The sequence below is a fragment of the Schistocerca americana genome, chromosome 2, assembly GCF_021461395.2.
Source record: "Schistocerca americana isolate TAMUIC-IGC-003095 chromosome 2, iqSchAmer2.1, whole genome shotgun sequence".
NCBI classification, from domain to species: domain Eukaryota; kingdom Metazoa; phylum Arthropoda; class Insecta; order Orthoptera; family Acrididae; genus Schistocerca; species Schistocerca americana.
The window spans coordinates 907,720,897-907,865,075 of NC_060120.1; positions in this window are offsets into that span (position 1 = coordinate 907,720,897).

The window sequence follows — 144,179 nt, forward strand, 5'->3', positions numbered from 1 at the left end:
AACGAACCAGCCACTTAGTTAATTGTTATTGCGAGAACTGAGAGGGCATTGTAATATGCACGCTGCTGCAGCCATGCGGTTGTATATAGCCATATTCTAAGACTAGGGATGAGTACATATTTTCTCGCATAACAAACGACATAGGGAGAGTTTATGCTGAAAAAAATTCAGCAAAGGTTTTAATTAGTTTTATAGGAATTTCAAAGGAAGGAGCAGCCTAGCAGACGATAGCTCGTCGCAGCTTAAGGTAAATATCGTGTGCAGAGGCATGAACTTCTGGCTCACTAGCTTGCGTCCACCGTAAACTCGAGTGACCTTGCGTAATCTTTTGTCAATTTGTCACATAACTAACCATCCACCGTAGACTTGATTGTCATCCTAAATATAGTACTGAACTTTGAACTGGAATCGGATGATTTATTGTAGTACTGATCAACATCATAAGGAAATCTTAAGAATAATTTTGTAAAGAAACTTAAACTTTAATATTGTTGTGTTTAGGATAATTTAACTTTCTGAGGGTTAATAATTAATATTGTTGTGTTTAGGATTATTTCACTTTTTGATGTTGACGAAATGCGTTATCCTGACAACTGTTTTAACATTCTCACATTGTAAACTGTGTAAAAGCGTCTATTTCTATGCAAATATTGCGACATTAAACAAGTCAATACAGCTCACACAGTTGTGTTCAATCCTAGAATAAGTAAACCAAATATATATCACCTTACACACGTTTATAATAGATTATAATCATGTTGATTAAGAGGCATGTATTACAGATGGCTATAAATTCATTAGTCAGTTAGGAGCTCCCATTGTCTATGGAGCATTACGTCTTAAACTTGTTACAAGACATTATGAAACGAGGACTGTTGTGGTAAATATTGTAAACAAAAATGTCAATCTCATGGTAGTTGAGAAAGAAACATCACAACAGTTTTATGAAAGAAATTTTAAATGTTTTTGCTACAAGAAAAAGAACAAGGTCATAAGGTATCAGAGTCATTCGTTTCCGTCTAACGAAAAGACGAGGAATAATAGGTACATTTCAAGCAATGATGCCAGAATTAATGTGAAAACTGAACTTAGTTGACTGCGTCTTAATTTTCTCCAATTGTATATGTGTGTTTATATATATCTACAACGATGTAAATGGCTTTAAGATGATCAAACTAATTTATAACTCACAGGTAATTATCAGCCAAAGTTATGATAATGCACAACAGTCAATAGCTCAAATCTGCAGGAAGATTTGCTTCCAAAATTATGGAAATGACCTTACTATATAAAAGCGAAGTCTAAGGTGAAGCTTATAAACAATATTCCATCAAAAGTATGGTGTTTCGTTATGGTCATAGCTCCAAGTCTTAGACAATCACTAATGTTTATCTTGTTTTGAAAATATCTATTCGTGACAAGACACAGAAGAACAAGTCAAAACACTGAAAAGTCCAAAAATACGTGTGATAAAAGTTAGCTTCTATTCCTTGGGGAATTCTTTAAGGGCTCTAAGAAGCAGCTGGGGTCACTCAGTTTAATAGTTTTCTTTGATTTTGTATCACTGCACTGGTGAATAATTGTTAAGATGGTGATTTAAAGATGAAAATGGATCTGGTGCACGCCCATACTTCTCCAGCGAAAGCAGCACTGTAGTAGCAAATAAGGAAATTAGTATTCACTAGTATAAGCGACTTTGGGAAAGCGCAGATTGTTATGATTAGCGTCTGGGAACGCATCTCGGAAACGGCGAAACTGGTCGGTTGTTTACGTGCTACCATCGTGAGGAGCTGTGGAGACTGATTGGACGGCGGTGAGGCCAAGAGTAGGTGAAAAAAAATTTTGGACACCCACGAATCGTCGCAGAATATGGAGGTTGGAGACTTGATTGCATTGTGAAGTAGGGTAGATTGCGCTTTGTGGCAGACCTGACGAAAGAGAAGAATGCTGGTGGAAGCACACCGTCGAGCTCGCATTCTTGAACATGGGGCTCCGGGGCAGACGACCCCTATGTGTTCCAATGTTGACCCACCGACTTCGACTATTATGATTACAGTGGGTACGCGATCATCGAATTCGGGCAGTGGATCAATAGAAACGTTTCATGTTGAAACGTCCCCTTAGAAAAATTTATGTATGATTGTGCTGATAAACCCCTTACGTTATTTGATTTCAAAACAGCTGAACAAAACTGAACGTACTCAGACATTTCTATCTTTACTTATTCTGATCATCACTAAACTGACACACAATATTTTTAGCGCAACGCAATCTGACTTTCAATAATCCCTACAAAAGAATGGCCCTGACTAACAATAACCTATGCCTTTCATGAATCACTTACCTCACAAAAATCTTCGTTACTCGAACTACTGCAATACAGCGAGCGCCAATACTGCCAGCTAAATAAAAAATTCTAACTACTGAAGTCACTAACTACTGATAGGCATAGTTAGCAAATGAAAGATTTTGATAAAGAACAAACAATGTATTTACCTTAATAATGTTCAAAAGTCATAATATATATATCAGTTTGTGACATCCAGTCTTACGAATTTACTGTCTCTGATGGACACACGTCCAGATCATCCGCTCTCAAAACTCCGCCTTCTCTCTCCCCACATCCACCACTGCTGGCGGCTCATCTCCAACTGCGCAACGCTACGCACTAGAATTGGGGCGATTCGTGAATGAGTCGTTCATTTGAACGACCCTAAATAAAGAATCGTAAGAATCGAATCGTGATACGGACGAATCATCGTTCAAAAGAATCGTAAGAACGATTGCCTGTTTCCGAGTCGTGACGATTCCAAGTTCCAACGATTCATCGATTCTTAGTACGCTATGCTTCGAAGGCAACTTCCGAATCATGCCGAGTCGTGCCGAATGATTACGACCGCCAGATGGCAGTCAAGTGGAGGATGCGTGTGAACAAAGGAAGCTCGGAACGAACAAACGAAGTTCGTGGGCCGTAATATTACTCGTGAAAACCAAGCTGATACTTGGCGGTGGCTGACGGGAACGAGCGTAAAAGCATTTCCCATTTACTATCGCTACGATCAGCCACCGTGCCGACGTCAGCTTAGTTTGTGCGAGTAATACACGATCTAGTGATGACAGAAACGATATACAGCGAGTACACAGCTCCCAATACACACGATTAATATCAAGAAATCCAAGTATGATGAATAAATAGGTACCTCTTATTTGATGCAGATGCAATGCAAAACACACACCTTCTTTACACACGAGTAATAGCACTTGGATTATGTATTATATTTCTCGTATCTCGAAAACGTCCCTAACGATTTGGATGAAATTTTGTATTTATACTGGTTTTTGCTTTTTGAGTTCACCTACATAGTTCCATACTATTTCTGGCATATCTTATCATGACACAGTTCGATTCTAACCCCATTGACAATTTCAGACATGTCCTGCCATCTGTGAGTAAGATGTAGAACTTTCTGCATTCCGTACGAGTCGTGCCATCGCAGACTAGAATGAATCGTGAAAGAATCGTGAACGAATCGTAGGAATCGATTCGCGGTGTGAGATAGAATCGTAGGAATCGAATCGGGAAAAAGAATCGTGTTGCCCAACTCTACTACGCACTGTTCACATCCAAGTGCCCAACACTAGAATAGCGACTATTTCAGCAATGCCAACCAGCCACAGATTGCACACATCACAGCCAGTGATTTTCATATAGAGCGTTACGAGGCGTTACCAACATAAAAACCTAAGCAGCCTACTTACATAGCCCCCATGCTCCCCACAAAAAATTTTACAAATTGCTTTGGGCAGTCGGCAATACAGATTTCAATTTTTTTTCAAATTACAATAAGAAAGAAATCAAATGCACACACTTATTGATATACTGCTGGTCAAAAGCAAAGATTTTCTCACAGTTCATAAAGACAGTCCTGATCGTTCATCACAGTAAAATTGCAGTGTTTTTCTCAAAGTCTGAGCAGTAAAAGAAAATGCACACGGAAGCAATGGATTTCCATGCAGTCTTGAATAAGTAGTATTGTCCTTCCAACGGGAAGACAGTGCTGTCTCTTGATATGCAGACAGGTAATGGGCCACAACAGAGCAACCCACAACAGAGTCAGTCGAAGTTTTGAAGAATATTGGTAGGTAGGTCATCACAGAGTACACCCACTGTAGTCCTGGTAGAAATTATGGTACTGGTGGGCCACTAAAGGTGCAGACCCACTGCAGTCCTTGTAGAGATGGCCAGCAGGCATCTGTTGCGACTGTGCAGGTGCACAGTCACCATTAAAGAGTCTTGCAGACAATATAGCAAGTCAATAAACCACCGCTTGTGCACTTACAAACTGTGTGGTATGTCCTTAGAACCAGCACTGCTGTTAACTAGTCCCTTGCTGAATAAACATATACATCAGAGTTACAGAAATGATAACATAAGAAAATACATAAAACAATGAGAATAGTTTTCGAAACATTAATTTCACACATGAGCATTGAAACTGAACAGAATTAATAATGTCTAAATATCTTTATAAAGTAAATAACATAGTATTACAATAAATCTACAACAAAACTCTTATCAGATAAACACATAAACACAGGAAAAACACAAATACATGAGGGTACACAAACACATAGCGGAATAACACAAAAGGAAAGAACAGGGGTCGTTTTCAGTGTAACATTTGGTACTGCAGTCCAACCCAAAACTTCATTCCATAGATCTTTCCTTTTATTTCAACATTTGCTCCTGCAAGAAAAAAAAGGAAAAGAAAAGAAATCCTATCTGACCCTGTTGTCCCTAAACCCTACTGTTTTGATCATATCCTCTTTTAAAATAAATATTTCTCATTGTACAATATTCATTTTTGCCCAAATCTTTTTCATATAACTTCTCAATGCATTCTTTCCCTATTCTTCATAGTTTCTTATATAGTCTACCCCCTCTTAAGCTAACTTAAATCTACTGAGCTCACATATATATACTAAGGGACAAGGCAATGAAGCAGCAATGACAAAAAAATGCAAATTGGCAAAGCAAGCAGCAGTATATCTAAATTAGCAAAGCAATTGCAACATTACAACTAATATGAGCCAATGTGCAGCAACAAGAAAAATAAATCAGTAGTAAAACTGGCTTAACACAGTAATACAAAGTGAAATTTAGTAGCACTATGCCTGGCAAATAGCAGCAGCAAATGCTATAACTTATATCTAAACATGACAAAGCTCAAGCAGAAAAAGTATTACAGTAAAGATAGGAAATGTCTAATAACTATGTCACATCTTAACACTAGAGTGATGCATCACCTTGACTTACTCTACGAAACAAGTTACCCAGTCATTGACAAAAATTAATGTATGCAGTTCCTGTGAAGGGAAATGTCTTTTTGTGCTCCCGCGTTTTTTTGGAAGTAGATCATAAAATTATTATTTACTGGATCTGCAGGCATAAAATATCTGTATTAGTACATCTATTAAATTTAGTTTTAACCAATGCTGCAGTGCAGCTAGAAACTAGATATGAAACGAAATGAGCAAATATATATATAAAGCAAGCCATGGAACATCATTCACTAGGCATATGGCATTTCATAAGGCTTCTCTCAACTAGAAAGACAGTAGTCATACTCAGGTGCATAGACATAAAATATTTCTCAAGTATGAGCGTGTCTTATTAGAAATGCTTTCTACAAAGAAATGTCAATAGCGAGGTTAATGGCTACTTTTTTTCTTTCACCTAATGGCTTTTTCTCCAGGTGACTGGTACAGCTGGGCGCCCATAACGCATTACATCAAGTCACTTAGCTTTCTTACTGAAATATTTATGACATCAGTTTGCGTTACAGTGACAGTCTCATATAAAAATTTCGCAAATCGAGAATTTGTGTTACAAATGTGTAGAAACAAAATCCTATAAAAATAACAGCGCCCAAAAAATTTTCGCCGCCATTGTGATACGTTCACACATTTACACACATTTCATAACTCTTAAAGTACGATTCTTGGTTTCCAACATCCTTTTTCACAAATCAGAGTCCCTAACCACTACTCATTATTCCTTACCTTATTACACATATACATATTTGTCTACACTTCTTCAATATTTCATCATAATAAATATGTAGCATAATCAAATTCCTCATTTAGCATCAGCTTATTGATCATAAACATACAACAGCATAATACACACCGTCGTCGTAAGAATAAGATCATAGCACTTCAGTCAAATCTCAAAAATGTCATAGCTTTCTGCAATAATTTCAAAACCTAAAAAAAAAAAAAAAAAAAAATTTCTCTGCTCATTTCAGTAGCGCCATCTACCTCAAATTTACTTTAAAAATCATGATCCCATACCAAATACATCATTCAAAGCTCTCATAATTTCGCAATGGTTCCAAAAAAATATGAAGAGTTCACAAAGTACAGACAAAATACAATTTCATAAGTGTGAAGTTATCCAACTGTGTAATTGCGTATACATGTGTCACTGACATAGTAAAAAAATGTTCGTCTCTCTCAGTTAAATGATCAGATAGCTGTGTAATTTATGTGTTAGAGAAATACCGATGTGTAAAGTTGTATAAGCAAATACCACATTAGCTAGGGCTCCTTGTGCTTGCCAATCACATGGCACAGAAAGTAAGTGTGTACCCCCTGAGGATTAATGTAATTATACCCTCAGGTGTTACAGATTACAGCAATGGAATGAAATATATCACGGAAAACCTTTGAATCTTTGTAATTCAAAAATCTTTAAAAATAAATGTTTTAAGTACACAATTAATCACTCAAATACGTGTACTGTAGCGCTAAACTGTGCGCCTTGTAAGATAGTTCTGTCGAAGTGTCGTAGTTACCGTCCTCTGTAAGCAAAGTTCTGCAGAAGTCACTGTACTTACCTCGTAATATACATAAGTGAAATGCTGTGCATATAGATGTCGTAGTTATTACGTACATTACCGTGATCAAGAAAGTGCTATACTGTAAAGTATTGTTGTGCCACGGAAAAGGCTGTCTCATTGTAGCTATACCACAAAAGTTACTACTAAAACATGGTTTACTTTCCAGAAGAATTCAGAAAAACTGTGCAGATATGAAACAGATACAGCCCAAAAGCAATAATATAAATTTTGTCACTCATTAGTAATGTCATGATATAATCGTGTAGATGTCAAATAAACTAACCACTGTGTCATCTGGTATCTCTCAGAAAGTACTTTAAATCTAGAATGTATTTTCAAGATTTTGTTGCATTAAAATCTCATTAGCATTACTGGTATATGTTCTAAGTATGTGAGCCTTATAGTTGTTGCGCAATCATGCAACTAACAAGCAAGAATGTACACACACAATAATACTGTGTCGTCTGCTCACTGTAACAATGCATTCATAAATACTGTCTAAATATGTTCCCTTGGTTCTTGACTGGATAGTTAACTTCGAAACATTGTTGCAAGTTAATAGTTTCTAAGTGTGTCAAAGCGTACTAGTAATTTGAAGTGAAATATTTTATGGCAAAGACTAAGTTAAAAAGCAGATTATCTCTCAATAAACGGTTTTACATGTGAAATGTGGTGAAAACCTTTACTCTTCTTAGTGCACAGGGTTTCAACGTCAATGCAATTATCATGTGGTATACGTCGGATTCTGTAAGGTCCATTGTAAATCAGAAAGAATTTGTGACTCAAGTGTTTCTTCTTATGTGACAATGAATGAGCTACAATGAGAACTTTCTGACCAATATATAATTTCTTTGCATTTGCTTTACCGTGTAGTTTTCTCCTTTTGTCTGCTGCAGAATTTATATTTTTAATAGCCAAATCAGTTATGTCTTTGTGTCGAAGTTTATGTGTATTCGGAAAAGGTACAAGCTCTCTGATTATGTTCAGTGGTTCTTCATTCTTCAGTACAAGAATAGGTGGTAAAGCAGTGGACTCATGAAGAATTTCATTCAGCACGTTTTGAAATAAGTGTAAATATCTGTCCCAATGCTGATGATTTCTGTGACAATAAAGTCTGCAAAGCTTATTGATTTCTTTCATAATCCGTTCAGATGGGTTACAATGTGGTGAGTACAATGAAATAAAAACAGGTTTGATTTTATGATTCCGAAGCATGCATGACCAAACAGCAGATTTGAATTGCGGTCCGTTGTCTGAAATGACTTTGCTAACGTGTCCAACTTCACGTAAGAAATTTTTAACAAAGGCGTTGGATACAGCCGTCCAGTGGCTTTATGTAATGGTGTGAGAGAAACAAATTTTGAAGGAAGTTCAACAGCGACTAGAACGTACAAAAATCCATTGGATGTTCTGACAAGGGGTCCCAAGAGATCAACAGCAGCAAATACTTTTAATTCAGAAGGAATGATAGGAAACAACGGAGCATGATGTGAGATGGTAGATGGTTTAGCTTTTTGACAAAGTTTACAAATAGACAAGACTCTCCGAATTCTCTTTTCCATATTGTTAAAATAACAAGTCGTTCGAAGATTATGATAACATTTTTTTGGACCAAAATGTGCGTAGCTTAAATGAATATACCAAATGAGCTTATTAACTAAATCGTCAGGAATGCAAAGTACCCATAGCTTGTCATCAACAGTGCAACGTTTGAAGATTATGTTGTTTCTAACAAGATAATAATGCCGAATCTGTGTGTGTGTCTTTTCATACCATTTACTTTTGATGTCTTTCCAAATCGGATCTTTATCTTGTTCATGAGCAATGTCCTTTAAAGATGTGGTGATGAAATTTTCAAAGGCGACTTTCTGAATATAAAGAATACTGAAATTTTTCTCGAGGTTGCCTTCTGTGTTACTTTTCTCAAGCCCAGCCGGTGCGCGTGACAGGGTGTCCGCAACAATGTTCTCCTTGCCAGGAATGTAGACTATTGTGAAGTGGAATTCTTGGAGAAACAATACCCAACGTTTTAACCTGTCATGATTTAATTTTGAAGACATAAGAAATTGTAATGCACGATGATCACTGTATACTTTTATGTGCATACCAGAAAGAAAGAAAGAAACGAAATTTGTTAAATGTCCAAATGATAGCCAAAGCTTGTAATTCAGTAACAGAAATTTTTTTTTCAGATTTTGTTAGCACACGGCTAGCAAAAGCAATGGTTTTCTGAACAATAGTGTCATTTTCTATGGCTTCTTGAAATAAATGGGCACCAAGACCGACTTTAGAAGAATCCGTGCTAAGTCAGAATTCTTGTGACAGATTGGCGCGTTAAGTAGCGCTTCTTTCAAAGAATTGAATTCCAGCTGTGCCTGTTCGTCCCAGTTCCAAATAGTATTTTTCCAGTGAGAGAACAAAGTTTTTGTGTAACTAGAATTTGCATATTCAGAAAGCGACGGTAAAAATTTACGAGATCTAGAAAACTGCGGGCTTGTCTTCTTGTGGATGGAACTGGAATGGCTCTGATTGCTTCTAACTTTTCAGGATCCGGCTAAATGCCTTCAGAAGAAATAATGTGTCCCAAAAACCTCACCTTTGACCTACCGAATTCTGACTTTTTCAAGTTAACTGTAATTCCAGATTCTGCAAAAATACGTAACACACTGCTGAGGATGCGATTATGTTATTCCCATGAGGCTTCTGCTATTAGAATATCGTCCACATATAAGGTGATATGACGTTTCAAGAACTCAGGTAATACAGAATTTTGCCTGTGAATGAATGCTGCCGAAGAAATGTTCAAACCAAAATGGAAGTTTCCGAAACTGATAACAAACGCCGAAACGAAGGATAGCTGTGTATTTCCTACATTCTGGATGAAGTTCGATCTGATAAAAGCTGGATCTGAGATCAATAGAAGACAACACTTTTAAACCATTAAAATTTTGAAGAAGTTCTTCCAACGTTTGTGGCCTATCTGTTTCAGGAATGATGATAGTACTGATTTGTCTCGAATCTAAGAAAAGCCTGATCGATCCATTTTTCTTCTCAACAACATGTAATGGTTTGTTGTATGAGCTTACTGCAGGATCAATAATGCCCTCATCAAGCATAGATTTTATTTCTGTTTTAACACGGTCCCTATAATGTGCCGGAATTACGTATGGTCTATACACAAAATTTAGTATGCGCACGAACACGAAATTGGTATTGAAATCCCTTGATTGTTTCTGTTTTGTGAGTAAAAACTGTGGAATGTGCTTGTAAAATCTCAGAGGTCCTGCCTATCAGTGTCATTACAATTCTCAATTGTTTGAGTTTTATTCTGAATTAACTCATTAGTATCAAATACGACGTCAAAATCATCCCTGTCAGTACTTGCAGAGTGATTGTTAGCGTCTAGTTTCGTCGAAAATTTCGAACTGTTGTCTAACAGAAGGTAAAGCCGATTAATTTCCTCGTCATGGTTTGAGAGCCAATCTTCAAATTTAAAAGCTATTGACTTTCCTTGTTTCTCTAAACTTATTTCAGCATCGTGAAAATTTAAGATTGCATTGTATTCATTCAAAAAGTCTACTCCAAATATAATTTCCGTCGACAGTAATGGAACAACAAGAAAGCTCATAGAGAAACTGTGGCTTCGACAAAAGAATTCTAAGTTGATATGTTGGCGTACATTTACCCTTTTTTTCCAGAAATTGCACCTTGTAATTTAATCTTACATACAGGAAGTGTGGGGCAATCGTTCGATTTGTTGCATTTGCTAAAAGCTGTTTCACTAATTACTGAAATTGGACTGCCAGAGTTTAGTACTGCCATAAATTTTACGCCATTTACTGTAATATGAATTACAGGATATGCAATGTTGTTATGTTTTACGTCGTGTTCCTGGAGTAGGATGTCCCTAATGTCTTCCATTTTTACGTATTTACTAGCCACGGCAGCTACGTCGACAGCTTCATAAGTACGTTTTGTTGCTGCCAGCGGTGTGAGTCACTGCCTATTGCCTCTTTGTTGGCGCGCGTCGTTATTGGGATTTGGAGACCTAACTTCTACAAATTCACCTTGTCGAGAGGGTCCTGCCCTATTTGAATCCCGCCAGTTCTGATGAAATTCAGGTCTGTCGTTATGTCGGTAGTTTTCATAGTTTCTTGTTTGTCGGTCATGCGGTGGAGAATTTCTCCCGGAATTGTAACTGCGCGGTGGACCGTTGCATCTGAAGTTATGCTGTCTCCCTTGATAACGATCATTTTGGTTCCCATATTGTCCGTTTCTCTTATTGTCTCTGTGATAGTCATTGCCGCGGAGATGTGGTTTTTTCCTGTAATTATTACTACTCTGCCAACGGTTGTCATACGAGTAGTGTCTGTTGTGGTCGCGATTTACGTTGTAAGAATAGCTTTGTCGTGTCCGGTTATTATCTCTTTCATCACGGAATTCTGACGAATGTGACCTGTAATTGTTGTGTTCCTGTTTTCGCGTCCCGCGATTGTCAGTGTCAATTTCCAATTCTTGTGAGAGTCCCAGAAAAGCTTCAATGTCGTCTTTGCAACGTCCTGCCAAAGTAATATGTCGTAAATGTTCAGGCAATTTGTTTAAGCAAATGTGGGTGAGTTCTGAGGGGCTGTATGGGTTTGACAGGTACCGATTCTTGTGAAACATATGTTCAAAATACACTCCTGGAAATGGAAGAAAGAACACATTGACACCGGTGTGTCAGACCCACCATACTTGCTCCGGACACTGCGAGAGGGCTGTACAAGCAATGATCACACGCACGGCACAGCGGACACACCAGGAACCGCGGTGTTGGCCGTCGAATGGCGCTAGCTGCGCAGCATTTGTGCACCGCCGCCGTCAGTGTCAGCCAGTTTGCCGTGGTATACGGAGCTCCATCGCAGTCTTTAACACTGGTAGCATGCCGCGACAGCGTGGACGTGAACCGTATGTGCAGTTGACGGACTTTGAGCGAGGGCGTATAGTGGGCATGCGGGAGGCCGGGTGGAGGTACCGCCGAATTGCTCAACACGTGGGGCGTGAGGTCTCCACAGTACATCGAGGTTGTCGCCAGTGGTCGGCGGAAGGTGCACGTCCCCGTCGACCTGGGACCGGACCGCAGCGACGCACGGATGCACGCCAAGACCGTAGGATCCTACGCAGTGCCGTAGGGGACCGCACCGCCACTTCCCAGCAAATTAAGGACACTGTTGCTCCTGGGGTGTCGGCGAGGACCATTCGCAACCGTCTCCATGAAGCTGGGCTACGGTCCCGCACACCGTTAGGCCGTCTTCCGCTCACGCCCCAACATCGTGCAGCCCACCTCCAGTGGTGTCGCGACAGGCGTGAATGGAGGGACGAATGGAGACGTGTCGTCTTCAGAGATGAGAGTCGCTTCTGCCTTGGTGCCAATGATGGTCGTATGCGTGTTTGGCGCCGTGCAGGTGAGCGCCACAATCAGGACTGCATACGACCGAGGCACACAGGGCCAACACCCGGCATCATGGTGTGGGGAGCGATCTCCTACACTGGCTGTACACCACTGGTGATCGTCGAGGGGACACTGAATAGTGCACGGTACATCCAAACCGTCATCGAACCCATCGTTCTACCATTCCTAGACCGGCAAGGGAACTTGCTGTTCCAACAGGACAATGCATGTCCGCATGTATCCCGTGCCACCCAACGTGCTCTAGAAGGTGTAAGTCAACTACCCTGGCCAGCAAGATCTCCGGATCTGTCCCCCATTGAGCATGTTTGGGACTGGATGAAGCGTCGTCTCACGCGGTCTGCACGTCCAGCACGAACGCTGGTCCAACTGAGGCGCCAGGTGGAAATGGCATGGCAAGCCGTTCCACAGGACTACATCCAGCATCTCCACGATCGTCTCCATGGGAGAATAGCAGCCTGCATTGCTGCGAAAGGTGGATATACACTGTACTAGTGCCGACATTGTGCATGCTCTGTTGCCTGTGTCTATGTGCCTGTGGTTCTGTCAGTGTGATCATGTGATGTATCTGACCCCAGGAACGTGTCAATAAAGTTTCCCCTTTCTGGGACAATGAATTCACGGTGTTCTTATTTCAATTTCCAGGAGTGTATTTCACAAGACTGGAAAATTCAGATTGTTCGAAATGTTTCATCATTATGATGCTATGTTTTACTCGGACTTGTGTAGCTTGAGAGCAATATGCTGAGAGGAAGGCATGACAAAATTCTCCTTCACTGTGACCATCGTGAATGATCGATCGCATTCTTGCAGCTGGTAGCCACACATAAATTCTAGTGTGTGCTCCAGTGACCAGTTGGGAGGAAAACAATGTGAGAATTAATGAAGCCACGCTTGTGGATGAATGTCGTTGCCGGAATTCTTAAATGTTTTGAATTTACGTGTAGTAATGAACAGCTTATAGCCAAAATCATTATGTCGGCGAGTCGCATATCGGTCATTGGTACTTCGTTTCGGCGGTTCAATCTCAAAATTCGATGTACCTTGAAAATTTCTTTCATAATTTCCGAAGTGGCCTGTGTTATTATTTTGTGGCTGTTCCGTATTTCTAAGTCCCTCATCCCGTATTGGAGCGCGAGTGTCCTCTGAAATATGTAATTTTTGTAGTACATGTGTCAACTGATCTTGTACTTCCCGGATTTCTCTTTTGTACTGTGTGTTGATTTGATTTTGATTTTGTTTGAATTTTCTAATTTGTTCATACTCTTCTGTGTCAGTGAAGGCTACCGGTCTTGTGTCATTCAGATCATCGTCTGCCTTTGCAGATTAATTAGTGAACTGATCCGAAAGTTCGGCTACTTTCTCCGATAATGAACTGATTTCCTCAGTGTGATTTTCTGAAGCGTTTCAGAGTGTCCATTTGTGTTGAAAGCGTATCTACTGTGTCCTTTAAGTTTTCCTGAGTTTTTGCAAGTTGCGTAACCGAAACGGTCGATGCAACTCAGTCAATTTTAGCTTTCAAGGTGTCGTGATTTTCATGAACAATAGTTTGCAGTTCTTTTATGGCTGCTTCGTGATTTCGTAAAACATTTTCATGACGCGAAAAAATAGGTGAAAATGCTCACAAATTTGTGATTTTACGTCATTACAGACTTTTTGACATTTCGATTCGATTTTAAGTAACTCAGCAGTTAAACCTTCGCGTGTTTACATCTTCAACTTTTGTGGTCCTGACCTCCTCAGTTGCGCGTAATACTACGGTATATTGATAATTTTCACTTACAGGTTGCGTAGACAGTTTCTTACATATTACGCTCCTGTTGCATTTTTGGTGTTGCTCTTCTTCCTACGAGCGCCAATTTGCTGTTTTTTCCGCATTCCATAGCACTATGCACTGAACGCTTGTTTTAATGCAATGTTTTGGTTTCTGTTGCCGACTGTCAAATGTTTTTGCCAAAGATCGAATATTACTGCCAAATTTATGAGTGTAACTATTGAAGTATCTGTGGTCTGTTCGTGTATGCATTTGTGTGTGTGTGTGTGTGTGTGCGTGTGTGTGTGTGTTTTGGTGTCGTATTAATTTAATTTAATTTAGTTTTATTGTATTTATTTATTTATTTTTGTTTTTGTCCTGTGTATGTGTGTGTGTTTTGGTGTGATATATATATTTTTTGTGCTGTGTGTGTGTGTCTGTCTGTATTTAGGTGTTATTTAATTTTTTTTTGGGAGGGGCGCTGTGTGTGTCAGTGTGTATGTATGGTTGTGTGTGTGTGTGTGTCTGTCTGTCTGTATTTTGGTGTTTTATATATATATATTTCTTATGTTATCATTTCCTTTATTAAGTGTAGTAGGGAGACTGTGCTGATGTGTGTTTGTTCATTTATCACATGTTTGTTTTCTGTTATGGCTTTCTGGATGTGGAGGTTTTCTTGCATTTGTATAAGATGTTTGTCATGGTTGCTTACTCTCATTATTTTCATTTCTTGTTCCATGTTTGTAGGATGATGGTTGTAGTGTTTTAAATGCTCTGCAAATGTGGAATGGTTTGTTTCATACTTCCAACATCTGATATGTTCTTTGCATCTTGTTTCAAAATTCCTGCATGTCATGCCTATGTATACTGCATCACAACTTTGACATTCAAGTTTATATATTCCTGATTGATGGAATTTGTCCCTCTTGGTAGCTGGCTGGCTTAGGTGTGATTGAAGGGTTTGCCCAGGCTTATATGCTATTTTGAAGCCCTATCTCTTTAGGATGTTTGCAACTCTGTGTGTTAGTTTATGTGTGTAGGTCATGGTGTACCATCTGGTTCTTTTCTGTGTGGTGTTGTCATTGTGTGTGTTTGTTGAGTGTGTTTGTAAGTTTTCAGCTTGTGAGTTCTTTTGTATTGTGGAAATGTTGTGTTTGTTTTTTATTTGTGTTTTTATTTTTTGATTGAGCCTGTGTACCACATGTGTGTCATACCCGTTGTTCCTAGGTATTTGTATGATCGTGTTCATGTCTTGTTCATAGTTTCTCTTGCTGAGTGGGATTCTGTTTAATCTATGTAACATGTGTCTTAGTGCTGCAAGTTTTTGGCTTTGGGGGTGGTTGGATGTGGAATGTATTACTGTGTCCGTGGCTGTTGGTTTTCTGAAGATGTTAAATGTATGTTTTCCATTTTATTTTTTAATTGTAATCTCAAGAAAATTTATTTGATTTTCTTTTTCTTTTTCAAGTGTGAATTTTATGTTCTTATGAGCTTTGTTTATTTCTGAATGGAGTTCATCTATTTTTTCACTTGGCTCGTCTACCAGACAAATAATGTCATCCACGTATCTGCACCAATATATGATTTTGAAACTTTCATTTGTGGTAATCTTATCAAATATCTGATTTTCAAGGTGACTGATGAAAATGTTTGCTAGTGTTCCTGATGTTGGGGATCCCATGGGCAGTCCATCAGTTTGTAGATAATATTCTTCCTCAAACTGAAAGTAGTTTTGTTCAGTTGTCAGTCTGAGCATATCCGTTACTTCTTATATTGTGTCTGTGGTGAGGTTGCTGTGGGATGAGAGATTTTGTTCTATGATTTCTATTGTTTCTGTGAGAGGGATGGAGGTATACATATTTTCTATATAAAATGAAATCAGTGATGCTGTGTGTGGTACCTGTATGTTCTTTATGTTTTCTATTAGGTTTCCTGTGTTTATCACTGTTTTGTTGTTTTCTACTTTATAGTGTTTTGTAACTAACTTTTGGAAGTGTTTGGCTATGTGGTACGTTGGGGCTTTCTTGAAGTTGATAAAAGTTTCATTGGCATTCCATCTTTATGTACTTTCGGTTGACTGCGGAGTGTTGGTGCTTGTGGGTTTTTCTGTGTTAAGTAGTATTTCAGTGTTCGTTTCACATTTGCCTGGAATCGTGTAGTTGGATCTGACTTCAGTTTTTGTATTGCGTTGGTGTTTATGTATTCCTTGGTTTTTGTGATGTATTGCTCTTTATCCATGAGTACTGTTACATTTCCCTTGTCTGCTCTTGTTATTAATATGTTGTTGTTTGTTAACTTTTGTTTTAACCTTTTCATAGTAGCTGCTTCTGTTTGGTTGTTCTTATTGTGTGTCTGCTGTGTTTGTTTTATTATGCCTTTTATTTCTTCTTTTACTAGTTCTCTTGTCAGTCCTATGTTTATTTCACAATTATTTTGTTGTTCTTCACTTGTAAGCAAGAGTCCGGTTTCTACTATGAGATTTTCTATGTATTGATTGTTCACTTTGCTATTGGTGCAGTGTTTCAAACCTTTTTCCAAGAGCATTTTTTCGTTTTCGTGCAGTTCTGCCTCTGTTAGGTTAACTAAGCGTGGATGGAATGTGTGTTGGTGTTCATGTGGTTTCACATTTAAAATGTAAATGTGTTTTTGAGTCTTTTTTACTGTTAGTTTCATTATCTTGTGTTTATGTTTGTTTTGTAAATGTTTCATTGCTATGTAAGTGTTGTGCTCAGTTTTTTCTACTAGTGCCATGAAAACTGTGGCGTTACCTACGTTTTTTGCCAATTCTAGATGAGTCTCATAGAGCATCATGTTTAGGTGCTGTTTTTTCAAATGGAGCATCTTTATTTCATGTAGTAACCAATATCGTTCTGCAAATGATTTCGACTTTTGTGCCACTGTAGAACTGTTTTTAACTTTTACATTAATGTAACTTGGAATTAAATCGTTCTTTTTGCATGTTCTGTTGAATTTTATATGCTGTATCGTCTTATGGAATCTCAGATGTATTTTCTTGAACATGTTGTACACGTTGACAGGTAATGCTTGACATAGCTGTATTGACATCTTCAACTTTTGTGGTCCTGTCCTCCTACGTTGCGGGTAATACTACGGTATATTGATAACTTTCACTTATGGAGCGTCTGACAGCAACTGAATAAAACACAATTTTAGTGCCATACGCGTTTCGCCTTTATTTTCTGCAAGGCATCATCAGTGGCCTGGAATATGTACATATGTTAGCTATTTTAATTACATTTTTGTCACTGTGCCTATAGGTTATAAACAGTTCTGGTGGTTGGTGTTTCCTATTAAGTAGTAATGTTTTGAACTGTACTTACAGGTTGCGTAGACAGTTTCTTACATATAACGCACCTGTTGCATTTTTGGGGTTGTTCTTCTTCCTATGAGCGCCAATTTGCTGTTTTTTCCGCATTCCACAGCACTATGCACTGAACGCTTGTTTTAATGCAATGTTTTGGTTTCTGTTGCCAACTGTCAAATGTTTTTGCCAAAGATCGAATATTACTGCCAAACTTATGAGTGTAACTATTGAAGTATCTGTGGTCTGTTCGTGTATGCATTTGTGTGTGTGTGTGTGTGTGTGTGTGTGTGTGTGTGTGTGTGTGAGTGTGTTTTGGTATCGTATTAATTTAATTTAATTTAGTTTTATTGTATTTATTTACTTATTTTTGTTTTTGTCCTGTGTATGTGTGTGTGTGTGTGTGTTTTGGTGTGATATATATATTTTTTGTGCTCTGTGTGTGTGTGTGTCTGTCTGTATTTTGGTGTTATTTAATTTTTTTTTTGGGAGGGGCGCTGTGTGTGTGAGTGTGTGTGTGTGTGTGTGTGTGTGTGTGTGTGTGTGTGTGTGTGTGTGTGTGTGTGTGTGTGAGTGTATGTCTGTATTTTGGTGTTTTATACATATATATATTTCTTATGTTATCATTTCCTTTATTAAGTGTAGTAGGGAGCTTTTGCTGATGTGTGTTTGTTCATTTATCACATGTTTGTTTTCTGCTATGGCTTTCTGGATGTGGAAGTTTTCTTGCATTTGTATTAGATGTTTGTCATTGTTGCTTATTCTCATTATTTTCATTTCTTGTTCCATGTTTGTAGGATGATGGTTGTAGTGTTTTAAATGCTCTGCAAATGTGGAATGGTTTGTTTCATACTTCCAACATCTGATATGTTCTTTGTATTTTGTCTCAAAATTCCTGCATGTCATGCCTATGTATACTGCATCACAACTTTGACATTCAAGTTTATATATTCCTGATTGATGGAATTTGTCCCTCTTGGTAGCTGGCTGGCTTAGGTGTGATTGAAGGGTTTGCCCAGGCTTATATGCTATTTTGAAGCCCTGTCTCTTTAGGATGTTTGCAACTCTGTGTGTTAGTTTATGTGTGTAGTTCATGGTGTACCATCTGGTTCTTTTCTGTGTGGTGTTGTCATTGTGTGTGTTTGTTGAGTGTGTTTGTAAGTTTTCAGCTTGTGAGTTCTTTTGTATTGTGGAAATGTTGTGTTTGTTTTTTATTTGTGTTTTTATTTTTTGATTGAGCCTGTATACCACATGTGTGTCATACCCGTTGTTCCTAGCCATTTGTATGATCGTGTTCATGTCTTGTTCATAGTTTCTCTTGCTGAGTGGGATTCTGTTTAATCTATGTAACATGTGTCTTAGTGCTGCAAGTTTCTGGCTTTGGGGGTGGTTGGATGTGGAATGTATTATTGTGTCCGTGGCTGTTGGTTTTCTAAAGATGTTAAATGTATGTTTTCCATTTTATTTTTTAATTGTAATGTCAAGAAAATTTATTTGATTTTATTTTTATTTTTCAAGTGTGAATTTTATGTTCTTATGAGCTTTGTTTATTTCTGAATGGAGTTCATCTATTTTTTCACTTGGCTCGTCTACCAGACAAATAATATCATCCATGTATCTGAACCAATATATGATTCTGAATCTTTCATTTGTGGCTATCTTATCAAATATCTGATTTTCAAGGTGACTGATGAAAATGTCTGCTAGCATTCCTGATGTTGGGGATCCCATGGGCAGTCCATCAGTTTGTAGATAATATTCTTCCTCAAACTGAAAGTAGTTTTGTTCAGTTGTCAGTCTGAGCATATCCGTTATTTCTTTTATTGCGTCTGTGGTGAGGTTACTGTGGGATGAGAGATTTTGTTCTATGATTTCTATTGTTTCTGTGAGAGGGATGGAGGTATACATATTTTCTATATAAAATGAAATCAGTGATGCTGTGTGTGGTACCTGTGTGTTCTGTATGTTTTCTATTAGGTTTCCTGTGTTTATCACTGTGTTATTGTTTTCTACTTTATAGTGTTTTGTAACTAACTTTTGGAAGTGTTTGGCTATGCGGTATGTTGGGGCTTTCTTGAAGTTGATAACAGGTCTCATTGGCATTCCGTCTTTATGTACATTCTGTTGACTGCGGAGTGTTGGTGCTTGTGGGTTTTTCTGTGTTAAGTAGTATTTCTGTTTGTCTGTGAGTGTGTGTTCAATGTTTTTCAGTGTTCGTTTCACATTTGCCTGGAATCGTGTAGTTTGATCTGACTTCAGTTTTTGTATTGTGTTGGTTTTTATGTATTCCTTGGGTTTTGTGATGTATTGCTCTTTATCCATGAGTACTGTTACATTTCCCTTGTCTGCTCTTGTTATTAATACGTTGTTGTTTGGTAACATTTGTTTGAACCTTTTCATAGTAGCTGCTTCTGTTTGGTTGTTCTTATTATGTGTCTGCTGTGTTTGTTTTATTATGCCTTTTATTTCTTCTTTTACTAGTTCTCTTGTCAGTCCTATGTTTATTTCACAATTATTTTGTTGTTCTTCACGTGTAAGGATGTGTCCGGTTTCTACTATGAGATTTTCTATGTATTGATTGTTCACTTTGCTATTGGTGCAGTGTTTCAAACCTTTTTCCAAGAGCATTTTTTCGTTTTCGTGTAGTTCTGCCTCTGTTAGGTTAACTAAGCGTGGATGGAATGTGTGTTGGTGTTCATGTGGTTTCACATTTAAAATGTAAATGTGTTTTTGAGTCTTTTTTACTGTTAGTTTCATTATCTTGTGTTTATGTTTGTTTTGTAAATGTTTCATTGCTATGTAAGTGCTGTGCTCAGTTTTTTCTACTAGTGCCATGAAAACTGTGGCGTTTCCTACGTTTTTTGCCAATTCTAGATGAGTCTCATAGAGCATCATATTTAGGTGTTGTTTTTTCGAATGGAGCATCTTAATTTCATGTAGTAACCAATATCGTTCTGCAAATGATTTCGACTTTTGTGTCACTGTAGAACTGTTTTTAACTTTTACATTAATGTAACTTGGAATTAAATCGTTCTTTTTGCATGTTCTGTTGAATTTTATATGCTGTATCGTCTTATGGAGTCTCAGATGTATTTTCTTGAACATGTTGTACACGTTGACAGGTAATGCTTGACATAGCTGTATTGACATCTTCAACTTTTGTGGTCCTGTCCTCCTACGTTGCGGGTAATACTACGGTATATTGATAACTTTCACTTATGGAGCGTCTGACAGCAACTGAATAAAACACAATTTTAGTGCCATACGCGTTTCGCCTTTATTTTCTGCAAGGCATCATCAGTGGCCTGGAATATGTACATATGTTAGCTATTTTAATTACATTTTTGTCACTGTGCCTATAGGTTATAAACAGTTCTGGTGGTTGGTGTTTCCTATTAAGTAGTAATGTTTTGAACTGTACTTACAGGTTGCGTAGACAGTTTCTTACATATAACGCACCTGTTGCATTTTTGGGGTTGTTCTTCTTCCTATGAGCGCCAATTTGCTGTTTTTTCCGCATTCCACAGCACTATGCACTGAACGCTTGTTTTAATGCAATGTTTTGGTTTCTGTTGCCAACTGTCAAATGTTTTTGCCAAAGATCGAATATTACTGCCAAACTTATGAGTGTAACTATTGAAGTATCTGTGGTCTGTTCGTGTATGCATTTGTGTGTGTGTGTGTGTGTGTGTGTGTGTGTGTGTGTGTGTGTGTGTGAGTGTGTTTTGGTATCGTATTAATTTAATTTAATTTAGTTTTATTGTATTTATTTACTTATTTTTGTTTTTGTCCTGTGTATGTGTGTGTGTGTGTGTGTTTTGGTGTGATATATATATTTTTTGTGCTCTGTGTGTGTGTGTGTCTGTCTGTATTTTGGTGTTATTTAATTTTTTTTTTGGGAGGGGCGCTGTGTGTGTGAGTGTGTGTGTGTGTGTGTGTGTGTGTGTGTGTGTGTGTGTGTGTGTGTGTGTGTGTATGTCTGTATTTTGGTGTTTTATACATATATATATTTCTTATGTTATCATTTCCTTTATTAAGTGTAGTAGGGAGCTTTTGCTGATGTGTGTTTGTTCATTTATCACATGTTTGTTTTCTGCTATGGCTTTCTGGATGTGGAAGTTTTCTTGCATTTGTATTAGATGTTTGTCATTGTTGCTTATTCTCATTATTTTCATTTCTTGTTCCATGTTTGTAGGATGATGGTTGTAGTGTTTTAAATGCTCTGCAAATGTGGAATGGTTTGTTTCATACTTCCAACATCTGATATGTTCTTTGTATTTTGTCTCAAAATTCCTGCATGTCATGCCTATGTATACTGCATCACAACTTTGACATTCAAGTTTATATATTCCTGATTGATGGAATTTGTCCCTCTTGGTAGCTGGCTGGCTTAGGTGTGATTGAAGGGTTTGCCCAGGCTTATATGCTATTTTGAAGCCCTGTCTCTTTAGGATGTTTGCAACTCTGTGTGTTAGTTTATGTGTGTAGTTCATGGTGTACCATCTGGTTCTTTTCTGTGTGGTGTTGTCATTGTGTGTGTTTGTTGAGTGTGTTTGTAAGTTTTCAGCTTGTGAGTTCTTTTGTATTGTGGAAATGTTGTGTTTGTTTTTTATTTGTGTTTTTATTTTTTGATTGAGCCTGTATACCACATGTGTGTCATACCCGTTGTTCCTAGCCATTTGTATGATCGTGTTCATGTCTTGTTCATAGTTTCTCTTGCTGAGTGGGATTCTGTTTAATCTATGTAACATGTGTCTTAGTGCTGCAAGTTTCTGGCTTTGGGGGTGGTTGGATGTGGAATGTATTATTGTGTCCGTGGCTGTTGGTTTTCTAAAGATGTTAAATGTATGTTTTCCATTTTATTTTTTAATTGTAATGTCAAGAAAATTTATTTGATTTTATTTTTATTTTTCAAGTGTGAATTTTATGTTCTTATGAGCTTTGTTTATTTCTGAATGGAGTTCATCTATTTTTTCACTTGGCTCGTCTACCAGACAAATAATATCATCCATGTATCTGAACCAATATATGATTCTGAATCTTTCATTTGTGGCTATCTTATCAAATATCTGATTTTCAAGGTGACTGATGAAAATGTCTGCTAGCATTCCTGATGTTGGGGATCCCATGGGCAGTCCATCAGTTTGTAGATAATATTCTTCCTCAAACTGAAAGTAGTTTTGTTCAGTTGTCAGTCTGAGCATATCCGTTATTTCTTTTATTGCGTCTGTGGTGAGGTTACTGTGGGATGAGAGATTTTGTTCTATGATTTCTATTGTTTCTGTGAGAGGGATGGAGGTATACATATTTTCTATATAAAATGAAATCAGTGATGCTGTGTGTGGTACCTGTATGTTCTGTATGTTTTCTATTAGGTTTCCTGTGTTTATCACTGTGTTATTGTTTTCTACTTTATAGTGTTTTGTAACTAACTTTTGGAAGTGTTTGGCTATGCGGTATGTTGGGGCTTTCTTGAAGTTGATAACAGGTCTCATTGGCATTCCGTCTTTATGTACATTCTGTTGACTGCGGAGTGTTGGTGCTTGTGGGTTTTTCTGTGTTAAGTAGTATTTCTGTTTGTCTGTGAGTGTGTGTTCAATGTTTTTCAGTGTTCGTTTCACATTTGCCTGGAATCGTGTAGTTTGATCTGACTTCAGTTTTTGTATTGTGTTGGTTTTTATGTATTCCTTGGGTTTTGTGATGTATTGCTCTTTATCCATGAGTACTGTTACATTTCCCTTGTCTGCTCTTGTTATTAATACGTTGTTGTTTGGTAACATTTGTTTGAACCTTTTCATAGTAGCTGCTTCTGTTTGGTTGTTCTTATTATGTGTCTGCTGTGTTTGTTTTATTATGCCTCTTATTTCTTCTTTTACTAGTTCTCTTGTCAGTCCTATGTTTATTTCACAATTATTTTGTTGTTCTTCACGTGTAAGGATGTGTCCGGTTTCTACTATGAGATTTTCTATGTATTGATTGTTCACTTTGCTATTGGTGCAGTGTTTCAAACCTTTTTCCAAGAGCATTTTTTCGTTTTCGTGTAGTTCTGCCTCTGTTAGGTTAACTAAGCGTGGATGGAATGTGTGTTGGTGTTCATGTGGTTTCACATTTAAAATGTAAATGTGTTTTTGAGTCTTTTTTACTGTTAGTTTCATTATCTTGTGTTTATGTTTGTTTTGTAAATGTTTCATTGCTATGTAAGTGCTGTGCTCAGTTTTTTCTACTAGTGCCATGAAAACTGTGGCGTTTCCTACGTTTTTTGCCAATTCTAGATGAGTCTCATAGAGCATCATATTTAGGTGTTGTTTTTTCGAATGGAGCATCTTAATTTCATGTAGTAACCAATATCGTTCTGCAAATGATTTCGACTTTTGTGTCACTGTAGAACTGTTTTTAACTTTTACATTAATGTAACTTGGAATTAAATCGTTCTTTTTGCATGTTCTGTTGAATTTTATATGCTGTATCGTCTTATGGAGTCTCAGATGTATTTTCTTGAACCTACCTAAGCCAGCCAGCTACCAAGAGGGACAAATTCCATCAATCAGGAATATATAAACTTGAATGTCAAAGTTGTGATGCAGTATACATAGGCATGACATGCAGGAATTTTGAAACAAAATACAAAGAACATATCAGATGTTGGAAGTATGAAACAAAACATTCCACATTTGCAGAGCATTTAAAATACTACAACCATCATCCTACAAACATGGAACAAGAAATGAAAAAATGAGAATAAGCAACCATGACAAACATGTTATACAAATGCAAGAAAACTTCCACATCCAGAAAGCCATAACAGAAAGCAAACATGTGATAAATGAACAAACACACATCAGCACAGTCTCCCTACTACACTTAATAAAGGAAATGATAACATATGAAATATATATATATATATATATATATATATAAAACACCAAAATACAGACATACACACACACACACACACACACACACACACACACACACACACACACACACACACAGCGCCCCTCCCAAAAAAAATTAAATAACACCAAAATACAGACAGACACACACACACAGCACAAAAAAATATATATATCACACCAAAACACACACACACACACACATACACAGGACAAAAACAAAAATAAATAAATAAATACAATAAAACTAAATTAAATTAAATTAATACGACACCAAAACACACACACACACACACACACACACACACACACACAAATGCATACACGAACAGACCACAGATACTTCAATAGTTACACTCATAAGTTTGGCAGTAATATTCGAACTTTGGCAAAAACATTTGACAGTCGGCAACAGAAACCAAAACATTGCATTAAAACAAGCGTTCAGTGCATAGTGCTGTGGAATGCGGAAAAAAACAGCAAATTGACGCTCGTAGGAAGAAGAACAACACCAAAAATGCAACAGGAGCGTAATATGTACGAAACTGTCTACGCAACCTGTAAGTACAGTTCAAAACATTACTACTTAATATGAAATACCAACCACCAGAACTGTTTATAACCTATAGGCACAGTGACAAAGATGTATATAAAATAGATAACATATGTACATATTCCAGGCCACTGATGATGCCTTGCAGAAAATAAAGGCGAAACGCGTATGGCACTAAAATTGTGTTTTATTCAGTTGCTGTCAGACGCTCCATAAGTGAAAGTTATCAATATACCGTAGTATTACGCGCAACTGAGGAGGACAGGACCACAAAAGTTGAAGATGTCAATACAGCCTTGTCAAGCATTCCCTGTCAACGTGTACAACAGGTTCAAGAAAATACATCTGAGACTCCGTAAGACGATACAGCATATAAAATTCAACAGAACATGCAAAAAGAACGACTTAATTCCAAGTTACATTAATGTAAAAGTTAAAAACAGTTCTACAGTGACACAAAAGTCGAAATCATTTGCAGAACGATATTGGTTACTACATGAAATTAAGATGCTCCATTCGAAAAAACAGCACCTAAACATGATGCTCTATGAGACTCATCTAGAATTGGCAAAAAACGTAGGAAACGCCACAGTTTTCATGGCACTAGTAGAAAAACTGAGCACAACACTTACATAGCAATGAAACATTTACAAAACAAACATAAACACAAGATAATGAAACTAACAGTAAAAAAGACGCAAAAACACATTTACATTTTAAATGTGAAACCACATGAACACCAACACACATTCCATCCACGCTTAGTTAACCTAACAGAGGCAGAACTGCACGAAAACGAAAAAATGCTCTTGGAAAAAGGTTTGAAACACTGCACCAATAGCAAAGTGAACAATCAATACATAGAAAATCTCATAGTAGAAACCGGACTCTTGCTTACAAGTGAAGAACAACAAAATAATTGTGAAATAAACATAGGACTGACAAGAGAACTAGTAAAAGAAGAAATAAAAGGCATAATAAAACAAACACAGCAGACACACAATAAGAACAACCAAACAGAAGCAGCTACTATGAAAAGGTTAAAACAAAAGTTAACAAACAACAACATATTAATAACAAAAGCAGACAAGGGAAATGTAACAGTACTCATGGATAAAGAGCAATACATCACAAAAACCAAGGAATACATAAACACCAACGCAATACAAAAACTGAAGTCAGATCCAACTACACGATTCCAGGGAAATGTGAAACGAACACTGAAATACTACTTAACACAGAAAAACCCACAAGCACCAACACTCCGCAGTCAACCGAAAGTACATAAAGATGGAATGCCAATGAAACCAGTTATCAACTTCAAGAAAGACCCAACATACCACATAGCCAAACACTTCCAAAAGTTAGTTACTAACACTATAAAGTAGAAAACAACCAAACAGTGATAAACACAGGAAACCTAATAGAAAACATACAGAACATACAGGTACCACACACAGCATCACTGATTTCATTTTATATAGAAAATATGTATACCTCCATCCCTCTCACAGAAACAATAGAAATCATAGAACAAAATCTCTCAACCCACAGCAACCTCACCACAGACGCAATAAAAGAAATAACAGATATGCTCAGACTGACAACTGAACAAAGCTACTTTCAGTTTGAGGAAGAATATTATCTACAAACTGATGGACTGCCCATGGGATCCCCAACATCAGGAACACTAGCAAACATTTTCATCAGTCACCTTCAAAATCAGATATTTGATAAGATAGCCACAAATGAAAGTTTCAAAATCATATATTGGTGCAGATACGTGGATGACATTATTTGTCTGGTAGACGAGCCAAGTGAAAAAATAGATGAACTCCATTCAGAAATAAACAAAGCTCATAAGAACATAAAATTCACACTTGAAAAAGAAAATGAAAATCAAATAAATTTTCTTGACATTACAATTAAAAAAGAAAATGGAAAACATACATTTAACATCTTTAGAAAACCAACAGCCACGGACACAATAATACATTCCACATCCAACCACCCCCAAAGCCAAAAACTTGCAGCACTAAGACACATGTTACATAGATTAAACAGAATCCCACTCAGCAAGAGAAACTATGAACAAGACATGAACACGATCATACAAATGGCTAGGAACAACGGGTATGACACACATGTGGTACACAGGCTCAATCAAAAAATAAAAACACAAATAAAAAACAAACACAACATTTCCACAAAACAAAAGAACTCACAAGCTGAAAACTTACAAACACACTCAACAAACACACACAATGACAACACCACACAGAAAAGAACAAGATGGTACACCATGACCTACACACATAAACTAACACACAGAGTTGCAAACATCCTATAGAGACTGGGCTTCAAAATAGCATATAAGCCTGGGCAAACCCTTCAATCACACCTAAGCCAGCCAGCTACCAAGAGGGACAAATTCCATCAATCAGGAATATATAAACTTGAATATCAAAGTTGTGATGCAGTGTACATAGGCATGACATGCAGGAATTTTGAGACAAAATACAAAGAACATATCAGATGTTGGAAGTATGAAACAAACCATTCCACATTTGCAGAGCGTTTAAAACACTACAACCATCATCCTACAAACATGGAACAAGAAATGAAAATAATGAGAATAAGCAACAATGACAAACATCTAATACAAATGCAAGAAAACTTCCACATCCAGAAAGCCATAGCAGAAAACAAACATGTGATAAATGAACAAACACACATCAGCAAAGGCTCCCTACTACACTTAATAAAGGAAATGATAACATAAGAAATATATATATATATATATATATAAAACACCAAAATACTGACACACACACACACACACACACACACACACACAGCGCCCCTCCGAAAAAAAAAAAAAAAATTAAATAACGCCAAAATACAGCAGACACACACACAGCACAAAAAAATATATATATCATACCAAAACACACACACACACACACACACATACACAGGACAAAAACAAAAATAAATAAATAAATACAATAAAACTAAATTAAATTAAATTAATACGACACCAAAACACACACACACACACACACACACACACACACACACACACACACAACGCACACACAAATGCATACACGAACAGACCACAGATACTTCAATAGTTACACTCATAAGTTTGGCAGTAATATTCGATCTTTGGCAAAAACATTTGACAGTCGGCAACAGAAACCAAAACATTGCATTAAAACAAGCGTTCAGTGCATAGTGCTGTGGAATGCGGAAAAAACAGCAAATTGGGGCTGATAGGAAGAAGAACAACACCAAAAATGCAACAGGAGCGTAATATGTAAGAAACTGTCTACGCAACCTGTAAGTACAGTTCAAAACATTACTACTTAATAGGAAACACCAACCACCAGAACTGTTTATAACCTATAGGCACTGTGACAAAAATGTAAATAAAATAGCTAACATATGTACATATTCCAGGCCACTGATGATGTCTTGCAGAAAATAAAGGAGAAACGCGTATGGCACTAAAATTGTGCTTTATTCAGTTGCTGTCAGACGGTCCATATGTGAAAATTATCAATATACTTCGCGTGTTTGTTCAAGCGGTTTCCATTGAGTCTAACTTTTGAAGCTGTTGCTGTGTTTGTCTCTGATTTTGTTCCATCGTGTCTAACTTTTGTAGCCTTTGTCCCATTTGTTGCATTAACTGTACTAACAATGCACTGGTGTCTGAAACATGTTCCTCAGGGCTATTCGGCAGTGCATTTGAACCGGCAATATTCGCATTTTGAGAAGCAGAAAATGTGTCTTGACTTATCTGAGAAAACGGTGAGGACGCCAAACCTGAATCTACGGTTTTTGCAAGATTGTGTCCTGTCATTTAGGATTCCTGAGGCGAGCTGTTGCCGACCGATCGATCGATAATGGTTCCCTTTCCACTAAATTGTTTCACTGTCTACACCATTATTTGCAGCCCGCTCCATTTCCCTATGCACAATTACCAAATTACTACTTTGAACGTTAACTCACTGCTTTCGTCTTCACTGTCATTCCTCAGTTTACTTTGGAACCTAGTATTACGTTTTTCACACGCCATTATTGTCACAATATTTCACACGATAACACAGAAAAGTACAATTTGAAGAGCAAAATAAGAAAACACATTAACATAGCATTGAAAATAATATCTCGTTAATTGCAAGCGCAGCTGCGAAATACTTGGTGCAAATCTACGTGCATGCCACAACTGTTTTACTGTACAACAATGAAAGACTACAACTACAAAGGAAATTCTCTCTGTAATTACGCGCTAGCAATAAACATTAGCGACACTAATTACACAAACTACAAGAAAAAAATCATAAGATTACAATGAGGTATCCTCGGCTAAGGGTCGACATATGAAACGTCCCCTTAGAAAAATTTATGAGTGATTGCGTTGATAAACCCCTTACTTTATTTGATTTTCAAACAGCTGAGCAAAACTGAACGTACTCAGACATTTCTATCTTTACATATTCTGATCATCACTAAACTGACACACAATATTTTTGGCGGAACGCAATCTGACTTACAATAATCCCTACAAAAGAATGGCCCTGACTAACAATATCCTATACCTTTCATGAATCACTTACCTCACAAAAATCTTCGTTACTCAAACTACTGCATTACAGTGAGCGCCAATACTGCCGGATAAATAAAAGATTCTAACTACTGAAGTCACTAACTACTGATAAGCATAGTTAGCAAATGAAATATTTTGATAAAGAACAAACAATTTATTTACATTAATAGTGTTCAAAAGTCATAAGATATACATATATATATATATCAGTTCATGACATCCAGTCTTACAAATTTACTGTCTCTGATGGATACACGTCCAGATCATCCGCTCTCAAAACTCCTCCATCTCTCTCCCCACATCCACCACTGCTGGCGGCTCACCTCCAACTGAGCAACACTACGCGCTGTTCACATCCAACGCCCAACACTACAATAGCGACTATTCCAACAACGCCACCCAGCCGCAGACCGCACACAGCACAGCCAGTGATTTTAATATAGAGCGCTACATGGCGTTACCAACATGAAAACCTAAACAGCCTACTTATAATGTGGTAGGATCAATAACATTTTTTCTTAAACCAAATGGAAGGTCGTGTTCTGATGTGACGTCACCCAGACGAACGGTTGCTCGAAACATGAAACTCAGCACAGACAATGGGGACGGTATTATCCCGTGGAGGACCATATCCTAGACTCCCATGGGACCTGTGGTAGTGATCGAAGACTTACTGACAGCTGTGGACTACATGAACATTGTTGCGGAACTTAATGACTTACCCAACAGCGATGGAATCTTCCAGCACGATAATCGTCCGTGTCAGAATCGTGCTACAGTGGTTTGAGGAGCGTTAGAGTGACCTCACGTTGATTTCTTAGCTACTAGATTTGCCTGATTTGAGGCCAATGGAACATACCTGGGGCGGTATCGGGTGCCAGCACCGCTGCCACAAACCACCAGTACGAAATTTAAGAGAATTTCGTGACCTGTGCGTAGATATCTGATGCCACTTAATGCTGGAAACCTACCACGTAGTTGTGGAATCCATACCACGCTGATCGCTACCATATCCCGTCACAAAGATGGACCAACATGGTGTTAAGCAGGCTGTGCTAATGCAGTTGTTGATGTAGATGTACTCATTTTGTTCAAGAGAATAAGGTCCAAATAATGCAGCAAATTAATAAATCAGTATTAATTCTAAGGTCGTAGTTTGCTATTTAAGAAGGAATACTCATCAATAATTCTTAAGACCCGCCAGGTTACCCGAGAGCGCTAATGCACTGCTTCCTGGACTCGGGAAGGCGGCCGGTGTGTCGGCCAGCCTGGATGTTGTTTTTGGGCTGTTTTCCACATCCCGCTAGGTGAATCCGGGCTGGTCGCCACGTTCCGCCTCAGTTACACGACTCGGAGACATCTGAACACGTTCGCACTGTTCCATGGAGTACACTAGGCGCAGACAGCTGGCGCACACTAATTCCGTCCTAGGGGGTACGGGGTGGCGGCAGGAAGGGCATCCAGCCATCCCCTAAAACTAACCTCGCCAAATCCGTTCCTAACCATGCCGACCCTACGAATCCGCGGGACAAGGCACCGGAAAAAGAAAGAAAGACTCATCAGTAATTCTTAACTACGTTCAAGGTCTAGAATATTTTCCTGTAAGGGAAAGTGACTCTATTGTTGCACAAAACAACCGTCGGTTTTGAAGCAATCAATTACAATTAATTACAGAACCCGAATTCTCCTGTATAAATTGTCTACTGACTACATGCATAGCAGTTAGAAGATTAGGTGCCCATTTTAAAGAGATGTTTTTCTAAGCTGGGAATTCTTTTCATTTGCTGCCTCCAGTATTTGCTTTCGCAAAACCATTGCTTAATTAGAAATTTTATTCCAGAATAACAGTTATACTCTTGATGATCATATACTCAATCACGATCGGCTTTGGAATAGCGAGATCCGATCATCACGACCTTTAACCGTCGTCATGAAATCATTGATGCGACATGCGTTTGCTCAAATGGACGATCGAATAAACCATCCAAGATTCATGTTGACCAACAGCATATCTAGTATATTGGGTGTTGCAATATGACAGTACTTCTGACCAATCATTTACGATATAAGTGATTTCATGGTGTCTGAATATTTGCCTGTTGATGCGTATTAACTATCCCGAAATCGCATCAAGTACGCAGATTGGTCCATCATATTTCGGGCTTGCAGCCGGATCACGTTGACATCTTGGCACGATATTTCGGCTAACAATCATGCAGCCATCTTCAGGTGAGTACGAGACTGAAGATTACTTGTGCGCGTCGTTCTATATATACCGAAAATTGGCGCGGCGGCGCCTGCGCAGTGGAGAAGGCTAATACCGCGCCACCTATCTAATTTGGCGCGCTCTGCAGAAGAAGCGGGCCGCGCATGCGTAGTGGTGTACCTACATTTGCGCTATCTGTCGTAAAGCGCCTTCGCGCAGCTGAGGCGCGGGAGTCGAAAGTATAAAATCAATTTTCGTCAGCCGTCGCACTAGATGCAAACCCATGTCTCTGTAAAGCGATTAAAGAAATTACAGGATCCCATGCTTTATCCATCTGAAAGCCGCCGTCTCGATTAATAAGATCTTTTGCCAATCGTATCTCCACGGACTCCTTGATAATGGATTCCCAAAAAGATCTAGTTGTCACTAAAATTTTTGTTCCACAATAATCCATGGAATGTCCCGTCGAAATACAGTGTTCTGCTATGGCTGATTTGTTGGGCTGTAGTAGACGTGTGTGGCGCTCATGCTCCATGCATCTTTCCCGTACTGTGCGAGTAGTTTGGCCAATGTAGGATTTGCCACATTGACAGGGGATCTTATAAATACCCGCCTTCCTCAGACCCAGATCGTCCTTCACAGAGCCAAGCAAAGCCGATATTTTCGTAGGTGGTCGGAAGATCACTTTAATACAATGCTTCTTTAAAATCCTTCCTATTTTAGAGGAGAGGTTACCCACATACGGAAGAAACGCCCTGGACCTGACCACCTCTTTGTCTTCTTCTTCTTGTTTCTCTTTACATTTCTTCTTTGTTACAGCTGTGCGGATTTGGCGTGTAGAATATCCATTCTCCCTGAAGACGGATTGCAAATGTTCTAATTCTTTAGGAAGGCTGTCCTTATCAGATACCACATGTGCCCGGTGCACCAGCGTACGCAGCAAACCCATGGTTTGTGCAGGGTGGTGGCAGCTTGTCACCTGCAAATACAGATCTGTGTGTGTGGGCTTCCGGTAGACGGAGTGCCCCAAAGATCCATCGGTTCTACAATTGACAAGGACATCCAGAAACGGCAGACATCTATCTTTTTCGACCTCCATGGTAAACTGAATATTCTTTTGAATTGAATTCAGATGTTTTAAGAATCCTGCCAGTTTTTCTTCTCCATGGGGCCAAACTACAAATGTGTCATCCACGTAACGCCAGAAGACTTTCGGTTTAAATTCAGCCGACTCGAGTGCCTTCTACTCAAAGTCCTCCATAAAAAGGTTTGCTACCAGAGGGGACAAAGGACTTCCCATGGCAACACCGTCAACTTGTTCAAAATATTCATTATTGAATAAGAAAAAAGTTGAGGACAGGCAATGATGAAATAAAGCAGTTATGTCGGCTTTGAACCTTCTGCTAATGAGTACCAGTGAATCCATCAGTGGAACCTTAGTAAATAAAGAGACGACATCAAAACTCACTAATAAGTCAGAATTGTGGAGTCTACTAATAAAATCGGCGGAATTACGAATGTGATGTGGACACTTGCCCACATAAGGTCTCAGTAACGAAGACAGATGTTGTGCTAAGTCATAGGTTGGCGCATCGATATAACTAACAATAAGGCGTAATGGTAGTCCCTCTTTATGAATTTTCGGAAGACCATAAAGCCTCGGTGGAGCAGAGCTATGCGGTTTCAGTCTTTTAATGACTTCAGGTAGAAGCGTAGAAGAGTTTAACGAAACTGTCGTTTTTCTTTCTACTCTGCTCGTCGGATCCTTGCCGATCTTCCGATATGTGGATTCACAAGGACGCAGGTAATAACCGGAAGTAAATTTTGTAAAGAAGAGAAATGAAATTCATTATAGATGAGCTGCCCTATACTACCCATAAACTGAGTTTCATAATTTCATTTGAAACAAAAAATTCTACAAATGGTATATCCAGGACTTGTAAAACGCAAGCAAGTATTGCAAGTTCTATATTTATAACATCAGAGATCACGGTTTTTAGCTCTTTTAATACAGCCCGTGTTCGTACGTCAAGAGAAAACAAGTGAGAAACGCATAAAATCTGTCGAATACGGATAGCAACAGACGTCCTGTTGCAAAACAGCTTATTTCGTTTTCTACGATTTAAGTTGAACTTGCCAAAGGAACTAACTTCATCTGTCTTTACTAAATGACTAGTTTCGAGAAAAACACAAAAATTCTGTTTTGAATCAGACCGTTGGTCCCTGAATAACTGTTTTCGTTTACATCAATAGTAAACATAATACAAGATACTCTGTAACAAAATTGTTTTTTTTTACGCTCACTTGGAAGAAGATATATGCTACCGAATTTTTTGCAATTATGGTCTTTGAGCAATGACATCAGAAATTTGCTTTTTTATGCAGCGTGTTTAAGGGTTTATCTTTATACAAGGAGATTTACAGACTACAGTTTAGAACATTTACTATGTTTTGTTATGAATTATATATGATAGTAGTACGTGTTATAGCAGCTAGAGTGTACAATACACGATACCAGTCTTCATCAACAGGGACATCAATAATAGCGCACATTAGTTTATGCGATGTACCCCGCAACTTTCTTGAAATCTTCTGTTTCCATATGTTTCATTGGGGCACTTTTGTTTTACAACGACTACAAAGAAGAGTTTTTTTAATTGGTAAAGGTAAGTCGCAAGTGCGATTTACACATCTACCAATTAAATGAAAAGTGGTCGTTACATGTGTACTTTTTTTTAACTATATATGGTTTCTGCATAACAAATAGAATTGAACGCTATATTCTCTAAGAGAAAGAGTCTTTCAGAAATAAATGTAAACAATGGAGTAACTTATGGATATGTAGCCAGATAACACACTCCACAACATCCCATATTTTAACAGGAGAACGCCCCATCACTTGCAGGGCACAGATGAAACTAGATATTGTTGTTCAGGGAAAATTAAGTGGTCAAGGGGTAACATTATCTTGGAACAATTAGATCGCGTATGCAGAAAGACGGCATACACCGTAAACAACTACCGCCACCACACAATCAAAGAAAATCACCGTCAGACGTTATCGATAGTGAAATATTAATTACCAACAGATGAATGCCTAGCGTTAACTCTGTCTGCCTTTAGTTTGACCAGGCATAGACTCAGACTTTCAGCAAAAACCTCCATCCCTGTTCACATGGTCACTTTCTAATTTAATATCAACGCCTATCTCAATAAGACATACCCAGTACCTTGAGGGCACGGCAGAATCTTTGTTAGTATATTCCATGACCGATACCAGGGAAATGTTCTACAGTAGTAAATTTTCTCATCTGTGATAAGCATGTATCACGCTTATATTCTGTATACAATTCTTTCGCTGTCTTTAATGGTAATCTCGTCTTCTGCTGTACGAATGTTGCTGAATTTGTTTCTGACACTAAAATACTGGATGATTTGCTTCAAGAAGCTGATAAAGACACTGACAATGGGGAATTTAGCGAAGAGGAAGATTTTCTTCAAAAAGATAATGATGTGTGTACAGATGACAGTGGCGTAGGCCCAGTCATTGAAACAGTAAATGAGGAATCGGATGAAGAATCACTGAGTGACCATAGAAAAAGCGGAAGACTCTGTACTCATTTGGTGTGTAAAATACTCTTGGAGTCATACTAACTATAATAATTTGTAACTGGCAGACAGGATAGACTATGACTGCTTTTCCCGTAGCATTTTGATCAGTGAAATTGTCATTATGGGGTATAAAACAGGGCTCTAGGGTTATTCAAATGCTTCAAGTATCCTCGATAAATTCCCATGAAAGACGTAATTCGTGACGACCAAAGAGGTGTTGCAAAAACAGACATAATGTCTAATAGGATAGCCGCAATCAGTGATTTTACAATGTTAACTTTTAATCCATCTTGATTGCAAAGTGTTTATTCATATGACCTGTTTCGGTTCCATTAGAACCATCCTCAGATCTGATATTTGGGTTACAGGAGTAATCCGTCCAAACACAGCAACTTTCACATGCTGCGTCACATCAGTTGCTGTATTTGGACTGGTTACTCATGTAACCCAAATACCAGATCTGAAGTTGGTTCTAAAGGAACCGAAATCGCTCTTATGAATAAAAATTTTGCAATCAAGACGGATTAAAAGTTACATTGTAAAGAGGTGTTGAGCACGAAGGAACTCTGAAAGGGGTGTCCAAAGGCAACTGCAGATGTTCGTCGCTCAAGTCCACACGGAAGAGGTTCTGGCTCTGTTAAAGCTTCGAGACCAAGGCCTCTGGACGCGGAGACGAATCCGTGTTACATTTAGCACTAACTGTCTTTAAAATCACCGCAAAGGCGCATGGTGTCATTTGACTTCTGAATCATTACCAAGGAGATGGCCCACTGACAATACGAAGTAGTAGAAACGACGCTGAGGTTCTGCCAACCCTGAAAATCGTCCAGGGCAAAGGGAATGGTGCCAAAATGTAGAAATGGCTCACGCATTAAGGAAGACATGGATCTCAAAATTTTCTGACCGACCTAAGGTATGCTTAGACAGCTCTCTCATACGACCGTGGTAAAAAATCCAATTCTTGAAAAAGGGCTGTTGGAACACTAAATGGACTTTGTCAACGATTTAGAAGCCAAAAACGGAAAAGGCTTGTAGGCCAAAAAGTTTTTCGCCAACGGCGAATTAACCACCAACAACGTAAGTTGCCACTTCACATTCTTATAGCTTACTGAGATGGACAATTTCCCTCGCAATGGAATACACTGCTTACTATACGACACAACTTGACGTATAAGCCCTTGCACCGCAGGGAAGCCCAGTAGCCTGTACCTTCCTAAGCTAATTAGCCAGACCGTTACCCCATATTTACTCAGTCGGTCGTCCATCCTCGACCAATTTTAGTGGAATACTCTGGGGCTATGCTTGTGGAACGTCAGAGAGTCTCCGACGGCTCATGCACTGTCAGAAACTGATGTTTTCGGACGCCCCACACATGCATTCTACATGCGGACAATACTGTCTAATATGTACCAAATGACAGATGCAGCAGGACCACTGACGTGTGTGTTGAGCAGAAACAGACGCGGAAGGAGAGTGATGTCAAGAGCCCGAAAGACGTCCCGAGTGAGGACCACGACTCTTCGACTTACTTGTATCCATTGAATTCGCCGCATGCCAACGTGGGTAGCACCATGATGTCACCGCATACAGATCGTCACAGCGCCATCACCAGGTGGCTTAGTGGAAGGCAAGGTCACTTGGGCAGCCCCACACCGCTCCGCGATCTGTTTGCCGTGTGTATCTAACTTCGCCACTTGCCGGATATCGTAAAGAACGTCCCCTGATACTGCCGTATATTCATGTGATTTTGCAAAATCAGCAGTATCGGCTGAAGAAGAGACGAACAAGGCCAATGCCCCAGTTTTGATCTCGGGGTCAGCTGTTTAACGGAGAATCAAGTCCCTAATTAGCGAGCCCAGGTATTTGGTAGTACATTGGGTGCCTTCACATTGATGGTAGCGTGAGGTTGGTGATCAAGGCCGTGTACAATACCTGGGGCGCTTAAGGTGACTGGAAGCTGCAACCCCGCCACCACCACATGGATCTGACGCCCAAAATACTGTGTGAGCAGCTGGCAGAGTTCCTCAAAGTTAAGTTCCTCGGGCTCAGTTGAGTGCTTCACCCGGCCGTTGTGGCCGAGTGGTTCTAAGCGCTTCAGTCCGTTATCGCGCTGCTGCCACGGTCGCAGACTCGAATCCTGCCTCGGACGCGGATGTGTGTGATGTCCTTAGGTTAGTTAGATTTAAACAGTTCTAAGTCTAGGGGACTGATGACCTCAGATGTTAAGTCCCATAGTGCTTAGGGCCATTTAAACCATTTGAGTGCTTCAGATTATGCACGATTTCATACAACCCTGCACCGCTAGACAATTGCAAGGTGTTCTATGAGGTTTCGGGATTGGCGCCGGATCATGTTGACTTCTTGCTACAATATTTTGGCTGGCAGTCGTCCACCCATCTTCAAGTGAGCGTCCGACAATGGAGACTGCTGGTTCACTGTGTTGGCCCTATAGCAAAAATTGGTGAGGAAACGTATGCGTAAGGCGGCCGTCACAGGAGCGTCTTCTATCGAAATCCACGCTCTCTGCAAGTGCTGTTCCATCTGTGGCCCGCAGTCGTTAAGGTGAAAGTCCACGTCCGCCCAATGTAGGAACGCGCGGTCGCGTTCTAAAAACAAACGTCCGATGCCACCAGACGTATCATTACGAATAAAATAATCATTTCTCTTACAAGAAATTAAAGAGATCACCAGGTCACGAGCCTTGTCCAGTTGAAAGCTGAAGTCACGATTTGTAAGGTTTTGTGCTAGACGTATTTCCACAGCTTCTTCTGCTCCCTCCAGTTCCGTGCGTCATTCCCTGATGTCTTAACAGATATCCTATCAGACTGTCCGTTCTCCTTGGCAGTGCATTCTGCATAGTCTTTTCTCTCCGATTTACGCAGAACCTCCTAATGCCTACCTCACCAGTCCACCTAATTTTCAACATTCGTCTGTAGCACCACATCTCAAATGCTTCCATTCTCTTCCGTTCTGGTTTACCCACAGTCCACATATTCACTGGGAACAGCAATGTCATCACGGAATCGTATCATTGATATCCTTTCACCTTGTATCTTAATTCTGAAACTCTTTCTTACTTCCGTCATTGCTTCTTCTATGTACAGATTGAACAGTAGAACTGAAAAACTACATCACTGTCTTACACCCTTTTAAATCCGAGCACTTCGTTCTTGGTCGCCCACTCTTGTTATTCCCTCTTGGCTCTTGTACATATTGTGTATTACCCGTCTCTCCGTACTCTCCGAAGAGCTTACCCCTATTTTTTTCTTGGGATCTCGAACATCTGGCACCATTTTATATTGTCGAGCGCTTTTTCCAGCTTGACAAATCCTGTACGTCTCTTGATTTTTCTTGAGTCTTGCTTCTATTACCAACCGCAACGTCAGAATTGCCTCTGTGGTGCACCTGCCTTTCCTAAAGACAAACTGGCCGTCATCTAACATATCCTCAGTTTTCTTTCCCATTCTTCTGTGTATTGTTCTTGTCAGCAACTTGGATACATGAGCTGTTAAGCTCACTGTGCGATAATTCTCGCTCTTGTCAGCTTTTGTAGTCTTCGGAATTGTGTGAACGATGTTTTTCCGAAAGTCAGATGGTATGTCGCCAGACTCATACATTCTACGCACCAATGTGAATAGTCATTTTGTTGTCTGTTCCCCCCAATGATTTTATAAATGCTGATGGAGCATTATCTATCCTTTGTGGCTTATTTGATATTAAGACCTCCAAAGCTCTCTTAAATTCTGATTCTAATATAGGATCCCCTATCTGTTCTAAATCGACTCCTGTTTCTTCTTCTATCACACCAGACAAATCTTCCCCTCATAGAGGCCTTCAGTGTACTCTTTCCACCTATCCGCTCTCTCCTCTGTATTTAACAGTGGAAACCCCGTACACTCTTAGTGTTTCCACACTTATTTTTAATTTCACCTAAGGTTGTTTTCAGTTTCCTCTATGATGAGTTAGTCCTTCCGACTATCATTTCTTTTTCGATTTCCTCACATTTTTCTTGCAGCCATTTCGTCTCAGCTTCCCTCTCTTCCTATTTATTTCATTTCTCGGCAACTTGTATTTCTATATTCCTGAATTCCCCTAAACGGTTTTGTACTTCCTTCTTTCATCGACCGACTGAAGTATTTCTTCTGTTAACCATGGTTTCTTCGCAGTTACCTTCTTTGTACCTTCGTCTTTCTTTCCAACTTCTGTGATTGCCCTTTTTAGAGATGTCTATTCCTCTTCAGCTGTACTGCCTACTGAGCCATTGCTTATTGCTGTATCTATAGCCATAGAGAAGTTCAAGCGTATCTGGTTAATCCTTAGAACTTCCGTATCTCACTTCTTTGCATATTGATGCTTCTTGACTAATATCTTATACTTCAGCCTACTCTTCATCACTATTAAATTGTGATCTGAGCCTATATTTACTCCTTGGTACATCTTACAATCGAGTATCTGATTTCGGAATTACTGCCTGAGCATGACGTGATCTAACTGAAATCTTCCCTTATCTTCTCCTCCTCTTGTGGTTCTTGAACAGAGTATTCGCTATTAATAGTTGAAATTTATTGCAGAAATCAATTAGTCTCTCCTCTCTCATTCCTTGTTCCAAGCCCAAATTCTCCTGTAACCTTTCCTTCTACTCCTTCCCCTAGAAATGGATTCCAGTCTCCCACGACTATTAGATATTCATCTCCATTTATGTACTGTGTTACCATTTCGATATCCTCGTATACTTTCTCTATCTCTTCATCTCCAGCTTGTGACGTCTGCATGCATACCTGAACAATCGTTGTCGGTGTTGGTTTGCTGTCGATTGTGATAAGAACAACCCCATCACTGAACTGTTAACAGTAATACTCTCTCTGCCGTACCTTCCTATTCACAACGAATCCAACTCCCGTTACACCATTTCCTGCTGTTGTTGATATTACTGTATATTCATATGACCAGAAATCCTTGTCTTCATTCCATTTCACTTCACTGACCTCTACTATATCTAGATTCAGCCTTTGCATTTCCCTTTTCATATTCTCTAGATTCCCTTCCTTTCGTTGGTTATTCAATCTTTTTCTCATGGTCACCTCCCCCTTAGCAGTGCCCTTCCGAAGATCCGAATGGGGGCTGTTCCGGAATCTTTTGTCAATGGAGAGATCATCATGACACTTTTTCAATTACAGGCTACGTGTCCTGTGAATACACATTACGTGTCTTTAATGCAGTGGTTTCCATTGCCTTCTGTACCCTCATGCCCTTGATCACTGCTGATTCTTGCGCCCTTAGGGGCAGTTTCTCACCCCAAGAACAAGAGAGTGCCTTGGACCATTTGTCCACTCCACCGCCCTCTTTGACAAGGCCGCTGGCAGAATGAAGGTGACTTCTTATGCCGGAAGCCTTCCTCCTCCAATGTCGGTTATTAATTAGAATTTAAGCGGTGGCGTGTTTGGAACCCAGGATCGAGCAAATTTTTGTTACTAATCAAAGAAGCTGCCCCTAGACCACGAGTAGCTTCTTTAATTACTGCATCCCAAAAGGATCTCGCTGGAGCCGAGATTTTGTGTCAAAATAATCAATAGAGCGTCCTGTGGTAATACAATACTCAGCTATGGCCGACTAATTAGGCTGAAAGAAGCAAGTGTGGGGCTCATGCTCAACGCACCTTTCACGTACTGTGCATATCGTATGACCTATGTAGGATAGGAATTTTTATGTCCCGGCCTTCCGCAGGCCCAGATCGTCCTTTGCCGAACCGAGAAGTCCACTAATGTTCGACGGTGGCCGGAAGATTATTTTTACTTGATGTTTCCTTAGGGTCCTGCTTACTTTAGACGAAAAGTTGTGACGTGTGCAAAGAACGCCCTTGGCTTGAGCAGCTTCTTCTCTTTTTGATGTTGTGGGTGGTCACGTTTCTTCCTCATTAGCGCTGTACTAATCTGATGTGCAGAGTAGCCATTATGTTTGAACACTGACTGTAGATGTTCTAGTTCCTTTGTATGGCTGTCTCCATCAGAAACAACATGAGCCCTGTGCACCAGAGTTCTAAGGACGCCAGTAATTTCTGAAGGGTGATAGCAGCTCGACGCTTGCAGATAAAGGTCTGTATGTGTGGGCTTACAGTAGACAAAATGCCATACTGACCCATCCACTCTCCTAGTAACGAAGACGTCCAAAAAACGCTAAGTAACCATCCTTCTCTGTTCGCATCGTAAACAGGATGTTTTTGTGGATGAATTCATATGTTCCAAGAAGCGTGACAGTTCTTCAGCATGGGGCCACAATACAAAAGAGTGATGAGCTTTGCCTCGATATTTATCCTTCCTTCCAGCTCTAATCTTACTCCTCGTCTCCTCTTCTCCCTAGGGCTCCCTCCACCTCTGCTGTTTCCTCCCTCTTACCCCCCCCCCCCTTCCTCCCCGCCTGTCATTCACACTTCTCCTTTCCCAATCTATGCTCCTTGTTGGATTGTTCCCTTCCCCATCCTTCCCCTCCCTACTCCCTGTGTGCCACCGGCACCTCACCCCCCCCTTCCTCCCCTACCGCCGCTTCCTGTTCCCCCTGCTCCATTGACGCCCCGCCTCTTTCCCTCCTCTATGGCTCCCATGGCAGGTCCTTCCAGTTTTAATCTAGTTTACTCTACGTCGTGTTTTGGTGCTCACCGTATCTGTTACTTAAGTGCAGCGTTTTAAAGTGTCGTCACCCCGTGTGGCTTTAAATACTGTGGACACTATTTTTTTAAGTGTTCTCTGTGCTGCCATTATTTCTGTACTACGGCTTCGTCGAGTATGATTTGTTTTAAATGTGAACTTTATGCGAATGTACCTCATTAAACTCCTCCTTTTTTGAGTATTTTGACCCCAATTGTTTCCCTTTATCATGTATTAAATTCGTCTTATATCCCTTCATTGTCTGTTTTTAACGTTCTCCTGTGTTATTTGTACAGTCTCTTGGCTGAAGAGCGACGAATTGCGCCGCTGCCAGCCAACTCCTGCCCACATGGAGCAGAGGTATGAAATTACAGTAAAAAAAAAAGAACTAGATGTCTCTAGAGACGTACATTCACCTGAAGATGGCTGGAAGTTTTCCAGCCGCAATATTGTGGCAAGAAGTCAACATGATACGGCTGGAATCCGCGAAAACTTAAAAAATCACAATAGCAAGACGATTTGTCAGCTTAATAGATAATACACTGCAACTGGCAGTGCAGCAAGAACCGGCGCAGATAATGCTTCCACTTCTGTAGACTTACCGAAACCGGCGAACGGCACTGGGAGCAGCATGGCTTCTCTGCCATCCTCTGGCCCGGCGTGAGAGCCGAGCAATTCCGCATTCTGTTTCAACAAAATGGTTCAAATGGCTCTGACCACTATGCGACTTAACTTCTGAGGTCATCAGTCGCCTAGGACTTACAACTAATTAAACCTAACTAACCTAAGGACATCACACACATCCATGCCCGAGGCAGTATTCGAACCTGCGACCGTAGCAGTCGCGCGGTTCCGGACTGAAGCGCCTAGAACCGCACGGCCACTCCGGCCGGCTGTTTCAACAACTCTTGCCACTGCTGTTGCACCAGCTTTTGATGATGGTCCTGGAGGCGCAACTGCTGCTTCCAGCACTGGAAAACTGCCGGGTCTCTGGTGACCAAGAATTAACTCTATGAAAAATACGTAAATAAATAAATAAAGCCTCACACACATCAGAGCGTCCTCCACTGCCACTTTTGTACCTGCACGAGGTGACAACGCCGCGAAACCGTCCTTTCAGCGTAATGCAATTAATCTAGCCGAAGTTGGTTTCGCTGGGGTAGCTGTGCAGCCTGACCCCAGAAGAAGAGATTGCGAATAATGCGTACAAACGGGAAAGGGAATAGACTCAAAATGCGACACCGTCAATGGCTTATAAATATCATGTGGAACCAAGAGCACAGCACGATGCGAAGGCCAATTTGCTTTTATTTATTTATCTTCGGCTTTGGACAGCAAAGACCATGCAGCAGACAGTAGTTACAAGAGTGCCGTATTAACGTAACTGCCATGTTCACAGAAGAATAATAAAAAAGAGCTCGATGTACAAACGTAGGTTCTTAATATAAAATAAAACACTAAAATCGAAAAATAGTTAGTGCTAAGTTAACATCAGGGCAATTTTCACTGTGGAACAACGATAGGACTGTCAAGTACAAAGGTAAGTTCGTTGTATGAATTAAAAGCCACAAATTACGTCCCAGGTTTCGAACTGGGCCGGTTCCATGCGGCATTTCGCGGATGAAGCTGTAGTATACAGAGAAGTTGCAGCATTACAAAATTGCAGCGAAATGCAGGAAGATCAGCAGCGGATAGGCACTTTGTGCAGGGAGTGGCAACTGACCCTTAACAAAGACAAATGTAATGTATTGCGAATACACAGAAAGAAGGATCCTTTATTGTATGATTATATGATAACGGAACAAACACTGGTAGCAGTTACTTCTGTAGAATACCTGGGAGTATGCGTATGGAACGATTTCAAGGGGAAGGATCATATAAAATTAATTGTTGGTAAGGCGGGTGCCAGGTTGAGATTCATTGTGAGAGTCCTTAGAAAATGTAGTCCATCAAAAAAGGAGGTGGCTTACAAAACACTCGTTCGATCTGTACTTGAATATTGCTCATCAGCGTGGGATCCATACCAGGTCGGGTTGACAGAGGAGATAGAGAGGATCCAAAGAAGAGCTGCGCGTTTCGTCACAGGGTTATTTGGTAAGCGTGATAGCGTTACGGAGATATTTAGCAAACTCTATTTGCAGACTCTGCAAGAGAGGCGCTCTGCATCGCGGTGTAGCTTGCTGTCCAGGTTTCGAGAGGGTGCGTTTATGGATGAGGTATTGAATATATTGCTTCCCCCTACTTATACCTCCCGAGGAGATCACGAATGTAAAATTAGAGAGATTCGATCGCGCACGGAGGCTTTCCGGCAGTCGTTCTTCCCGCGAACCGTACGCAACTGCAACAGGAAAGGGAGGCTTGCGGTGTATAAATGTAAACGTAGATGTAGAATTACTACCTCGGAAACTTATAACTGAAAACTGGACAACGGTGTCGTTTACAAAGATAAATTCTTAATGCAAAGTAAAAATCCAGACAGATCAGTTTTCGAACCAGTCTGGTTCCACGGGACATCAAGAATACTGACATGCTTTAGTTTTAAAAGAAGTTATGTTCCGACACGTCCGAAATTTCAGACTGCACGATTTGCGAATAGAAAGTTAGATGTAGTTGTTTAGGTTAAATAAAATTCTAAAATAGTTGTAATGAATGGATGGTGCGTCCAGATCGACTGTAAAGTTACGTCTCCTAGCATGAGCGGTCAAAAATGAAAACACAGGGAACCGGGAAGGTACTGGCGTGGACATGATGTTGACCGTTTACAAGAAAATGTTTACTATCATCTAGATGTAGATATGAACTTGGCGATTTTCTTTAAAGAAATTGACAATAATGGGGCTTCAGATGAACAAGGAACTAAGGTTTCATAGTTTGCACTATTCGTTGAGCGCCTCTTTCATGTTTTTTTCTTTTTCTTATTTTTTTTGTTTTTGTTTTTTTTTTGAGGTGGATGTGAATTTCCGTTTCTTGAAAAAATGTACATAAGGCACCCCTTTCTCATTGCATAAAAGAATGCATTTCTATCTCGGAAAGCACTGGCTCTGTCTTTTAGGTGAATCACTATCTGCATCTACACTCGGCCTTATGGACTGTGGTGGAGAGTACTTCTTGTACCACTACGAGGTGCATTCAAGTTCTAAGGCCTCCGATTTTTTTTCTAATTAACTACTCACCCCAAAATCGATGAAACTGGCGTTACTTCTCGACGTAATCGCCCTGCAGACGTACACATTTTTCACAACGCTGACGCCATGATTCCATGGCGGCGGCGAAGGCTTCTTTAGGGGTCTGTTTTGACCACTGGAAAATCGCTGAGTCAATAGCAGCACAGCTGGTGAATGTGCGGCCACAGAGAGTGTCTTTCATTGTTGGAAAAAGCCAAAAGTCACTAGGAGCCAGGTCAGGTGAGTAGGGAGCATGAGGAATCACTTCAAAGTTGTTACCACGAAGAAACTGTTGCGTAACGTTAGCTCGATGTGCGGGTGCGTTGTCTTGGTGAAACAGCACACGCGCAGCCCTTCCCGGGCGATTTTGTTGCAGTGCAGGAAGGAATTTGTTCTTCAAAACATTTTCGTAGGATGCACCCGTTGCCGTAGTGCCCTTTGGAACGCAATGGGTATGGATTACGCACTCGCTGTCCCAGAACATGGACACCATCATTTTTTCAGCACTGGCGGTTACCCGAAATTTTTTTGGCGGCAGTGAATCTGTGTGCTTCCATTGAGCTGACTGGCGCTTTGATTCTGGACTGAAAAATGGCATCCACGTCTCATCCATTGTCACAACCGACGAAAAGAAAGTCCCATTGATGCTGTCGTTGCGTGTCAACATTGCTTGGCAACATGCGACATGGGCAGCCTTGTGGTCGTCCGTCAGCATTCGTGGCACCCACCTGGATGACACTTATCGCATTTTCAGGTCGTCATGCAGGATTGTGTGTACAGAACCCACAGAAATGCCAACTCTGGAGGCGATCTGTTCAACAGTCATTCGGCGATCTCCCAAAACAATTCTCTCCACTTTCTCGATAATGTCGTCAGACCGGCTTGTGCGAGCCCGAGGTTGTTTCGGTTTGTTGTCACACGATGTTCTGCCTTCATTAAACCGTCGCACCCACGAACGCACTTTCAACACATTCATAACTCCATCACCACATGTCTCCTTCAACTGTCTATGAATTTCAGTTGGTTTCACATCACGCAAATTCAGAAAACGAATGATTGCATGCTGTTCAAGTAAGGAAAACGTCGCCATTTTAAGTATTTAAAACAGTTCTCATTCTCGCCGCTGTCGGTAAAATTCCATCTGCCGTACGGTGCTGCCATCTCTGGGACGTATTGACAATGAAAGCGGCCTCATTTTAAAACAAGGCGCATGTTTCTATCTCTTTCCAGTCCGGAGAAAAAAAATCGGAGGCCTTAGAACTTGAATGCACCTCATATAACTGCGTTATATCCCCCACCCCCACCCCCTCCTTTCGCTGTCCCATTCGCGAATGGAGCGTGAGAATGACGATTGTCGGTAAGCCTAGAGCTGTAATTTCTCTAATTTTTCTCGGCGTGGAAATTTTGTGAGACGCACGTGGGAGGACTCCACTTTGAGCTTACGCTCCTGGAATTTTAACAGTAATCATCGTCGTGATGGACAGCGCCTCCCTGTAGCGCCTGCCACTGGATTTCGTTGAACATTTCAGAAAGTTTATTTTCGATGCTGTGCACTGGGAGACTATCTTGTACGATGTTATCTGCGAAGGCGGATTTACTTCCTGCGATTTTACATTTTATTTCTGTGTATTCGTTGTATCGCGTTTTAAGTTTCCTTCCCATTCTCCAATGTACCTAGCCGTACAACCAGAGCAGTTAGTTTTATATAGGCAAAGGTTTTTCTGTAGGTCTTATGTTGTTTAGTGTCGTATAGTTAAAGATGTAACCGTGAGAATTGAGATTTATACCACATGTGTACATTACGTTTTTTTAAAAATGACTGCTGAGTCTATGTGAGACCTGGCCATAGAACTCTCAGGGTCTGAGCTAACATGGGCCGAATTAATGAAGGTATGTAGTACGCCTTGACACTGAGCTGGATGGTGACAACTCTTTGCCCAAACACATCACCCTTCTTCCTGACCAACCTATGAAGTAAGGGAAGACAACAATAGCACACAGATTCATAAGTGTAAGGAATGTTAGGTTGGATCGAATTGATGCGATGAGGCCGAACAACGAAAGTGTACTCTGCCAACTCTAGAGCACATTACTCGAGGGCTTCCTTACAAACATTGGAAGTACAGTTGACAAACGGCTTTCCATTGCAACACTGTCTGTCTGCCCACAGAACTGGTCAGTAAGTGGAAGTCAACAGGTGCGTAAACACATTAGTTAAATCAACGCCAGACCTAATCTAAGCCGGCCGAAGTGGGCGAGCGGTTCTAGGCGCTTCAGTCTGGAACCGCGCGACCGCTACGGTCGCAGGTTCGAATCCTGCTTCGGGCATGGTTGTGTGTGACGTCCTTAGGTTAGTTAGGTTTAAGTAGTTCTAAGTTCTAGGGGACTAATGACCTCTGCTGCTAACTCTCATAGTGCTCAGAGCCATTTGAACCATGTGAACCTAATCCTAAATAACCATAACGTATCGGAGAGAGGTACGCGAGTGAAGAGACAACATCAAAAATTACTATAACGTCGGATTCAATAAAAAGCAACCTCTTTAATCGGCGTATAAAATGTGCCGATCTCCTGATCTAGTGTTCATATTAATCTACCAGTGGTCTTAATGGAGTAGTTAAGTCCTTTCTTACAAGATATCTTGGGCTATTTATATTACTGAGAAAGCACTTCCTTGTGAATCTTCGAATACGCCCGGAAATGCTCAAGTTTGGCAACAGACACTACTGGCCATTAAAATTGCTACACCACGAAGAAGACGTGCTACAGACGCGAAATTTAACCGACAGGAAGAAGATTCTGTGATATGTAAATGATTGGCTTTTCAGAGCATTCACACAAGATTGGCGCCGGTGGCGACACCTACAACGTGCTGACATGAGGAAAGGTTCCAACCGATTTCTCATACACAAACAGCAGTTGACCGGTGTTGCCTGGTGAAACGTTGTTGTGATGCCTCGTGTAAGGAGGAGAAATGCGTACCATCACGTTTCCGACTTTGATAAAGGTCGGATTGCAGCCTATCGCGGTTGCGGTTTATCGTATCGCTACATTGCTGCTCGCGTTGGTCGAGATCCAATGACTGTTAGCAGAATATGGAATCGGTGGGTTCGGGAGGGTAATACGGAACGCCGTGCTGGATCCCAACGGCCTCGTATCACTAGCAGTCGAGATGACAGGCATCTTATCCGCATGGCTGTAACGGATCGTGCAGCCACGTCTCGGTCCCTGAGTCAACAGATGGGGACGTTTCCAAGACAACAACCATCTGCACGAACAGTTCGACGACGTTTACAGCAGCATGGACTATCAGATCGGAGACCATGGCTGCGGTTACCCTTGACGCTGCATCACAGACAGGAGCGCCTGCGATGGCGTACTCAACGACGAACCTGGGTGCACGAATAGCAAAACGTCATTTTTTCGGATGAATCCAGGCTCTGTTTACAGCATCATGATGGTCGCATCCGTATTTGGCGACATCGCGGTGAACGCACATTGGAAGCGTGTATTCGTCATCGCCATACTGGCGTATCACCCGCGTTGATGGTATGGGGTGCCATTGGTTACACGTCTCGGTCACCTCTTGTTCACATTGACGGAACTTTGAACAGTGGACATTACATTTCAGATGTGTTACGACCCGTGGCTCTACGCTTCATTCAATCCCTACTAAACCCTACATTTCAGCAGGATAATGCACGACCGCATGTTGCAGGTCCTGTACGGGCCTTTCTCTATACGGAAAATGTTCGACTGCTGCCCTGGCCAGCACATTCCGCAGATCTCTCACCAATTGAAAACGTCTGGTTAATGGTGGCCGAGCAACTGGCTCGTCACAATACCCGTCACTACTCTTGGTGAACTATGGTATCGTCTTGAAGCTGCATGGGCAGCTGTACCCGTACACGCCATCCAAGCTGTGTTTGACTCAATGACCAGTCGTTTCAAGGCCGTTATTGCAGCCAGAGGTGGTTGTTCTGGGTACTGATTTCTCAGGATCTATGCACCCAAATTGCGTGAAAAAGTAATCACATGTCAGTTCTAGTATAATATATTTGTCCAATGAATACCCGTTTATCATCTGCATTTCTTCTTTAGCGTGAAGAACAAGAAAATAAAGTAATAAATCTTTATTAAAAAAGTAGAAAGGAATTTTAAAAAAGTGGAAGATCATGAGGCACGAGTAAAACTGTACCGGAATTATGTGGAGGTTTAAAGGCAAAAGCGACCTCTCGTGAGCAGATAACCTGAGAAACTGGAAGGCTTCATCAATATTTTGCCCGAGTCCCAAAGTGGAGAGAAAGTCGACGACAACTTTGCCTTTAGACCTTCCGTTTCCGCTGGAGACGCCGCCTTCTGCGTTCCACCGCGCGAGCGCTTAGACTTTGGGTTGTACAACCAGCCCACGCACAGGCGGAAGTCGTTCAACAATTACCAAGTAGCTGGAGAAGCGGGAGCCTCATCCCACCCTACCTGCGGCAGCTTACCCTGTAAACAGTCTGCCGCTCTCAAAGTTCGCGAACGTGGGACGTTACCGGGCGCAGAGCCGAAACACACGAACCTCAGAGGAACTTTCAGTCTGGGAGTTTGTGCCTCCAGTTGCAGGCCGCTTGGGGAGACTGAAGTATACGGTTGGTGATCCATACAGATAAAGCAAATTCAGTACCAACATTCTGGTTCCTTTCGGGGTGTCTTAAGTTTTTCACCTAATGCGCAGTAAATTGACTGTGTCCTAAAACTGAACCGGAAATCTTAGATCGTAGTAAGAATAGCAATAGCTGAAAAACAAGGAAAAAAGCTAAGTCAGTACTGTCATGTTGCTTTCATTTCGAAGAATAATTTCTCCACGATGTATACAAGGTGTTCATTTTAACTGCAATTCTGAGGCAAAATCTACATACGTTTTGTCTGAAGCATCTTCTTCGTTTCGCCACAGATGGCGCTGTAATCGGATGAACAGAAATGGGTAAACAATAGTAATTTACGACATGGTACTCAATGGCACTTGAATATCCAATGGCACACGCGACTTCGCCTCCACGTAGGGCAGGCCAGTATTTCCTAACTTGTAACTGGAAACCCCGCCGGTAACGTTGTACTCCTCTGACATATCGAACAGGGGACTACTCGACGCGCCACTGTGGCCGCGTAGCGAATTACGATGTATCATAACAGGCAATACACTGCGACAGCTCGCCTATAGTGGTGACGTAGAACAGATAGCAGCTCTAAACAGTGCAGTGGCGTACCACAGGGGAGTGTTATGGGACCATTGCTTTTCACAATATATGTAAATGACCAAGTAGATAGTGTCGGAAGTTCCATGCGGTTGTTCAGTCTGGGACCGCGCGACCGCTACGGTCGCACGTTCGAATCCTGCCTCGGGCATGGATGTGTGTGATGTCCTTAGGTTAGTTAGGTTTAAGTAGTTCTAAGTTCTAGGGGACTGATGACCTCAGAAGTTAAGTCCCATAGTGCTCAGAGCCATTTGAACCATTTTTCCATGCGGCTTTTCGCGGATGATGCTGTAGTATACAGAGAAGTTGCAGCATTAGAAAATTGCAGCGAAATGCAGCAATATCTGCAGCGGATAGGCACTTGGCGCAGGGAGTGGCAACTGACCCTTAACTTAGACAAATGTAATGTATTGCGAATTCATAGAAAGAAGGATCCCTTATTGTATGATTACATGATAGCGGAACAAACACTGGTAGCAGTTACTTCTGTAAAATATCTCGGAATATGCGTACGGAATGATTTGAAATGGAATGATCATATAAAATTAATTGTTGGTAAGGCGGATGCCAGGTTGAGATTCATTGTGAGAGTCCTTAGAAAATGTAATCCATCAAAAAAGGAGTTGGCTTACAAAACACTCGCTCGACCTATACTTCTACATCTACATCTACATTCATACTCCGCAAGCCACCCAACGGTGTGTGGCGGAGGGCACTTTACGTGCCACTGTCATTACCTCCCCTTTCTGTTCCAGTCGCGTATGGTTCACGGGAAGAACGACTTTCGGAAAGCCTCAGTGCGCGCTCGAATCTCTCTAATTTTACATTCGTGATCTCCTCGGGAGGTATAAGTAGGGGGAAGCAATATATTCGATACCTCATCCAGAAACCTGGACAGCAAGCTACGCCGTGATGCAGAGCGCCTCTCTTGCAGAGTCTGCCACTTGAGTTTGCTAAATATCTCCGTAACGCTATCACGCTTACCAAATAACCCTGTGACGAAACGCGCAGCTCTTCTTTGGATCTTCTCTATCTCCTCCGTCAGACCGATCTGGTACGGATCCCACACTGATGAGCAATACTCAAGTATAGGTCGAACGAGTGTTTTGTAAGCCACCACATTTGTTGATGGACTACATTTTCTAAGGACTCTCACAATGAATCTCAACCTGGTACCCGCCTTACCAACAATTAATTTTATATGATCTTTCCACTTCAAATCGCTCCGCACGCATACTCCCAGATATTTTACAGAAGTAACTGCTACCAGTGTTTGTTCCGCTATCATGTAATCATACAATAAAGGGTCCTTCTTTCTATGTATTCGCAATACATTACGTTTGTCTATGTTAAGGGTCAGTTGCCACTCCCTGCACCAAGTGCGTATCCGCTGCAGATCTTCCTGCATTTCGCTACAATTTTCTAATGCTGCAACTTCTCTGTGTACTACAGCATCATCCGCGAAAAGCAGCATGGAACTTCCGACACTATCTACTAGGTCATTTATATATATTGTGAAAAGCAATGGTCCCATAACACTCCCCTGTGGCACGCCAGAGGTTACTTTAACGTCTGTAGAAGTCTCTCCATTAATAACAACATGCTGTGTTCTGTTTGCTAAAAACTCTTCAATCCAGCCACACAGCTGGTCTGATATTCCGTAGGCTCTTACTTTGTTTATTAGGCGACAGTGCGGAACTGTATCGAACGCCTTCCGGAAGTCAAGGAAAATAGCATCTACCTGGGAGCCTGTATCTAGTATTTTCTGGGTCTCATGAACAAATAAAGCGAGTTGGGTCTCACACGATCGCTGCTTCCGGAATCCATGTTGGTTCCCACAGAGTAGATTCTGGGTTTCCAAAAACGACATGATACGCGAGCAAAAAACATGTTCTAAAATTCTACAACAGATCGACGTCAGAGATATAGGTTTATAGTTTTGCGCATCTGCTCGATGACCCTTCTTGAAGACTGGGACTACCTGTGCTCTTTTCCAATCATTTGGAACCTTCCGTTCCTCTAGACTTGCGGTACACGGCTGTTAGAAGGGGTGCAAGTGCTTTCGCGTACTCTGTGTAGAGTCGAATTGCTATCCCGTCAGGTCCAGTGGACTTTCCTCTATTGAGTGAGTCCAGTTGCTTTTCTATTCCTTGGACACTTATTTCGATGTAAGCCATTTTTTCGTTTGTGCGAGGATTTAGAGAAGGAACTGCAGTGCGGTCTTCCTCTATGAAACAGCTTTGGAAAATGGTGTTTAGTATTTCGGCTTTATGCGTGTCATCCTCTGTTTCAATGCCATCATCATCCCGGAGTGTCTGGATATGCTGTTTCGAGCCACTTACTGATTTAACGTAAGACCAGAGCTTCCTAGGATTTTCTGTCAAGTCGGTACATAGAATTTTACTTTCGAATTCACTGAACGCTTCACGCATAGCCCTCCTTACCCTAACTTTGATATCGTTTAGCTTCTGTTTGTCTGAAAGGTTTTGGCTGCGTTTAAACTTGGAGTGAAGCTCTGTTTGCTTTCGCAGTAGTTTCCTAACTAATACTTGAGTATTGCTCATCAGTGTGGGATCCGTACCAGGTCAGGTTGACAGAGGAGATAGAGAAAATCCAAAGAAGAGCTGCGCGTCTCGTCACAGGGTTATTTGGTAAGCGTGATAGTGTTACGGAGATGTTTAGCAAACTCAAGTGGCAGACTCTACAAGAAAGGCGCTCTTCATCGCGGTGTAGCTTGCTCTCCAGGTTTCGAGAGGGTGCGTTTCTGGATGAAATATCGAATATATTGCTTCCCCCTACTTATACCTCTCGAGGAGATCACGAATGTAAAATTAGAGAGATTCGAGCGCGCACTGAGGCTTTCCGGCAGTCGTTCTTCCCGCGAGCCATACGCGACTGGAACAGGAAAGGGAGGTAATAACAGTGGCACATAAAGTGTCCTCCGCCACACACCGTTGGGTGGCTTGCGGAGTATAAATGTAGATGTAGATGTAGAGTACTTGCGCAGTGTTTATTGCCTGCACACCTACCTGTCATTTGGATAACACACCTGAAAGTGGACGATAAATGTTGCAACCACAGAAGAATAAACTGAAATGATTCTGATTTGCTGAGAATGTTGGAGAAATGTTGAGGCTCGTGTTGCCTTGTATGCCGACCGTTTTCCAGAGACAGCTCGCTCTCTTTCTTTTACAAGCTTATGAACGCCTTTATGTATGAAGGCAGCGTACAGAGCGGCAAAAGGAAACGAAGCAAACGTGTTACAGGAGAAACTAATGAAATAGCTGTACTTCTGGTAGTGCACCACAACCCACGGATAAGCGCCCAGCAATTACATCGCGTTTCAGTATGTCCAAGGGTAGTTTTGTCACAATTCAGTGCCATAAGTATCATCCGCACCACGTGTCACTGCGACAAACACTTCATGGCGCCGATTTCCATAACCAGGCAGTGTTTTGGGAACGGGCACGTCAGCAAATGTAAAAGACCCCCACTTTCTTTGTCGAGGTGCTATTTTCCCATGAGTCTACTTTCACAAACCATGCTACCGTTGACAGGCATCCCCCACAAGTTGATCATCGACGTCCTTCGTCGCTTAACGTACGGTGAGGCATCATGGGGAACAAACTCATTAGTCCGTATCTTATCTACGGCACTTTGAATGGACGCAGATATCAAACGTTTCTGGAACAGAAACTACCGGTACTAGTGCAGGATGTTGCACTGGAGGTTCCACAACGTATGTGGCTTCAGCATGCGAGCTTCCCAGCACATCACGCAACTGAAGCATGGAAATTATTAGACCGTATTTACGCTTGTCAGTGGATCCGCAGAGGTGGCGTATTAATTGGCCCGCTAGGTCTCCAGATTTAAAAAAAGAATATAAATAAAAATAAATAAATAATTTGGAAATTTTTGGTAAGTTCCCTTGGGTCCAAACTGCTGAGGGCATCGGACCCTAGGTTTACATACTACTTAATCTAACTTAAACTAACTTACACTAAGTACAACACACACACACACACACACACACACACACACACAGGCCCGAGGAAGGACTCGAACCTCCGAGAGGGGTGGGCGCGCGAACCGTGGCAAAGTGCCTGAGACCACGCGGTTACACCACGCGGCTCTCCATATTTGAATCGCCGGATTTATTTCTGTGGGGATATTTGAAAGATAGGATGTATCAGCAAGTGCCAACAGGCCGTGAAGACATGGTCGAGCGCATCAGAAACGCCTCTGTTGACATTCCCAAAGGTATGCTTCTGTTCTATGTACGACCACTTGAAAAGAGGATCACTAAGTGTATTGACTTTGGCTGTAGTACGTTTCAACCCTAACTGTAATTGAAAAGGTAGAATAGCGTTCGCCTGGAGCAACAACCACAGTGGCGCGTCGGATAGTTCCCTGTTCGATATGTCGGAGGAATACAACGTTGCGAATGGTGTTTGCAATTATAAGTTATGAAATACTGCCCTTCCTACCCTCGTAGCGTTGAGGTGGGGTCCCACGTACCATTACGGTTGTGTTCCCATTTCTATTCCTCCGATTACAGTGCCATCTGTGGCGAAGCGAAGAAAATGCTTCAGACAAAACGCAGGCGGATTTTGCCGTAGGATGGTAAACTGCAATAAAAAACGGGGGTTCCCACTGAAGATTTCAAAGTTGTCCCCGCCACTCATGCGGCTCGAATGTGATACCGTTGGATGTCCCCCTCCGAGACAAACAAATTGGAATTATATCATTTTTTTTTTGATCCAATGTGTAGTTTTCGAGATATTTCAATGTCTTCAGTTAAAATGAACACCCTGTATATGCAGACTGCAGAGATGAATGAAAATTTATACCAAGGCTGGGATTCTGACCCTGGCCCCCTGTTCACTACGCAGATGCACTAATCACTACATCACCCTGGCATAGTGGTTTTGCTAGTCCGTGTAGTTGTATAATCCACTGTGCCAGGATGACGTAGTGGTTAGTGCATCTGCCTAAGCCACTTCAGTCTGTATGTGTACATCACAGGTGCTCGAGGCTTGAAAAGGTCTCTGGAACCATATATTTTCACTTGAATAATTTTTCTCTTTAGTTCATAACATAATCATCTATAATAGAATCCATCCAGATGATTTTTTTTGTACTGAAATACCTCAGTGTAAAATATCTGTATATTCCTGTTTCTTTATTCTTTCCTTGGGTAATCACTTTTCTATTTACTTTTATGCTGCAACGATTTCTTTTCCCGTGTCGGGTCTCGTCATCTCAAAGTAGGACTTACAACCATTTTATTCTAAATTTTTCACTGAATGTGAATTTCATGAAATGAGCTGCGATGGGTGTAGATGTATTATCCGGTTGTACCATATGAAAATTTATGTCGAACCGAGACTCGAACCCGATATCCCGCCGCTCTCGAGTGGTCGCCTTAACCGTTTCAGTCATCCATGTACCCTCGCCGGCCCAATCTAAACTTACAAGTGTCACTGTCCACGTCCTTATATCGTAGTTTTATTCGTCTCTCTTTAGGAACACAACACTGCTTGATCCTCGCTCAGGGAGGATGACACTGCCACAAGGAATTGAGATGATTTTTACTGACGTATGCCCCATCTCGGTTTGTGATACATATGATTTGACGGTCAGCAGCTGTCTCGGTCCAGTACAAATGTTCATATTTCAAAATTGGGTAATACATCTATATTCACTGCAGCTGAAGACATGAAATTCCCATTCAGCGAATAATTTGGAATAATATTTCATACAGATGTCGATCGTCAAATCATTTGAAACTTACAACCAACATCCTTAATAATTTGTTTTGCATTTGTGTACAGTGCGTTGCAAAGTGTTTCTTTCAAACGGCTGGGAGTGATCTATCAACAAATGCTAGTCTCTAACAATTTCTGTTAGAGAGAAATTGTTTGCTGACGGTTTCAGGGATGAATTAAACAAGGAGCTAAACTGACACTATTTGCTGATGATACAAGCATCATTATTAATGCAGTAAAAGAAATTCCAACAGAAAATGACACAAATAATGTCTTTGGCTTTCTGTGAATTGGCTTGCTCTGAACTTTGAAAAAACACAGTATATCCAATTTTCTACTACAAGGAGTACTGTTTCTTCAATAAATATTTCACACCAACAGAAGGCAGTAGCCAGGATAGAGCATACTAACATTTTGGGTGTATATATAGAGGAGGATCTTCGTTGGAGAATTCATATCTTGGCTCTCCTGAAGTGACTAGGTTCAGCAACTTTTGCAATCAGAATAATTGACGATTTTGGTGTTATAGAAATTAGTAAGCTAACGTACTTTGCATACTTTCACATCCTGATGTCACACGGAATAATATTTTGGCGTAACTCAACACCTAGGCAAAAAATATTCACAGGTCAAAAGAAAATGTTTAGAATATAATGTGTGGGGTCTCATAGTCGCACATCATGTAGTCATTTGTTAAAGGTTAGGTATCTTACAACAGCCTTGCAGTACATCTACTCAGTAATGAAATTTCTTCTCAACAGCATGCACCACTTTAAAAACAACAGTGACATTCATGATTATAGTAGCAGACGGAAGATAGACTTACACTATCTTCTACATAACCTGTCTTTCGCACAGAAAGGGGTAAAATATGCTGCTGTAAAACTTTTCGATAAATTACCAGATGAAATAAAATGTCTGACAGACAGCAGCAGTAGTTTGAAAAATAAATTGAAATCATATCACCTTGACATCTCCTCCCGTACCATAGATGAATTCTTGAAAAGGAATATATATAATATACGCATTTTGTATTATTTAAGGGAATGGGGTAGGTAATAAAAATTTTAGGTTAAAAAAAGAAAGAAAGAATGAAAAGAAAAAATACTTAAATCACGTGTGCGTTTTTTACGCATTTGACACATTCCACATTATGATGGTTACCGTGAGACTGATCAATGCAAGTTTCTTAGGTGATGAAGTAAATTCATATTGCAATTTCTAGCTGAACTGTTTAACATCATTAATTTGTTCCTGAAATGTTAGCTTAAGAATTGTCTTATCAAATTCGTACTATCAGATCATTTACATTCCAACTTGCTATCTTCAGAGTTGTGTGGATAATAATTTTCCGAAAGTCTGATAGTAAGTAGAATATATGAGACTGGCAACATACTAACTTGAATAGTCATTTTTTTCGCAACTTCCCTCAATGAATGTAGAAATTCCATTGAAATGTTGCCTATTCCTTTTGCCTCGTTTATCTTTAATTTTCCAGAGATCTTTAAAATTCTCTAGGATCGTCTACATCGTTCATCTCGATTCCAATATCTTCTTCTATCATGTCCTTAGGTATTAGCCGAATGGGACGACGAGATATCATCCAGCTAGAAAGATCTAATAACCACACATGCGTCATACTTCCCACCCCATTAAATTGATAGAGCAGTCTTAAACAGGAAGAATGAGTGTCTCGAAGAGGAGAAAGAGATTTCAGAAGCTAATCAGAAACTTTAATTGGCTTGGCCTACCCACTTTCACGTAGAGGCGATGACTGGATTATAGACAATAGGCACTGGATCCTAAGATCGCAGAATATCTATACACAGCCATCCCTCAGCGGCATAATCAATACATAAGGACGCCTAGTGTCTCCGGGAAGCGTCAGCGAAAATTTTGAATCGAACAAAAGTTGTTCCCCAGGGCGTAATGTACCATCCCCAGACGTTTGATTAAAAAGCCTTTGAAACACCATGTATATATATAAGAAATACTTCTACCTTTACGTTGTAACGTCTCAATATCGTACTCAGTACTTATAGATCCTTTTCTTTGCGGGAACATTGTCTCGCTGCAAAATTACGACAGTGTCCCGGGGCTAATTGTCATGCGCCACATTGACGTGTGTATTGGAGTCGGTGTTGAGGCTTCATATGTAGCGGTGGCGCGCCTCCTCGTCATTGACAGGTAACATGAATAATCTGGTGGTAAGATAATTAACCCTTGGGAGCATAAAAGCGGTCTTTTGGACCCAGCAACCCTCCATTTTATCAATCAACTCTCTTAAAAATTGTTTATTTTAGTTTACATTCTGTGCAATCCTGGAAGCACAATTTATTTACTTTAGGAAAAACATTATTTGGTGCAGGTCAAATTAATTACTTTTCTGTATTAATTTTGTAATTCTAGTCATCTAATCTACGGCAGGGGTCTCTTAGACCCCTTAGTGAACACCTCATTTTCGAGTAGCTCATTTATCTTTAGTCTGAATGGCACAACAACTAATAGGTCAGCACAGCTACACTCATTGCTGAAAAAGCAGAATATCTGCAAAACCTACAATGGAGTATTCTTTTGGAAAGTAAGTATATTTCTTCACGCCAAAATTGCTTCAGATGAGCATAGGTTGAGTTTCATGAACGGATTAATTATATAAGGTATTTGGATCCCTTACATATGCCACCAGTTCCATTTCTTCTGTCAGAAGCAAAGGACATCATCTGAAGTTAGCACAGTTGGTCAGAATTTTGAATCAACAGTTTCCTGAATCCACGCAATGTATTGGCAGTTGTGAATGCGAACAACCATAAAGTGCATAAGGGAGTGACGACAATGAAAATTTGTGCTGTATCTGGACTCGAACTCGGATTTCCCACTTTACGCGAACGGTCACCTGAACCACCTTGTCTTTTTGTGCACGGCTAACTGCCAGACCCAAACTTCCTGAATCAAAACCTTTACTCGTACACACATTACGTAATTCCCGTACAGGGGAGGATGTTTTAACTGAAAGTTTCTACCTGATATTGGCTGATAAATATCATATTGGATTACCTGTCATGTTAAGAATAACGATGTAATGTTCCTTCGGCCACGCACGTCGTCCTTCCCTGTACACTTTTTACATGATGTATGTACGAGTACAGGTGGTGACGGTGGAACGAAACATAGGGGAGTTTCGGTGCTCGTGAGTCATGCTTGGAGAGCCAAAGCTATTAAGGTGACCGCTCGTGTAAAGTGGGAAATCCTGGTTCGAGTCTCGGTCTGGCACAAATTTTCACTGTCATCATTCGCCTATATAAATGAAGGAAGTTCGTGTTCGTATTCGCAACTTTTAATACTTTTTACTTGTTCAACAACGGCTTATTTGTCGCAGTGACTGTTCCTTCGGACATGCATGCATTATCTCCAAGCCATTGAGAAACTACGACATTGCATAGTTCTTCTTAACAACACAGGCACTGCGATGTCACAGTTCCTGAGTGGCTTGGAGAGGAAGCTTTTTTTGACTAGGAAGACGACAGAACATCCCCAGAATAATGAATCCGCACTTTCTGTCATTCCAAGTGAAGACAGAATACAGAGGTTATGATTTCTTTGTTAGTTGTGACGTAACTCAATGCAATAAAAACACCGCAACCCTACAGCGGAATTCGAGGACAAAATATAATGAAAATTCTAGCTGGAACAGTAACAGATACAGTAAGTAGCACAGATGGGATCAGCCAATCTAAGAACGGATGGAACTATTTTATCTCACAAAGAATGTTAGAAGAGATCGTGTATTGATCTAGATATTTAGATGGTATGCGCAATGCTAGTATCAAGAGCAGAATCGGCAGAATAATACGTCTGAGGAAATTGATGCATTTTTTGAAACCTGATCAGACAACTCAAACCAGAGTTGCTTCTACTACCACAAAGACACTAACAAAGGCAATGAGAACACCTTCAACCACTATTACAGTGGCTAATTTTTTTTATTAGTCTTCCATTATTTAAATAACTATTGCAGGAAAATGTTACAGAAACGGGAATTTTAAGAAAAAAAAAGGCAAGGAAATTCCAACAGAAATGAAGGCTTCCAATTCCAGAGAAGTTTTGTCCACATCCTACAGTTATGAAAACAATTTGGCAACTGTAAGTGATCTGCCCAAAAAGAACGAAAGCGTTATATGCTCTGGTCCTTGCACCACAGTGCTGCAGATAGTGAAGGACGTAAAAATAAGCCAGATGTAGTTTTACTCAATAACAAAACTAAATCGGGAGACGATTCTCTTGACCAGAAGGACGTTCCGTACAAAACCGAGAGTCAGTCAAAAAGATAGCCATTTGAGTTACGGACAGATGTAATGGATGCAGCGCCCAAAACACTCTGTGTATACTTTCACAGCAACGTCGCAACTATCAAGAAGGCACATCTGAGAAAAGAATTTTTTTCGTGGAATTAATAGAAAAATGATACGTCGTCATATGGAGAAGAGTCGACAATCCACGCCTCCAAAAAATGTTATACAAACCACGGAAAGTTGTGGGGTTCCTCGCCAACATCTGAAGATTGCACGAACTGGAATATCATAAAAAAGAAGACGTTCCATGTGCCCACATAGATTACACGGAAAAATTGATCTAACATGCACAAATGCACAAAAGGTAATTGCAAAAACACGGTGACATTATTTGTAAAGTGGGTGTTTTTCATGAATATAAGTTCTGCTAGATGGCCAATAAAACGAAGTCTTCTGTTTAATCCCAAAGAAATTATAACTTAATTCATGCTACTTTATTTTATAACAAAATGAATGTCACAGCATTATAATTAATACTTCATTATTCATTTTCCGTCATAAAACCTATCATAATTTGACAATGTTGCTTTAACAAGCAGCTTCTTGTATCTGCTCTGAAATAATGGTCTCGTGGACCTCTCTCAATCATTTTTACCAGTCCAGCCACTCACGTATCCAAGGGTTAACAGTTAAAAGTGTTTGTCGTGTAGTGGAAGGAATGTGTTGGAGTAATTCAGTTATTTCACGGAAAGGCATACGGGATTGATTATGAGGTTTATGGTTAAAACAACGTCGTATTTCTCAACCGATAACTGTAGTGGAGAAACATATTGATAGCAAAACGTAAATGAAAAGGCTCCCGTGACCAATGACTATCTGTTTAATCAATGTGGAAACGGAACGTAGAAGTGGTTACTTCAGTATAAATATGAAACAAATGCAACTGTTAAGGGAAATTGGATGACCATAAGCATTGTTAGGGAAGTGCGTTACGTGCGAAAGGGACAATAAACCGAAGCAATTTAGCCTGTTCTGTTTTTATTTCAAAGTCACATTTTCATGTTTTACTTAGTAGCTTTAATATCTGAAAAATACAGAGACATCTATTCATAATAGGCACATTGTTGTTGTTGTCGTCTTCAGTCCTGAGACTGGTTTGATGCAGCTCTCCATGCTACTCTGTCCTGTGCAAGCTTCTTCATCTCCCAGTACCTACTGCAACCTACATCCTTCTGAATCCGCTTAGTGTATTCATCTCTTGGTCTCCCTCTACGATTTTTACCCCCTACGCTGCCCTCCAAAACTACATTGGTGATCCCTTGATGCCTCAGAACATGTCCTACCAACCGATTCCTTCTTCTGGTCAAGTTGTGCCACAAACTTCTCTTCTCCCCAATCCTATTCAATACTTCCTCATTAGTTATGTGATCTACCCATCTAATCTTCAGCATTCTTCTGTAGCATCACATTTCAAAAGCTTCTATTCTCTTCTTGTCCAAACTATTTATCGTCCATGTTCACTTCCATACATGGCTACACTCCATACAAATACTTTCAGAAATGACTTCCTGACACTTAAATCTATACTCGATGTAAACAAATTTCTCTTCTTCAGAAACGCTTTCCTTGCCATTGCCAGTCTACATTTTATATCCTCTCTACTTCGACCATCATCACTTATTTTGCTCCCCAAATAGCAAAACTCCTTTACTACTTTAAGTGTCTCATTTCCTAATCTAATTCCCTCAGTATCACCCGACTTAATTCGACTACATTCCAATAGGCACATGGTCAGGTTTATTTCGTAACGAAGCGTGTTCTCTATGTAAAATTTCTCTACTTTTTTCCGATAACTGCAAAATTAATCAAAAATAAACTGAAAAGACGTTTAATAACGAGAAAGGAGCTTCACATATTCCAATCTCTGTCTTTCACTAAAATTTTTGCTTTCTGCGGCCCCCTGCAGTATATTTTAAGTTACTCATTCCCTGGTATCTTAACCATGTCCCGTCCTACTGTCCTTTCTTCTAGTGCCTTTCGCATATTACTTTGCTCACCGAGTTTGCGGACAACCTCCTCATTTATTATCTTGTCTTCTCGGTTTACAGTATGTCACACAGTAACGCCACATCTCAGACGCATCGATTCCGTTCTTTTCGATGTTTACAGCAGTTCACTATTCACTTTCATACAATGCTGTGCTCCACACGTATCCTCTCAGAAAATTCTTTCTCAAATTAGTGCCTATACTTGATACTTTCGGAAAACGCTAAAAAGTCATTATAGTAGAGGTAGTGATAAAGGTTTCCTTTTCATCTCGAAAAGCTAAAGCTTCATTCATGAAAGCCGGTGACGGTCCTTCTGTACGTATTCACCCTTCAATCAGACACGTTTTCCTCAACGAAGGATAACTTAATCCAGATCTTACATGTAGATGTCAGAATCTTGGTTGGTAAAAGACGATGATTCCTTCATCTGAGGAAAGAAAAAGAATTCTGGACAATATGGGTGATGAGACAAACTGTGATTGCCCAACGAAGAAGTACAGGGCAGTGTGTACGGTGCAAAATAAGCTGTGGTGTTGTCGTAGAGCAAAAGCAGGCACTTGGACAGCTCTCTCCGACGCTTCATCTTGAGAACCTTTTCTAACGTCATCACGACATTTCGGTAGCTTGCTGCTGTGATGGTTTGCCCCTTTCGAGTATAATCTATAAGTTTCGCACCATGGTAGCCTTAAAAAACCTCAGACGAGCGAGGTGGCGCAGTGGTTAGCACACTGGACTCGCATTCGGGAGGACGACGGTTCAAACCTGAGTCCGGCCATCCAGATTCAGGTTTTTCGTGATTTCCCTAAATCGCATCAGGGAAATACCGGGATGGTTCCTTTGAAAGGGCATGGTCGATTACCTTTCCAATCTTTGAGCTTGTGCTCCGTCTCTAATGACCTCGAAGTCGACGGGACGTTAAACACTAATCTCCTCACCATCTCAGCGCAAGGGCGCTGCTGTACAGAGAGAGAGAGAGAGAGAGAGAGAGAAAGAGCGTGTCTTCGCGAGTGTCTCACATTGGTTGTTGCGATTTGAAGCGAGCCCTCGCTAATATCTGTGGTATTGATCTGCGTTGCCGATTTTGTCGTGGCATCCAGATCTCTGGACGATGTCACAACTGATACAAACAGATCTGAAGATCAATCATTTGTAACCGAAACAGATCAGCTCAAAAACTGAAAGCAGTCCACACGGACAATTAATTCTGTTTAAAATGCTGCAGATCTTATCTTGGTCTAATTTGGTCCCTACAGATAAGTAGCAATAATAATAATAGTAATAGTAATAACAGTAATAATAATAATAATATTCAAATAACTTCCATAGTTGTGTCTTCTAACTCTCCCAACTTGTGGAACCGCCTGTAGATGTTCTAAAATGAGCCCGACTTGTTCGCGTCATAATGAAACGGGACTGTAAGAGGTAAGGCGGGTTATTTCGGACGAACAATAATTTTTCGTTTTTACATGTAATCAAATGATTCATTTGCTGAACTAATGACCCAGATGACCCAGAAAGACTGTCGAAGTTCCTCCTTATTCATGCACAATACTGAATAAGAGAAGTTAACTTTCAGAACATCTATGAAGTTCTCACATGTTATGCTGTTATTAATTCGTAACAGTAAGACGATGACTTAATGGTATTTGAGGTATTATTTACTTTAAAATATGGAGGCAAAGATACCTGACAAAGAGGCATTCGAGCTTACTTATAAGAAAATGCGCAACATCCGCATAAAGGAGCATCTAAGCTGTAGAGCAGCCAAGTTTGCATTTTTTTAAGGTGCAAGTTAAGAACTAGAACAACAAACAGAAATAGATGCCTTTCATTCGGAAAGGTGGTTTGTCAAGCGTTTTACTACACTGAAAAGTATACATGAAATGAGGGAGTTCACTGGTTGGGGAAGAGAGAGAATATGAAGTTATTACTCAAGCGATGGCAGCTAATCAATGAAAGTAGGCCAGTCTCTTGTAGATGATGGGTGATATATCTTCCGCTCTAAAACAGAACCTGTCGAGAAACATGATATATTCGTTTCCGTAGCCCACTCATACCTCATCAATAACTTTAGTTGCAGTATTCAGTCTAATATAGAGATTATTTTCTTACAGAATGGCCCATACTTCATTTTAGGGACATGCAAGCTCCTTCTACTGTTGAATATACTGGTGATAGTTTGAAAGCGTATGAGTAATATGCTATGGTTGCAACAGGGTCCACAAACGTTATAAATTGTCTGAATGAAAGCATGTTACCACATTGGCCTTCTCTGGACGTGGATAAAATTTCCTTTCCTGTGCTTGCGTTCATGTATAGATTCGATTGTGAACCTGTTTTCAAAAGTGTGCATAATATAGTATAGCGAAACCACCTGCTGTCTATTACAATACTCCAATGTGACGACTTTGTCGTCTGCCATAATTTACTAATCCTGCGAATGCACCATCACGACGTTTTTGTAAACAAACTGATTTCTCTGGTGGCGGCTTAGGCTTGTCACGGGAACTAGATCACTGCAGTTGGCACAGTAGACAGTGCCTGTGGCCAGCAATGACAGTTTCTACGTAACAGAAACAATAAAGAGAGGCTCCGTTTTAAGAAAAACTAGTTTTGGCGTATCTCAATGTTTACGAGTTATGTCTCCTGAACTATGTGTCGACAAATGATATAGTTTTGGAGGCTTATTCAGTGGCTAATGTCGATACCGTGAGCAAAATGTATTTCGAGTATAATTAGTAGTTAGAGCGTAATAAATTAAAGTGGGGTGTTTGATGCTAAAGTTTTACTGAATGAGCAGCATAATGTAGTAAGCGATCGAACTTTTTCCTTCAATAATCTTATAGGGAATGTCAGCGAGAAAAAATTTCGAAAACGTTTGAAATTATGTGTAAAGTTTGTTGGAAATGGTAAAGTGCTCTCACTCCCGAATACCTTAAGCGCCGTGAGCTACATTCCCAAGACATGTACACAGTTTCTAACTTTAATACTTGAGTTGTTATGATAAACCTCTAATGTAAGATTATACCTTCTAATAAATAGTTTACTATAGCATTTAAAATTTTTAAATTCCGTTAATAATTAGATGAAATCATGGAAATCAAACTTTTGTTTCCTGTGTTAGACGTTACGTAAGCAACCGCAACTGGTCAGCGGGTGACGTTTTAGCCATTTATGACCTGTAATACAAGTCACTGCATACACGTACAAACTGTCGCAGCTGGTAAAAGTAAATCCCAAGCTGACGTAAAGCCGTACAGATGGTCGCAAAGAAATTTTTTGCAACCGATTTCCTTAGCTATTTTCTTCCTTCGTTCTAAACCATTACTCTATGGAATACTTTTTGGCTGTTGTCTCCAAGATTGGACTCTATCAGTGAGTGTAGAAATCAGACGTCAATGCACACGTAAACCGTGTTACTCCCCGACAGCAGTTACCCTTTTTGCAGAAATGACAGTAAATATTTTTTGTGATAGCGACCGTACACGTGAGGTCGAGCAGAGACTCGAATTCTTTCAAAAATAAAAGAAAAATGTAGACGCTACAAACACATAAGATGTCACTTCACAGTACACCTGACATAAAATAACCATCGAAACAAATGCAAAGCGTTGTAACCTGACATAAAATATTCATAGATATAAATGTAAAACATTGTAGCAATTGTCATTAGTAATTGACTCTAAACTCGAACTGAAGTGTGGTATCCAGCGAAATGACCCAGTTTAACACTTCATTTGTGCTAACGAACCAATAAACGTTTGTATTCCATGCGCAGAAGATTCTGGAATATTCAACTGCTGTGTATGAAGATCGGGCAATTCTTGATACCCCAGCGCCATTATTCTTCGACTTATCAATACCTCAACTTCAGTTTCTTGACATATGGTAACATCTCTCCGTACATTGCCTGGAATTTCTTCTCAGCTTTGAGAGCAGTAAATTATATTAGACCCTGCTTTTATCCTGAACGATGAACATTTCGAATTTCGTGAACGCTATATCTCGGACACACCACACACCTTAATAAAACCTGCAAAACGAAAATAATTAGATCGCTTTTTTTGAGAGCGCTTTCACTTTTCTGCCTTAGTAGTAGCCCATATACGGAAAGCATGCAGCATATTCAAACATTACCACGAAGTGTTGGTCTCAATAATTATGTCACGTCATATCAGAATAAAAATTTGAGGTTGCCGTTGAGACGTCCATCCTCCTTATTTGGCAACAGCTGACTGTTCTGCGAGTATATGTTTTGTCTCTCAAAGACGAAAGACCACTTCAGAGCTCCACTAACATTATAGTCCGTGCCGCCGATACAATTATTGTTAACGTCATGACTTCTACGACCTGTTTGAAGGCAGAGGATCAAAAGCAGATTAGTGTGACTTTTTTTTCGTCAAAGGAATTATTATACTTACTCCAAAGGCTGTACTACACAACAGTTTACTTTATAAATCCACGATTTTTAATGTGCAGTTGGCATTCTGCACAACATTAGGAATGTGTACGGACCGACTGGATGGAGTAGTTGCTTAAACACTGGCAGACGATCCTGTTAATTCCAGTGTTCTTTAGACATGAATACCCTTCTTGGACGGTCGAAAAATATATCTTATGCCTTACTTGCCCAGGTCAGCACCAATACTGCTGGAGGTTGCCTTGTGGACAGAGCGTACGAAGTGTTGACTGAAGAGGTAAAATTGTTTTCTTCGCTTCCTGTGCGATTGAAATTAACTTGTAAGTTACAGATACACTACATAAAGAATCTGAAAATTTGAGAACACTACATTAACACGAAATAAACGTTAAGAGGCCCACTATTTGTGAGCGGTGTGCGCAGGTAGACCGCCAACGACGCAAGTGCACTAAAATAAAAAAAAATGTTCAAATGTGTGTGAAATCATATGGGACTTAACTGCTAAGGTCATCAGTCCCTAAGTTTACACACTACTTCACCTAAATTATCCTAAGGACAAACACACACACCCATGCCCGAGGGAGGACTCGAACCTCCGCCGGGACCAGCCGCACAGGCAATTAAATCACCCTAGGTAACAGGAGCTGAGTATATGCAACAGAGTTTTTTACGATCCCTGCGGACCAGTCAACTCGTTAGTGTGTGTGTGTGGGGGGGGGGGGGGAGGGGGGGGGTTGTGTGTATGGTTGAGAGAGAGAGAATATACAGGCAGCACGCTGTTACTCACGGCAGGCATATAAGCGCGTCTTTCGTGTAATCATCCGAAATATGATACAGCGAGAAGAATTTGACAGCACATTTAATAAACTAAGTGGAAAAAAGGTATCTGGAGTATACGACATTTGCTCTGAATTACTGAGATCTTTTCGAGAGTCACCCATGACAAAAGTATTCCACTTGGTATGAGAGTTATATGAGACAGACGAAAAACTTTAAGAAGAACGTAGTAATTCCAGCACTTGTGCGCCGTAGGAATGTGGGAACATGCGAAGCAATACTGAGCCTACGATCTGTCTTAGAAGACTGAGGGAAGGGAAGCCTACATTTACACCATTTGTAAATGTAGAGGGCAAAAGCTGTAGAGGGATACATGCCAGGAATAACCGGGGACGTTAAGTGGAAGTGCTACTCTAAGATGAAGTGGTTGGCACAGAAGAACAAGTCATGATGAGCCCCGCCAAACCAGTCACAATACAGCTGACACCATAAGCAGACTGTGAAATAGGCTATGCGCTTTTGTATTAGAGGCCAGAGGGACTTTGAGCCGTGGTAAAAATTGCTGTTTTGAAGAGCGCGCCGCAGCGCGTAGTGTGAAGCAGTCGCCCTCCGTTTCTGGCGGTGGCGCCTCTGTGGCAATCGCAGCTATGGTTTCTCCCTTTGGTGGGAAAGGGGAAAGGTTGCCTGTTCAAGTGTATTTAAGTGGCGCTGTGAGCTCGCCAGATGATCAGTCTGGGTGAGCCTGGAGTCAGTCTGGAGTCAGTCGGTCTGTTGGGCCAGGCTGGGTGAGTTTGGAGTCAGTCTAGGGTCAGCCTCTCATCCCCAGCTTGCTAGTCTGTATCTCGTCCGAATTTGTGGCGCAGTGAGAGAACTCAACGAGTGGTCGCTCGGTCGGGGGCTTAGTTCCTGCATCTGAGTCTGCACGTTAGGCCGCCAGTCTGCTCGAATAGCTCAGGCAACGGTCATTGGCTGTTGAATCGATCGGTTGGTCGGTCGTGCACTGAGACACAAGATGACTTGTCCGCCTGGAGCGTCGGCGCATGTGAGGTCGCCACGTGAGTCCAGTGGGCCGCGCCGTATAGCGAGGGGTAGTGGCTTCGCGGCCGACACGAGAACAACAGGAGTAAATCCACGACATCGGTCTGGCCGGTGCGAGCTGCGACGCCGTGAGACGGGAGATCGGCGAGCCTTCCTGCATCCGTTGAAGCCGCTGGCAGCGGACGGTTCGGGAGAGCGTTTTTAGAGGTGCTGCGCCAGGTCTTCGCCAGTAATCGCAGTTTATTAGAAGTTAAGTGATTGGTGATATGTTGTTTCATTTACTTGTTAAATTCTACTTGTTTTCTTGGTGAGGTCACCAGCCGCTTTGTTTTGGGGTCGTCCCACCATTCTTCTCCGTTTACCCACCCGCGGGAAGGTGGTTATTTATGAAATGGGTGGTCCGTTTTTCCCTTGTGGAGTAGGGACGGGTTAGAGCAGCTTGCGGTTCGGGTTGTTCGGTAATCGCCCTATCAGTCTTCCGTACGTTAATAGCTGCCTCTGTCATGTTCGTCGGATTCGGTGTGTTAACGAATTTATTGCTTGAAGTGTAACGGCCTAATTCTTGAAAGATGTTTTTATCTTGCCTATCATCTTGAGAGGCGGTATATGTTGTGGATTGGCAGGAGCCAACCCACGGGGTTTGGAGGAAGCCGAAAGGCACGCGTTTAAGCTCACGCAGGCTGGCGTGAGGTCTGGAACAGGACAAGGAATTCAGACTTCAGAAAAAAGGTGGTACTTGGTGGAATACTTAACTTTAATCCATCAATGTTGAACGTAGCTCTTGTCTGTACATTCTTCACAATATCAATAGCAACTGATAATGGCGCCTTGCTAGGTCATAGCAGATGACGTAGGTGAAGGCTATGCTAACTATCGTCTCGGCAAATGAGAACGTATTTTGTCAGTGAATCATCGCTAGCAAAGTCGGTTGTACAACTGGGGAGAGTGCTAGGAAGTCTCTCTAGACCTGCCGTGTGGCGGCGCTCGGTCTGCAATCTCTGATAGTGGCGACGCGCGGGTCCGACGTATACTAACGGACCGCGGCCGATTTAAAGGCTACCACCTAGCAAGTGTGGTGTCTGGCGGTGACACCACAGTATATGTGTACTGTAGAGCATGTTTGGCCAACCTTGTATTTTTTATGTAAGATTGTATTTCATGGACTTCTATTTAAATGGTCATTTTAATATATAAAGTTGCCACCCTTCCACCATAAGACTTTTCTTAGAAGTTAAAATCAAGTTGCACCGTCGGTGGCAAGTTAATCTTTTAATTTTAATGTTTTGTACCATTTCCATCCCTCCTACGGGGTGCATAGTTTGTGTGCTTGTCTGAATTGTTAAAACTTTTACTTTAAGGTAATCTGGTGTGTTGCAGATTTGCACCATTGTAGTCTTTCAAAGGTTGTTGTGAGCGTTCATGACTACGGCCGTATTGGTAGTACCAGATAACATATTTCACAGCATAACAGTGCCGCTTTGGCCATACGAGCAGTGAAGAAGACGAAAATCTTTGTCGAGTAAGTGCCTCGTTCCATTGCGAAGATTTTTATTACAATCTCAAGAAGACTCATTAAGTCACTGACGCTTTGACTCTTCCACTGGTGTAACTGAATTATTGAAGAGCGATAGTTAAAATCACTGTTGAAGTTAGTTCATGCACGATCGTCAGAGCAAGATCCCATTTTACTACGGTAGATGCCCTGCAGTTATTTTAAATTAATTTGTTTGATGTGTATTGTGTTAATTTAAGACGTCTCTAAGAGCTCCCCTTTTGACACACAGGATATGTAAATGGGTAATTTGTATTTTTAATTTCAGGAAGAATTCTATTTTAACACAGCCGCTGTCTAAGATTTCAATTTTCTACAAAATACGGCTACTAACATTTTTTATGACGTCCTGTACATTGATCAGTTGAAATTTATGCACTCATTACAATTTTGAGCCCGCTAGACCAAGTCCACGCAGTATAAAATATTAAGAGGGTACTTCGAATGCAAATAGATCATTTGTTGCTTTTCGTGTGCAGAGAAAAGTAAAGCATCTGATATGAGAGCAGAACATAATCGCTCGGTTTTCTGGAAATGAACATCATGGAGAGGATGAGGTTCATGGCATGCTGATGTGGTACTGTCGCTAGCGTTCACCACAACCGAACGGACGCTGATGACATTGCTGATAGAGACCAGACTCTGTATACTGGAATAGGTGGACCCAAACTCAGATAGTTCTGTGTTGCTAAGGTCAGTGTCACAAACCCTATCGAAGTGATGTGGCACGATGATTGTTTTGTGTGTATGATACATCTTTGACAATTTACGAACTATTAAATAGCATAGTCACTTAATTTTAACAAAATTGAAGAGATCAATACTTCACATAATTCATGTTATAAAGCAATATAGTTAAATTTAACAAAATATACGAACATCTATACTACTAATGCTACGAGTTTTCACTTAAAAACTTCGCGAGTGAAATGACAGTTCCAGCAGAAATTATCAATAACCCGCATTTCCATAAGTCAAACCTTTCATGTTATTGCGAAAAAAGAGTGAAACGCCAATGGTTGTATGTCGTAGGCAAGCGTTTGAAGCGTTCAGTGGTGAGTAATGAAGTACACTTATCTCTTATTGTACGGGGTGGACATAGCAGAGACCAAGTTATCTGAAGTTCAAAATGGGTTTAGGACAGGAAGGTCTCAGAATTTTGGAATAGTGGAGAGAATATGCCAACTGATATACACACATCAAAAAAAGATTTGCATCACCCTGGTTGACACTGACTGTGGGCATTGTATCACAGACACAGTGCCTTTGACTGTTCAGAGATGTCAATAAACCCGCCCAAAGATGTAAACAACCATGCATGAGCAGCGGCTATTAGACTGAGGGGGTCCGATAGCCTATTGGTTCCAGTCATTCCACCAGGAAGGAGTTACACGGCTCCTGTTGTCTGTAATTCAACCATGCCTAGACAGTCAACACCGCGGTTCGGTCGTGTCCGCATTGTTACTTCGTGCCAGGGAGGGCTCTCAACAAGGAAAATGACCAGTCGTCTTGGAGTGAACCAAAGCAATGTTGTATGGACATGGAGGAGATGCAGAGAGTCAGGAACTGTCGATGACATGCCTCGCTCAGGCCGCCGAAAGGCTACTGCTGCAGTGGATGACCGCTATCTACGGATTATGGCTCTGAGGAACCCTGACAGCAACGCCAGCATGTCGAATAATGTTTTTCTTGCAGCCGTGTTACGACTCAAACTGTGCACAACAGGCTGCATCATGCACAACTTCAGTCCCGACGTCCATGGCGAGATCCATCTTAGCAACCACGACGCCAGGCAGCGCGATACAGATGGACCCAAGAACATACCCAACGGACCGCTCAGGATTGGCATCACGTTCTATTCACCGATAAGTGTCGCATATGCCTTCAACCAGACAATCGTTGGAGAAGTCTTTGAAGGCAACCCGGTCAAGCTGAACGACTTAGACACACTGTCCAGCGAGTGTAGCAAAGTGGAGGTTCCCTGCTGTTTAGGGATGGCATTATGTGGGGCCAATGTACGCCGCGGGTGTTCATGGAAGGCGCCGTAACGACTGTACGATACGTGAATGCCTTCCTCCGACCGATAGTGCAACCATACCGGCAGCATGTTGGCGAGGCATTTGTCTTCATGGACAACAATTCACCGTTAAGGAGTGGGACAATCTGGACTAACAATGCCTTGATGAACTTGTGGATAGTATGCCACGACGAATACAGGCATGGGTCAATGCAAGAGGACGTGCTACTGGGTATTATAGGTATCGGTGTGTACAGCAGTCTGGACCACCACCTCTGAAGGGTTCGCTGTATGGTGATACAACACGCAATATGTGGTTTTCACGAGCAATAAAAAGGGCGAAATGATGTTTATGTTGATCTCTATTCCAGTTTTCTGTACAGGCTCTGGAACTGTCGGAACCGAGGTGATGCAAAAGTTTTTTGATAAGTGTATATCGCTTTCGACGATTTTGAAATGGCGTTCCAACAAGGGACGAGTACATAGGAAGATACTATCGGAAATTTTACAAATACATGGAAACCCTAAAACGTATTATATCAGGAATAAAAGGCCGGTATTTGAACAGACAAATAGTTTTGCAAAAAGTGAAAGAAGAGCAGATGTTGACTACAAATCAAGGAGTAAGACAAAGATGTAACCTTTGTCCAGCACTTTTTAAAATGTGTTTAGGCACGTCACTCGCGTATGGAAAAGTAAACTTTCTACGAAAGAATGATATTAACCTAGGACAAAGTAACATTTATTGACATGGTGCTATTTTATGACAACCTGGTGCTCATAGATAAAACTGGAGATTTATTGCAAAGAGAATAAAATAAGTTGCAGCTGTGTTCAGCTAAATATGATCTGAATATTTCCATAAACAAAACGAATGTGATGGCTTTCATAGGAAGAAATCCCGTAAGAGCCAAAACAACGATAAATAACTAACTAATTGAACAAGTCTCTAACTCTATATGCTTTGGATGAATCTTTTGACGACAGCCAAGACATTGATATTGAATTAAATACGTTCCAAATGATACGCGGCACCATAAGAAGAACATTAAAAAATAAAATCTGGAAAGACAACCACTTCAAGTTTGATAATGTGATGGCTGCTTTATGGAAGTGAGTCATGAATAGAGAGAGAAAGGTAAAAGCCACCTGAAAACAGCAGAAATGAAATTTCTAAGTTCTGTGTGAAGGTGTTCTAAACGAGATCGGTGTAGAAATAAAAATAATAGAGAAGAGTTGCAAAAGTGTAACCTACATGATAAAATACAACTACATAAAAGAGCAAAAAGGCAATCTACAACGTACGTGAAAGAAGACTACTAAAAGCAGAAAACAGATACCAGTATAAGCCAATCGGAAGAAGAAATGTGGGAAGACTAAAGAAGAGATTGGAATAAATTCTGACAAGCCAGAGCAGGTCACGAAGGCATAATTCATGCTGGGAAGAAGAAGGAAAAGAAGAAGGAGAAGAACAAGTACGGGGTGGGCAAAAGAAAACTACCCTAGAAGTTCTTTCGCACACCTTTACGTAGGCAGCCCAACTTACATCATCCAGCTCAGGGCGGATAATGTAAGTTGGTTTTGCATATTTTAGTGTGCATGAAAGGTTTTCCCGGCCAGATCTTTTTATTTTTATTTTTTCCCTCACTCTGTCTGTTACTAGTAATGTAAAATATCAGTGTACTGACTGAAACGAATTTCACTTGTGACTTTTCTACAGATACAGAAAATAAAACGACAAACATATGACGCTGAAAGAAATAGATAAGTTATGAACCATTCCTAACTCAAATCAGTATTTACGGGGATCACTAACCCCTCGCATCTCACAAACGAAATTCGAAAGAACATAAAACCTGCTAATCACAATATTAAAATGCTTGGAGATGTTTGGTCTAAGCGAAGCACATTCGTCACAAAATTCACGAGGTGTTTAAGGAGTGAACCAAATGAGAGGAGCTCGCAACTTTAAATATATCATACGTCGTCTGGGCTTGGATGGAACAGCTACTTCGGGTGTGTTAGAGCGAGTGAGGAGCGAATTTTTCTTCTTGTAAGTATCCGCCAAATATTGTCAACAGGAGCCAGGAATTCTATTGTGCGGCTGTTTTTTACCGTCGTAGCCAGTTCCCAAAGGTCACTGCCATAACGTAAAAACACTTTGGCCTTACTTATTGCTACTACAATTTCAGTCTGACACAACTCCGTCCATTACCAAATCGGCTGTTTCTTGACCCCTCAGGATGTCCTCTATTAACTAACCCATTCCTTTTTGGCAAATTGTCCATAAATTTCTTTAGTTCCTGAGTCGACTGACAACCTCTCCATTTGTGAACCGGTTTACGCATCTAATCTTCAGCACTTTTCTCCAGCACCAACATTTCAAAAGCCTCTCTTGTCTTCTTACCTGTATTGTAAACTGTCTAATTTTCACTTGCTGACAATGCTACACTAATAACAAATCCCTTCAGAAATCACTTTCTGCCGCTTAGATTACTCTTTTTTCAGAAACGTCTTTTCTTGATATTGCCAGTCTGCATTTTATACCCTTTCTATTTCGAGCGTTGTCAGTTGCCAAACAACCCCTGACATCGTCTCCCGGCCAATAAAACCATGCGATCACTTCATTTCATCAACGTCATTACAATAATCGTCACTATTATCAGTCATCCCCTAATCGGTATACATTTCACGACTTCTCCACCCATTACGATCTTTATCTGTTCACAACCAAGTCTATCCTGCTTGTTCCCTTGCGTCGTGAATTCATTTGCCATCACGTCGATTTGTAGATCGTTCTGTTATCACAAGGGATCATGAAATCCTGTACAGAATTTCCTTAGCCCCTCTGACATTTCGTCTAGCTATATCTACAGCCCGTCTCCATTTCAGTTTCGTTAACGATCACTGTCACATCCTCAACTTGAGTCTCTTCTCTCAGCCGTTCTTTTTATGCTCAGTATGGATCTATTCGGTAGGCAATCCTGAATTTTCAAACTGTTTTTTCTCGTTTAGCAGCCATTTTTCACTACAGTTTCCCGTGCAAGTCCTGCTTGAAAATCAGCGCCATAGGAGCGCTGCGTGTACGACGGAAGGTTAAAATGCGGGGAAACATTGTAAATGTGGATGTGTCGTTAAGGTGACACTGCCCGGTCAGAAGCAGCTACCTCTTCCCCATTTCCTGACGCCTGCCACGGGAGTGGCTCCCCTTTCGCTGGCTACCTGCCCGTAAGGGAGGCAACAGGTCCCTAACTAGAAGCCAGTTAGGCCACCCGGCAAACAGCTCCTTCACGACGCTACACGGGGGACGTCTGTTGTGAAGGCTAAGGTGGGTTGTTTATCGTTCACAGAGACAAGTTACGTATCCAGTTTCGAAACTATCAGCTACTGCGCACGCAAGACTTCCGTTAGTATTCGTGCGTATTTATTTATTTCCTCTTTTTCTTCGTCAATAATGTCATTCTGGAAATTTTCCTTCGCCCGGTTGTACAACTAAGATTGATGTCGTACAATACCGTAAACTAGCTCTCTTTTGTGACTTGGGATGGTTTTAGTTACGACGGAAACAGCAGATACCTTGTGAAGATTAAGCGTAACATGTTGGGGAAAAATAATCCATGACCTTCTTTATTATTTAAATGATAGCGATTTTAGGAAATGCCCTCCCTCCTCATTAGAGTAACTCGCCTCACTGATTCATTCACAAAATTCTTGGTCGATTTACCTCAAATTTGTACACTCAGATGAAGGAACGAAGTAAATGAATGAAAAACAACCGCCTTGGATATGGTACCACCAGACTTCACAACAGTGCGGGACGAGCAGCAAGCTCGAGAATTCGACAGAAACATGACTACGAACACTTATTTTTTGATTGTCGTTGTTACGTCTGAAACATACCGTAGAAGTTATTTTAGTCCATGTTGAACAGCTTTTATTTGTAAAATCCACAGTGCCTTACAACCGCTAAGGTAGGTCGTGGATATAGAACCAACAAAATACACTAAGACCGCAGGTCGAACGAAGGATCGAACAGAATCCTAGATTCCCCCAACTGTGTATTCGATCACTTCGACTCGTGAAACAGTGAGAACTGAACTGAAATAACGGAGGACGAATTCTCCAAAAACCACAAAAAGGTACTCATTGCAAAATGTAACAACACATGGCACAACTTATCATCTTTGTCTGGAACCTCGCGGCCGCTACGGTCGCAGGTTCGAATCCTGCCTCGGGCATGGATGTGTGTGATGTCCTTAGGTTAGTTAGGTTTAAGTAGTTCTAAGTTCTAGGGGGCTGATGACCTGAGAAGTTAAGTCCCATAATACTCAGAGCCATTTGAACCATAATCATCTTTCCACACACGTAAAGACGTATTAATTCGTCATTAGACTCACACCCAGTGATTCAAATATACCCTTCGGTATAAAGGGACTGCAGTTTGCAGTGTTGCTTGCATTCGCTAGAGTATCAACAGGGCACAGGGCCAATCAGATACTGAACATCCCGTGAAATGCTGGGCACTGGAGCTAGTTTCTCGTAACAGTGGAATGTTTTCGGACATGACACTATTTTCCTTAATGTCTTATCCCAGTACGTACTCTTGAGTCTTTTATCATCATTATCAGTCAGTCCGATATCTGTTCCTAAATTGTACTAAACTTTTCATCTCTACGTGGTTACTTCAAGCAACTTTGTCTATAAGCTACTGCATAATAACGGGTGGGCAAAATAAAACTACCCCGTACAGTATTTCATGCACCTTAAGATAGGTAACCAAGCTTACATTAGTTGCCCCGGTTGTGGATGATGTAAGTTGGATTACCTCTCGTAAGGTGCATGAAGTATTTTATGCACCAGTTTTATTTTGCCTACTCAGTACTGGTAGTTGTATGACCCTAGTGTTTTTTGCCTCTGCTGTTCCTCTAGCACCACCTCTGTAATTTCTAGAAGCCGTACCAGAAGTCCCACTAATCTGTCCTTCCTCCTAGTAAGGATCTCCCATAGACTTCTTTCCTAACTTATTCTTTCCAGTGTTCTTTCAATATTTACCTTATCGGCCCACTAAATTTTTAACGTTCTTCCCTAGTAACTGATATGAAATGCATACAGTATCCAGATTTACGATCTTCCACGTTCCATTTTGATACACTACTGCAGTACAGACCTAGACTTTCTGAATTTCTTTCCTCATATCCGTAACAATACCTGGTATCAGTGCAGATCTTTTTAATGGAAGAAAATTTTCGTCGCGTGTGCCTATTTGCTTTTGATATCTTCCTTGCCCCTGTAATCCTCTATGATTTTGCTTCTTAAAAAGAAGAATTAATCCACTAGTCTGACGTTCCGAATTTTAATGTTGAACAAGTCGCCATGCTCCTTTCTACTACTCTTCATCTTACTCCTCAGTGCTTTAACCACCCTTAACCCACGTTCGGTGCTACGCTGCCCTTTCCTTTCAACACGTATTCTAAGTTTCCCTTCATCCGACCAAACCTTTGCATTGCTGTCTGTCTCTCTTACACTTCTATTCCTCTCCCGAAACTTCTTCACGTCTTTCATAGTTTTTCAACGTAAAAGCTGAACAACACTGATCACAAGCTATAACCTGCGTTACCCCCACCTCAACACAAGGTTGTATATGTTGATCTTCCACTTTTACTACTTAGAACTGGCTATTGTAGATGTTGTAAGATATTCGTCCATCGCTGTACTTTACCCTTATCTTGTAAGAATTATAAACAATTTATTCCACTTTATAATATCTAAGACCTCATCTAGGTGCTCATATACTAAGAAAGTATTTTGATTGCTCTTGAATCTTACTTCCATGACTGAGTGCAACATCAGAATTGCTTATCTGATACATTTTCCCTTGCTGAAAGCATACTGGCTATTTTTTAGTACTTAGCCTGACAACCCTTTAGGACGTGTTTGCCCAAAATAACACAGTCTGTAAGAGTTCTTACATTATTGGAATGCTAAGGGAAGTAACTTTCTTCATGATGAGAAGTACTGTCTACACATTTTCTTGGACCTTTCATTCATAGTGACTTCTTTTCACCGAAAAGAACGTCATTGTTTACGACCATGTTCCCTTAGATCAAAAAATGCTTACGAGATTCCGTCTGAAGCGAAAGACAATTTCTTGTTATTCACTATTTTTCATACAGAATGTACTGCCGTTGAATACCCTTCAATTTCTATTCATTTAACTGCAAAAATTTTGACAAACAAATCCATACACGTAATCAATTTCTCCTACAAATTTTACAAAACGTATATCTCAGCAGCATATTTGCTTGCTCTTGTTTACTGTCTGCCTTATTTCTTACACATGATGGTGTAGTAAGGTCATGTGCAAATAATAATGTTTTTTTCTTAGGCTGCCCTTTATGACAAACAAAAAAATGACTAAAATATGAAACTATGAATGTCTTTGTTGGTCATAGTATTTGCGTAGTAATGTTGCTGATGGTGTTGATCATGGAGCAGCTGCTGTTCGACTGTGGCCATCTTTAGTGGCTCGATTACCATGTCTTTGTGGAAAATATTACGTTGCATGGAATTCTGGGACAGCAAAGGATGCAAGAGCCGGAGTGAATGTGTGGGTTGTAGAAGTGAATTCAAGTTATGTACTGCGAGGGTTGGAGTAGTGTAACTGTATCTGGCTGTACCCATGGTTGCGATTGATTGCAGTAGGATAAGGATGCTGCATAGGGTAAGATGGCATTGGTATCAGATAAGGGCATTTAGGTGGGAGAAAGTGAAACAAGAGTGACACTGCGACTGTATGGTTGTGACATCAAATATAAAGATGGAATGGGCTTCTATTGTAATTTGTTGGAGGAAATGGAGTCGCTTAAAATGGATATTTTGGAGTAGTAAGTCAGTAGATTGTAATTTTTGCAGTGAGGACAAATTTGAGGGTTTTTACAGTCTTCAGTGAGGTGATAAATGTATTTTAGGTACTTTAGACATCAGTGTGATTGGCCGTTGTATCTGGTGTGATCAACACTGTGTCTCCTGTGGTAAATGCAGGTGCCATTGGTAGTGAGGCGATTGGTGGGGGAGAGGGTTTTAGAGAAAATTCAGACAAGGAGGGTAGTGACGTAGTTATTGTGAATATGGAGAACTTTTTGAAAGAGGTGTCTGGGTTTGAATTTAGCTTCAAATGGCTTGGTTCAAATGGCCCCGAGCACTATGGGACTTAACTGCTGTGGTCATCAGTCCCCTAGAACTAAGAACAACTTAAACCTAACTAACCTAAGGACATCACACACATCCATGCCCAAGGCAGGATTCGAACCTGCGACCGTAGCGGTTACCTGAGAGCTACAGGTGCATGAGGAAGCAGGGAAGCTTGAGGACCAAAGATTATGCTGTTATGGCAGCGAGTCTGTGCAGCTGGAGATAGTGGAATTTTGGATTTTTGAATGTAAAGTACAGGTGCGTGAGGAAGCAAGGAAGCTTGATGACGAAAGATTATGCTGTTATGGCACCGAGTCTGTGCAGCTGGAGATAGTGGAATTTTGCATTTGTGAATGTAATATTCACAGTACTGATATGGCTTGAGTTAAAGCTGGAGAGACACTTTTCAAAGATCTGTAGGATAGAAAGTTTGGTTCACGAAAGTACAGGACACAGAAAATTTGCTCAGACATTCGTGAGTGTTGTCATGAATGATAGAATCTTCTGAATCGTTAGGCTGCGACATATTTTTCTTCAGACTTCTCTGATACTCTACAGATCTTTTCACGATTACAGTGGTGTTCCTGGATGGCTGATCACTGTGTTTACCCATCCATGGATACTAGTGGAGTCCTGAATAAAACTGAACAAAGCTCCATGGTCCGAAGAAATCTTTATCACATTGTATACCGAATTTGAGGCTGATTAGCCCTTTATTTTAACTATAACTTATCGTAGATCCATCGAGATAAAACCGCTGCGGTAGTTGTAAGAAAGCACAGGTTTCACCCGTCTAGCAGAATGGTAGCAGAAGCAATCCAGAAAAGTGCCGACGAACACATTCTGAACTCAAACATAATGAGTTATCTCAAACGGAATGACCTCCTTCACACCAACTATAGTGTGAATCCCATCTCGCATTTTTCTCTCACAACAGCCTGAAAGTCTTCGATGAATGATGTTGTATTTCTCGATTTTCGAAAACAATCAGCTCCACAGTTACGCTATTAGCAAAAGTGCAATCGTGTCTGGTATTAAGTAAAATTTGTGACTGGGTTTAGGATTTCTTGATAGAAAGAAAGCAGGATTTGATCATGGATGGAGAGTCATCGACGATGTAGAAGTACCTTCGGGAAGTCTATTTGGACCCTCGGTGCTTATGTTTTACTTTAATGACCTTGCAGACAATATTAATAATAACCTCAGGCTTTTCGCAGATGAAACAGTTATACATAATAAAGTACTAATCTCTGGAGGAAGTGCCGATATTCAGTCGGATCTTGATAAGTTTACGAAGTTATGTAAAGATTGTTTTAAATATAAAATTGTGCACATCACTAAACGAAAAAGCATAGTATCCTATGTCTAGAATATCAGCTAGTCAGAACTTGTATCAGTCAACTCATACAAATACCTCGATGTAACACTTTGTCGGTAAACGGAATGGAACGATCACACAATCTCAGTCGCAGGTGAGACAGGTGGCATACTTCTGTTTGTTGGTAGAACACTAGGTCAGTGCAGTTTGTCTAAAATGAGATTGCTTACAAATCATTCTTGCGGCCCACCCTAGAATAATACTCAAGTGTATGCATCCATATTAAATAAGAGTAATACGGGGTACTGAATGTATACAGAGGACAGCATGAATGGTCACATGTTTGTTTGTCCGTTGGGAGAGTCTCCTTGAGATGATGAGAAACTGAACAGGTTGACATTTTAAAGTAAATGCAATTTATCTCGAGAAAGCCTACTTACAAGTTGAATCTAGGAGCGTAATGCAACCCCATAAACTCACTACTGTACGCGTGAAGAGAAGATTAGATTATTTGCAGCATGCACAGAGGCATTTAAAAAGTCACTCTTTCCGTCGTCCAAGTGTGAATGGAATGGGAGGATGGCTAATAAACGGTAGAATGGGAAGTAACGTATGCCGTTCACTTCACAGTAGTTCGTAGAGTACCGATGTAGATGTACACGAAGAAGATCCCAGCAGATGGGATCGAAAAGTCGAGCATCAAAGAAGTTTGAAGAGGAATGTGATGTGGTCTAACGACTGAGATTTTACCGTTTTGGAGGAGAAGTTTAGAGAGTGATAGGTGTCGTGCTCAAGCAGTTCCAATATATTAAGACACATAGGTATAGAAGCAGTGTCAGATAGCGATTATGTGCTAATGTGCTATAGCACACTGTAAATATCGCTCTAGAATTACGCCATCTCTCTATGAATACGTGCTGATATGCAAATAAAATGGACGAAAACATGTTTTGTGGCGCTATCTCCACAACAAAAATGGTTCAAATGGCTCTGAGCACTATGGGACTTAACATATCTCCACAACAGCTAGAAACCAGTGTTGAATACTGGAATGATGGTCAGCCATGTTATGGTAAACTCAGAGAAGGGAGGCAGTTGTCTGCTTTCGGTTGCGAATGTCTCTGCCGGCATTAAGGGTGCTACTTTACTCACAGCACATCTTCTGTAAAACTTCGTGTAAAGAACTGTGCAAGCAACTTGGAAAATTTTACATGATACCCTAGAGAGATTATTTTCCAGTAGATCTTAGGAGGAGAAAGCAAGAAGTAAAGAGTTGGGAAAACCTGCTCCGAATTTAAATCTGATAAGAGAAGAGTGTGGGATGTGGTTCACCGACTTGGCTCAAACTGTGTGAGTAGAAATATGTACATAGATGCTTCTTTCAAGTTCCTAGTATATTTCGTGTAAGTGGGCTGCAGGAAAAGGTAAAATGCTCTCTAAAGATTTACGAGTATCAGGAATTTTTGAGTAGTTGTTAACGAATTGGTGTTGTGGCGCAGTGTTAAGTGCAGAGACTGACAATTCGTCGGTCTGGATTCGATTCATTTTGCTACAATTTTTTTCATTCAACTTTATTACTTGCAATGTTAAACTATTAATTACAAAATTTAAATATATTACAATAGTTCCGTATATATACTTAAAATTAATATATTCAGTGTTAAAGCAACAAACCGCTCTTTCCCCGTGTTGTGTCTGATTCATGGTATAATCATGTAAAATGTCAACAGATGTCTGTACAATTGTGTTCTTCATGGAAAATGGCATTCCGGTCAATGGACAACCACATCAACGATTACGTCATGGCACCTGTCAAACGAGGCAGTATTTGCCAAGTAGTCCCATATCCACAATCGCTGTGTTTACAGTCACAGACGGTGCAGTATAGCACACGCCTACCAGACTCTCTGCGGTGGAGCGCCGTAAGAAGAATGGAAGCGGGACAGTCACAAACTGATGTGGCCTAAAGGCTTAATTCGAATCGCTCTGTTATTTCTCGGATGTGGCGACGGTTTACAGAGACCGAAACAGTATTCCGAAGACCAAAGCATGGCCGAACACGTGTGAGATCAAAGGAAATGACGTTATTTGACCGTAAGGGTACGGCGGTACCGCCTGGGTACTGGAAGGCAACTGGATTCTGACTTCGCAGCATCCACTGGACGTGTTGTATCGAGACAAAAGGTGTACATAAGGATTCGACAGAGTGGCCTTTATTGTTGGATACCTTCTGTATGTGAACCTCTGATGCGTCTTCACAGAAGAGAACGTGTAGAGTGGAGTCGTCAACATGTCACATGGACGGTTGAACAGTAGACCAATGTTCTTTCCGCAGATGAGTTCCTATTTGGTCTGCAGAGTGATTCTCGACACATTCGCATCTGGAGGGAACGTGGAACACGATTTCGGAATCCAATTATTGTGGAAAGAGACCGATATCGGGGAGGATCCTTAATACTGTGGGAAGAGTTACGCTGACCACTCGAACACCGCTTCATGAAACTGTGCGGATGAATCGGCAAGGTTTAACTGCTGTCAGGTATCGTGACTAGATCTTGGGACCTGATGTGCGGTTGTTGCGAGGTGATGTGGACCCAGACTTCGTACTGATGAACGATAACGCTCGACCTCTAAGAGCAAGGGTGGTTGATGTTTTCTTGGAAACGGAAGATACTGAAAGTATTGCATGGCCAGTCGCTCTCCCGATTTGAATCCCATAGAGCATGCCTGGGATGCGCTAGGGAGAGAGGTTGTATCACGCCAGCATTCACCAACCACTTTGTAGGAACAATGGGCGTTAGTGCCTCAACATGAGACTGATGACGTCACTCACAGCATGCCCCGTCCTTGTCAGGCCTGTTTCCAGCCAGAAGTGATAACATCCCATTCTGAGCACATTAACCAGTTGTCGGAATGTGTGTGCAAATTCGTTAAGTTGGAAAAAACGAAGAACACTGTTATCTACCGTTATGCATGTCGCAATTTGTAGTTTCTACTTTACTATCACTTGCTTATACTGCTTTGTGGCAAAATAAGAGCAACCTTGCAAAATTTCCGTTCGTTGGATTAATTTTGAATACCAGAGCTGTTACTACTACTAACCTGGTTACGTCAAAATACAGTGCACTATTTTGCTTTCCGTGTTTGTTACTCAGTAACAGTGATGCGTAGGGGGCAGGGGGGAGTGAACATCTAGGACATATTTACGCATTAATTAAAAAACAACATAGCAGAAATCCTAAACATATAAATAATTTACGTTAGGTAAAGCAAATTTTACATGCCATTTTACATGTCATGCCTATCATGAGAATATATCGAAACACAGTATGTAAAGTGAGTTTTTCACTCTGCTACAGAGTGATTGCTGAATGAGACTTCCTGGGGGATTAAAACTGTGTGTCAGACTGAGACTCAAGCTTGGAACCTTCGCCTTTCGTGGGCAAATGCTCTACCAACTGAGCCACCCACGTATGACTCACGACCCATCCTCACAGCTGTACCTCATCTCCTACCTTCCATACTTCACAGGTCTTCTCCTACAAAACTTGAAGGACTAACTATCATGGAATAAAGGACATTGCTAAGACATGGGTTAGCCACAGCCTGGGGAATGTATCCAGAATGAAATTTCCACTCTGCAGTGGAAATTTCATATCAGTGCACTCTCCACTGCAGAGTGAAAATTTCATTCTGGAAACATCCGCCACACTGTGGCTAAGCCGTCTCTCCACAGTATCCTTTATTCCGCGAGTGTTAGTTCCCCAAGTTTCGCAGGAGACCTTCTGTGAAGTTTTGATGGTAGGAGATGAGGTGCTGACGCAAGCAAATCTGTGAGGACAGTTGGTTCAAAATGGCTCTGAGTACTATGGGACTTAACATCTGAGGTCATCAGTCCCCTAGAACTATAAAACTACTTAAACCTAACTAACCTACGGACATCACACACATCTATGCCCAAGGCAGGATTCGAACCTGCGACCGTAGTGGCCCCGCGGTTCCAGACTGCAGCTCAGTTGGTATAGCAGTTGCCTGCAAAAGGCAAAGGCCCCACAATTGAGTCTCAGTCTGATACACAGTTTTAATCTGTGGGAAGTTTGAAACGCGGTCTGTTTATTTATGTAATATAGTAACACACTGGTGAAATTTTTCACAAGCCACCACTGTAGAGAAGTGAGAGAGAGGGACGATAGAGGTGGTAAGCGGGAGACGGTTGTTGTTTGTTGTGGTCTTCAGTCCTGAGACTGGTTTGATGCAGCTTTCCATACTACTCTATCCTGTGCAAGCTTCTTCATCTCCCAGTACTTACTGCAACGTACATCCTTCTGAATCTGCTTAGTGTATTCATCTCTTGGTCTCCCTCTACGATTTTTACCCTCCATGCTGCCCTCAAATGCTAAATTTGTGATCCCTTTATGCCTCAGAACATGTCCTACCAACTAGTCCCTTCTTCTTATCAAGTTGTGCCACAAACTCCTCTTCTCCCCAATTCTATTCAATACCTCCTCATTAGTTATGTGATCTACCCATCTAATCTTCAGCATTCTTCTGTAGCACCAAATTCCGAAAGCTTCTATTCTCTTCTTGTCCAAACTATCTATCGTCCATGTTTCACTTCCATACATGGCTACACTCCATACAAATACTTTCAGAAACGACTTCCTGACACTTAAGTCTATACTCGATGTTAACAAATTTCTCTTCTTCAGAAACGCTTTCCTTGCCATTGCCGCCGGCCGAAGTGGCCGCGCGGTTAAAGGCGCTTCAGTCTGGAACCGCACGACCGCTACGGTCGCAGGTTCGAATCCTGCCTCGGGCGTGGATGTGTGTGATGTCCTTAGGTTAGTTAGGTTTAAGTAGTTCTAAGTTCTAGGGGACTTATGACCACAGCGGTTGAGTCCCATAGTGCTCAGAGCCATTTGAACCATCTTGCCATTGCCAGTCTACATTATCTGAAAGTAATCTTTGTCAGATACTGCCAGCTTGATGGTTCCAGATTGGGGAGTAGAACAGAGGAGCTGTCGCCGCTGGTTTCCCATGATGCCGGACGACGCGGCAGTTTCCCGCGCGCGGGAAGCCAGAGCTGCGGCGTTGCCACGTCGCCAGGGCCCGACCGGGGTGTGACGCGCGGCGCTCCCCCGCTCCCGGCTCGCTCCGCAGTCGATCGCCGGCAGCCGCAGCTGGTGGTCGCTCTCTCCGCGGCACGCTACCCCACTGCTCTCCCGTCCCGTCTCGCGCCGCTCGTGTTCGCGACCCCACGCGCACGTGCGCCCAGTTGCTGCGTGACTCCAGGCGTCAGCGTATTCTGTCTTCGCCAGCCTGAGCGTCGCGTCAGTACCACCTTCTCTTTCCTGTGGTGAGTCGATCACAGTGGCTAAAATATTGTTGCTGTTTGCAGGCATCATCGGAAATATCAGACGTGCCTTGCGACATACATTGCAACAATGCCTTCCGTACATTCACTGGAAATGCCAGCTGAGTGTGACCGATTACACCACCTACTGCTTACATTTTCGTTCAGTACGACTGCTGCTGCTCATAACACGTTTCTGTCTTTCAGCAGTGAGCGAATGCACATGGAACTACACACCTTCCCGCTCACTCCATTATGAAAACAAGAGCATTCTGCAATCTAGGTTCTTTAAAAAAAAATCATTGTTTACTAAACCACCAACAGGTTACTTATGAAAAGGACCTGTTCAACAAACTCAATACCTTTTTTTGTGTCAGAGGTTTTTGTGTTGTGTAAGGTGCCACTACCCCTGTTTAACAAATATCTGCAACCTTCGTTGTACGGCTGCTTTAGCGCCTGCAGTGGACAGCGTGCAAAAGAATTTATAAAGCGCTGCACACGGAGACAAATTTAAAGAAATTATACTCAGACCAATCATATTTTAGAGCAGTGGTCTGTGGAATTTGGTGTTATTAAGAGTTTCGATAAATTTTTACGGCAACTATTTGGTTCTAAATAAACATATAATAAATTTATACTGCGACTATTTGGTTCTTAATAAAAACATAATATTTTAGGGAATTGAATACAAAACGCAAAGTCAACAATGTTTCCATTGTCTGTCTACAACAGATTATTACAACGAAAACTAAATAATAATTGGTACTGCCCTTTCTGTAATTACCATATATCCTGACTACAAGTCTTCTTCTTCACGAACAAAACTGAACAGTGTACTTGCAGTGTACACAGAGAATGATTTGAACACGTTTGCTCTCCTATGAGATACTGTTCAAGGATTGGCCCTTCAGTAGATAGCGATATTTAGAAAAACATTTTTATGAAGTTTTTTAATGTTTTGTTTGGTCTTGCTGCTCTCGTCTTCTACGTATAAGAAATAAGTTCATTTGCAAACCAATTTCACATCTTTAGAGCTACATTTTCAGAGTATCTGAATACCAAAAGTATAACACCTATGTTATTATGTCAATAGCTGCGAAATTAAAACATAAATAACTTCCACTCAGGTGAAAGTTGTTTATACTTAATTGCTTTTCAGTTTCTGTGAGACAATCTGAGCTACTCACTCATGGAACAAATCACTGCAGAACTGACAACACTCTGCGATAAGTTAAAAATATATAATAAAAAAATGCGGGAACAAAAGATTTGTGACTCTTTAAAATTTAATTTTCTGTTCCAAGTAATAGAGTGGGCTGTCGGGCGTCCATTATGTTATAGAATGACGGTTTTTTCACTCAGCTACAAAGCGAACTAACAGTGAGCCAGGTAGGTCCCCAATTGGGAATAAATGGAGGGAATCTAATTATGGCGTCTGTCTTAATGACGAGACCCAGGTCGGAATGCGGCCAATGTTGTACATTGTGTCAGACATAAATGAAAAGCTTCTGCACATGTGTACGCTGATGCACTCGCGTGCGGGCGAGCATGTGTATTTGTGTGTGTTTATGTGTTTGAAACATTTGCGAAGAACGCAATACACTGGTCTGTATAAACAGCAAAAGGCTACAGACGACTGTAGGTTCAGAATAAAATGGTACAGTTACAGAACGAAGAGAATGATCCACAAATAATCCTTTAAATTTGTATTTGAAAATCTGGGCTATATCACTGGACATTTTAGGGCTACTGCTCGAAGATTATTGAAACTGGAACTTGTAGGACAGGGTACGTTCATCTTTACAGTCGTTAAACAGGTATTAATAAAGTACAGCTCTTGTTTCATTGGAGAACTGATTAACTGAAACCTTCAGTACTTATTAATGAAGTTCATATTATTAATCACAAATCTTCTCAACGCATAATTACATGGGGGTCATAAGTAATAGCGAAAACTTATACGCCTGAAAATATTCGATAAAACGACGAAAACCTTTGCGGGAAATATGGTACCGCAAACGTGTGTGTGGTTACGATTCATTGACTTCACTGTGAAATTCGTCCTAGTTAACGCAAATGTAAATGAACTGTTTACTTTTATATACACTTCTGACATCATCAGCGTGGAAGTGATCTGTAGTATTACGAACACTGAATAAATTATCATCTGCTAAGATCGCTAAAATCAATTATTCATATAGATGATCGTTTTCGGCAATTCTTTGTTGCCATTGTCGGATCTCCAACAGTGGGAATGAAAACGCTAGGATACAGCAACTAACATAACAGCACACATAACTATATCCACGATTTGCAGTACACAGAACGGCAGCTTTCCCTATGTTTACGTTGTTGTGCAATCTTCTGCCTCAATATAGTAAGAGGTGCTGTATAATATATGTCCATGTTGGTATCATGAGCTACTCTAAAAGTCTGCAAGTCAGTTTTAAAATAAAAGATAAAACACATGAACAAGTTTTCACATTCATCGCCACATTACAACTTACAGATCTCACCGTAAATAGTCTTAGTAATACAGAAGTACATCAGATGATATATGATGCAGTGGTTGTACGAATCGGTATCATCATCTCTCATTAGATTAAGGCATGGATCTACTATCCCATATAATACATATGACTAAATTATTATCATAATATATGGCCAAGTCAGTATTCTACATTTTCAAAAAACTGTTTCTAAAATCATATGCAACATTCATAAAGCATAATTATAAATAAATACTTTTCTATCATTGTAGAAAATTTTAAAAACATTTTACAAAAATTTTAATAATTCCTTATCGAATTTTTTAATACAAAATCACAAGCAATATGACAACCTATAACCACGCAAAGCCTCTCTATTTACAGCTAATGGTATTATGTGTAGTTTGATTTTAAAACATCTAGGAACAGCTCGATATCTGCATATATCCTGAATGTGTTGTTGATGATATATCATATCTGTGCCTGTAGATGTCGATCTATTCCTGGGTGTATTAAAGTCAACCTACATATGATACCCTTAGCTATAAACAGAGAGTTTTTAAGTGGTTATAGGCTGTCATATTTCGTGTGGTTTTGTGCAAAGGAAAATTTGGTAAGTAATTATTGAAATTTTTAAAAATGTATGTTTATAAACTGTAGTTCATGAATGTTGCACATGATTTTGCAAACAGTTTTAAAAAAATGTAGAATACTGGCTTCGCTTATTCGTTGTGATAATAATTTAGGCACATGTAATTATGTGGAGTAGTATATCCATACCTTAATGTAATGTGAGAACGTGGTGGTGATTCGTGCTACTACTGCGCCATCTGATGTACTTCTGTATCACTAAGGATGTTTACGGTGGGTTTTGTCAGTTGTAATGACGTGATGAATGTGAGCACTTGTAACCAGCGCAATAACCTGTGTATTATTTTAAAACTGACTTCCTGACTTCAAGTATGCTCATGATACCAACATGGACACACATTGTATAGCACCACTTACTGTACTGAGGAATAAGATTGTATAATGATGTGAACATAGTTATGTTACTATTTCATGTATTGCGAATCTTGGATGTAATTATGTGTGCTGTTTTGTTAATTGCAGTATCCTAGCATTTTCGGAACCATCTTTTGTAGACCCCAAGATGGCAACAGAGAATTGCCGAAACCGATCATGTATATGAATAAATGATTTTAACGATCTTGACACCTGAAAATTTATTCCGTACTGTAAACTTTTCGATTAAGCCCCATCTAATTGGATTCAAATTAAAACTATCTGATAGGCAAGTGCCTTATCAAATGAGTCTTTCGCTTATGCCTCATGAACGGACCCACAGCATCGATTTGGCCATATCTCTGTGTTTGGTCCTAAAATCCTTACAAGTCCTCCTCCATATCTCGCTGGACTAGTAGTCTTGGGTCAGGTCGATAAACGTGCACGGATCACTTAGTAAGGATCTTCCAAGAAAGGGAGCATGGGTTATTTTCGCAGGATGCAGGTCGAACACAGGAAGAGGGTAGACAGAGCAACAACAAATATTGTAGTTGTAAACTGTCGTAGCTGGATTGGGAAACAACGAGAGATCTAAGCGTTAATATAAAACGTTGAGTCTTAAACAGTCATAGGTACAGAAATCTGGCTGAAGCGGAAATAAGTTCAGCGGAAGATTTTACAAAGGACCTAACCGTGTCGAGAAAGTATAGGTTAAATTCAGTTGGTGTTGGAGTGTTTATTTTTATAAGAAGTAGATTACCTTCTAGTGAAACTGAAGTAGTTAGAATGGGTATAGGTTAAACTCGACAACCGAAACAAATTAATAATTGTTTCCTTTCACCGACCCCCCCACCACCCTCGACTCAGATGATATAGTTATTGAACAGTTCAAAGAAAACTTTAGTTTAGTTTCAAATAGGTACGTCACTCAAATAGTAATTCAGGTGGTAACTTTTATCTGCCCTCGATATGATGGTGAAAAACTTGTTTAAAGTTGGTGGTAGGCACAAAACGCCGTCCGAAATCGTACTGAATGCCTTCTTGGAAAATTATTTTGAACAGTATTTCAGGAGCCCACTCGAAGTGTAAATGCTTGCAAAAACAAACTTGACGTCTTAGTAACAAATAATCGTTATCAGATAGGGACCATCATGATGGATGTAGGGATTAGTGACCAAAGGGTAATTCTTGTTAGACTAGATATGTAACATCCAAACCACCAAAAATAAACGCAAGACACATCTATTTAAAAAAGAAGATAAAAATTCGCTCGACACCTTCCTAAGAGACAGTGTCCAATCCCTCTAGCCTGAGTGTGTAAGTGTAAACCAGATGTGGTTTCAGTTCAAAGAAATAGTATCGATGGAAATTGAGAGATATACACCAAATAAATTAATATGGTACTGATCTCCCATGATAGACGAAACAGGCCAGAAAATAATAATATAATAATAATATAATTAAATAATATAAATCAAATAGTGTGACCAGTGATAAATAAAATACAGATTAACGGTAAGTATCAGCGGGATACTTCTTCCGTAATGAGAACGCTAACCACTTTACGTATCCTTAAACCTTTCCTGGTGAGGGGACATCTAGTAAAAGGGTCTGAAGAAGAATTAGAAAAATTCCTAGCCACTGCAGATTCCCTCGATCTTGAACATTAAGGTCGTAAGAAGAATAACACAAATAACGGTAGTTATTCGCCGCCATACGGGAGGAATAAGAAAAGCATTGGTAACGGTAACGGGAATCCAAAGAGGAGCGATTACCACAACAACAATAACAATGTTGGTTATAGGCAACCAAGAAATAATGTTGCGTATCAGAATTCAAAATTGAATGGATACAATAGTCAACAATGTGGTTACAGGAAGAGACGCGGACACATCATAGGGAACAATAGTCCCAACTTCCATCAGTCAAAAACAAATAGATTCAATTCCAATAGGTGACCAAAGCAACAGGCAGGTCAGTGTAATCCGAATTGTGAGCCACCTGCTGAATCAAATTAATACGAGAATAATCGTGAGCACAGTAAAGTGCAGGGACAACAGCATCAAGATGAAAGAGCAAGAATCGTGGAAGTGGTAGATGATAGCCAACCCAACCCATCCAAACCTCTAAAGTCGACCATCATTTCGGTAGTGGTCATGACAGGACCTCTATGAATGATATAAACATTTTGCGATATAACGACGGCAAGGATATACGCCATGAATTATGCTCTGAGCCGAAAGTCTGTAGTTAGACGGGTAAATCCGTGTTGCAAGCTACAGCGCACTCTCAGATAGGCAGTATACCGATTACTGTGATTTTAGACACAGAGCAATGACAGGTGTGACGAGTTTTGCTTTATATAAAGAGTTATGTCAGTTATATAAGATACCAGATTTTCCAGTACGAGGTGTAGGGTAATCGGTGTTATTAACGCCGGTGCAGGTCGAACTTTTAATGGAAAATTGAGCCTTTAAGTGCACGTTTCTGCTGATAAAAAACTTATCAGTGGCCTTTATCCTGGGTTGGGATTTTATCAGAGAGAGGAAAGCGACGATCAAATGGTTCAAATGGCTCTGAGCACTATGGGACTTAACTACTGTGGTCATCAGTCCCCTAGAACTTAGAACCACTTAAACCTAACTAACCTAAGGACATCACACACATCCATGCCCGAGGCAGGATTCGAACCTGCGACCGTAGCGGTCACGCGGTTCCAGACTGTAGCGCCTATAACCGCACGGCCACTCCGGCCGGCCAAAGCGACGATCGACCTCTAGTCTGGTACCTGTACCGTGGATAATTTAGAAAAAAGAATAGTAATGGAACTGATTGATACAGAAGAGATACACGGCAAGTATTGCCAGAATATCTATTTTAAGTACATCCGACTTCAGTTGCCATGTGTAAACACTAATTTTCCCACTCAGGAACACTGTAGCTCACGACTTAGTCAAAGCAGTGAGATAATTGCCACTAAAGAACTGATTCAACAAAAGGTTGCCGAGACAGAGTGCTTACATATACACCATCAGACACAATTAATGGGTTTACTAAGTAATTATACACAGGTCTTTTCTGAGAACCTAGGAGCCATAAACGGTTATGTTTATAAAACATTCACATGAAACTGCCGCGTGACTTATTCCGTCCCTTGGATGAAAAGGGAAGTAGTAATCGGAGAAACCAGGAAGACATTAGAATGAAATATTATACGTCCTTTCTGTTCTCCGTATAGCAGTCCACTATTGGTATACCAAAGGCAGATGTGTTGGATGCGAGGGATATTAACAGATTTATACGAACCTACAGCCCTAGACAACATATGCGATGGGTAGACTATGTGGGTGAATTTCAGCATTTATACAATAATTTGCCCCATTTTCCGCTGGGTATACCCCAGAGGAGATTATGTTAGTGGGATCAGAAGTAACTCGGGAAGCAAAGATCAGTCAAACATTAATTAAATTAACTCAAGAAGCAGAAAATCGCAAGAGGAAGTACGATAAGGGAGTAAAGACAGTAAGAGAGTATGACATTGGAGAATTAGTGCTGCTACGAACCCGTCCCAGAGCTTCTAACCTTAAAATTCAGAACAAAGAATGGCAAATTTTGTACACTAGTTGTAGATATTACCCGTGGGGGCAGTTACAGGCTGGCACAACCTGACAGCATGACTGTCAAAGCTTTGTATCCATATAAGGACTCGAAAAAATTTGAAGAATGACTTGCAAGAAGAAATGTGAGACTTCTCTAAGCAGTATTTGTTTTCTCTGTATGTGTATTATTATTATGTAAATATTTTTAATATATAGGTAGTATATAGTCGATTTTTATCTTATGTAACATTTTCAATGTAATTGTTAATAGAATGTTCAAGGTGGAAACTGAAGCAGAAATGAGTCTAGACAAATAATCGCTATTGCATTTAAGAATTGACTTGAAGTTTTTCCAAATTTTTGATTATGTCTGTCGTATAATATTCTGAACAGGGATAGAACGTCATTAAAGGCAAGTCACATGAAATGTAAATTGTTGATGGTTAATCCATCTTTTATTTCAGATTCTTTTTCTTAAAAGTTTCAGTTAGAATAAAATAGTAATCTTATGTTAAAGTCTTATAAACCTTTACGATTTATAAACTTTTTTAACATCTGTCTTACCTGTTTTCCTCTGTCCTCCATTGATTTAGTTTTACACGAAAGATGCAGCCTACAAGTGAAGTAATTTTTTAAAAACAGCTCTGTCAGAATACACTAATGACATTTATCTCCAAATTCATGTGATAATACGCAGCAAATAAACTCACTCTATATCCAAACAATTGTAATTCATCAAGATATAAACTTAAGAGAAAATTATTCTCCACTCCTGACGCTTGCCAATTCCTTAATACCGTTCCCCGCCACTTTGAACATACAGGACACTGGGCACAATTTTTGATTCAGAAATACCGCTTTACGTTGGATTTCGATCACAAAACACAGCTTACGTTGTATCAGAGAGGTATATAATTTTTATATAGGTCGTTGTGTTGTATCCACTTAACTAATATACCGAGTGTGTTGAAGTTATAAAATAGGCGGGTTGAGCATCCTTCTCCGTTGCAGATTCCAAACTACCATCTTACCAATTTCACCATTACCATTCACCACTCCGTCGACAGAATACTGATGACACCCTTATACAAATCTACAACAGAAACGAACTTCATAAAACGAAATACTGTGACATCTTTTTCGTATGCACCAATTTCCATCATTTTTTGCAAAAGACTACACTGTTAAGTGCAGTTTAACAACGTACTCGCCAGATAACACATTTTTATCTAAGAAATTGAACTTCGAGAAAATTATTTACAATGTTATGAACTTTTTCAACAATGATAATCAGTTCCATCTAACAACATCGAAAATCAGTATTCTTGTGTTAATATTTTCTGTGTTTAACTATCTGTATAATCAATGACACAGTTTAACACACTCCAGCACACACTGCAATTTTCAGTTCTGAAAGCCTCAATGCGGATTTTCCTTATTTTACCGTTCATCCATGCTCGAATGAAGAGGCAAGCTATAGTCCAGGGTAGTCTATTCCAGCTTTCAGAACTGTAATCAAACGTAGTTAGTTGTGCACTATACAACCAACTTTTGCACCATTACAATCGCAATAGCTGTAGACTTTTTAAGTCACACATAAATGAGACTTGATTCTACACTTCAATTTAACGCCACGATTTTAGAAATCTATTACGCGATATTATTATCAGTGATCAGATAGGATAAGAGCTAAAATTATAGAATCTCATTAGCATTATTAAGTGGTCTGTATATGAAAAGAATATGTGACATTCGAATCAACAATGAAAGGTGAACTTAATACTATTTGGCGCAGGGGTTCAGCATAAAGTTATACTTCATTATGCAGTATTCCTGTGGAAGTGTATGTAGCAAAATATACATGGGTAGCATGGGAAACATAAGAAACACAGACAGCATTATTTGTTGACTGTGTTATGAACCAGAGACATTATTAATAAAGAATATCTTTGACTCTCTGCAGATGTGGGACATGGCAGCGAAATAATGTAGATAATTTTTGTTCTGTGTATTAATCAAGAACTGGAGAATAAATCGGTGAAACCACCGAATAACAAGTGAGGCAGGGGCTTAACATCTCTCTTATCAAGTGATTTCTAATCTTCTAGAGCACTCACAGAACTTCTAAGAAGATATGGTGTCAGAAAGAAAGTAACAGACCTTGGAATGAATCTGCGCTACATACACGGCAATCGTAACGCTAGGCAGTCTCTGGCACAGGTTGCGTTGTTGGCAGATTTACCTAAGATGACAGCCACAGGTGCAGCAACGGCCAACTGACGCCACTGTGAGAAATTAAAATTTTGGTTGGAAATTGGGCAGTTGGGGTAAATCCAATAAACAAACACCTCCCCCCCCCCCCCCCAACTCTCCCCAAACCCTATGACGTCGTCCACCCCCATCACCACCCCGCCCCCATAAATGGCAAGAAACAGTCTCTTCCAGCCGCCAGAGAGGTTGGTTATGTTAGTGAACGTTATTTATTTTTGGTGCGAAACTGAAGTAAACATCGCTCCTAATTATACATCTATGTGTGTAGCGCTACTTATGAGTGCCTAAAATAGCAATATCGCTCAAAATTGACGACGCCGCACAATTGGTGTTATCATTCTAGGAAAAAAAGTCACAATACCACTCGAAACTAGCAAAAATGGTTCAAATGGCTCTGAGCACTATGGGACTCAACTGCTGAGGTCATTAGTCCCCTAGAACTTAGAACTAGTTAAACCTAACTAACCTAAGGACATCACAAACATTCATGCCCGAGGCAGGATTCGAACCTGCGACCGTAGCGGTCTTGCGGTTCCAGACTGCAGCGCCTTTAACCGCACGGCCACTCCGGCCGGCTCGAAACTAGCAGCAGGCGGACTCAAAATAAATAGTAACTCTATGTATGACGTTTCCTTGACATAAAATTAGAAATAAATCTCATTGCCCCGCTTGTGAATTGATGGGAAAAAGAGTCTGTGTCAATAAATTCTTATACGCATAGAAATTATGTGGTATTAAGAAACGAGAACTGCAGTTGATGTTAAAAAGTCAGACTACGCATACCTACTACTGATAATATCACCGTGCTAAAAAGAGTGTGCAAAGAGTAATACCACTTCGTCCGTAAATTACAACCGTAAGCTGTAGAACATAAAAACAACACAAAAAAGCTTTGTAAGTTACTGGGTGCTAGCGCAGCGGAGGTTAAAATCTTCTACACACGACGCTCGTAATAGTGTATGTAATGCACGGCGTTAGGTCCTGATCGCCGCGCAGGGAGGGGGGGAGGGGGGAGGGGGGGGAGGGGGGGAGGGAGGGTGTAGACGCATGACGCATCGCGTTGGGGTGGTGGTGTGACTTGCTCGGTGCTCTCCCAGGAACTGCGGCTTCTAGTAGGACTGCCACACACGGTGCTGACCGTTGCGATATCTGACAGCCACCGACGGTACTATAGCCTCGGCTCACAGCGAGTCGGGCAACATCCGAATATGAGGACACCTATCCGTGGCTATTTTTAATGCCGGCTCACTTCCCCCCTCAGGCCACGTGTTTCAAAATAAGATGGAATTCACAGCACAGTCCTAAAGACGAGAAAACTGCGAAAGAAATGGAAGTTACGGAGTGCTAAAAAACCACAATTACAGTGACGTTGAAGAATCGGACTACCGACATCTGCTACTGATAACACCATGCTAAAAAGAATTGCGTCAAGAGTAACACCATTTCGTCTATAAAATTACAGCCGTCTGCTGTGGGATATAAAAAGCAACCAAAAAAAGCTTTGTAAATTACTGCATGCTAGCATAGCAAAGGATAAAAACTAGTACACACGATGCTCGTAATCGCGAATTTAACGCACAGCGTGGCGCGGTGCGAGGTCCTGGGTCAGTGGCGGAACTGTAGCTGTAGGTCGCTCGACACTCTGCCGGCGACCGCGGTTTGTAGCTGGACTGCCGGGTGTGCTGCCAACTGTCCCTATACGTGACAACTGCTGGCAGAATTATAGCCTTGGTCTACAGCGAGTCGGGCAGCATCCGAATAGCAGGTCCCGTTAACTATGACTATTTTTGACGCTAGCTCGCTTCCCCACCCCCACCCCCCCCACCCCCCCGCCCCCCCTCAGGTCACTTGTTTCAAAAGACAATGGAAATTGAGGATCAGTCTAACAGACGAGAAAACTGCGAATGAAGACAACGTGCTGTCGTACTCACGAGAGACAAAACACCTCCATGGCAATAATAAACATGAGGGATACCTCACCATCCAGGAGAAGCCTCAAATACTGCATCCCACTGCCGTGCCTTGTAACGGACTACGAATCCAGTGCAAATACCTGCTGGATGGTGAGAGAGAGAGAGAGAGAGAGAGAGACTTGTCTCACTCTGGCAAACAAGTATGACATTATGGGTCACATCACCTTACAGTCAAACGAGGGATTTCTCGAACTTTCGATCAAAGTCTGAATATCATTGGTTCCTGAAAATACTGCTTCAGAACTTCCCATCAACTGCCTTTCCTGATTGGACATCGATTTAAAATGCAGTCTGATTGGCTGCCTGTGAAACGTGGTGAATCTATATAAACCCTACCCCCTGCCTCATTCTCAATCTGCTCCTGTCCACGGCGGTGGCTACAGTTATTTGTCTGTTTTGTCTGTCTATGCATCTTTCTTTGTATCGCTACTGTCCTTATCGCGCATTGGGCGCAGGGTCAGCAGGGTTAAGTACGGATTTGGCATGGTAAAGTGAAGGGGTGGCCGGATGCCCTTCCTGCCGCCACCCCATACCCCCCGGGATGGAATTAGTGTACCCCAGCTGTCTGCATCTAGTGTAAATCGTTAAAGAGTGTGAATGTGTTGCAAATGTCTGCGAGTCGTGTAACTGAGGCGGGACGTAGGGACCAGCCCGGTATTCACCTAGTATGATGTGGGAAACCGCCTAAAAACCACGTCCAGGCTGGCCAGCACACCGGCCGCCGCCGTTAATCCGCTGGGCGGATTCGATACGGGGCCGGCGCGCCTACCCGAGTCCAGGAAGCAGCGCGTTAGGGATCTCGGCTACCCTGGCCGATTTCGTCTGTCTGTGCATGTGGTGTACCTTCAAAATGAAACGCAGCAGCAACAACTCCAACGTTCGCAGCAAGCGCAGTAGATTTGATGAGGACGAACTATCATGTAAGTAAATGCTTTTCTTTCGAAGATGTGTGGTTATGGTGTAAAAATTGCAAAAATTCCATTTCTTAAATTCTATAGTGAACTTCTCGTCAGTAATTCCGTTTCTTTTGGCTCGTTACAGTAAAGCTCTAGGATTTTATTCTGGAGTGTGAGGAGAGAGAGAGAGGGAGGAGAGAAGCCTCGACCATGGAAGACTCTTCTGTCTTTTCCTGTCAAGATCCAGCCTCCTGTGGAAAACCCACAGCCAGGGCTGCCTTGTAAGCACAAAAATAATTCTGTAATTTATTCTCGTAGAATAGTTTGGCGTTAAAAATTTTATTTCATGCTTTTTGTTATTACAGCTTACATGCCAGAACTGCAGGCTGAGCTGGAGGAATGTTGGAGGCTGTAAAAAAAAGTAACATCGACATGCTGCGGAACACCCTCCAGCAGAGAATACTCAGCAGTAACAATCCCGTTAGTACATGCAGAAAAGAATATCTCTGTAGTAGCCGTGCAGTCTTTCTCTGCATGTAATTCAACAGTCAAAACAAGAATTATTTCATCTTATCACAGCAACCATTCTAGAGAAGCTTCACTTTGTAGACAGGTAGCTGGAGGCCGTTCACCAGCAACAACAGATACTGAAACAGCCTCCAGTAGACAAGAGTCATCTGCGCAGCCTTGTAACTAGTAATGATAAAAAATAATTCTGTTGTACTAAAATATATTGCGTTTGTGGCCACAATATAGGACAGAGGCGGTCTTTCTCTACTAAATCGGTTTAGCTGACCAGCGGCAGCCGGGTAACTCGGACTCTGAGATATCGAGATTACCCGAGAGCCAGGTTGAATCAAGGTTCGAGCTGCCACTACCTGAATGGGCCCATGCAGTGCCTGAGGGTTTGGGGGAGATGATCGCCTACTGCACCAGAACCATGACAGCGGCGCTGCTGGCTCAGGTACCTTATTATATTCGCAGGTTTTCTCTCTTTGCGGTATCTGTGTTCTTTTAATGAATATATTTTTCTTATTCCCTCTACATCTGATGGTTTTATGTGTTTCATTAATGTTCTTTTTCATTCTACAGTTAGACAGCTGGCAGTATCTGGCGGCGGGCTACCTCCACACTTGACCCATGCGTGGATGCTGTGTATGCGGCCTGCTGTACCTGTCATGGACAGCCCCGTACGCCACTGGCCAGAGAAACAGTGGCACCGCACCCAGCAGCTACAGCCACAATGTCCGGCATTTCCACAACCTGGATATTCGTTCTGCCCAAGCCACGGGTGCATCCTCAGCACTGGAATCCTACAACATTGCCACCACCATATCCTTCCGTTAGTTCTAGAAGTAGTAGTAATAGTGACAGTGGTAAGACTAGTAGCAGCCCCCTCCCCCGCCCCCCCCCCCCTCCTATTACAGAACATGAGTTTACAAACATCATGCCAGACTGGACTATGTAGTGATCGAGGACGCATTTGATGAACACGTCTCGTTTAGAAGGATGGAAGATCCGCAGGGCAGTACAAGGATGTTACAAGTTTCCTTTTGGCATGCTACCCTTTCGCGGAGAGAGAGAGAGCTCATCAAAATCATAAATGACCTGCAATATCCATCTATGAAATGCAGTCAGTACTATGCTGTGAACTATCGCATCCTCCCAAAGAGGGAGGCGCTCTTGAAGAGAAAAGTATTGTATATAATTGGTGGGAAAACGGTGTGATATCGCAGAGCACCTCGATCACTGAGTGGTTCCATGCATTCATCATGGGTGCTATTAGGACCAGGCTTTCAGAAATGGTGGTACAGGATTCGGTAAAGCACTCAACCGTGTTCTACATGTTGATATCCACTCACATTTCCATGACCCTATAAATGGAGGGTGCAGATGTATCAAGCTACCGAAAGATATAGTTGACAAGAAGATGTGTACTGGTGTCCAGAATAAAACAGACAACGCCTTTGTCAATCCTGGCTTGTGAAAAAAATTACAAGACACATCCGCAGCATCCTAAACAATACAAGGTAGGTGATAACATTCATGGGTATTACAACGTTGATGGTATCGATTTCCCTGCCAAACTTCAGGACATACCCAGTTTCGATAGGTAGAATGAGGGTGTTTCGATCAACGTTTTTGGCCTGAAGAAGAACAAGCCAGATGACAGACGACGATGACGATATCAATGGTGTAATCGCCCACAAAGTCGTCAGCTAGCCCCCGCCCCCCTCCCCATTTATACGATTTTACATATTATTGCAAGCTGTATGTTAATATGCTACTAATCTCACATGAATTCAAATCAACACTGCATGTGGATCGAGGATATGTCCCATTTCCTTTCCTCCCAAAAGAATAAACACAAGAATAAAAAGTATATTTGTTACAGGCGCCTCAAAGTTAAAGAACCACCACCACAAGGAATCATGTCTCTATGGTGACTTTGAGTGCCGCCTCGCTCCTGTGACACGATGTGAAGGGGATACTACAACGTCAAATACGAACTTCACTGATAAACGCATACTGTATATGATGGCGTACCAGATGTATGATTTCAATTTCAGCCGCCACAAATCATATGTCGGGGATAATATTGCGATTTGATTGATCTTTGGTCTCAAGAAACTTTCGAGGGATGTCGATAAGCTTTAGAGCACCAACATTTCCATGACCGAATCATAGTAGAATATTGATCTGTACAACAAAATGGTTGACTGTCATATTTAGGTGTTGGTGTTAGATCAGAAAGCGGAAATCCTCATAAGAACCATTGTCACTATTTGTAAAAATCTCATCATGTGGTTCACAATGCATGCAACTGGAAGTATTAATTACATTGACACATACCCTTTTACTTCCATAATTTGAACGGGTGTGATGCTCACCTTCTTGTCGAGAGTTTGTCTAAATTCGGTATGAAGAAAGATCAGTTCAGTGTCCTGCCCGAGACCGTTGAGAAATACATTTCACTCTCCAACCAAATGAAGCCTAGAATTACCCGCCATTTCCTCCAGGTGGTTGGAGCATGGTTATGATGTAGGGTATGTTGTGAAGGCAGACCTCACATACCCTACTAGTTTGTATGATGCACATGCCAGTATGCTGCTATGTCCAGTGCGACTAGTTGTGTGAGGACAGGTTCCATCCCTAAGCTGATGACATCGCCCACCAGAAACCCTGGTTGAAGGAGTATATTGATTTGAACACGAGACGAGGCGTGATATGTGACTCTGAAAAAGATTTTTTAAGTTAATGAATAATACAGTTTACAGCAAAAATATGGATAATTTAAGAAACCGCCATGATATTCCTATTAGAAGCAAATTGGATGGGCGTTATGAGGTAAGGAAATGCATTGCCAGGCCAAATTTCAAATGGGTCACCATATTCAATAAGAACTTTGGCACTGTGAGGATGGCTAAGGTTGCAGTAGAGTTTAGAAGACCTCTCTATGTGGGAATGTGTGTACTAGACCTATCCAGACTCGACATGTTCGTCTTTCATTATGAGTCCAAAGTTACGTTATATGTATGCACATAGTTTCATTTACTAGGTGAAGGACTGCAATGCATATCAAGTTTTGAGGTACCACAGAGATGAATTCAACATGTCTTCACGATAATCCTTACAGTATTGTTCCGCAGAACAAGAAGGTTATTGGCCTAATCAAAGACAAGGCGAGTGGACTACCGATTGTGGAGTGTGCCGGTTTAAGATCCAAGATATATGTGTATCGCTCATTGGGGGATGCTATCTAGAGATGTGTGTTGTGTTGTGTCAAGGGCCCTCATTACTCAAGATTACTTGTGGTGCCTGTGCGATGGTGCCCATAGGGCTGCACTGCAGGCGCAACAAACGAGTATTCACTCAAAAGGGAATGAGATGAACACTGTGCTGCAGTCTAAAATCGGCCTGTCACCTAATGACAATAAGCGAGTCATTTGTGAGAATGGGATTGAAACCCGCCCGTACTCACACTATTTACTTCATGATAAGGGTGGAAAGTACGATAGGGATTGATTCAGGACGTAAGAGGAACGAATGTGTGTGCAGTAGTGTGGCCTGTTTATCATGGTGTGTAAATGGTAGTAGATTGCACACTGTGTGTGCTATAGGATAAACAGTTCTTTTTTACAGGCTCACAGCACCATGTAAGTATTTCTTTTTCGTGCACACCATGTGTGTCAGACTTTGCCTGCACACTTTGCTTGCCATGTATATATTTTGATGTGTCTATATAGAAAAAAATTATAAAACTGAAAAAAATATTGAAAAATCTTAATAAAAATAATGAAGTGCAATGTATTTTACTTTTGTAAACTGATTGACAGCACGTCATATAAAAAATGGTTACCAGGTAGACATGTAAATAGTCTAGGTTTTAAGTTTCACCTGTTACTAGCCATCGCAGTCTGATTAGGCTTTTAGAATTTTTTTCCCCTGTTCAATGCAACTTGTAGATATTTCGAACACATCCACTGCCACTATTGTAATATTGTCCATGGAAATATACTGTATCGTAAAAATATTTGTTGCTCAAAATTGCTTGGATGTAGACTATAGTTATTTTTGGTAATAGTAATAGTAGTAGTTTAAGGGAAAAAACCACCTATGCTTGACTGTTCGATCTCATTGTAAAATATGATGGTACCTGTTTTCTAAAAGAAGCAAATTGTAGCTGTTTCACAAAGAATCAAATATATATCTTTTTCCTAAAAATGAGCTAATTTGTATCTCATGAAACAAATATATGTAAATTTTAAATGCGTGAAAAAAACAAATTGTATCACTGAACACTGACATGCATCTGTGTCTGTGTATAAAAGAACCAAGTTGTATGAAATTGTAAGAGTTTTAAAAGCATCAAAAAAAGTATCTATTCCCTGAGAGAACAAACTGTATCACATGAAACAAATACTTTCTGTGAATTGTATCTCAGCAACCATTGTGTAGAAGTAACCAAATTGTATCAGTGAACATTGTCATGCATCTGTGCCAAGGTCCAAAAGAACCAAATTGTGTCTCAAGAACTAGTTTGTGCCTCTGGAATCAAACTGTACCTGTATTAAGTAAATAAATGAAAAAAATTCGTTACCATAAGTCTTTGTTGTTTTTATTTACAGAAACCCTATCCCAGCTGTATATATAAAGAACGTGAAGGAGACAAGTGACATTACTTTTGGACAGGAGTCCTATTAAGGAGATGAAGTTTGAAATGGAGATTAACGAAATATATTTAATGGTTACATGGGACTATACCTATCAGCTGTAAGTGTTTCGTTATGGGATTGGGTGGCACGTGACCATGCCTACATCTAGAGACATATACCAAAGATATCTTAAATTATATCTCCTGTGCTTGAGAAGAACCACAGACTTAGTATCCAGCATACTGACAACGTGTGAAGGAAATAATGTGCACACAGATTATGAGGTAAAAATTTCTGTATTTCTCATCCAACTTAAAAGTAATTTTACATTTCCATAAGCAGAGACAACACTGTTTCCACACAATGTCTTCTTCTTAAGTCGATGGACAGCAGGGTACCCATAGAACTATAGGTTTTGAATAGCAGCAAACTTGAATATTCGACGCATTAATGTGACCTTCTCCTCACTTTTGATGTTGATGATGGTTTATGTGTCGTTAAATAACCGAAACGGTCACCTTTTCTTTGTACTGTGTATCAGGATCATCCCAGTGAACTCCATGGTGGAAATGTGCTAACCACTCTGAACTCCTCTGTGTTTTAAAACTCTTCACATCCTTGAAAGACCTCTATAATGCATTGTGTGCTGACAATGTCACTATTATGCATCTTCTGTGTACACTATGAACACAACATCTTTAAATATGATCTCTCCATGCTCTTCATCATGGAAACCCTGAACGTCTGCAGTGATGTCCTCACCCTGAGATGCCACTGTCAAATACTTTAGGTAAGGCACAGAACTTGTTTTTTTATACACCTCATTGCACAGCATTAGTAAACAGGCAATAGTAAATCACGCATCAGAACTATAGCATACACTGCAGTATGTTCAGGGAAATTTGCCGAAGATTAAAATTCAATTCTCACCTCTATAGGCCCCAATGTAACTATCTCATTCTGTTTTGAGCAGTCTGTTATGATAATTGGCGGCAGCTCCTTGAATTTCCATGGGCCGAGTCGAAATCCTTCCTCTTCATTGTAAGAACCACGTGAATGCAAATACATGTCAAATGCTAGACCATACACATTTGCATTCCACTTCAGATGTAAATTACCATTCTGGTAGAAGTGAGAGATCAGGAAGAGTCTGGCATTATTTAACCTTCAGTTACCAAATGTGGTGGAATCATTTGCTATAGTACTTCTTCTGTTGGTGTGCAAAGCTAGGTGTCTCCAATTGAGCAGAGGTCTCAGTAGCCCATATTTGTTTAGCTGCCGTCATAGCACTGGGTGTTCAAAAATCTCCCATGAGCGGAAAGATAATAGTAGAAATACACCTGCATTTAAAAGTTTTAAAAACTTCAAAAGCTCCTCATCTGATACAATGGTATTTTCCATATTATTTTATTAATTGTGTTCTAGTTCTCTTCTTGTGCTCCCTGAATGTGTGAGGTGTTATCTGTAGCACCCTTCACCAGAACAAGTTCCTTTTAAGCAATCAAAATAAGTCGTCGTATGTCTTCAAAGTGTCCGACAAGCAATTTTGGAGGTACACATGCAGTAAATTTCCCATACTCTTCAGCTGTTCTACCCACTGGCTCATCTATGAACCATCCAGCATTTTCTAAATCGTTCAGAACCAAAGGAGAAGCAGAGACATATGTTTAAGAGTTGATGCCATGCCTGCAAGGTCACTCTCAACCCCATTAAGTTTATAGTGTATCTCATCAAACAGGAGTGCTAAAACATTACTTGTAAGCTTCAGTCTCACTATAGTAGTGCCATCCCTTTTGTAAATGATCCCTCAAGATTTATGAGGGAGGGATAAAGCGTCTTGATGTTGCATGGCAATCCTAATTTCATCATTGTTCTTAAACGTGCTTGAAGCATAAGATTTATCCGAGAAATATTCCTGACACGCAATACACTTGTCACGTTCCACTGTCTTAGCTATAGCAAACGATGTCTTTGCAAGGTTTCAGACCTACTGATTTAAGAAACTCGTAGTTTACACGTATTTTCACCTTGTGGTTCTGCTGTGAAGTATCACGTTGTCCATTGTGTACTTCGGTTTTGTATCCTATCCCCATCGTTGCTTTCTGACCGCTACCACCACTCAAGTCTCGGCTGGTTGAAGGTCGCCACTACCGGTCTCCTAGCAAGGTGGTGTCTTTGTTCTCACTGGGAGGTAGAGGGCTGGTCCACAGTTAAGTCCTGATCGGATGCAGGTCTCTGCACGTTTGAGGTCACTGGTGGTTCCTCTTTAGACATGGTCATACAGTTATGCTCACCATGAAACTCGACAAGTTAATTATCCTGGTCCACAGTACGCAGCTCGATATAGACCACTGTCTGGACTATTACTGGGAAATATATAGCGGTTGGTAGGGATGTTTGCACATAGCACGATTACTTTTCCTGACTGTTTTAAAACTTCGTTCAGATCATCAGTATCGTATGCACCAGGTTCTATTTCCACAATTTCGTTTCGACCATTAATTTCCAGATGAGGTTTATTGTTAGCCTCTGTAATATTCGGAATGATATTGTACGCCTCCAGTCCAATCAACGCAATGCTCCACTTTTCACTGCTGAAATCAATCGGTGGGAAGTAATTTGCGCGTAATACAAACGATTATTATTTTAAAGTCATTGTGTACGACGTTGCATCTGAACCTCAACTGATAATACACCTTCTTAACTATACTTCTTTGTAAACGTTACGAAGAAGACGACGCATAGATGCCTGCACAGGCAAGTACTAATGTCATAGTAGGGATGAAAATTGCAGAACACACGTATTCTGTTGGTGAAGTATCGTGATTCTTCTTGTGGTTGCATGTCTCCAAATGCTTCGAAATAGTAGACACTATTTGTATTTTTCTTAACATACGCCACCCAACGGATTCCAGGTCTTCCAGCAACATCTAAATTCACAATTCCACATTCTCTGGATTTGTATTCAGTAATGTATCCTGTGTAAACTCATCGCGGAATCTTGTAATGCTGAATTCTTCCCGAACAAACTTGAGCAGATTTGTATTTGTAAGCGGTATAACCAGTAGGGTGGCTAAGTGTTTTACTTTTTTATTTACGAAGAGACCTAGTCCTTTCTGGTGTGGTTTCAGTTATAGTCCTTTTCCGATAGCTGCTGCTTCCATCATGTGGTTATGGCCCCTTGCGTCCTCTAGCTGCTCCTGTGAGTTCTGTGCGCTCTTGACTGTTCTGGCAATAGCCGCAGCACCGCCAGCCACTGAACCCACTGCTGAGAGATCTGCGTGGGGAAGAATGAGGAAGGGGATAATTTCACCCGATATCTTGGGTATTGGCACAACCCATGGTTCTTAACTGGTCCTTTATTCTTCAGGGTGCTTTTATCTACATTCGTCTTTGTCAGCATACGGTTTTTGAGACACCTCTTCTTCTTCTTTCCCTTCTTCTTCAGTGCACGACATGCGGCATTCATAACTCGGTTGAAATCCAAGCCCAACTTAATTTTATCATTCATGATTTTTCAACGACAAATGCTGCAGTGCACTGCCCTATACTCGTATCCTTTCTCACACGTATTGGCTTGGCTTTGTCAGCTAAAATTCTATCTTCAGCGTGAAGACATGGGAGATCTTTATGTTTTACATACGCAATGTTGTGTTCCAAACACGTCTCGTCATGCAAAAAAAAAAAAAAAAAAAAAAAAAAATGTTCTGAGCACTATAGCACTATGGGACTTAACTTCTAAGGTCATCAGTCCCCTAGAACTAAGAACTACCTAAACATAACTAACCTAAGGACATCACACACATCCATGCCCGAGGCAGGATTCGAACCTGCGACCGTAGCAGTCGCTCGGTTCCACGCTGTACCGCCTAGAACCGCTCGGCCACCCCAGCCGGCGCCTAGTCAAGCAGGTTAATCTCCTTACTCCTTACCACTACAAGCCAAACGTTTTTAAAGCTTTGTGACAGGGCCGCAGTAATCGTACCCCGGAATGTGTCTCCTATTGTGCATGTTATGCTACTGTGCTGGTTGTGCTCTGTACATTCCACTATATAGCAAACCGTCAGCGTCAATCCAGCTGTTTTGTGTTGAAGGCAAACGAAGCCATTCAACTAGTTCTCTGTTCCCTCGATATCTTAAGACATCCTCTACGAGAAACACGTGTGGTTCTGAGCTCTTCTGCATTTCCTCTGTGTAAAAGCATCCTGAAATGTTAGTGCTAATGCTCTTCTTTAAGATGTAAGTTTTGGGGCGTGTTCTCTGCACTTTGGAAACTCGACCAGTTTGGGAGGTATGACTTCTCAAATGCTGTTTTGAGATACATTCCAGATTATCCACAAAGATTTCTGTTTATGTGGATCCAGCATTTTAATACCGCAACACACCATATCTATGAGTCCATTATCACGAGCGTTAATTGGCCTCATATTTATTGTGTTATGTTTGGTTCAATTATACTGTGCAATTATTTCTGGGAGGATATCTGTCCATTTGTATGAACCATGAATATTAATATGTACCCACATTTGACTTTTTATTGTTGTTCAGACATTCCATGATATCCGCCTTCAGGTGGGTGAATGTTGAATAGTGGTGTATTCCATACTGTTGCATCACAGTCTTGAAATAACTAGTATAAAAGTCTCCATCACGATCAGTTTGAAGGTTGTCCGAACATCAGTTCACCCCTGTCTGTGACAAAACGCTCAAACATCCATGCAAGATCCTTCCCTGGTTTTGCTTTAACAGGGAATGCCAAGGCGAATTTAGAATATGTATCACTGACTATTAAAATATATTTGAATCCATTATTGGCATGAGCAGAAGATGAGTCATGCAAACCTCAATGATAACATGTCTACGAGTGCATGTTTTATATGCTGATTTATGCAACTGTGAAGCTACTGCCTCCATTCTTATTCGATTATACCTCTCTCTATAAGCTCAGAAATTACAGAAACGACCTCATTCGAATGAGAAGTATTACCGGCAGCAGCCGATGCCATGATCAGGCGTAGTCAATCTATTAGCTCATTGGGATCGCCGTAGTTTATACAGTATACTGTAGGAGTTCATTGCTGGCTCTTTTTTCCTGGATGTCAGTACCATCATCATTGTTATATCAAGCATCTAATATAGGTCTTATAATGATTTTGTGTTTCGACTGCATTGGTTTCCTACTTTCCTATGTACACCAGTCATTTGCAGTGTTTGACCATACATCTCCAGAGCTTTGGGTGAATAATTAACAGTTTTTGCGGGGTTTAGGAATGAGGTTCATTAGACCAGTTATTCCCTGAAATTCTTTTCTTTTAAACTTATAGTTTGCATGCGTAACGTGTATTGTTTTTTACCACTGACACCATATAATTTGTCTATCCTATTATCGCTGTGGCGGTTAATGAAATCAGCAACTTCATCGTCAATGTGTAATTTTGTTGAGAGTTCATCGAAAGACTCTGTAACCAGGTTAAAGTTTCTCTCTCTCTCTCTCTCTCTCTCTCTCTCTCTCTCTCAGTGTATGTTCTCGATCCAATTGCCTTAGCCTTAACAGTCGTAAACTTCTCTCGAACTGCCTTCCACGCAACGATGACCTTATGCTTAATCGTCATCTTGTTACCAATTGGACTGCACCTTACATACATTTCGCACAGTTCTATCAGCTTTTATAGTTACGTCAAGTACTTCCATTTCAACTGAATCAACCTTTACAGCTACCCCATTTACATCCTTGGTATTGTGAAAAATGGTTCAAATGGCTCTAACCACTATGGTACTCAACATCTGAGGTCATCAGACCTCTAGACTTAGAACTACTTAAACCTAACTAATCTCAGGACAACACACACATCCATGCCCGAGGCAGGATTCGAACCTACGACTGTAGCAGCATTGGGGTTCTAGACAGATGCGCCTAGAACCGCTCGACCACCGCGGCCGGCACTGAGTATTGTGAAATCACTAAGATAGAAACAGGAACTTTGTATTCAGGACAATTTGTTTCACTGCATAATTGTTCGTTGCTTGTAACTTTAGGACGGTTTAGTGTATCAAAGCATGGCACTCTCAGGCTATAGTATAAATAAGTCTATTTAATTTGCCATCTTGTATAAGTTTGTAGAAACTCGAATTTTCGTACATTTGATTTGTTAACTACACTCCTGGAAATGGAAAAAAGAACACATTGACACCGGTGTGTCAGACCCACCATACTTGCTCCGGACACTGCGAGAGGGCTGTAGAAGCAATGATCACACGCACGGCACAGCGGACACACCAGGAACCGCGGTGTTGGCCGTCGAATGGCGCTAGCTGCGCAGCATTTGTGCACCGCCGCCGTCAGTGTCAGCCAGTTTGCCGTGGCATACGGAGCTCCATCGCAGTCTTTAACACTGGTAGCATGCCGCGACAGCGTGGACGTGAACCGTATGTGCAGTTGACGGACTTTGAGCGAGGGCGTATAGTGGGCATGCGGGAGGCCGGGTGGACGTACCGCCGAATTGCTCAACACGTGGGGCGTGAGGTCTCCACAGTACATCGATGTTGTCGCCAGTGGTCGGCGGAAGGTGCACGTGCCCGTCGACCTGGGACCGGACCGCAGCGACGCACGGATGCACGCCAAGACCGTAGGATCCTACGCAGTGCCGCAGGGGGCCGCACCGCCACTTCCCAGCAAATTAGGGACACTGTTGCTCCTGGGGTATCGGCGAGGACCATTCGCAACCGTCTCCATGAAGTTAGGCTACGGTCCCGCACACCGTTAGGCCGTCTTCCGCTCACGCCCCAACATCGTGCAGCCCGCCTCCAGTGGTGTCGCGACAGGCGTGAATGGAGGGACGAATGGAGACGTGTCGTCTTCAGCGATGAGAGTCGCTTCTGCCTTGGTGCCAATGATGGTCGTATGCGTGTTTGGCGCCGTGCAGGTGAGCGCCACAATCAGGACTGCATACGACCGAGGCACACAGGGCCAACACTCGGCATCATGGTGTGGGGAGCGATCTCCTACACTGGCCGTACACCACTGGTGATCGTCGAGGGGACACTGAATAGTGCACGGTACATCCAAACCGTCATCGAACCCATCGTTCTACCATTCCTAGACCGGCAAGGGAACTTGCTGTTCCAACAGGACAATGCACGTCCGCATGTATCCCGTGCCACCCAACGTGCTCTACAAGGTGTAAGTCAACTACCCTGGCCAGCAAGATCTCCGGATCTGTCCCCCATTGAGCATGTTTGGGACTGGATGAAGCGTCGTCTCACGCGGTCTGCACGTCCAGCACGAACGCTGGTCCAACTGAGGCGCCAGGTGGAAATGGCATGGCAAGCTGTTCCACAGGACTACATCCAGCATCTCTACGATCGTCTCCATGGGAGAATAGCAGCCTGCATTGTTGCGAAAGGTGGATATACACTGTACTAGTGCCGACATTGTGCATGCTCTGTTGCCTGTGTCTATGTGCCTGTGGTTCTGTCAGTGTGATCATGTGATGTATCTGACCCCAGGAATGTGTCAATAAAGTTTCCCCTTCCTGGGACAATGAATTCACGGTGTTCTTATTTCAATTTCCAGGAGTGTATATTAGCGTAAATAACGGCTATTTATATAGCAATCACTTGTGTAGTTTTTTGTGTACAAAAGCATTCTAAAGGCGATGGACTCGTCTCATACACATATTTAGTTTAGTAGCTTCGAAATTAATGTAGTGATACTGGATCGTCTGACACTAAATAGCCAAGAATTTTTATGTAGAACTATTTTATTTCAGTGAACATTCACGCAATGACACGGCTTTCCTTCCGAGTGTGTGGATCTCATGCGTCTTGTCTGTAGAGAAATCCGCCTTGTGCTCAGCGTCTCTCGCTCCTTGTCATTTACGTGGTCTATCACCACACTTTCTAACAGGATCACGCGTTCAGAACCAGCACTCTTCTGAGTATCCTCAGTATCGGTTATGTTACACGACCTTGGCGCTCAATCCTGTCCCATACTTAGACGGACGGAAATGCGTGGATAGGGTTCTTCCATTGACGACTGTTATTTTCAACTGGTCCTAAGTATGTTCAGGCGGGCTAGTACCAGCAGACACCGCAGACCAGACTATTCGGTTCATCACTGCCTTCTACGGTGAGACCTTCATGAAATGGGCGCACTCTGCTGGTGTGTGAGCCGTGGTAAAATTTGCTGTTTTGAAGAGCGCGCCGCAGCGCGTAGTGTGAAGAAGTCGCCCTCCGTTTCTGGCGGTGGCGCCGCTGTGGCAATCGCAGCTTTGGTATCTCCCTCTGGGGGGAAAGGGGAAAGGTTGCATGCTCACGTGCGTTTAAGGGGCGCTATGACCTCGCTAGGCAGGAGTCTGGTCAGTTGGTCAGCCGGGTCAGTCAGTGTGTCTGTCGTCCGGAGTGCTACTATGTGTTAGACCTCCAGTCTGCTCGAGTTTGTTCAGGCAATGGTCATGGGCGGTTGGATCGATCGGTTGGTCGGTCGCGCACCGGGACACAAGATGACTTGTCCGTCTTGAGCGTCGGTGCATGTGAGGTCGCCACGTCAGTCTAGTGGGCCGCGCCGTATAGCGAAGGGTAGTGGCTTCGCGGCCGACACGAGAGCAACAGGAGCCAACCCACGACATCGGTCTGGCCGGCGCGAGCTACGACGCCGTGAGACGGGAGATGGGCGGGCCTTCCTGCGTCCGTTGAAGCGGCTGGCAGCGGACGGTTCGGGAGAGCGTTTTGGGGGTGCTGCGCTAGGTTTTCGCCGTGTTTTTATGTTGCCTATCATCTTGAGAGGCGGTGTATGTGTAATGAAGAGCATGTTTTGCCATCCTTGTATATTTTATGTAAGACTGCATTTCATGGGTTTTTATTTAAATGGTCATTTTAGTATATAAAGTTGCCACCCTTCCACCGTAAGAGTTTTTTTTTTTTTAATCAAGTTGCACGTTCGGTGGCAAGTTAATATTTTAGTGTTAGTGTTTGTACCATTTCCATCCCTCCTATGGAGTGCATAGTTTATGTGCTTGTGAGATTTGTTATAATTTTTAGTTTAAAGTAATCTGGTGTGTTGCAGATTTGCACCAGTATAGTCTTTCAGAGGTTATTGTGAGCGGTCGTGACTACGGAAGTGTCAAAAGGGAGCGGCAAGGTTCTCAGCCCGAAAGCTCATACAGTCAAAATTTGTTCTTTCTGCGTCTGAGTAAATTGTAACTTGATATTTAGAGGGTGCTTTCTGTTTATAATTTTAAATCTGTTTAAGAAAATAGGCTTTTTTAAATAAAATTTCCATTTCTTGAAAGAAATTTGATTTGTTTTCATCAGTTACCCACTGGCAACTACTTCTACGCTCACATAGTGTGATTAAATGTGTTAATGTTCGTGATGAATCGCTAGTAAATAAACTAAATTCTTAAGAAAAAGTTTTGAAAGAAAATTCACGGTTCAGTGTGCTAATTTTGTAAGTTCCTCACATTAGGAGAAGCGCAGTTTTGTTTGTGATACTTGCAACAGGAAGCACATTTTCAGAGTACATGTATAAAGGAGACTCTCTGGTTTCCAAGGTTTATATTGTTGTCAAGCAGTCAGTCGGCAGCTGGCGGGCCTTTCTCTGACGAGCATTTGTCGAATCGGGTGTTGCCTGACATCGGAATGCTGTTGCTGTAGCTTGGAACATATTAATAAGGTAATATCTGGCTACCCATTTTCGTGCTCCGTCCTTCAAGAAAACCATATGTTGCGTTTAGGGAGCACTTTTAGTTTTGGTTTGTCAGTGCTGTTATTAGTGCTTTAACTACTAGGACATTGTTGGTTCAAGCACTTCGTAATATGCATTAACTCAGGAATTGTTCACATCACCCTTTAGCCCTCTTTATGTTAAAACAAATTCAGAAGTAGTTGTATCTAAATTTTAATTTCATGAAATTTGTGCGCAATATCCACAATTATTGGCTTTATCAACAACAAAGGTTAATAATGTATACATATTCACTTTCTTTCATCTGGATGATTAATATACTACTGAATTATAGCGGATTTCTAAGTCTCCGACATCGAGCATCTCCATCACAGTTGCCAATTCAGAAGTTTCAAAAGTAAAATTATTCGAATATACATTGCCTTTTGCGTGGTCTGATTACTAACTAATGATCTGCTGGGGCTAGGCGTACTTGCAGTTCCCTCCGCAAGGCTTACACAAGCAATACCAAAAGCGTCTTGGTTTGTTTCAGTTCATCTAGTTGCAGATGACTTTAATTGCATTTTACAGTGTAGCTACGTATCCGTTGTTGCAGAGCTAAACCACGTCATTATTAGGACCAGATATTTCTTAGTGCATTAGAGCACTGTGAGGAATTATTCGTTTTGCACACTGCCTTGAGTGAAATATTATTTTGGTTTACATATCGATGTCGTACTATTAAAAGGATTGTGTAAACGTTTAGTATTTGAAGTCCAAGGTCACAGATTAGATACAGTTAGACAGCAACCATATCTACAGGGTGTCTCAGAATGTTTAGAACAATTTCAAATTTAAGTAACACAAACAAACGCGAAACGAAGTCGAACATTTTACGCAAGGTACAACATTTATTCAAGTTTATTTGTGAAACACTGCATCGGACAAATAACCATTCGCGGCTATATAATACTCGCGGCATATCATCCAGTTTTTCAACACATCTTTCGTATTTGCTATAGGAATTCTGGAAATTTATCATGAATTCGATCTTCTAAATGTCGTAAGCTTCTCGGCTGGAATATTATAGTACCTGTGTCCTAGTGTTAAACAGATGAAGCTTGCGCTATGGAACACATTTAACGAGAGAGGGCACTAGTGTAATGCGCTAGAATCTCGCATATTGGTTGTTTTCGCTGGTATGTATTTTACCGCTTACGTTACGCGAGATTCTCGCGCATTACTCTAGTGCCCCCTCTCTTTAGATGTGATCCGTAGCGCAAGCTTCATCTGTTTGACACTAGGACACAGGTAAATTGGTTCCTTATTTTCTATTTTACATAGAAGTTTTTAAATTGTCTGATATGTTTTATTTATGAAGACAGAGGGTTTGAATTAGCACAACTTTTAATAATTTTGATGTGCTTGTGTATGCATCCATGGATTTTAATATGCGCGAGTGTCTGGTGCATACCACAAGCGCTCTCTCTCTCTGCGAAACCTCTCTCTCTGCGAAACCATCTGCCCTAGTGCTTTCACACTCTCGTCACGATACTTCATAGTCGAGGTACTGATGCTAAACTGTGTTCGCATTGACCCTGTGTCCATAATCATGTTGTACAAATGGGGATGATGTCTTAACTACTGAAGACGCCTTTTGGCACAATTGTTTTATTAATCTCCATTGCAGGATGTAATTTTAGTAAGTAACTAAAAGATTTTTTGCCTGTAATACTCTGGTAATTTTACGGTTACTTAAGCTTTAGTGTTTTTCCTTTCTCGTTCCGGTGCTAAGTTTTTGGTAATGAAAGTGTCTTCCTGTTCAGGATTTTTTACTTCTGATGAAGGTATATTTATGTATACCGAAACCTTGGTCAAGAATTTTAATAAATCTTCATCCCGCAACTGTTTTGGCTGTCATCATTTACCGTGTGGAGCTTTACTGAAGTAGTTTTCAATATGATTACGCATGCTACCAAGTCTTGAGTTGTACATTGTGGGGATGTCCTGTCTCAATCGTTCTTGGATGCACTTGGCCCAGTACTTGGCTAAGAACACCTTCTCAACTTGTTCTAGAGTCTGTCAGCCATCTGCTGACTCTGTGGGCCACAGTGCCGCTTCACTGACAATGGGCGAAGCTACAAACTGTATATTCTGATGTTATCTCCAGACTTTGGGCAGAACGTGTCTAAGACTGTTGACAAAAATAACGGGGCCGGCATCTGTGGCCGAGCGCTTCTAGGCACTTCAGTACTGAAAAGCGCTGCTGCTACGGTCGCAGGTTCGAATCCTGCCTCGAGCATGGATGTGTGTGGTGCTTAGAGCCATTTGAACCATTTTTTTTTCAAAAATGACGGGATGTATAGCCTTTTTCTCAGCTGAGAAAGTCTGAAATTGCCTATGTTTTTTAAGGCTTTCCTGTTGTTTGATATCTGCGTAGCTTGGTTTTTCTTCCTCTCTGGACCGGACTATAGTTAATCCTCTCTGGGAGAGCTATCGGTTTATAACAACTTTCGTTCTCGTATGGTTTACGATCTTACGTAATTTTATGATCAATGACTTGCACACTAGATTCCTTTCGTTCTAGACGTGCAGTACGTGCTGTAATACCGTTTTTCCACTGTGGAAGTTTCCCATCTAATGTTTGTTGTACTTGGTATAATTCGGTTGCAGATTGACCACGACCGAATGCGGCTTCAGTCGTGATTCTTTGTACTACCGCTTACACTTAAGTGGTTATGTGTTCTCTAATCTCAACATCTTTCTTGTCTAACCACTGAGTTATTTCAGTTACTATTTTCTCAGTTCGAGCTTTTATGTGCTCTTATACCTGCTCAGTTTGTTGCAGAGAAAGCTAGTTTAATCTACTAGTGATCTCCTGTACTCTGGTGCCCAAGGCATTTTGCGGTTCCTGACACTTTTGTACCTCTTTCGTGACCTCGGTTACTGCATGAGGTAGTCCGCGATTATCTTACTTCATAGCAGTCTCCTCAGATCTTGTGGTTGCTAACTGTTCATCTAGTTTTTGTAATAAAGCTTCATCACGCTTTTTTAAAGCTTCATTTAACTAACCGGTGATGTTTTCATACCGCAGTTTCTCTCTAGACTCTAACCTCCCGTCGCGTCCTTTTCCTTTAAGAGCTAACCTCTCTTTTCGTTCCCTTTCTTTAATGGTTAATTTCCCCTCACGTTCCCTTTCTTAAGAGCGAATGTTTCATTCATTTGTTTATCGCGATCCTCTTGTTGTAGACTTAGGTTTGCTAGAAGAGCTTCGTCACGTTCCTCTCCTCTAAGTTCTAATTTTTGAAAAATAATTAAAGAAATCACTGTAACGCCACTACTTGTTAACAGCTGCACGTAAAATTATAATTGTACAGGTTAGAACCTACTAATTACTTAGGTGATAGGTTATTATTGTATCATCATTTATGTTAAAAATAAAGAATCTTTTTTTAGAAAGAAAGAACTCAGCGTCGAACTGTCCTGCCGAAGATGGTTTACTACTGAATTTGACCTCGCTTCTGCAGAGGTCGATGCTGCTGATGTAGTATTGCTTGCTGACGTATTGGTTGCAGCCTCGCTGTGCATCAGCTGCTCAGATTCCTGTTGCCATCATGTTTTCTTGGGAAAAGGGTTCGGTTAATTCACTGCCTTCACCATGTAATACTTGCAAATTACCTAGAGATTTGGAATCAGACATTTCTGTTTCCTTTTTCCCTTGTTGACGTGTTTTAGCACGGTTCATAATGTGAACAAATACAAAATTTATCTTGATAGCTGTAGAGTATAAAACCACAGTCAGTTGTTGAGTCAGCTGTTATTTGAATGCGAGTGTGACGCGCTAGTAATGGCAGTAAAACTGTAACTCAAGCTTCACACGGTTACAGCCTGTTGCTATTATCCTCAAGGTGCATACGATACAAGGTCTAACACATAATAAGTGAAAATGTACGATGGGCTATCACAGTAAATTCCTACACTATCGCCACAAAAACCGTAGGAACAAACACTAGTGCCCTTACCTTATTTAAGTGCAGCAATAGATTCAGATCGTTAGGAATTTGATCTTACCCGGTAATATTTAGTTCCTTGCAGTGAAATCTCTCGTCAGAGTAGGGAAATATTCTTATTAATTTTCCGTAAGTCGATAAGCATGTGGAAAAACATGCAAAAATTAATTTCATGTACAATACAACTAACCAATGTTATCAAATATGCAGCAACCAGTCGCAAAATCATGTTTTTTTATTCACTTTTGCAAATCGATTTCAACCGATTTCAGTTGAAATCGATTTACAAAAGTGAATAAATAAAACATGATTTTGCGACTTGTTGCTGCATATTTGATAATTTTATGGTTTACGATCGCTGCACGACTTGGCAACCACATGGAGCCCACCATTCATAACTAATCAATGTATTTTCTATTTTTCTATTCCGGTGGAAATCTCACTACTGGCCCTACGCTTGGCGGCAGTTATATCGTCTCTCTCTTTTTTCTCTTTTTTGTAATGACTGGTATCGGTTTGTTACCTCCAGAATCGTTGATGGAAATGTTTATGGGTCGTGACGTCGCGTATATTTCGCACACTCGTAGTAGCGGCTAAAATATGTTCTAACAATAATCAATGTTGCTACATAGACAAATAATTCTAAGTAAAAGTACTACGTTCGGTTGTAACAATTCACTTATTTTGTCAACACGCACTGCTAGCTCAAAAATACTCGTGGTTTGTTTGAAACTGTAGTAGTTAAGACCCGATAAATATTGTTGCAGAGAGAGAGACATGATATAATCTCCTAAGTAGCTCCACTATTATTCTGAATGTTACATAAATTTTTTGCTAAACACTGATCTTTTATACTGTTAAGTATGATTCGAACAATATTTACGGCCGTAAAAACAAGATGATTTTACCAGTCAGCGATTTATTCATAAGCAAGCCTGAACCTTGTATTATTATTTATTATCTTTGCGTTCGTCGTGTATATTAGTGAAAACTTGCGCCATTACGACAAAAGAATTGCAGACTGCCAACGATAAAACTAGAATCCTAGAGATAATTAATTAGTTCCAATTAATTATTTTCACATGGAGGGAGAGGCGTGTGATGGCATAACAAGGAGAAATACATTTTATACATTCATTGCCGCGGTGGATCAGCCGAGCGGTCTAAGGCGCTGCAGTCATGGACTGTGCGGCTGGTCCCGGCGGAGGGTCGAGTCCTCCCTCGGGCATGGGTGTGTGTGTTTGTCCTTAGGATAATTTAGGTTAAGTAGTGTGTAAGCCTAGGGACTGATGATCTTAGCAGTTAAGTCCCACAAGATTTCACACACATTTGAATATATACATGTATTCTGAAAAAAAACTTACGTACAATTAACAGAATCGTGCTTTCAGAAGTAAAGTCGTACAAAAGCTTGAATGAATCCAATTCGCTTCTGCTCCGCTTATATACTATCAACGCATCACATACCCGCAGCGCCACCTGGCATGATTCATTCTCACGATGTGCATTCTTATAATGGCCAATATCTTTGCGGAAAACACACGTGTTTTCTTAGGGATGAAGTACGTCATTACGTTATGACTGATAAGTTATCTTACCGGCGTCAGTGACTATTTTATTTGTATTTGCAAGACTGACATGAAAAGGTTTTTCATATGTTATCTCTATGAATAACATTCCTTCGACTGTCTGTGTTTAACTTTTTAAGTATTTATTTGTGATATGTATTTCTGAACGAAAGTATTATCTTTATGGTTTTCAACACTGACACAAGGATTTTCATCTTGAACTGGCGAAATAAACGCACTTGCTCCGCCGATGGCCTTTAGCGAAATTTATCGATTTATTTTGCAATACGTCCTTCTCACGGTTTTTACGATAAGCGTATAATAAAAAGCAAAATAATTTTGGAAAATTTCACCATGGACCGGCAGCGAAGAAGTTTCGCACAGCATTCAGCGACGACTGCTTCACCAGTTCGGGACGAAAAGCCTCGTGCGAATATTGACAACATGACGATGCCACTTGCTCTCCGAAACACATATGAGAAAAAAAAAAAATGAAAAAATGATAAAATACAAATGGCGGACTTTTAATCATAAGATACAGGAGGTTTCAAAATGGTAGCAAGGGTTTTAAGTCTTTGTAGCCTACACACAGTTTACAATAATAGATAATAAATCAGATGAAGCAGCAACTCAAACAGTTTTGTTTGTGTACCTTTGCGCAAAGGGAAAAGTATGAATGACTGAAAAACGTGTTGAACGAATGAGAGTCTTTCACGAGTAGCCCCAAGAAATCATTGCGGATGCCTAGTCGTGAACTAGCAATTCCAGTGACTTCTGTAGGAGACTTTTAAGCAGACGCTTATGACAATTTCCTTATAGTTTGTAGCTGTTATAAACTCTAAAGCATTCAGACTGCAGTTTACGTGCCAACTTTGCAAACGAAATGTTGCTGCCTGGCGATGAAGATTTTTCTGGATCGTGTCGTCTTCAGTGATGAATTGACATTTCACTTAAGTGAAGATGTGAACACCCACAACGTGCGCATCTGTGACGTCAGCAAATCCCCGCGAGGTGGTACAGTTGCAACGAGACTCCCCTAAATTGAACGGTTTTTGTGCCATATCGCGGCAAAAAGTTTATGGGTCTTTCTTTTTCTGCGAAGAAGCTGTAGTGGTGTTTCTTATCTTGATGCCCTAGAACTATGGTTCTTTCCTCAATTGGAAGAAGCTGAACCACAGAACTTTATCTGCCACCGCCTCACTGGCATAACTCAGTACGCGACTGGTTAAACGCCATTGTACCCGACCGCTGGATTGGTGGCTCGAGTGGCTCTGAGCACTATGGGTCTTAACATCTGAGGTCATCAGTCCCCTAGAACTTAGAACTACTTAAACCTAGCTAACCTAAAGACATCACACACACCCATGCCCGAGGCAGGATTCGAACCTGCGACCGCAGCGGTCACGCGGTTCCATACTGAAGCGCCTAGAACCGCTCGGCCACTTCGGCCGGCGCTGGATTGCTCGCATGGGGCTGGATGACACAGCTTGTTTCGCATGACCACCACGTTCACACGTGATCTGACGCCTCGAGATTTTTACCTTTTGGGCTTTGTACACAGCCACAAAATGCGAGGTAAATTCTACGCTGCCTGGCTCTTTCCACAGTCCAAACGAATGCATACACTCGTTGCAAAGGAAAGGCGGTTGAAATTAAAGTACATACATGATTGGTAAAAGTGGAATGTATTTAGAGACTACATTGTGAATCACAGTGGTGCGTGCGCGCTGCTTGGCGGTGACGGTCGGTCTCCCCTGTACCGGCCAGTTCCGTCTGTGCATTGCGTGGTCGGCCGGGCACAAAAAAATCCTTACCTGTAGCGAGCGTCCGGTCGCTGCTGCGACCTTGTGGCACGTTGCAATAATACATAACATTCCGCCCACCTAGTTTATATAAATTACCCAAATACAAATAACCACATGCAGCACAAATTACGCCAAACGAACAAAGAAACAAAATGATTGAAGAAATTATCCACTGTAAACCCAAAATGAAGCAGGAAAAAAGGAATACAAACGTCTCAAAAATGAGATCGGCAGGAAGTGCAAAATTGCCAAGCAGGGATGGCTAGAGGACAAATGTAAGGATGTAGAGGCTTATCTCACTAGGGGTAAGATAGATACTGTCTACAGGAAAATTAAAGAGACCTTTGGAGAAAGGAGAACCACTTGCATGAATATCAAGACCTTTGATGGAAACCCAGTTCTAAGCAATGAAGGGAAAGCAGAAAGGTGGAAGGAGTATATAGACGGTCTATACAAGAGCGGTGTACTTGAGCACAATATTATGGAAATGGAAGGGGATGTAGATGTAGATGAAATGGGAGATACGATACTGCGTGAAGAGTTTGACAGAGCACTAAATGACCTGAGTCGAAACAAGGCCCCCGGAGTAGACAAAATTCCATTAGAACTACTGACAGCCTTGGGAGAGCCAGTCCTGACAAAACTCTACCATCTGGTGAGCAAGATGTATGAGACAGCCGAAATACCCTCAGACTTCAAGAAGAATATAGTAATTCCAATCCCAAAGAAAGCAGGTGTTGACAGATGTGAAAATTACCGAACTATCAGTTCAGTAAGTCACAACTGCAAAATACTAACTCGAATTCTTTACAGACGAATGGAAAAACTGATAGAAGCCGTAGATTCCGTAGAAATGTTGGAACATGTGAGGCAATACTGACCCTACGACTTATCGTAGAAGAAGATTAAGGAAAGGCAAACCTACGTTTCTAGCATTTGTAGACTTAGAGAAAGCTTTTGACAATGTTGATTGGAACACTCTCTTTCAAATTCTGAAGGTGGCAGGGGTAAAATACAGGGAGCGAAAGGATATTCACAATTTGTACAGAAAGCAGATGGAAGTTATAAGAGTTGAGGGACATGAAAAGGAAGCAGTGGTTGGGAAAGGGTGTGAGACAGGGTTGTAGCCTATCCCCGATGTTATTCAATCTGTATATTGAGCAAGCAGTAAAGGAAACAAAAGAAAATTTCGGAGTAGGTATTAAAATCCATGGTGAATAAATAAAAACTTTGAGGTTCGCCGATGACTTTGTAATTCTGTCAGAGACAGCAAAGGGCTTGGAAGAGCAGTTGAACGGAATGGACAGTGTCTTGAAAGGAGGGTATAAGATGAACATCAACAAAAGCAAAACGAGGATATTGGAATGTAGTCGTATTAAATCGGGTGATGCTGAGGGAACTAGAGTAGGAAATGAGACACTTAAAGTAGTAAAGGAGTTTTGCTATTTGGGCAGCAAAATAACTGATGATGGTCGAAGTAGAGAGGATATAAAATGTAGACTGGCAATGGCAAGAAAAGCGTTGCTGAAGAAGAGAAATTTGTTAACATCGAGTATAGATTTAAATGTCAGGAAGTCGTTTCTAAAAGTATTTGTATGGAGTGTAGCCATTTATGGAAGTGAAACATGGACGATAAATAGTTTAGACAAGAAGAGAATAGAGGCTTTTGAAATGTGGTGCTACAGAAGAATGCTGAAGATTGGATGGGTAGATCACATAACTAATGAGGAGGTATTGAATAGGACTGGGGAGAAGGGGAGTTTGTGGCGTGAAGACTAGAAGAAAGGATCGGTTGGTAGGACATGTTCTGAGGCATCAAGAGATCGGTTGGTAGGACATGTCCTGAGGCATCAAAGGATCACCAATTTAGTATTGGAGGGCAGCGTGGAGGGTAAAAATCGTAGAGGAAGACCAAAAGATGAATACACTAAGCAAATTCAGAAGGATGTAGGCTGCAGTAGGTACTGGAGAAGAAGAAGCTTGCACAGGGTAGAGTAGCATGGAAGACCACCACAACAACAACAACAAACCCAAAAAACACTTCATGTAGTAATTTGATAATTACGTGCACTAGATTCTATGTCTCCTGTGGAACAACACAGATCTTCGACAGTGGTCGTTTATAAGTTCCCGCTGCTGTGCGCAGTGAAACAACTCTTACCATACGATCAGGACCAGGGTGTGTACTAACAACAGGACCAGACCGCCACACGAGTGGTGGCAAATTGTCTTCCTTCCGTTGGACCAATGTACCTGGCTGTAGATTGTCCTTTGTTGATCACCATTCAATTCTCTATGGAAGTTGTGACAGGTAATCCCTTGACCACCGTTTCCAGATGTGCTGCATGCACTGCTGGATGAGCTGCCATCTTGACAACCTGGATGATGGCTCTGAAAGCAAGCCTGGCTCTGGGATAGTTGTTAAGGGTTTCACCAATAAGAAAATGGCCTGGAGTAAGGTAAGAGAATTCATCTGGGTTGTCGGGGATTTTTGTAATGGGTCGGGAATTCAAACATGCTTAAATTTGTGTTAGAAGTGTGTATAATTATTCAGACGTCAGCACTTGGTTTCCCACGACTCTTTTCAAATGTGTCTTGATTGATTTTATGCCTGCTTCCCACAGACCACCAAAATGCGTGACATGAGGAGGGATAAAATGATAGGGGATACCATTCTACGATGCCGGCCGCGGTGGCAAAGTGGTTCTAGGCGCTTCAGTCCGGAACCGCGCGACTGCTACGGTCGCAGGTTCGAATCCTGCCTCGGGCATGGGTGTGTGTGATGTCTTTAGATTAGCTAGGTTTAAGTAGTTCTAAGTTCTAGGGGACTGATGACCTCAGATGTTAAGTCCCATAGTGATAAGAGCCATTTGAACCATTTGAACCATTCTGCGATGCATAGTTCTGGATTTGGGTTGTGTGAAACTGACAGCTGAGCAGTTTATGCAGTTCGCTCAGCTCATTCCTTGCACCGACAAACTTCTTCCCATTGTCACTATACAAGGTGGTCCATTGATCGTGATCGGGCCAAATATCTCACGAAATAAGCGTCAAACGAAAACTACGAAGAACGAAACTTGTCTAGCTTGAAGGGGGAAACCAGATGGCGCTATGGTTGGTCCGCTAGATGGCGCTGCCATAGGTCAATCGTGTATCAATTGCGTTTTTTTTAATTGGGAACCCCCATTTTTTATTACATATTCGTGTAGTACGTAAGGAAATATGAATTTTTTAGTTTGACCACTTTTTTCGCTTTGTTAAAGATGGCGCTATAATAGTCACAAACATATGGCTCACAATTTTAGACGAACGGTTGGTAACAGGTAGGTATTTTAAATTAAAATACAGAACGTAGGTACTTTTGAACATTTTATTTCGGTTGTTCCAATGTGATACAAGTACCTTTGTGAACTTATCATTTCTGAGAACGCATGCTGTTACAGCGTGATTACCTGTAAAAACCACATTAATGCAATAAATGCTCAAAATGATGTCCTTCAACCTCAGTGGATTTGGCAATACGTGTAACAACATTCCTCTCAACAGCGAGAAGTTTGCCTTCCGTAATGTTCGCACATGCATTGACAATGCGCTGACGCATGTTGTCAGGCGTTGTCGGTGGATCACGATAGCAAATATCCTTCAACTTTCCTCACAGAAAGAAATCCGGGGACGTCAGATCCGGTGAACGTGCGGGCCATGCTTCGACGACCAATCCACCTGCCATGAAATATGCTATTCAATACCGCTTCAACCACACGCGAGGTATGTGCCAGACTCACATCATGTTGGAAGTACATCGCCATTCTGTCATGCAGTGAAACATCTTGTAGTAACTCGGTAGAACATTACGTAGGAAATCAGCATACACTGCAGCATTTAGATTGCCACAGATAAAATGGGGGCCAATTATCCTTCCTCTCATAATGCCGCACCATACATTAACCCGCCAAGGTCGCTGATGTTCCACTTGTCGCAACCATCGAGGATTTTCCGTTGCGCAGTAGTGCATATTATGCCGGTTTGCCTTACCGCTGTTGGTGAACGACGCTCCGTCGCTAAATAGAACACCTGCAACAAATCTGTCACGTCCCGTAATTTCCCCTGTGCCCAGTGGCAGAACTGTACACGACGTTCAAAGTCGTCGCTATGCAATTCCTGGTGCATAGAAATATGGTACGGGTGCAGTCGATGTTGATGTAGCATTCTGAACACTGACATTTTTGAGATTCCCGATTCTCGCGCCATTAGTCTTCTACTGATGTGCGGATTAGCCGCGACAGCAGCTAAAACACCTACTTGGGCATCATCATTTGTTGTAGGTCGTGGCTGACGTTTAACATGTGGCTGAACACTTCCTGTTTCCTTAAATAACGTAACTATCCGGCGAACGGTCCGGACACTTGGAAGATGTCGTCCAGGATACCGAGCAGCATACATAGCGCGCACCCATTGGGCATTTTGATCACAATAGCCATACATCAACACGATATCGACCTTTTCTGCTATTGTTAAATGGTCCATTTTAACACGGGTAATGTATCACGAAGCAAATACCGTCCGCACTGGTGGAATGTTACGTGATACCACGTACTTATACGTTTGTGACTATTACAGCGCCATCTGTCACAAAGCGAAAAAAGTGGTCCAACTAAAACATTCATATTTCTTTACGCATTACACGAATATGCAATAAAAATGGGGGTTCATATTAAAAAAAACGCAGTTGTTATCCGTTTGACCTATGGCAGTCCCATCTAGCGGGCCAACCATAGCGCCATCTGGTTTCCCTCTTCAAGCTAGACGAATTTCGTTCTTTGTAGTTTTTTCGTTTGAGCTTATTTCGGGAGATATTTGGCCCAGTCACTATCAATGGACCACCCTGTATACGTTTGTGCAAACACCTCGTCGTGAAATGAACCTTCGAAGAGCAGCAATGAAAGCTTGGGAGGACAAATCACTGAAAAGCTCGATGTGTACTGACTATGTTGCCATGAAGACGAACAAGGCAATGTAGACCTTTGTCCTAGTTTTGCTCCTCTCTCCTCTTTTCCTTATTTGTAGTTGCCCTCCATAATCAACCCCAAATTAAGAAAAGGTCTGCTTTGCTCTACGCGCACTAACAGAAGTTTTCCCATGAGCTGTGTTGCAGTGGTTGCCTTCAAGCGGTAAAAGAGAGGTACTTGTGGATTATTCGCCTGATTACAAATCTTCCATTGGGTATCCAGTAGCTTTGTCTCAGGCTTGCTAACAGCAGCTAAGATCCTGCATGCAACAAACGAAGATGCTCGCTCATGACTATTAATTTAGTGACATGGTGCTTAGGAAGAAGAATCATGAGGTGCTTCTGACTGTAAGAAACTTTCGATTGTTCCAATCTGCCGCCTACTCTTAACAACCATTCCTCGTCCAGAAAGGGTTGAAGTGAGTTCAGTTTGCTTTTCTTGGGGATTGGTCGGTCATATTGTAGTTCTTCAATTTCCTTGTAATAATCTTGCTTTTGCACCATGCGAATGGCTGCCTTCGATGCTGTGTGAAGTTCTCCTGCTGATACGTTTCCATTAAGCTTCTCAGTGGGTTGCTGCCTAAGATAGTTTATATATCTCAGCACATACTCCATTACTCTTTGCAGTTTTGACCATGAGGAATAATGCTGGGCTATCTCATTCACAATGCAAGTAGTTGTGAGCAAGCAAACATGTTGAATACGTTTCTCTGGTGCGTCAGCTGATTCGTGTGCATACTTCATGGTGTTAACAGGCCATGCTGATGGTGGCTGATGGAGCCAGCAAGGACCTGTCCACCATAGCTTACTGTCGGCAAGCTGTAGTGGTGCAATTCCTCTCTAAATGATGTCAGCGGGATTACTCTTAGAGGATACGTGGTTCCAGTCTTCTACTGCAGAGAGTTGCTGGATATCAGAGACACGATTTCCAACAAACGTTTTCCATGACGTTGGTTCCTTCGCCAACCATGCTAAGACAACAGTAGAATCTGTCCAAAAGTAAGTTTTGGCGATGTTTAAGTGTAGCCCAGATTTGACCTTCTGCATTAATCTAGACAGTAGTAGGGCTGCACACAATTCAGGTCTTGTCAGCGATATTTGCTTGATTGGCGCTACTCTGGATTCCGAAGTTAAAAGCTTGATGGAGAAATTATTTTCTGCACAGACACTTCTAACGTAACTGCAGGCTCCATATGCTTGCTCGGAGGCATCTGAGAATCCATGTAGCTCCAGCCACTTAACTCCGTTGCTGATCACCCTTAGTTCGATATGAATGCTATTCAGTGATGGTAGATGATTATTTACCTATTCCCTGTGTGTCTTCAGGTCATCTGGTAACAGCGTGTCCCACTCTATTTGTCTTTACCAGAGATGTTGCAGAAACACCTTGAACGTCACTACTACAGGTCCCAGAAGCCCCAATGGATCGAATATAGAGACAACCCGAGAAAGTATACGTCGTTTAGTCCAGCTTGCGTTACTGTTTTCCGCATCAGTGGCTAGGAATTGGAAGGTATCGCTATGAGGATGCTACAACAGATCCAAAGTCTTCACTGTTTCTTGCTGATCGTTGGCCAGACTCCACGGTATTTGCGCTTCACGATGTTCAGGTGGGATGTTTTCAAGCAATCGTTGACACACCGTTTACGAAGAGGAAACCCTCCACTGTGAAGTAATCTAATAAGCTCTTCCTGCAGACTGAGTGTCTCCTCTAAGGTGTCCGCTGAAAACATCGTCTACATAGAACTCCCTTTCCAAAGTATTTGCAGCTCTTGGATATGTTGTTCTCTCATCTTCTGCTAGTTGTAATAGACATCTTGTTGCTAAAAAGGGCACTGCTGCTGTACCATAGGCGACTGTATTTAAACGATAAGCCTTGATTGGTTCGTTGGGAGACTCACGCCATAGAATCCTTTGTAGGCCTTGACTTCCTCTTCTGACTTCAATCTGCACATTTTTGTAAAGTCAGCAGTGACAGCATATCTGTGTGTTCGGAACCGCAGAACAATTGAATATAAGTCTTCTTGTACTGTTGGCCCTGCTATCAAGATGTCATTGAGGGAAGTGTTCGACAATGTCTTTGCTGAGGCGTTAAACACCACTCGAAGTTTAGTAGTACTGCTTGATTCTCTAAGTACTGCGTGATGTGGCATGTAATACGTGCAGTTCTGCTTATTTGTGGTCACCAGTTCCATACGACCCAAGTCTTCATATTGTCTCATGAAAGTGACATACTGTGCTCTTGATTCTGGCTGTCGCTGTAGCCTTCTCTCTAAGCGTTGTAAGCAGCATACAGCATTATTTACGGACTCTCCTAGTCCTGCATGATTATCTTTCACTGGTAGTTTCACCACGAATCTGCCATTTGCATTCCTCTGAATGGTTTTCTCAAAATGCTCCTCACACAATGGCTCTTCTTTTGTGATCACAGAAACAGACTTCACTTCTTCTTGCTGCCTGAACCTTTCGACCTGAATGTTAAGGTTGGTGTTGCGTGCAAGGCATGACAATACTCTTCGAGCATTGGACTTAACTGAATGAGGAGGTATCTTTCCTGACACAATACAACCAAATGATGTTTCCAGTCAGGTTGGGTGGTGATCCCTTTTCGGTTGGCCAGGCTGCACTACATCAAAAAAGATCGCTGCTCTAAGCAGAAGATCAATATCACCAGGTTTTTAAATGATGGGTTTGATAACCTTACATGCGTAGGAAGTTGCCAGGTGGAGGTTTCAAGGGATGCTGTTGAGAGTGGCCCTGTTATACGCAGACAGCATGTGTGCCGTAGTCAGCAACTCTTGAGGAAATGTACACACTGCAAACGTGCGACGATTCTACCGTCTGAACCTCGCTGATGCCACATATTGGTATCGGATACCGACTAAGCTGTAGTCCCATTCGATCTCCTAAGTTCCTAAACGTAAAGTTCATTTGTGAGGAACTGTCAAGAAGTGCCCTGCATTTGTACACCTTCCCATTTTTGTCGGCGATGTTAACAAATGCAGCAGATAATAATACTTCTGCACGTTGGTGGTCTCCTTTCACTGTGCGGTATGTTTGCTACTGTTGTACATTCGTTTCTTGGTTTCTACTGTCACTATTACTGGCTTGTTCCTTGTGCAATAATGTGTTGTTATGCTCGTTACAAATACGGCAGTTGCCAGCACGGCATTCCTTCTGCCTATGATTCGAGCCTAGACAGTTGAAACAAAGAATGAGATTTTCACTCTGCAGCGGAGTGTGCGCGGATATGAAAATTCCTGGCAGATAAAAATTGTGTACCAGACCGAGACTGGAACTCGGGACTTTTGCCTTTCGCGGGCAAGTGCTCTACCAACTTTTTTTTGTGTTGTGTTTTTTTCTTTGGTTTTTTATTTTATTTTGTTTCTTTTTTTTTGTTCAAAAGAAATAAAACAAAATCATAGCCATCCCTACCGGGCACCGCCACTTGTGTCCCCGCCAAACAAAAATGAACTCTTACCTCTTCAGGTGTTGCCTTCCTAACAGTACGTAACCACCCCCCATCGAAAACGTGTAGAAACTACACTATACGGGACTAACGTGTATGCATCAACCCACAAAAACACTATGAAAAGAATGGGGGAAGAGTATTTCTAGTAGGGTGAGGATGGTATTTTTTTAATTGTTTTATATTTTATTTTTTGTTTGTTTTTCATTTTGTTTTTAAATTTTTTTGTTTATTTAGATATCAATGTGCGAACAGTCATAGTTAATCAAGCCTGGAAAACTAAAACAGAATGAAGACACAATCGAAGATAGTAAACATAAATAACATGAAAATAAAGCCACCACTTCGTAGTTAGGCTTCTCAGCGCCTGCGCCCACTGATAAAGATTGTTCAATATATGATCGTTTGCAGTTCGTTCTGACCTCATATACCACTGCCTGGAACATTCCAGCTACACGGCGGGCTGTGAAAGGCACTCCAGAGGTAGTTTGCGAAGCATTGTCGATATCTGGTATGCCCGGAAATAGCATGATGTCTTTCTTGCAAATAGAGCCAGAAGTCAAGTAAATTCTTGTGTCCGTCACGACAGAGGTAATGGACCGCATGTCCACGTATCCAGGTGACAGAGTTGGTTCGCGTCGTGGGGTACAATGTCTCATCCGGAAACAATAACGTGCGTGCAGATATATGCTCCGGCCTAACTCGCAAGAGATAAGCCAGCATCTGCCACACTAGGTGCCAAACCGGTTCCGCCTCTCCACAGCTGAGGCGGTGTTCGTCAGAATCTACTTTATTACAACCCACACAATTGGGAGATTCTGCCATGTGAATATTGTAGAGACGTTCTTGCGTCACCAGCTTCCCATTAACGACTACGTACCAAAGGGAAACAACATCGGAATCAAGCATGGCATCGTGTACAGTCTTCCACACCACGCGCCACCGTACGTCAGGATATTTTAGTTCGACCACATTGAGGGGGCGGCGTTGCTGCATGTCGTGATATAGGGGTCGAGTTGTGGCCATTCGCGGTGTCGTGAGCGCTACACTGCAATAACTTTGTTCTAAATAGAAACGTCCTATATAAAAGAGGGGCGCTGGGATGTCCTGTAATGGCACGGGCGCTCTTAGTGAAGCAGGTCGCAGCGCCGTCAGAAGCAGACTCGTGAGGCTCCTAGGACAACGGCGCAGCAGACGTAAATGTGAGCTGTGGCCCTATCATGGACGTTAACTAGGCCGAGACCACCTTTTACCTTGGGGAGGGTAAGAGACAGGTATCTGATCTTCAGTAACATACCAGCGGTGACGAAGTATCCCAGCGCTACCATAATGCTACGAGCCAAGGGTTTCGGAATGGGTAGCGTCTGGGCGACATGCGGTATGCGGCACGCAAGGTATACATTGACATAATACGCCCACTGAACGATGTTGAGGGATCGCAAGTGATCCCAGTGAGCCTGTCTCGGAGACCACACAACAAAGGTTCTAAGGTCAATGCAAATAACAATGTTGATAATGGACATCCCTGTCGTACTGATCGGCGGATCGGCATGGGTGCCGTCAGTCTTCCATTAACAAGAACTCGAGAAGTAGCACCATGCAGAAGGCGTGTCAACACTGTGATACAGGGGTCGGGGGATTCCATGCGCCGTAGAACGGCCGTGAGGAAAGTGTGGCCCACACGGTCAAAAGCCTGGCTAAAGTCGATAGACGCCAGGGCTGCCGGCAAACGTCTCACCCGTGCAAGGGAGATGAGATGAGATCTCTGTAACGACATGACGCTGCTCTGATGTTGTTGGGTCCCCCCAAGGACGTCTGATCGCTGGACAGGACGTGCTATAGCGTGCCGCGAATACGGTCTGATAGCAGCCTCGAAAAGATCTTGAAGTCGCTGTTCAATAACGTTAAGGGGCGATAATCGCGGACATGATTCCGTCCCTTCGGCTTATGGATGGGGACAATCAGACCTTCCAAGAATGGTGCAGGCAAATACCCGGGGACATCAATTCCTGACAAATTTCAATCAAACACGGTACTAACACTTGTTTAAAGGCTCGATAGAACTCTAATGGTAATCCGTCGATTCCTGGTGATTTATGGGGAGCACCTTTACGAATGGCGTCGAGCACTTCCTCTTCTGTCACGTCTCCCAGTAAAGTAGGTACCATGTCTGGTGGAACTGTACCGTGGACATGTGCTGAAACGGTGTCTACCGTCGCCATGTCAGGGAGAACTGCTGAATAAAGCTGAGCATAATGCCCATAGAAGGCTTCTGCTATATCTGCTTGTTCTACCACGTGTCGACCGTCGTCTGCTATCATGTCGGTTACCAGTGCCCTATGGCGCCTCCTGCGTTCTAGGAGCACGTGGTGCATAGATGGCCTTTCTGATTGTATCATGTCTGGAGCACGCGACCGTACAACTGCGCCCTGTAAATGATGGCGTGCTAAGGAGACGAGCTGCGCGCGATTGACTATGATCTGCCTGTCAGGTGAGGGCTCCATAGCAAGACATTCCCGTAGGACGGTGTAATAAAAGTTTTCCGTGCTCCCTCTCCATGCCGCTGCTTCCCGGCCGTAAGCCATGAAGGTGCGCCTAAGAGAGGGCTTCGCACATTCAATCCACCAACTGAGGGTCGATCGGTAACGACCACGACGCTGTAAGGACGCGTTCCGGCTCGTCCAGGTGGGCGACGTTCAGTTTCCAGGGGGGCCTACTGCGCCACACACGTGCAGGTTGGAGGGCAATGGTGCAAATATAGGCTGTGTGGTCGGTGAATGCAGTGGGCCAGAGCTCTGCTCCTCTCGTCGCCGTAGAAAGGGCGCGTGTGACATAAATCCTGTCTAACCGACTTGATGAATGACTCGTATAATGGGTGTAACCAGGAGCTGGGCCATGGATGTGGCGCCACGTGTCGATCAGGTGGAGATCACGCACTAGCATTTCCAATTCCGCACACGGGACGTGATGTGGCTGCTGATCAGACGAGATAATGTACAGTTAAAATCTCCTCCGATCACCATATCGTCTATGCGGCCCAGAAATAGACGCGTAATATCTTTCGAAGAAAAGCGAGCCCGATCTCTCCGTCTCCCTGATCCTGAAGGGGCATATATATTGATGAGTCGCACACCGTTGACAGTTACTGCCATGGCTCTTGCACTCGGTAAGTACAGTACGTCCGTAGCCGCCAAGCCGTCCCGTAGCAGGACAGCCACACCACAATCGGTAGAAGAGGCGTGGGAGATGTGGGCGGTATATCCGTAGAAGTCAGGGAAACTAGCGACACATACTTCCTGCAAGAGGGCCACGTCGATGTCCGCCGCATCGAGCATGCGTTGTAGCATTGTCAGTTTGTGTGGTGCCCTTATCGCGTTGATATTGATTGTGCCAAGGCGAAAGGTGTGCTGCCTAGCCTCTTCACCTAGGGTAGACGCCATGGCAATCGAGGATAACCGCAAGAGATGCCAGACCCACCGAACCCGTGACAAATTATGAGTCTTTCACGCTAGGAGTGGCATCCCCAATGCCACCCCCTCCCCTGTCACCCGTGCCCTCTCCAGGAAGTTCCTCAACATCGTCCGACCACAGTGGGTGCAACTCGATGCTGTGTAGCTGATCGGCACCTAAATGTCTCTCACGCACGTTGTCTTTGGTAGAGATAGACGGAGCGCTATCCATCGATGCGACCTGCTGCATCTGTGGGGCAAGAAGTAACTGGGCACTCGTAGTATGGGCAAGTGAACCGTCTACACCACTTAGATCCTCAACAGGCGCAGTATCCATGCCGTCTGATGAGATGTCACCTTCTTGACCGGCCGTGTGTAGGAGGCAATCGTCAGAAGGGGTCCGCCGACGTCGCTTGCGTCGTCGAGGCGAACGTTGCTTTCGAACGTGGACATCCGTATCCAGGAGACAATCCAGCGTCGTATCACCTTCCGCTAGGAAAGCCGCGGTCGGGACAATGCTCGCGTCCACGTCCATCTCGTTCTGATTGTCATGTTGCGTCTGGATTCCGTGGGACTGTTGCTGCTGTTGTTGCTGTGGAGGAGGCGACATATGGGTTGGCATCTGGGGTCCTTTCTCTTCCTCCCTTGGTCCTTCTGACGTCGATGGATGTGCCCGATCGCCCGTGTCTTCGTCATCTATGGTGCGCATCGTCGTCTGAGCGTACGTGAGGGGCAGGATTGTCGTCCCCGTCGGGGAAACGGAGTCTCCCACTGGTGTCTGTGTAATTCTACGTTGTAAGCAGCTCGATCGAACATGGCATTCCTGCCCACATCCGGAACAGGTGCGCGGTTGACCATCATACATTATGATTGCACGACAGCCACCGATGTTCAAATAGGACGGCACATGTTTCTTAAGCTCAAGTTTAATTTGGCGCACACCATTGTAGACCTTATACGTCGAGAAGGTTTGCCACTTTTCTGCAAGGTGACTGATGACATTGCCGTATGGTCGGAAGGCGTCCTTGACAACTTCCTCTGGGACCTCGAACGGGAGCTCAAAAACCCGTACAGTCCTTAGGCCCATGCCTGCATGATCCACCGTCACTGCACCGATATGCCCGTCAGAATGTTTGAAACTGAGTGAGTTCGAGTATTTAGACACCACTGTCGCGCAGAGCTCTGCACTGGTCATTTTATCACAAACCACGCTCGCTGTAGATAAATGTATTCCGACGACAGTCGCCGGATCTAAACGTAGATCGTCGAGTATGAACTGTTCTATTTCATAGGCTCGAGGACGCGCGTGATTTGGTTGGAAAGTAATTTTGATCGTTTCGTGACGCCATGTGTGTGCCATAGTCGCACTGAACTTGGAACAAATACAACTCGCGCCGCGAGAAGGTAAACAGAAGCAAGCGCTCACGGTCGCGCACAGCGGGGCGCAGCGGACGTCCTCGCCCCACCGCAGCCGAAAGCAGACTGCCCAACTGAGCTACCCAAGCACGACTCACGCCCCGTCCTCACAGCTTCCCTTTGCCAGTACCTCGTCTCCTACCTTCCAAACTTTACAGAAGCTCTCCTGCGAACCTATCAGAACTAGCACTCCTGAAAGAAAGGATATAGCAGAGACATGGCTTAGCCACAGCCTGGGGGATATTTCCAGAATGAGATTTTCACTCTGCAGCAGAGTGTGCGCTGATATGAAACTTCCTAGCAGATTAAAACTGTGTGCCATTCGTGGGCAAGTGCTGTGAGGACGGGGAGCGAGTAGTGCTTGGGTTGCTCAGATGGTAGAGCAGTTTCCAGAGAAAGGCAAAGGTCCCGAGTTCGAGTTTCGGTCCGGAACACAGTTTTAATCTGCCATGAAGTTTCAAATGGCTCAAATGGCTGTTAGCACCATGGGACTTAACTTCTGAGGTCATCAGTCCCCTAGAACTTAGAACTACTTAAACCTAACTAACCTAAGGACATCACACACATCCATGCCCGATGCAGGATTCGAACCTGCGACCGCCGCGGTCGCGCGGTTCCTGACTGTAGCGCCTAGAACCGCTCAACCACTCCGGCCGGCCATGAAGTTTCAGTTGAAACAAAGTTTTTGTCTGTTCACGAAGTCTATTCTGCTAGCAGAGTCGCTCTCTTTGAACTTAGGGCACCTACTTAGCTTATGCGTTGAGTTGCAGGACGCACAGTCGGGAGCAGTCGCGAGAAATGTACGTCGAGAACTGTACCCTTCTGCCTTAGTATGCTTTGCGGTCTGATGCTGGGACTGGGGCAGCATTTTGTCTGGATGAATGAGCTCTAACGTCTGACAGCTGGTTTCTAGAAATACCACCAGATCTTTCAGACGCGGAAATGTGGTGTCAGCTGTTTTACAGTCCCATTGTTTCCTCAGAGTCACACTAATATGATCCAACAAAATGTGCGAGAGCAATATTTCATGCAATGGGATGCCGACCTACATTACCTAAATCGCGTTCAGATTTCTCATTAGCTGATTAATTAACATCTGTAAGTCCCAAGCACATTCAACTTTTACGATGGGCAGATACAGATCAACAATTAACTTGGGATTTTATTATTATTATTATTCTTATTATTATTATTATTATTTATTTTATGGCCTTCATTGGACCACTTTAGTCAAAAGCACAAAGTTGTAAACAAGGTGTTACACAGGGATACAATTTGGCTCAACAATAACTTAATATGATATTTAAGTAATATAATTATTAGAGTCTATTCTTATATGAGAGGTGTTTTGCTTTTCTGTCTGCCCAATATTTCTTCATTCTTTCAGATATTTTCTTTCTTTCTTCATCTGAGACCACTCTTCCTGCACTCCTTTTATTGATTTTAATTTATAGTCTGGCTTGCGGGTCTTGCAGTATTCTGGTTTTCTCTGTTCTTGTTTTATAGGTCATCTACTGTAATTTGGAGTTCTTTTATATCTTCCTTAATTTCTATGATCCATTTAATGCCGCTCTTGCTATTCCACAATTTTTGTATTATTTTTTTACTAATTCTGTTTTCTGAAGTTCTCATCAGATGTCTAAAGAATGAGATGCGTTTCTTCCTGATCGTGCTCATGACTGGTTCTATTTTCTTATATACTGTTTCATTTGATGCTATTCTCCAATGTCCATTTATTTTATACTGTATATTCATACATGTCCTAATTATTCTTCTTTCTATTTTTAGTATTCTGTGAATTTCTGCTGTATTTGTTGTTTTGAAGATAATGCATGCAGCTGAAATTATTTCTGGTTGTGTAATTGTTTTATAGTGTTTTAATTTTGCATGCATAGATAGGCTTTTTTTGTTGTATGTAGTTTTGTAAATGTAATTTGCGCAGTTCAGTTTTTTTATTCTATTCTGCCACGATGGCTTCTCATTTAGATTGTGTGTTATTATTTCGCCTAAATATTTAAATTTATCAACAGTTTTGATTTCCTGTTCTCCTATTGTAATTTTGTTTGCAAGTGGTGGATCAGTTAGCATAATCTCCGTTTTCTCAAATGATATTCTAAGGCCCACTTTCTCTGCTATTTCTTGTAGTGATTTCACTTGTTGCCTGGCTTCTTGGACGGTGTTGGCTAGGAGAGCAAGATCATCAGCAAATCCCAAGCAGTTTAAGCTAATATCATCTTTTGCACTTCCAATTCTTATCATCTTTAGATTGCCCTTGTACCATTCTTTCATTATGTATTCCATTGCACAGTTGAACAGTGATGGTGATAGGCAGTCACCTTGTCTTAAGCCTGTTTTTCTGAGGAATGGTTCCGAAATTTCTCCTCTAAACTTCACTTTTGATTTGGTGTTAGTTACAGTGAGTTATATTATTTTAATTAGTTTTGGATGGAGTCCTAGATTTCTTAAAATTTTCAATACTGAAGGTCTGTAGAGACAGTCATATGCCTTCTTAAAATCAACAAATGTTATTGCCAGAGGTTTGTTCCGTTTCTTGTAGTATGCCATAATCAATTTTAAACTAATCATCTTCTCTGCACAGCTTCTCCATGGTCTGAAACCTCCCTGATATTCCCATAACTTGGTATTATTATACCTTTGAATGATCAAATCCCATACAATCTTGAAGTTACTTTCTGTAACCGGTAAGTTTTCAACTAGCTTACGAGGTTCACCAGACACACATGACAATAAATAATAATATCGATGGACATCAGTTAACGCTTCATTGATAATAATTAATGCCTTAAAGGTATCGAAGAAGTCGATGAATTCTGCTATGTTACCATTGAATTTTGGTACTGAAATTGCTGGGAGCTTTATTTACGTGCACTGCATGAACTTGCAGACTTAGGTGGTAATACGACATTTGACTGTGGCAGTGTTGCTATCTTTGATTCTAAATCTAAGCATAAGTCTTCAAACGAGTCCCTGTCTGCATCATGTGATCCCTCTACATCGTTAATCTCTAACTGAGTTTGGATGTCGTCGTATTTATCTTTGCTTGTATTTAGCAGTCGCTGCCTTACTCTGATGTCGTTGAGATTGGTTCCTTCTTGAAAGCTGTTAACAAATGTGGTGAGGCTAGTATGCTCTTTTCTTAACTAAATTTTGTTTCTCCACAGGATCCGTGCTTCAGGAGATTAGCACAAAGGATAATACATTAAGGAAATAGAGCCAGGCTGCTCAGTGTGCAATTTGCAGGGGGGATGGGGGAATTTGCCCCCCTCTGCATCAGACCATCCCCTCCTCTGGTTTTAGTTTATGCATCCCAACCTGGGATGTATATTTCCACGCACTGGAGTAAAGCTTTACATATAATTTAAATTTGTGGAGCCAAACACTGAAAGTCTATAATACAGTCTTACTATTAATACTATTAATATGTTTGCTTATTAATTTTGAGAAAGTGTTATGTAGTAAGTAAGCATTTCAAAACATTTAGAACGAAACGACAAGACGTCGCCCCGGCGTAAACGAGGCTTTAGAGCCAGGTCTGTATTGTATGGTGGATGTAATGTCTTGCGTACGAAACTGAAACCTGCAATCAGATCCAAACGTCGTGGAAAACTGTGAAGAGGTGTCATCCTACAGCAAGATAACGCTCGCCCACATTCTGCCAAACGGACAGCCGACGCAATAAAGGAGCTGAGATTCGAGGTGCTGGAACATCCACCATACAGTCAAGACCTAGCTCCAAGCGATTTTCATATGTTTGGACCCTTAACGGAAGCACTACGGGGAAGAAGATTTGAAAGTGATGAAGACGTTATTGCTGCGGTGCGGTGCGGTGCAGCCGATAAACGTATTTTCTGATGAAATAAAAAAAAACCTCGTAAAAACGTCGGGAAAACTGCATTGATGTCCAGGGAGGTTACGAAGAAGAATAACGCATGTTTCAGTTTTCTATCATCAGAATAAGTACAGCTTTTCACAAATGTGCCTTTACTTTTTGAATTCCCCTCGTATACCTGTATGCAGATGATTCTGTAGATAAGCTTTACCTATAATGTACTTTTAAAGATATAACAAAGGATGGCTTTTCTGATAGTGCTTACGCGTGAATAGTGAGTTTCGGCATTAACATCTATTTATAAATAACTGTTTGACCATGGGTAACGTCACGGTCCAAGCTAATAACATATATAATTATACTAACCCCCTAAGACAATCACCCCACTGGTAAAAGCACAAATCTAACACTGCGGCTGCTCACAGAGCAGGACGATGGTATCTGTAGAGCGATGGCTGTGCTGCAGGTATTGGAGGAGACGGCAACGGACGGCGCTCACTGATGCACTGGTGTCGCGCTGTCGGAACTGCTTGGCTGTGTTACGACGTCTGCTGGCTTGAGGTGCTCTTCACAACACGGTTCTCGCGGCGTTTGCACTTTGGAGAGCTCTAGGTTCAACTGGTTCAAATGGCTCTGAGCACTATGGGACTTAACAGCTATGGTCATCAGTCCCCTAGAACCCCACTCTTTTGTGGATACGTGCGTAGCGAGCACTGGACCCCGAGCTAATGTGGCCCTCCTTCCTTTCCGGGCTGCATACCTTCCTTTTCCGCATCCTTCCCTATCCCCCATCTTCGCCCCCCCTCCCCTCACCTCTGCCTCTTTCCTTCCCTTTCTCCCCCTTTGGGAGTATGGTTTGTACCTACGTCTGGAGACGGACGCTCGTAAATTTAACGCATTCTTCGCCTTCTCTGCTTGTATGTCTTCATCCTTCCTTTGTCCTTCTCTTTTCCTTACCTCTTCTCTTTACCCTTTTCTCAGCTGCGGCGTTTGAGACCTCTCTTCTTTCCTTTCCCTTTCTTTGTTTTTCCCTTTCTCTTTCTTCCTCCCTGTGCGTGTCTGAAGGCCGACCCACGCATTTTCGTGCGTAGCCGGTGACGGGGTAACGCGTAATTCCCCGCCCCGGGTAGACAGGTAGGACACATACGTACCCCCTGGTAATGGCCAGGCCCAGGGAGGGGTGATTACCCGAGCTGATACCTTCCGAAAGTGCCGATTGGTCCCTCCATCCGTTTGTCGGGAGGTGTGACCTGAGGTGTGAACAATCACCTAAGGCGGGAGTGCCCTCAGAGAGGGCCCCCACAAGGGAGGAGCGCGCCATCGGAGACGCCGGTAATCATGGGGGATTCTTCCGCAATGGTTTCCTCACCTTCCACTATGTCTGCTCACAAGCGTAAGTTCACTGAGTCTCAGCCTCAGACAGTTCTTCCATCGTTGCCACAGTTCCTTGTTGCTTCTCGGTCTGATGAAGGTCACGACTTCTCCACGGTCAACCCTTTCATTATTCAGAAAGGTGTCGACGCAATTGCAGGTCCAGTAAAGTCTTGTTCCAGATTGCGGAATGGCACCTTGTTTTTAGAAACAGTCAGTGCCCTCCAGGCACAAAAATTGGTGTGTACTTCACTTCTCCACACCTTCCCTGTCTGGGTGGAACCACACCATACTTTGAATTCCTCGCATGGAGTCGCTTATACACACTCCCTCGATGGATTGTCTGACGACGAAAATCAGCACTACCTGTTTGAGCAGGGTGTAACGGCTGTTCATAGAGTTACGAAAAGGGTTGACATGAACATCATTCCAACCCGCACTGTCTTCTTGACATTTGACAAAGTTCAACTCCCATCCAAAATCAAAGCAGGCTAAGAGATAATTTCCGTTCGCCCTTATGTCCCAAACCCCACGCGTTGCTATCGGTGTCAGCGGTTCAATCACACCAGCCAGTCCTGTTCCAATCCGGCCAAATGTGTTACGTGTGGCAAGGATGCCCATGAGGGTGCTTGTCCACCTCCATCCCCTCGCTGCATCAACTGTATGGGTGACCATGCTGCTTTCTCTCGAGATTGTCCCGTTTTTAAAGACGAAAAGCTCATCCAGGAAATCAGAGTGAAGGAAAAGGTGTCGACCTTTGCTGCTCGAAAATTATTTGCCAGTCGACAGCCCACCGTGCCTCAGACAGGAAAATACAGCACTGTCCTTGCTTCTCCTCGGCCAACAAAGGAGGCGGCCACGCACACTTGCGACCTCACCTTTAGTGCCACGGTCGTCAGATCGGCCGGCGCAAAGATCGCCCGTTCAACCTCACCACTTTCGCCTGCCCACTCTACGGCTCACCCTTCATCGGGTTCTGCTAAATCTCGAGCCCAAAAGTCAGACACCAAGACTTCGAAAAAAGAGCATACTCGTGAAGATTTTTTACGTACCCCAACTTCACAACCATCGGTTCCTCCTTCATCTAAACATCATATTTCCAAGAAGGCTGATAAGAAACCCAGTTCATCTCCTTCTCCGCCAAGGCGTGTCTCATCTACAGCACCACCTGGCGAAAATCGCCCTCGGCCGTCTTCTGTGTCGCCGTGGCGCACTGCTGGCGGCTGATCAACCGGCCGATTGCTGGCTGGCTATGGATCAGGATCTTCTGCCTTCGGCTGAATACCATTCCATGCTGTCGGTCGCAAGCGCTGAGCAGTCGTTGAGTTGACGGCAACTTGGTCACATTCCTCCATTTTCTGTTCACCCTATGTCCATTATCCACTGGAATATCCACGGCATTCGAGCCAATCGGGATGAATTGTCGATCCTCTTACGATCCTACTCGCCGGTCATCTTCTGTCTTCAGGAAACAAAGATGTGCCCCCATGACCGCTTTGTTCTCCCCCATTTTCAGTCTGTCCAATTTGATCTCCCCTCTGTTGAAGGCACTCCAGCCCATGAAGGACTCATGATTCTTCTCCATGATACTCTCCATTATCACCCAATCCACTTAAACACTTCCTTCCAAGCTGTCGCTGTCCATCATTCCCTTTCTGGATATACCTTTTCTCTTTGTACTGTATACATTCCATCGTCCACACAAATGGCACGAGTTGATCTCCTTCATCTTCTTGGTCAGCTTCCACCCCCCCTATTTGCTGGTTAGGGACTTCAATGCCCACCACCCGCTTTGGGGATCTCCACATCCTTGTCCACGTGGCTCACTATTGCTAGACTTCTTCCACCAAGCGGATCTATTTTGCCTCAACACTGGGGTCCCTACATTTTTGTCTGCCTCCACGACAAATGTCTTTTGGACCTTTCAGTCGGTACTGTTCCGCTAGCTCGGCGCTTCGAATGGTTCGCCCTTGATGATACACACTCGAGTGATCACTTTCCATGTGTCCTTAGACTGCAGCCTCAACTGCGCTATATGCGCCCGCGACGCTGAAAGTTTGCCCAAGCCGATTGGACACTTTTTTCGTCTCTAGCGACATTCGATGACCGTCACTTTCCTAGCGTCGACGATGTCACACATATTACCGACGTTATTCTTACAGCTGCGGAACGTTCAATACCACGCACCTCTGAATTGCCCCGGCGCCCCCCAGTTCCTTGGTGGAACTAGGCATGCCGTGACGCAATACGTGAGCGGCGACGTGCTCTTCGCGTTTTCCGCCACCATCCTACTTTGGCCAACTGTATCCGCTATAAGCAGTTCCGTGCGCGATGCCGTCGCGTCATCCGCGATAGCAAGAAGGCAAGCTGGAAATTCTTTATTAGCTCATTTAACACCTTCACTGCCTCCTCGGAAGTTTGGAGTCGGATTCGACGGTTATCAGGCGCGCCTAGTTTCTCCCCGGTCTCTGGGCTCACTGTCGCGCGTGATACGTTAGTGGACCCCGTCGCACTTTCTAACTCCTTGGGTAAACACTTTGCTGAGATTTCGAGCTCTTCAAATTTCCCGCCAGCGTTTCTCCCGAAAGCTATAATACTGTTTTCTCCATGCAGGAACTCCAACATGCACTCTATTCTTCTCGCTCCTCCGCCCCAGGAACGGATAGTATCCACATCCAAATGTTGCTGCATTTATCAATCCATAGTCTGCGTTACCTCCTTCGCATTTATAATCGAATTTGGACCGACAGTACTTTTCCCAGACGATGGCGGGAAGCTATCGTCGTTCCTGTTCCGAAACCTGGAAAGGACAAACATCTCCCCTCTAGCTATCGCCCCATTTCTCTCACGAGTAGTGTATGTAAGGTTTTGGAGCGTATGGTGAATTGCCGTTTAGCTTGGTGGCTGGAGTCCCGCAGTCTTTCAACACCTGCCAAATGCAGTTTCCGAAAGCACCGTTCTGCAGTTGACCATCTTGTTTCTCTCTCCACTTATATCATGAGCAATTTTCTCCGGAAACGCCAAACAGTAGCAATATTTTTTGATCTGGAGAGAGCATACGATACCTGTTGGAGGACAGGCATCCTGCGCACATTGTTCTCTTGGGGCTTTCGAGGTCGGCTGCCCCTTTTTCTTCGTGAATTTATGGTAGAGCGCACATTTCGAGTGCGGGTGAACACTACTCTCTCCCGTACTTTCTCCCAAGAAAACGGGGTACCCCAGGGCTCCGTGCTAAGTGTTGTACTGTTTGTTATTGCCATAAATCCAATTATGGATTGTCTCCTTCCTGATGTTCGGGCTCCCTCTTTGTGGACGATTTTGCGATCTACTACAGCTCTCAACGGACCAGCCTTCTTGAACGACGGCTTCAAGGATGTCTCGATCGCCTCTACTCTTGGAGCGCCGAAACCGGCTTCCGTTTTTCTCCCAGTAAGACCGTTTGTGTTAATTTTTGGCGACGTAAGGAGTTTCTTCCACCCTCCTTACATCTAGGACCTGTCAATCTTCCGTTTTCGGACGTCGCTAAATTCTTGGGTCTTACGTTTGACAGAAAACTGTGCTGGTCCTACCACGTTTCCTATCTTTCGGCTCGCTGCCTGCGATCGCTCAACACCCTCCGTGCCCTGAATGGTACCTCCTGGGAAGCGGACCGAGTGGTCCTTCTCCGCCTCTATCGCGCCTTAGTGCGCTCGACATTGGACTATGGAAGCATAGTTTACTCGTCTGCTCGGCCGTCTATTCTTCGTCGTCTCGACTCTATTCACCACCGTGGATTACGTTTAGTGTCTGGAGCTTTTTACACCAGCCCTGTGGAAAGTCTTTATGCTGAGACTGCTGAACCTCCGCTGTCCAATCGGCGAGCAGTCCTTCTGAGTCGTTATGCTAGCCATCTGTCTTCCATGCCTGCTAATCCAGCCCATGACATTTTTTTCGACGCCTCCTTTGATGTAGGGTATGCAGGCCGCCCCTCCTCCCTACTACCACCGGGAGTCCGCTTCCGTCAACTGCTCCATTCTCTTTCCTTCCGCTTTCCTAAAACCTTCTTGACAACTTGGGGTACAGCACCGCCTTGGCTCCGTCCCCGGATCTGCCCGCTCCGTGACCTTTGTCAATTTCCCAAGGATGGTACCCCTTCACTTGTTTATCGTCGGGCATTTGCTGCTCTATGTGCACAAATGAAGGAAGCCATATTTATTTACACTGATGGCTCGAAAACATCGTTAGTTGTAAGGAGTGCCCATATTGTTGGCGACACCCCAAATCAATTTCGGCTTCCCGACCAGTGTTCGGTTTATACTGCGGAGCTTTACGCTGTTCTCCAGGCTGTCCACTACATCCGCCGCCATCAGCGGATACAGTACGTTATCTGCTCAGATTCTCTCAGCTCTCTCCTCAGTCTCCAAGCTCTTTACCCTGTGCACCCTCTGGTCCACCGGATTCAGGACTATCTGCGCTTGCTCCACCTGGGGGGCGTCTCGGTGGCGTTCCTCTGGCTCCCGGGACACGTTGGTATCGGTGGAAATGAGGCGGCCGATATTGCGGCCAAGGCTGCAGTCTCTCTTCTTCGGCCAGCTATTCAATCGATTCCCTTCACCGATCTACGGAGCGTTTTTTGTCGTCGTGTTGTTCTTTTATGGCACGCACATTGGTCGACACTTCCCCATAATAAATTGCGGGACGTGAAAGCTCTTCCCTGTGCTTGGACCTCTTCCTCCTGAACTCGTCGTCGCGAGGAGGTAATTTTAACTAGACTCCGGATAGGGCACTGTCTTTTTAGCCATCGACATCTTTTAAGCGGTGATCCTCCCCCACTCTGTCCCCACTGCTCTCAGCTGTGGACGGTAAGACACCTTTTAATTGAGTGCCCCTATTTTACTCCGTTACGCGCCCGTCTACAGCTGTCGCCTGATATATCATCAATTTTAGCAGATGACACGCGCTCGGCCGATCGCGTTCTCGAGTTCATTAGTGTCAGTGAAATGACGTCAGTCATTTGAAGCTTTTTTTTTGGGGGGACAACCAACCCCTTTCTGTAGTGGATTTTTAAGCCTTCCTTCTGCTT